The sequence below is a fragment of the Drosophila yakuba genome, unplaced genomic scaffold (genome assembly GCF_016746365.2).
Source record: "Drosophila yakuba strain Tai18E2 unplaced genomic scaffold, Prin_Dyak_Tai18E2_2.1 Segkk10_quiver_pilon_scaf, whole genome shotgun sequence".
NCBI classification, from domain to species: Eukaryota; Metazoa; Arthropoda; class Insecta; order Diptera; family Drosophilidae; genus Drosophila; species Drosophila yakuba.
This window is the reverse complement of record NW_025048783.1, coordinates 316560-460738: the sequence shown is the minus strand read 5'-3', so window position 1 is coordinate 460738 and position 144179 is coordinate 316560. Positions and strand designations below refer to the sequence as shown.

At 41.4% G+C, this 144179-nt stretch overlaps 1 protein-coding gene across 9 annotated transcripts; it reads left to right on the top strand.

The window, feature by feature from the left end:
- Nucleotides 1–59654: 59654 nt before the first annotated feature.
- LOC6540146 (eukaryotic translation initiation factor 4B) lies at nt 59655–125950 on the top strand. 9 transcript variants are annotated; one of them, XR_006245272.1, is made up of 6 exons: nt 59655–59791; nt 60149–61294; nt 67027–67087; nt 71743–71866; nt 121816–125250; nt 125431–125950. XR_006245272.1 is itself a non-coding variant. In XM_039377200.2 (5 exons), exons 1-5 carry the CDS (start codon nt 59779–59781, stop codon nt 121915–121917), a joined length of 1446 nt encoding a protein of 481 aa, XP_039233134.1. In that variant the 5' UTR covers nt 59655–59778; the 3' UTR covers nt 121918–125950. The 9 variants fall into 9 exon arrangements, 4 of the variants coding, with proteins under 4 accessions (XP_039233134.1, XP_002087000.2, XP_039233135.1 ...); XR_005561978.1 differs by lacking the exons at nt 121816–125250; nt 125431–125950 and adding an exon at nt 62187–62309 and having other exon boundaries at nt 71743–71807; XM_039377200.2 differs by having other exon boundaries at nt 121816–125950.
- The last annotated feature ends 18229 nt before the right edge of the window (nt 125951–144179 follow it).

Below are 144179 nucleotides of genomic sequence, written 5' to 3'. Positions count from 1 at the left end.
TTTATCATATTGTATATGTATTAACTTAACTTCCATCTAATAACTAAACTACATTTTGGAGATAGTATTCATTTATTCTTATTGTCATGCATTGGACTTTAAATTTTTCTAACTCTTGGCCACTTTATTGTTTGTTATAATTTAAAACTTATATCTATTACGTTCACAAATAATTCCCAACTTGTTATAGTTTAATTTTCACTATATGTATCCCCTGAGAGCCCATAAACTAGAGACGACCGGAAGTTCCGTAGATCCAGTGGATGTAATTGCTTATTTCTGTGTTGGTGCTGGCGATTTATTTGTAGGAGCGTCCAGGAAGTTGTGAATGAAGTACCAAAACAAGTCAAGTTCGTAGTTAAGGAGATTAATAATAATTTTAATATAAGTACATCCGTTTTTTTGATAATCAAAATTAAATTTAATCAAAATTTATTTGTCTAGCAGATGCGCTGCACACAGCTCGAGCCTTGGAATTGACCTATTTGTCCCAGCCACGGTAGGAATATAAATGCAACAGCCGTAGGCGTGGCTCGATGCATCAGCATATCCGTGGATTTGAACAGCGTCATAGCCAGACAGGCAGATCTATCTAGGAATAGAGATCTTGTCAATTCCTAGTAAATTCTGCTTAAATTTGTTCCAACTGGTATGCAAGTTCATGGGAACCGATTCGTCCCAATCTGTCGCCACAGTTCCTGAAGCAAGATTTTTGCTCGTGTAATCAATGGACATAATAATCCCAAAGGGTCAAACAAACGAGCTGTGACAAAATGGACAAAATGTTGCGTTTTGTTGGTGGTAAGGACTGAAACGATTCCTTCAAGCAATAATGAAACGCATCATTTTGAGGGTACCATCTCATCCCAAGCGTTTTAAAGGATTCAGAAGTGTTAAATATAAGAGATTTTTCTGATCCCTGGTTGGTCATCAAACTTGGGTGATTTGTTGCCCATTTGGCTAGATGAAAACCCCCTAACTCCAAAACCTTCGTCACTTCTTTGCGAATTACCTCCAACTCTTCAATACTGTTCGCTCCAGTGAGCATATCGTCGACATAGAAGTCGCTTGAAATCACCTCTGATGTAACAGGATGTGACTCAGCGCAAATTTTTGATAGCTCAAAGAGGCAGCAGATGGCCAGAAACGGAGCAGAGGCTGCCCCATAAGTGGCAGTGTTGAGGTTTGGAGAGCTTGCGTTGGTTTTTCCCTCCACACGATATGTTGAAAATCTCTAGCTTCATTTGCAATTTTAACTTGCCTATACATTTTTGAGATATCCGCCGTCAAGGCATATTTGTGCAAACGAAATCTTGCCAGAATGGCGTAAAGCTCCCTCTGAATAGTTGCACCCACCATTAGGGTCTCATTTAATGAGATCCAGGTTGACGTTTTACTTGAAGCGTCAAAAACAACTCGCAACTTTGTGGTGCTACTATCAGGTCTCAAGACACATTGATGTGGAATGTAATAGTATTTCTCTGGAGGAGGTGTTGGAAGCAGTGACATGTGCCCAAGGTTAAGATACTCTCACATAAACTCCTGATTCATGTCATGTAACTCGCGATTATTTGCAAATCTGCGCTTTGTCGATTCGAAGGATAAGCCTAAGACACTCGGATCTTTCTTAAATGGCAACTTCACCTCAAAACGACCAGACGAAAGCCTATGTACGGTTTGCTCAAAGTGCTGCTAGCAAGAAAGTTGTTCAGCTGTATAAACAGCCTTCGATCTCTCAGAAACGTGTTCCAATTCCTAAAATCGTTCCACCAGAGAGTCAAGAGAACTTACATTTTCATTGCCAAAGACGCTGCATACCTGAGCGTTCTTTGATGCGCGTTGAGTGAACCTTCCCGAAACAATCCATCCTAGTAAAGTTTTCTGAAGTGAAGGATGTTCAGAACCCAATTTTATTTGGCCTACGCTCAAAAGATCGAAAAAGGATTATGCGCCAATCAGAAAGTCCACTTTTGCGGGCTTGTGAAAACGAGGGTCTGCCAGTTCAATGTTTGCCGGAATTTTCCATTGGGCATATGATATGATTCTTGCCTGTGTAACCGCAAACGCTGTGCTAAGTCCTCTGCCATAAAATTGATTTGAGATCCTGAATCTAACAGCGCTCGTGCTAATTGAAACTGTCCACATCTATCCAGTACTTTAACGACAGCAGTAGCAAGAATAACTTGGTCAGTACTAGCAACATGACAAGAATGGGCTTGATTATTATGATCAACTGCTACTGAAGGTGCCTGGACATGCACTTGAGGAACTGATCCCGACGAAAAGGGTTGCTGCTTTACCCCGTATCTGTAAAGAAGTGTGTTGTGAGGCTTAGAGCAAATACGACACTTTGTTGCTTTGCACTTCTTCACTAGATGACCTGGACTTAAACAATTTATGCACAACCGATTGGGTTTTGTAAAATCGAGCCGCTGAATCACCGATAAAGCCATAAAAGGTTGACAACTGCCTAAACTGTGATTTGTGGCTAAGCAATATCGGCACTTTGAATCCGGTCTGCGGTCTGTCTGTGTGCATGAGAAGGAGGATTTGAAATATCCGTTATTGGAAGCTTGGCTAGGCTTCCCTTTACTTTTGGTTGACTCCTTAGCAGCTAGATGTTGATATCTTCGATTCAATTGAATCGCACAATCGGACCATGTCGGTAGCGTTCTTCAAATCGGGATTTTGTAGTGTGATCTACCTTGGACATTGCAAAACATTGTGAATAAAAATTGCGTTATTTATGTCCTTTTCACTACGACTGTAATGACGAATAAAGGGCCGATATTTCGTCAATAAGGGACCTCAAGCCTGATGCAGATAGTTTCGATACTTGAGGGAGGTCAAACAATTGAGAAATGGTGTCAAAAAAAATCAAGCATTTATTGTCGTAAACGTTTTTCAGACTAGCCAATGCCTTCAAATAATTTAAATCCGAAATTTGAAACGCCTTGACAGTTCCTAATGTATCGTCTGTTAGACATGTCAGCAAGTGGATGAAATTTTCGATATTTGTTAGAGACGGGTCATTATGCACTAAGCTCTCGAAAAGACTTATAAAATTTTTAAAGTCGGAATGTTTTCCACTGAATTTGGGCAAATTCATTTTTGGTAAATAGGACGAATGACGAAACCCACTGTTATCCCCGTGACTAAGTCTCGGAGCCTCGACTCGACTCATTGCGGACCGATATAAAGCCTTTGTGATTATGCACATATCCTCGACAGACGCTCTTAAATCATTTCCTGGGTTTAGCACATCAATGTCTGACGGAATATCCATTAATTTTTCACAATATGTTTCGAGAAGTTGCATTCGGTATTCCAGTTGAAAACTATCGAACGAAATGGTTTTTTCCTCAAATGCAGTTTTCATACGTCCAATATCGCTCATAACCCTATCGTGTTTTTGCAAAGCCACTATTAATTTAGAATTAAGCTTTGCCGATACTTCCTTTTCTTTTTCCATTTTAAAAAGGGTTTGGAATAAATAAAAATAGTCCGAATACTAGTAAATTTCCGAAACAAGGATTAAATCACACACGTAAATGCGCACGAAACCAATTTTTAACTGATGCCCAAATATAAAAAACTTGATTTCCAAATTCAAATTCAACAATAAATTTTATTGGGTTATATGAGGGTTAACTGTGTGAAGAACCACCGAAAAGCACAAAATGCGTAGTTTGTATGTGTATGTACCGTTTATGGGTAAAACCAAAGCCGAAAATGCACAAAATTTGAATTTTATGACACATAAACTGTCCGAAATATTTAAGTGAATCCCATTCGGGTTAGATATGCCCAAAAACGCCGCGGAAAAATTCAAAAAATTTATTTCATTTTCTAAGGCCAAATATCACACTATAAATCGAATTAATGTTCACGCAAATGCATAGATGTACATACAAATGTGAGCAGGGCTTAAGTTCACTACCGAGTTTTGCAGGAACTTTCCACTATGTACGGTTTGAGAGCCACTGCCACAGTATGTACTGCTGAAAATAACCAATGTGCGAGGTATATATGGTTGGCCACTGACATCGTGTATATAGCAGACAAATAACTGCTCTGCAACTGCACAAAAGGAAAACGAAATTGGCGGCAAACTTGCGTATGTATATGTATGTATGTAGGCTTACTGACAGTTTGACCGTATGTATTTAACGCACATAAATTTCTCCAAATTTTCACAGAAATTAACACCATAAGTTTTGTCAAAGGCAGTTCACTTTTTATTATATATTTTTATTTGGGGGAGGTGGTTTGTTTGGGATTTAAATTGGTTTTCCAATTTACAACGTATGCCAAGAATTATTAACGCACACAATACACACAAAAAGTGGAGTGCTTATTATTTTTAATTTTTGGCACTGAATACCTGGTTATTATTTGGCATAATTTCCAATGACTTTCCTTTTCTACTCAAAATGTCCAAAATGTCCGCCAAATCCAAAATAATTCGCCGAATTCCACCAGCTAAGTTTAGAACAAGTGCCGAGACGACGAAAAATGCACTATTTTGTTCGCTTTTTCGCACGCAAAATATGTTTGTTGCGCGGGCACAGCCATCAGCTTCGACTTCAGTTTTACGACTTTTTTCGCTACTCCGGGCTAGAGATGGCAAAAGTATTAGATGTGTGTACTCGTTAGTGATGTGCTGGGCGGCAACTATCGGCTTTCGGTGGATAATTATATCGTTTAAGTTGATTAATTATTTTTAAATTGGTTTTTAAAATTAAATATTTCTATATTTTCTGCACATATACCACTTATCTCATTTAGAAATTGTTTGTAACTATAATTTACCATTGATAACAAAAATTACAAATTAGGTGCAAGACATGTATATTAATGCTTCTGCTCCAACAAAAATAATATTCTATGTTGAACACATTGTCATGCATTGGACATTACATTTTTCTAACTCTTGGCCACTTTATTGTTTGTTATAATTCAAAACTTATATCTATTACGTTCACAAATAATTCCCAACTTGTTATAGTTTAATTTTCACTATATGTATCCTCTGAGAGCCCATAAACTAGAGACGACCGGAAGTTCCGTAGATCCAGTGGATGTAATTGCTTATTTCTGTGTTGGTGCTGGCGATTTATTTGTAGGAGCGTCCAGGAAGTTGTGAATGAAGGACCAAAACAAGGCAGGTTCGTAGTTTAGGAGATTAATAATAATTTTAAAATAAGTACATCGGTTTTTTTGATAATCAAAAATAAATTTAATCGACAGTTAATATTAATCAAAGAATTATCGACAAATAATTCGCAATATGAATTGTCAACAAATGGACGATAAATATGCCTAAAAATAATATTCTATGTAGAACACTGAATTTGCTACATAAAACATTTATCATATTGAATATTATTGGTTAACTTCCATCTAATAGCTAAACTACATTTTGGAGATAGTATTCATTTATTCTTGGTGTCATGCATTGGACATTACATTTTTCTAACTCTTCGCCACTTTTCGTTTATTATAATTCAAAACTTATATCCATTACGTTCAAAAATAACTCGCAACTTGTTATAGTTCAATTTTCATTATATGTACCCTGTTTAGCTATTGAGCTTTTTCAATAGCTGTTGCGAATAATAAATAGCCGAATATTTTGCGATACTGTTTATTTTGTTTATTATACTAGCAGCGAGGGCCGACCAAGAGCTATATTGAGTTCACAAGTTGAGTCTTTGCCGAAAAACGAAGAAGGCCAGACAGCCGAATGCTGCGCCCAAGCATAATGTAGGTAGATAACAAAGAGAAGAAGGAATGAGCGCCGTACAGATAAATTCGTGCGAGAACAGCGGTTTGCACTATGGGCATCGCAACTGCTACTACTGTCTACTCCGGCTTACAATATTAAGAGTATAAAATTAGTCTACTGCACAGTTTTGGCGGCTGCATGACCCAGCACCCTCCCCCCGTTGGAAGCTTGGCTTTCAACAGAGTCCTCAAGGGGAAGGAGACACAGCTTGTTCACTGCCCGCCTTATTACTGCAGACGCGGTCCTTAATTCTGCAACTCGAGCGACGCCGTCTCAGCCACGAATCAACTGCATGACTCTCGCCAAAGGCCATCTCTTTGGGAGGATTCTCGTCCTTAACAACGTCCTTAACAACGTCCTTAACGACGCTGTCCACAGCTACGCCAGGCTTTGGGGTGCGCCACTTGGAGCGGTGCTGGAGCAACGTCAAGTTTTCTTCCTTACATCGCGACAAAAAGATTTGCTGAAGAAAGGAGATGCGCTGCCAAGAGTCAAGGCCCGTTATATCTGGCTCGTCAAACGACGATGACCATTAAGAAAATGCGCCGGAGTGAGGACGTCCAGATCGGCAGGGTACCCACAGCGCGGTAGAAATGATGCTTGGCCGTTTTCACCGCTGCTTCCCAAAGTCCACCGAAATGGGGCGACCGTGGAGGGATGAACAGCCAGTTTATCGTCTCCGAAAGGCAAAAATTCTGAACGAAGCCTTGATGCTGAGAAATAATCTTCAAAGTTCCAGAAGTTCAATCTTGGCGCCGAAAAAATTGGTGGCGGTGTCTGACCAAATTTGCTTCGGCTTCCGCCGGGTGCATATGAACCTCTTGAGTCTGCGAGTAAACTCTTTCCAGCGTTTTTAGGGACTGCATGTCCTCCCATAAATGCGCGCGCTGCACCAAACTCAGCATCACCTGAGTACCCTCTTAAATGTGTGCGACGCTGAGCCCAGGATCACGAATTCCATTACAAAATTGGTAAATGTATGCAAACACTCGTTGCAGTGAGAGGTAAGAATTTGCAAATTTGGAACTAGCAACATCCACGTACGGCGACTTTACGATAAACACACTTCGACGAAGTTGAAGCACCGGTTTCTCAGGACAAACAGCTGATGGCCAATCTCTTTCAGGCTCCATAAGATAGGCGGGTCCATGCGCCCAGAGTGACGACTCGCCATCTACCTCCTTCTCCGTGCCTTGAACTATTGGGCCGGTACTGTTTTCCTCGCTGGCTGAAGAAGGAACGCGTGAAGCTATTAAGGCGGTACCGCACGGGCGCGCGCAGCCTCCAGATACAACCCAGACCAGACGAGTTTTTTGAAGCAGAGTTTTTATCTGACCTACGCACGGCAGCTGATAGAACAGGCTAGCTCCTATTAACAGGTCAACACGCTGAGCTTTATAAAATTCTGGGTCAGCGAGCTGCACGTTTTCTGGAATCTTCCAGTCCCCAATTTCTACATTTAAGCTGGGCTGGCGATCCGTGATACTGGGAGTGATAACTGCTGTTATGCTCGTTGAGAAATTAGAAGTGACAGACCGCATCGCAATTTCTACCGAGAATCCATCAGTCGCGAAATTGGAATCCCCGATTCCAGTGACGGAGCCAGACGATATCGACCTCTTAAGTTGCAGTTGATTTGCAAACCGAGAGTTGACCAAGTGCAGTTGAAGGCCCTGCGGGGAACGTATAGTCCCGACCGATTCTGCACTAAAACGGTTGCAGTGGCTAGCAGCGCAAGGTCACTACCGAGATTCTGGGCAATTAGAGTAGAAGAAGTTGAAAGCGGGGCAGAAGGCTTAGTGTGGGAGCTGGAAGACACCGGAACATGTGGCTCCGAGGAAGGCGGACCATCTAGACGGACCAGCGTATGATGCCTGATTCTACAGGTGCGGCAGCGGCTCGAGCTGCATTGCCTTAGCTGATGACTTGCCTTTAGGTAGCTTAGGCAAAGTGCTAGTCTCTTTGCCTCGCGCAGACGATCTACTGGCGCTAAGTCTCTAAATTGCGGGCAATAATATTTGTATGCTCTGCACTATGGCACAGCATGCAGCCAAGAGAATTTTAGGTGGTAGCAACTCGCGTCGAACGATTTCAGCCCACCTAAACGCCTTGCGCATAGCTTACCATGGCGCAATCCACGGCCTCCAAAGTCCTACATCGCTGCTCCAGGAATGCAGCCATCGATTCCCACGACGGAATTAGGTTAACAAGGACCGGATCCGCGCTTGGAGCGGCATCCAGCTTTTGCAGCAGCATTTGCACTATGATTTGCTCAGTGGTGCCCAAACCCTTCAACGCACGAATGTGAGCGTTAAACTTGTCCGACAACTCCCGAAGCGATGCCACTGAACCATTCCGTACTACCTTTAGACCCAGAATCTCGGTGATGTGCGCCTGAAACACGAGACGCCGATTATCAAACTTTTTTTGAAGCAACTCTAAAGCCGTTTCGTAATTGCCGTTTCAGATCTCCAATGATAGTTTCCAGCGCCGAATCCCTCAAACATGACCGCAGATGCTGAAATTTCTCAATGTTGGAGAGGTCCGGATGGCTGTCGATGCTCGTGAGCACGGAGTAAAAATCCGCCCAGTTTGCGTAGCCTCCGCCAAACGTTGGCAGCTCCACAGGCGGCAACGGCATCGGCCGCGGCTGCGTCTGACTACTACACTGGTGGGGCACAACACCTTCCGCAAGCGTCGAGTGCGGCGCGAAATGCACATTGCGTTTAGCTATTTGCGCGCACACACTAGCCTTTAATTCTACGATGAATTCATCGAAACTCTCGCTCATTTGACTGCCAATGTCGTCGAAATCTAATTCCTCCAGTTCTGTATGCAGAACATTGAAGGCACTTTGCAGTTCATCAATCTGCTCCAGCCTCACCGTAAGAGTGGGTTCGTCGTAACCGCTTAGCGTCTCATTAGACAGCGACGTTTGTAGCCTCTGGAACTTGCTGAACAACGCATTGGCTTTGCGCTTTAAAAAGGTCACCCTGTTTTTGTCACTTTCAGCGGGCATAGTAACAAATCTCTTTAAATCCGGTTCAGCGGGAAGATGAGCACAAAATAAATGCCCAAAATGCAAGCGGGCCGACCAAGAGCTATATCGAATTCACAAGTTTAGTCTTTGCCGAAAAACGAAGAAGTGACAATTGGCGGGACAGACAGCCGAATGTTGCCCCCAAGCTTAATGTAGGTAGATAACAAAGAGAAGAAGGAATGAGCGCCGTACAGATAAATTCGTGCGAGAACAGCGGTTTGCACTATGGGCATCGCAACTGCTACTACTGACTACTTCGGCTTACAATATTAAGAGTATACGATTAGTCTACTGCACAGTTTTGGCGGCTACATGACCCTGTAAGAGCCCATATACTAGACACGACCGGAAGTTCCGTAGATCCAGTGGATGTAATTGCTTATTTCTGTGTTGGTGCTGGCAATTTATTTTTAGGAGCGACCAGGAAGTTGTAAACAAGGCAAGTTCGTAGTTAAGGAGATTAATAATAATTTTAAAATAACTACATCCGTTTTTTTGATAATCAAAATTAAATTTGATACTTGAGACCATAATTTGGCTAGCAGATGCGCTGCACACAGCTCGAGCCTTGGAATTGACCTATTTGTCCCAGCCATGGTAGGAATATAAATGCAACAGCCGTAGGCGTGGCTCGATGCATCAGCAAATCCGTGGATTTGAACAGCGTCATAGCCAGACAGACAGATATATCTAGGAATAGAGATCTGGTCAATTCCTAGTAAATTCTGCTTAAATTTGTTCCAACTGGTATGCAAGTTCATGGAAACCGATTTGTCGTGTAATCAATGGACATAATAATCCCAAAGGGTCAATCAAACGAGCTGTGACGGACAAAATGTTGCGTTTTGTTGGTGGTAAGGACTGAAACGATTCCTTCAAGCAATAATGAAACGCATCATTTTGAGGGTTCCATCTCATCCCAAGCGTTTTAAAGGATTCAGAAGTGTTAAATATAAGAGATTTTTCTGATCCCTGGTTGGTCATAAAACTTGGGTGATTTGTTGCCCATTTGGCTAGATGAAAACCCCCTAACTCCAAAACCTTCGTCACTTCTTTGCGAATTACCTCCAACTCTTCAATACTGTTCGCTTCTGTGAGCATATCGTCGACATAGAAGTCGCTTGAAATCACCTCTGATGCAACAGGATGTGACTCAGCGCAAATTTTTGATAGCTCAAAGAGGCAGCAGATGACCAGAAACGGAGCAGAGGCTGCCCCATAAGTGACAGTGTTGAGGTTTGGAGAGCTTGCGTTGATTTTTCCCTCCACACGATATGTTGCAAATCTCTAGCTTCATTTGCAATGTTAACTTGCCTATACATTTTTGAGATATCCGCCGTCAAGGCATATTTGTGCAAACGAAATCTTGCCAGAATGGCGTAAAGCTCCCTCTGAATAGTTGCACCCACCATTAGAGTCTCATTTAATGAGATCGAGGTTGACGTTTTACTTGAAGCGTCAAAAACAACTCGCAACTTTGTGGTGCTACTATCAGGTCTCAAGACACATTGATTTGGAATGTAATAGTGTTTCTCTGGAGAAGGTGTTGGAAGCAGTGACATGTGCCCAAGGTTAAGATACTCTCACATAAACTCCTGATTCATGTCATGTAACTCGCGATTATTTGCAAATCTGCGCTTTGTCGATTCGAAGGATAAGCCTAAGACACTCGGATCTTTCTTAAATGGCAACTTCACCTCAAAACGACCAGACGAAAGCCTATGTACGGTTTGCTCAAAGTGCTGCTAGCAAGAAAGTTGTTCAGCTGTATAAACAGCCTTCGATCTCTCAGAAACGTGTTCCAATTCCTAAAATCGTTCCACCAGAGAGTCGAGAGAACTTACATTTTCATTGCCAAAGACGCTGCATACCTGAGCGTTCTTTGATGCGCGTTGAGTGAACCTTCCCGAAACAATCCATCCTAGTAAAGTTTTCTGAAGTGAAGGATGTTCAGAACTTTTATTTGGCCTACGCTCAAAAGATCGAAAAAGGATTATGCGCCAATCAGAAAGTCCACTTTTGCGGGCTTGTGAAAACGAGGGTCTGCCAGTTCAATGTTTGCCGGAATTTCCCATTGGGCACAATTGACTTCGTGATCGGGTTGATAAGATGAAATTGATCGTAACACCCAAAAATTGGTAGCGAAACTATGAGCATTGACGCGAGAATGAATTGACGTGTGGACTTTGTGCCGTACTACCGAGTCGTTTTTCCCTACAGTAGTGATATTTAGATATGATTCTTGCCTGTGTAACCGCAAACGCTGTGCTAAGTCCTCTGCCATAAAATTGATTTGAGATCCTGAATATAACAGCGCTCGTGCTAATTGAAACTGTCCACATCTATCCCGTACTTTAACGACAGCAGTAGCAAGAATAACTTGGTCAGTACTAGCAACATGACAAGAATGGGCTTGATTATTATGATCAACTGCTACTGAAGGTGCCTGGACATGCACTTGAGGAACTGATCCCGACGAAAAGGGTTGCTGCTCTACCCCGTATCTGTAAAGAAGTGTGTTGTGAGGCTTAGAGCAAATACGACACTTTGTTGCTTTGCACTTCTTCACTGGATGACCTGGATTTAAACAATTTATGCACAACCGATTGGGTTTTGTAAAATCGAGCCGCTGAATCACCGATAAAGCCATGAAAGGTTGACAACTACCTAAACTGTGATTTGTGGCTTTGAATCCGGTCTGCGGTCTGTCTGTGTGCATGAGAAGGAGGATTTGGAATATATGTTATTGTAAGCTTGGCTAGGCTTCCCTTTACTTTTGGTTGACTCCTCAGCAGCTAGATGTTGATATCTTCGATTCAATTGAATCGCACAATCGGACCATGTCGGTAGCGTTCTTCAAATCGGGATTTTGTAGTGTGATCTACCTTGGACATTGCAAAACATTGTGAATAAAAATTGCGTTATTTATGTCCTTTTCACTACCCAACGACTGTAATGACGAATAAAGGGCCGATATTTCGTCAATAAGGGACCTCAAGCCTGATGCAGATAGTCACTGCCACAGTATGTACTGCTGAAAATATCCAATGTGCGAGGTATATATGGTTGGCCACTGACATCGTGTATATAGCAGACAAATAACTGCTCTGCAACTGCACAAAAGGAAAACGAAATTGGCGGCAAACTGGCGTTATGTATATGTATGTATGTAAGTATGTAGGTTTACTGAACTTTTGCAGTTTGACCGTATGTATTTAACGCGCATAAATTTCTCCAAATTTTTACAGAAATTAACACCATAAGTTTTGTCAAAGGCAGTTCACTTTTTATTATATATTTTTATTTGGGGGAGGTGGTTTGTTTGGGATTTAAATTGGTTTTCCAATTTACCACATATGCCAAGAATTATTAACGCACACAATACACACAAAAGGTGGAGTGCTTATTATTTTTAATTTTTGGCACTGAATACCTGGTTATTATTTGGCATAATTTCCAATGACTTTCCTTTTCCACTCAAAATGTCCAAAATGTCCGCCAAATCCAAAATAATTCGCCGAATTCCACCAGCTAAGTTACTTCGCCAACAATAGAGAAAAAACAGAACAAGTGCCGAGACGACGAAAAATGCACTATTTTGTTCGTTTTTTCGCACGCAAAAATTTAATAAATAAATGTTAGCCATAGTCCCTGATCGGGCGCCATGAAACATGGGGAGAGTTTTCCAGAAGCAAATTTGTTAAGAAATTGGGACTGGCCGCTAGCAGCCTAGCTGGGAAATTTCCACCGAAAGAAAAAGACGAGAGGTTCGGTCCAAATATGTTTGTTTCGCGGGCGCAGCCATCAGCTTCGACTTCGACTAGAGATGGCAAAAGTATTAGATGTGTGTACTCGTTACTGATGTGCTGGGCGGCAACTATCGGCTTTCGGTGGATAATTATATCGTTTAAGTTGGTTAATTATTTTTAAATTGGTTTTTAAAATTAAATATTTCTATATTTTCTGCACATATACCACTTATCTCATTTAGAAATTGTTTGTAACTATAATTTACCATTGATAACAAAAATTACAAATTAGGTGCAAGACATGTATATTAATGCTTCTGCTCCAACAAAAATAATATTCTATGATGAACACTTCATTTGCTACATAAAATCATTTATCATATTGAATATTTATGGTTAACTTCCATCTAATAATTAAACTACATTTTGGATACAGTATTCATTTATTCTTATTGTCATGCATTGGACATTACATTTTTCTAACTCTTGGCCACTTTATTGTTTGTTATAATTCAAAACTTATATCTATTACGTTCACAAATAATTCCCAACTTGTTATAGTTTAATTTTCACTATATGTATTCTCTGAGAGCCCATAAACTAGAGACGACCGGAAGTTCCGTAGATCCAGTGGATGTAATTGCTTATTTCTGTGTTGGTGCTGGCGATTTATTTGTAGGAGCGTCCAGGAAGTTGTGAATGAAGGACCAAAACAAGGCAGGTTCGTAGTTTAGGAGATTAATAATAATTTTAAAATAAGTACATCGGTTTTTTTGATAATCAAAAATAAATTTAATCGACAGTTAATATTAATCAAATAATTATCGACAAATAATTCGCAATATGAATTGTCAACAAATGGACGATAAATATGCCTAAAAATAATATTCTATGTAGAACACTGAATTTGCTACATAAAAACATTTATCATATTGAATATTATTGGTTAACTTCCATCTAATAGCTAAACTACATTTTGGAGATAGTATTCATTTATTCTTGGTGTCATGCATTGGACATTACATTTTTCTAACTCTTCGCCACTTTTCGTTTATTATAATTCAAAACTTATATCCATTACGTTCAAAAATAACTCGCAACTTGTTATAGTTCAATTTTCATTATATGTACCCTGTTTAGCTATTGAGCTTTTTCAATAGCTGTTGCGAATAATAAATAGCCGAATATTTTGCGATACTGTTTATTTTGTTTATTATACTAGCAGCGAGGGCCGACCAAGAGCTATATCGAGTTCACAAGTTGAGTCTTTGCCGAAAAACGAAGAAGGCCAGACAGCCGAATGCTGCGCCCAAGCATAATGTAGGTAGATAACAAAGAGAAGAAGGAATGAGCGCCGTACAGATAAATTCGTGCGAGAACAGCGGTTTGCACTATGGGCATCGCAACTGCTACTACTGTCTACTCCGGCTTACAATATTAAGAGTATAAAATTAGTCTACTGCACAGTTTTGGCGGCTGCATGACCCAGCACCCTCCCCCCGTTGGAAGCTTGGCTTTCAACAGAGTCCTCAAGGGGAAGGAGACACAGCTTGTTCACTGCCCGCCTTATTACTGCAGACGCGGTCCTTAATTCTGCAACTCGAGCGACGCCGTCTCAGCCACGAATCAACTGCATGACTCTCGCCAAAGGCCATCTCTTTGGGAGGATTCTCGTCCTTAACAACGTCCTTAACAACGTCCTTAACAACGTCCTTAACGACGCTGTCCACAGCCACGCCTGGCTTTGGGGTGCGCCACTTGGAGCGGTGCTGGAGCAACGTCAAGTTTTCTTCCTTACATCGCGACAAAAAGATTTGCTGAAGAAAGGAGATGCGCTGCCAAGAGTCAAGGCCCGTTATATCTGGCTCGTCAAACGACGATGGCGGACCACCATTAAGAAAATGCGCCGGAGTGAGGACGTCCAGATCGGCAGGGTACCCACAGCGCGGTAGAAATGATGCTTGGCCGTTTTCACCGCTGCTTCCCAAAGTCCACCGAAATGGGGCGACCGTGGAGGGATGAACCGCCAGTTTATCGTCTCCTAAAGGCAACATTCTGAACGAAGCCTTGATGCTGAGAAATAATCTTCAAAGTTCCTGAAGTTCAATCTTGGCGCCGAAAAAATTGGTGGCGGTGTCTGACCAAATTTGCTTCGGCTTCCGCCGGGTGCATATGAACCTCTTGAGTCTGCGAGTAAACTCTTTCCAGCGTTTTTAGGGACTGCATGTCCTCCCATAAATGCGCGCGCTGCACCAAACTCAGCATCATCTGAGTACCCTCTTAAATGTGTGCGACGCTGAGCCCAGGATCACGAATTCCATTACAAAATTGGTAAATGTATGCAAACACTCGTTGCAGTGAGAGGTAAGAATTTGCAAATTTGGAACTAGCAACTACATCCACGTACGGCGACTTTACGATAAACACACTTCGACGAAGTTGAAGCACCGGTTTCTCAGGACAAACAGCTGATGGCCAATCTCTTTCAGGCTCCATAAGATAGGCGGGTCCATGCGCCCAGAGTGACGACTCGCCATCTACCTCCTTCTCCGTGCCTTGAACTATTGGGCCGGTACTGTTTTCCTCGCTGGCTGAAGAAGGAACGCGTGAAGCTATTAAGGCGGTACCGCACGGGCGCGCGCAGCCTCCAGATACAACCCAGACCAGACGAGTTTTTTGAAGCAGAGTTTTTATCTGACCTACGCACGGCAGCTTATAGAACAGGCTAGCTCCTATTAACAGGTCAACACGCTGAGCTTTATAAAATTCTGGGTCAGCGAGCTGCACGTTTTCTGGAATCTTCCAGTCCCCAATTTCTACATTTAAGCTGGGCTGGCGATCCGTGATACTGGGCGTGATAAATTCTGTTATGCTCGTTGAGAAATTAGAAGTGACAGACCGCATCGCAATTTCTACCGAGAATCCATCAGTCGCGAAATTGGAATCCCCGATTCCAGTGACGGAGCCAGACGATATCGACCTCTTAAGTTGCAGTTCATTTGCAAACCGAGAGTTGACCAAGTGCAGTTGAAGGCCCTGCGGGGAACGTATAGTCCCGACCGATTCTGCACTAAAACGGTTGCAGTGGCTAGCAGCGCAAGGTCACTACCGAGATTCTGGGCAATTAGAGTAGAAGAAGTTGAAAGCGGGGCAGAAGGCTTAGTGTGGGAGCTGGAAGACACCGGAACATGTGGCTCCGAGGAAGGCGGACCATCTAGACGGACCAGCGTATGATGCCTGATTCTACAGGTGCGGCAGCGGCTCGAGCTGCATTGCCTTAGCTGATGACTTGCCTTTAGGTAGCTTAGGCAAAGTGCTAGTCTCTTTGCCTCGCGCAGACGATCTACTGGCGCTAAGTCTCTAAATTGCGGGCAATAATATTTGTATGCTCTGCACTATGGCACAGCATGCAGCCAAGAGAATTTTAGGTGGTAGCAACTCGCGTCGAACGATTTCAGCCCACCTAAACGCCTTGCGCATAGCTTACCATGGCGCAATCCACGGCCTCCAAAGTCCTACATCGCTGCTCCAGGAATGCAGCCATCGATTCCCACGACGGAATTAGGTTAACAAGGACCGGATCCGCGCTTGGAGCGGCATCCAGCTTTTGCAGCAGCATTTGCACTATGATTTGCTCAGTGGTGCCCAAACCCTTCAACGCACGAATGTGAGCGTTAAACTTGTCCGACAACTCCCGAAGCGATGCCACTGAACCATTCCGTACTACCTTTAGACCCAGAATCTCGGTGATGTGCGCCTGAAACACGAGACGCCGATTATCAAACCTTTTTTGAAGCAACTCTAAAGCCGTTTCGTAATTGCCGTTTCAGATCTCCAATGATAGTTTCCAGCGCCAAATCCCTCAAACATGACCGCAGATGCTGAAATTTCTCAATGTTGGAGAGGTCCGGATGGCTGTCGATGCTCGTGAGCACGGAGTAAAAATCGGCCCAGTTTGCGTAGCCTCCGCCAAACGTTGGCAGCTCCACAGGCGGCAACGGCATCGGCCGCGGCTGCGTCTGACTACTACACTGGTGGGGCACAACACCTTCCGCAAGCGTCGAGTGCGGCGCGAAATGCACATTGCACACTCTAGCCTTTAATTCTACGATGAATTCATCGAAACTCTCGCTCATTTGACTGCCAATGTCGTCGAAATCTAATTCCTCCAGTTCTGTATGCAGAACATTGAAGGCACTTTGCAGTTCATCAATCTGCTCCAGCCTCACCGTAAGAGTGGGTTCGTCGTAACCGCTTAGCGTCTCATTAGACAGCGACGTTTGTAGCCTCTGGAACTTGCTGAACAACGCATTGGCTTTGCGCTTTAAAAAGGTCACCCTGTTTTTGTCACTTTCAGCGGGCATAGTAACAAATCTCTTTAAATCCGGTTCAGCGGGAAGATGAGCACAAAATAAATGCCTAAAATCGAATATATCGAATTCACAAGTTTAGTCTTTGCCGAAAAACGAAGAAGTGACAATTGGCGGGACAGACAGCCGAATGTTGCGCCCAAGCTTAATGTAGGTAGATAACAAAGAGAAGAAGGAATGAGCGCCGTACAGATAAATTCGTGCGAGAACAGCGGTTTGCACTATGGGCATCGCAACTGCTACTACTGACTACTTCGGCTTACAATATTAAGAGTATACGATTAGTCTACTGCACAGTTTTGGCGGCTACATGACCCTGTAAGAGCCCATATACTAGACACGACCGGAAGTTCCGTAGATCCAGTGGATGTAATTGCTTATTTCTGTGTTGGTGCTGGCAATTTATTTTTAGGAGCGACCAGGAAGTTGTAAACGAATGACCAAAACAAGGCAAGTTCGTAGTTAAGGAGATTAATAATAACTTTAAAATAACTACATCCGTTTTTTTGATAATCAAATTTAAATTTGGTACTTGAGACCATAATTTGGCTAGCAGATGCGCTGCACACAGCTCGAGCCTTGGAATTGACCTATTTGTCCCAGCCATGGTAGGAATATAAATGCAACAGCCGTAGGCGTGGCTCGATGCATCAGCAAATCCGTGGATTTGAACAGCTTCGTAGCCAGACAGACAGATATATCTAGGAATAGAGATCTGGTCAATTCCTAGTAAATTCTGCTTAAATTTGTTCCAACTGGTATGCAAGTTCATGGGAACCGATTTGTCGTGTAATCAATGGACATAATAATCCCAAAGGGTCAATCAAACGAGCTGTGACGGACAAAATGTTGCGTTTTGTTGGTGGTAAGGACTGAAACGATTTCTTCAAGCAATAATGAAACGCATCATTTTGAGGGTTCATCCCAAGCGTTTTAAAGGATTCAGAAGTGTTAAATATAAGAGATTTTTCTGATCCCTGGTGGGTCATAAAACTTGGGTGAGTTGTTGCCCATTTGGCTAGATGAAAACCCCCTAACTCCAAAACCTTCGTCACTTCTTTGCGAATTACCTCCAACTCTTCAATACTGTTCGCTCCTGTGAGCATATCGTCGACATAGAAGTCGCTTGAAATCACCTCTGATGCAACAGGATGTGACTCAGCGAAAATTTTTGATAGCTCAAAGAAGCAGCAGATGACCAGAAACGGAGCAGAGGCTGCCCCATAAGTGACAGTGTTGAGGTTTGGAGAGCTTGCGTTGATTTTTCCCTCCACACGATATGTTGCAAATCTCTAGCTTCATTTGCAATGTTAACTTGCCTATACATTTTTGAGATATCCGCCGTCAAGGCATATTTGTGCAAACGAAATCTTGCCAGAATGGCGTAAAGCTCCCTCTGAATAGTTGCACCCACCATTAGAGTCTCATTTAATGAGATCGAGGTTGACGTTTTACTTGAAGCGTCAAAAACAACTCGCAACTTTGTGGTGCTACTATCAGGTCTCAAGACACATTGATTTGGAATGTAATAGTGTTTCTCTGGAGAAGGTGTTGGAAGCAGTGACATGTGCCCAAGGTTAAGATACTCTCACATAAACTCCTGATTCATGTCATGTAACTCGCGATTATTTGCAAATCTGCGCTTTGTCGATTCGAAGGATAAGCCTAAGACACTCGGATCTTTCTTAAATGGCAACTTCACCTCAAAACGACCAGACGAAAGCCTATGTACGGTTTGCTCAAAGTGCTGCTAGCAAGAAAGTTGTTCAGCTGTATAAACAGCCTTCGATCTCTCAGAAACGTGTTCCAATTCCTAAAATCGTTCCACCAGAGAGTCGAGAGAACTTACATTTTCATTGCCAAAGACGCTGCATACCTGAGCGTTCTTTGATGCGCGTTGAGTGAACCTTCCCGAAACAATCCATCCTAGTAAAGTTTTCTGAAGTGAAGGATGTTCAGAACTTTTATTTGGCCTACGCTCAAAAGATCGAAAAAGGATTATGCGCCAATCAGAAAGTCCACTTTTGCGGGCTTGTGAAAACGAGGGTCTGCCAGTTCAATGTTTGCCGGAATTTCCCATTGGGCACAATTGACTTCGTGATCGGGTTGATAAGATGAAATTGATCGTAACACCCAAAATTGGTAGCGAAACTATGAGCATTGACGCGAGAATGAATTGACGTGTGGACTTTGTGCCGTACTACCGAGTCGTTTTTCCCTACAGTAGTGATATTTAGATATGATTCTTGCCTGTGTAACCGCAAACGCTGTGCTAAGTCCTCTGCCATAAAATTGATTTGAGATCCTGAATATAACAGCGCTCGTGCTAATTGAAACTGTCCACATCTATCCCGTACTTTAACGACAGCAGTAGCAAGAATAACTTGGTCAGTACTAGCAACATGACAAGAATGGGCTTGATTATTATGATCAACTGCTACTGAAGGTGCCTGGACATGCACTTGAGGAACTGATCCCGACGAAAAGGGTTGCTGCTCTACCCCGTATCTGTAAAGAAGTGTGTTGTGAGGCTTAGAGCAAATACGACACTTTGTTGCTTTGCACTTCTTCACTGGATGACCTGGATTTAAACAATTTATGCACAATCGATTGGGTTTTGTAAAATCGAGCCGCTGAATCACCGATAAAGCCATGAAAGGTTGACAACTACCTAAACTGTGATTTGTGGCTTTGAATCCGGTCTGCGGTCTGTCTGTGTGCATGAGAAGGAGGATTTGGAATATATGTTATTGTAAGCTTGGCTAGGCTTCCCTTTACTTTTGGTTGACTCCTCAGCAGCTAGATGTTGATATCTTCGATTCAATTGAATCGCACAATCGGACCATGTCGGTAGCGTTCTTCAAATCGGGATTTTGTAGTGTGATCTACCTTGGACATTGCAAAACATTGTGAATAAAAATTGCGTTATTTATGTCCTTTTCACTACCCAACGACTGTAATGACGAATAAAGGGCCGATATTTCGTCAATAAGGGACCTCAAGCCTGATGCAGATAGTCACTGCCACAGTATGTACTGCTGAAAATATCCAATGTGCGAGGTATATATGGTTGGCCACTGACATCGTGTATATAGCAGACAAATAACTGCTCTGCAACTGCACAAAAGGAAAACGAAATTGGCGGCAAACTGGCGTTATGTATATGTATGTATGTAAGTATGTAGGTTTACTGAACTTTTGCAGTTTGACCGTATGTATTTAACGCGCATAAATTTCTCCAAATTTTTACAGAAATTAACACCATAAGTTTTGTCAAAGGCAGTTCACTTTTTATTATATATTTTTATTTGGGGGAGGTGGTTTGTTTGGGATTTAAATTGGTTTTCCAATTTACCACATATGCCAAGAATTATTAACGCACACAATACACACAAAAAGTGGAGTGCTTATTATTTTTAATTTTTGGCACTGAATACCTGGTTATTATTTGGCATAATTTCCAATGACTTTCCTTTTCCACTCAAAATGTCCAAAATGTCCGCCAAATCCAAAATAATTCGCCGAATTCCACCAGCTAAGTTACTTCGCCAACAATAGAGAAAAAACAGAACAAGTGCCGAGACGACGAAAAATGCACTATTTTGTTCGTTATTTCGCACGCAAAAATTTAATAAATAAATGTTAGCCATAGTCCCTGATCGGGCGCCATGAAACATGGGGAGAGTTTTCCAGAAGCAAATTTGTTAAGAAATTGGGACTGGCCGCTAGCAGCCTAGCTGGGAAATTTCCACCGAAAGAAAAAGACGAGAGGTTCGGTCCAAATATGTTTGTTTCGCGGGCGCAGCCATCAGCTTCGACTTCGACTAGAGATGGCAAAAGTATTAGATGTGTGTACTCGTTACTGATGTGCTGGGCGGCAACTATCGGCTTTCGGTGGATAATTATATCGTTTAAGTTGGTTAATTATTTTTAAATTGGTTTTTAAAATTAAATATTTCTATATTTTCTGCACATATACCACTTATCTCATTTAGAAATTGTTTGTAACTATAATTTACCATTGATAACAAAAATTACAAATTAGGTGCAAGACATGTATATTAATGCTTCTGCTCCAACAAAAATAATATTCTATGATGAACACTTCATTTGCTACATAAAATCATTTATCATATTGAATATTTATGGTTAACTTCCATCTAATAATTAAACTACATTTTGGAGATAGTATTCATTTATTCTTGGTGTCATGCATTGGACATTACATTTTTCTAACTCTTCGTCACTTTTCGTTTATTATAATTCAAAACTTATATCCATTACGTTCAAAAATAACTCGCAACTTGTTATAGTTCAATTTTCATTATATGTACCCTGTTTAGCTATTGAGCTTTTTCAATAGCTGTTGCGAATAATAAATAGCCGAATATTTTGCGATACTGTTTATTTTGTTTATTATACTAGCAGCGAGGGCCGACCAAGAGCTATATCGAGTTCACAAGTTGAGTCTTTGCCGAAAAACGAAGAAGGCCAGACAGCCGAATGCTGCGCCCAAGCATAATGTAGGTAGATAACAAAGAGAAGAAGGAATGAGCGCCGTACAGATAAATTCGTGCGAGAACAGCGGTTTGCACTATGGGCATCGCAACTGCTACTACTGTCTACTCCGGCTTACAATATTAAGAGTATAAAATTAGTCTACTGCACAGTTTTGGCGGCTGCATGACCCAGCACCCTCCCCCCGTTGGAAGCTTGGCTTTCAACAGAGTCCTCAAGGGGAAGGAGACACAGCTTGTTCACTGCCCGCCTTATTACTGCAGACGCGGTCCTTAATTCTGCAACTCGAGCGACGCCGTCTCAGCCACGAATCAACTGCATGACTCTCGCCAAAGACCATCTCATTGGGAGGATTCTCGTCCTTAACAACGTCCTTAACAACGTCCTTAACGACGCTGTCCACAGCTACGCCTGGCTTTGGGGTGCGCCACTTGGAGCGGTGCTGGAGCAACGTCAAGTTTTCTTCCTTACATCGCGACAAAAAGATTTGCTGAAGAAAGGAGATGCGCTGCCAAGAGTCAAGGCCCGTTATATCTGGCTCGTCAAACGACGATGGCGGACCACCATTAAGAAAATGCGCCGGAGTGAGGACGTCCAGATCGGCAGGGTACCCACAGCGCGGTAGAAATGATGCTTGGCCGTTTTCACCGCTGCTTCCCAAAGTCCACCGAAATGGGGCGACCGTGGAGGGATGAACCGCCAGTTTATCGTCTCCGAAAGGCAAAAATTCTGAACGAAGCCTTGATGCTGAGAAATAATCTTCAAAGTTCCAGAAGTTCAATCTTGGCGCCGAAAAAATCGGTGGCGTTGTCTGACCAAATTTGCTTCGGCTTCCGCCGGGTGCATATGAACCTCTTGAGTCTGCGAGTAAACTCTTCCCAGCGTTTTTAGGGACTGCATGTCCTCCCATATATGCGCGCGCTGCACCATACGCAGCATCATCTGAGTACCATCTTAAATGTGTGCGACGGTGAGCCCAGGATCACGAATTCCATAACAAAATTTGTAAATGTATGCAAACACTCGTTGCAGTGAGAGGTAAGAATTTGCAAATTTGGAACTAGCAACTACATCCACGTACGGCGACTTTACGATGAACACACTTAGACGAAGTGGAAGCACCGGTTTCTCAGGACAAACAGCTGATGGCCAATCTCTTTCAGGCTCCATAAGATAGCCGGGTCCATGCGCCCAGAGTGACGACTCGCAATCTACCTCCTTCTCCGTGTTTTGAACTATTGGGCCGGTACTGTTTTCCTCACTGGCTGAAGAAGGAACGCGTGAAGCTATTAAGGCGGTACCGCACGGGCGCGCGCAGCCTCCAGATACAACCCAGACCAGACGAGTTTTTTGAAGCAGAGTTTTTATCTGACCTACGCACGGCAGCTTATAGAACAGGCTAGCTCCTATTAACAGGTCAACACGCTGAGCTTTATGAAATTCTGGGTCAGCGAGCTGCACGTTTTCTGGAATCTTCCAGTCCCCAATTTCTACATTTAAGCTGGGCTGGCGATCCGTGATACTGGGAGCGATAACTGCTGTTATGCTCGTTGAGAAATTAGAAGTGGCAGACCGCAATTTCTACCGAGAATCCATCAGTCGCGAAATTGGAATCCCCGATTCCAGTGACGGAGCCAGACGATATCGACCTCTTAAGTTGCAGTTGATTTGCAAACCGAGAGTTGACCAAGTGCAGTTGAGAGTCAGAATCTAACAAGGCCCTGCGGGGAACGTATAGTCCCGACCGATTCTGCACTAAAGTGGCTAGCAGCGCAAGGTCACTACCGAGATCCTGGGCAATTAGAGTAGAAGAAGTTGAAAGCGGGGCAGAAGGCTTAGTGTGGGAGCTGGAAGACACCGGAACATGTGGCTCCGAGGAAGGCGGACCATCTAGACGGACCAGCGTATGATGCCTGATTCTACAGGTGCGGCAGCGGCTCGAGCTGCATTGCCTTAGCTGAAGACCTGCCTTTAGGCAGCTTAGGCAAAGTGCTAGTCTCTTTGCCTCGCGCAGACGATCTACTGGCGCTAAGTCTCTAAATTGCGGGCAATAATATATGGTATGCTCTGCACTATGGCACAGCATGCAGCCAAGAGAATTTTAGGTGGTAGCAACTAGCGTCGAACGATTTCAGCCCACCTAAACGCCTTGCGCATAGCTTACCATGGCGCAATCCACGGCCTCCAAAGTCCTACATCGCTGCTCCAGGAATGCAGACATCGATTCCCACGACGAAATAAGGTTAACAAGGACCGGATTCTCCAAGCGCTCCTCCCACTTAGCTTGGCTCGCGGCATCCAGCTTTTGCAGCAGCATTTGCACTATGCTGCAGCCAGCAATTTGCTCAGTGGTGCCCAAACCCTTCAACGCACGAATGTGAGCGTTAAACTTGTCCGACAACTCCCGAAGCGATGCCACTGAACCATTCCGTACTACCTTTAGACCCAGAATCTCGGTGATGTGCGCCTGAAACACGAGATGCCGATTATCAAACCTTTTTTGAAGCAACTCTAAAGCCGCTTCGTAATTGCCGTTTCAGATCTCCAATGATCGGATAGTTTCCAGCGCCGAAACCCTCAAACATGACCGCAGATGCTGAAATTTCTCAATGTTGGAGAGGTCCGGATGGCTGTCGATTATGCTCGTGAGCACGGAGTAAAAATCCGCCCAGTTTGCGTAGCCTCCGCCAAACGTTGGCAGCTCAACAGGCGGCAACGGCATCGGACGCGGCTGCGTCTGACTACTACACTGGTGGGGCACAACACCTTCCGCAAGCGTCGAGTGCGGCGCGAAATGCACATTGCGTTTGGCTATTTGCGCGCGCACACTAGCCTTTAATTCTACGATGAATTCATCGAAACTCTCGCTCATTTGACTGCCAATATCGTCGAAATCTAATTCCTCCAGTTCTGTATGCTGAACATTGAAGGCACTTTGCAGTTCATCAATCTGCTCCAGCCTCACCGTAAGAGTGGGTTCGTCGTACGTCGTCATTAGACAGCGACGTTTGTAGCCTCTGAAACTAGCTGAGCAACGCATTGGATTTGCGTTTAAAAAGGTCACCCTGTTTTTGTCACTTTCAGCGGGCATAGTAACAAATCTCTTTAAATTCGGTTCAGCGGGAAGATGAGCACAAAATAAATGCCTAAAATGCAAGCGGGCCGACCAAGAGCTATATCGAATTCACAAGTTTAGTCTTTGCCGAAAAACGAAGAAGTGACAATTGGCGGGACAGACAGCCGAATGTTGCCCCCAAGCTTAATGTAGGTAGATAACAAAGAGAAGAAGGAATGAGCGCCGTACAGATAAATTCGTGCGAGAACAGCGGTTTGCACTATGGGCATCGCAACTGCTACTACTGTCTACTCCGGCTTACAATATTAAGAGTATAAAATTAGTCTACTGCACAGTTTTGGCGGCTGCATGACCCAGCACCCTCCCCCCGTTGGAAGCTTGGCTTTCAACAGAGTCCTCAAGGGGAAGGAGACACAGCTTGTTCACTGCCCGCCTTATTACTGCAGACGCGGTCCTTAATTCTGCAACTCGAGCGACGCCGTCTCAGCCACGAATCAACTGCATGACTCTCGCCAAAGGCCATCTCTTTGGGAGGATTCTCGTCCTTAACAACGTCCTTAACAACGTCCTTAACAACGTCCTTAACAACGTCCTTAACAACGTCCTTAACAACGTCCTTAACGACGCTGTCCACAGCCACGCCAGGCTTTGGGGTGCGCCACTTGGAGCGGTGCTGGAGCAACGTCAAGTCTTCTTCCTTACATCGCGACAAAAAGATTTGCTGAAGAAAGGAGATGCGCTGCCAAGAGTCAAGGCCCGTTATATCTGGCTCGTCAAACGACGATGGCGGACCACCATTAAGAAAATGCGCCGGAGTGAGGACGTCCAGATCGGCAGGGTACCCACAGCGCGGTAGAAATGATGCTTGGCCGTTTTCACCGCTGCTTCCCAAATTCCACCGAAATGGGGCGACCGTGGAGGGATGAACCGCCAGTTTATCGTCTCCGAAAGGCAAAAATTCTGAACGAAGCCTTGATGCTGAGAAATAATCTTCAAAGTTCCAGAAGTTCAATCTTGGCGCCGAAAAAATCGGTGGCGTTGTCTGACCAAATTTGCTTCGGCTTCCGCCGGGTGCATATGAACCTCTTGAGTCTGCGAGTAAACTCTTCCCAGCGTTTTTAGGGACTGCATGTCCTCCCATATATGCGCGCGCTGCACCATACGCAGCATCATCTGAGTACCATCTTAAATGTGTGCGACGGTGAGCCCAGGATCACGAATTCCATAACAAAATTTGTAAATGTATGCAAACACTCGTTGCAGTGAGAGGTAAGAATTTGCAAATTTGGAACTAGCAACTACATCCACGTACGGCGACTTTACGATGAACACACTTAGACGAAGTGGAAGCACCGGTTTCTCAGGACAAACAGCTGATGGCCAATCTCTTTCAGGCTCCATAAGATAGCCGGGTCCATGCGCCCAGAGTGACGACTCGCAATCTACCTCCTTCTCCGTGTTTTGAACTATTGGGCCGGTACTGTTTTCCTCACTGGCTGAAGAAGGAACGCGTGAAGCTATTAAGGCGGTACCGCACGGGCGCGCGCAGCCTCCAGATACAACCCAGACCAGACGAGTTTTTTGAAGCAGAGTTTTTATCTGACCTACGCACGGCAGCTTATAGAACAGGCTAGCTCCTATTAACAGGTCAACACGCTGAGCTTTATAAAATTCTGGGTCAGCGAGCTGCACGTTTTCTGGAATCTTCCAGTCCCCAATTTCTACATTTAAGCTGGGCTGGCGATCCGTGATACTGGGCGTGATAAATTCTGTTATGCTCGTTGAGAAATTAGAAGTGACAGACCGTATCGCAATTTCTACCGAGAATCCATCAGTCGCGAAATTGGAATCCCCGATTCCAGTGACGGAGCCAGACGATATCGACCTCTTATGTTGCAGTTCATTTGCAAACCGAGAGTTGACCAAGTGCAGTTGAAGGCCCTGCGGGGAACGTATAGTCCCGACCGATTCTGCACTAAAACGGTTGCAGTGGCTAGCAGCGCAAGGTCACTACCGAGATTCTGGGCAATTAGAGTAGAAGAAGTTGAAAGCGGGGCAGAAGGCTTAGTGTGGGAGCTGGAAGACACCGGAACATGTGGCTCCGAGGAAGGCGGACCATCTAGACGGACCAGCGTATGATGCCTGATTCTACAGGTGCGGCAGCGGCTCGAGCTGCATTGCCTTAGCTGATGACTTGCCTTTAGGTAGCTTAGGCAAAGTGCTAGTCTCTTTGCCTCGCGCAGACGATCTACTGGCGCTAAGTCTCTAAATTGCGGGCAATAATATTTGTATGCTCTGCACTATGGCACACCATGCAGCCAAGAGAATTTTAGGTGGTAGCAACTCGCGTCGAACGATTTCAGCCCACCTAAACGCCTTGCGCATAGCTTACCATGGCGCAATCCACGGCCTCCAAAGTCCTACATCGCTGCTCCAGGAATGCAGACATCGATTCCCACGACGAAATAAGGTTAACAAGGACCGGATTCTCCAAGCGCTCCTCCCACTTAGCTTGGCTCGCGGCATCCAGCTTTTGCAGCAGCATTTGCACTATGCTGCAGCCAGCAATTTGCTCAGTGGTGCCCAAACCCTTCAACGCACGAATGTGAGCGTTAAACTTGTCCGACAACTCCCGAAGCGATGCCACTGAACCATTCCGTACTACCTTTAGACCCAGAATCTCGGTGATGTGCGCCTGAAACACGAGATGCCGATTATCAAACCTTTTTTGAAGCAACTCTAAAGCCGCTTCGTAATTGCCGTTTCAGATCTCCAATGATCGGATAGTTTCCAGCGCCGAAACCCTCAAACATGACCGCAGATGCTGAAATTTCTCAATGTTGGAGAGGTCCGGATGGCTGTCGATGCTCGTGAGCACGGAGTAAAAATCCGCCCAGTTTGCGTAGCCTCCGCCAAACGTTGGCAGCTCCACAGGCGGCAACGGCATCGGCCGCGGCTGCGTCTGACTACTACACTGGTGGGGCACAACACCTTCCGCAAGCGTCGAGTGCGGCGCGAAATGCACATTGCGTTTAGCTATTTGCGCGCACACACTAGCCTTTAATTCTACGATGAATTCATCGAAACTCTCGCTCATTTGACTGCCAATGTCGTCGAAATCTAATTCCTCCAGTTCTGTATGCAGAACATTGAAGGCACTTTGCAGTTCATCAATCTGCTCCAGCCTCACCGTAAGAGTGGGTTCGTCGTAACCGCTTAGCGTCTCATTAGACAGCGACGTTTGTAGCCTCTGGAACTTGCTGAACAACGCATTGGCTTTGCGCTTTAAAAAGGTCACCCTGTTTTTGTCACTTTCAGCGGGCATAGTAACAAATCTCTTTAAATCCGGTTCAGCGGGAAGATGAGCACAAAATAAATGCCTAAAATCGAATATATCGAATTCACAAGTTTAGTCTTTGCCGAAAAACGAAGAAGTGACAATTGGCGGGACAGAAAGCCGAATGCTGCGCCCAAGCTTAATGTAGGTAGATAACAAAGAGAAGAAGGAATGAGCACCGTACAGATAAATTCGTGCGAGAACAGCGGTTTGCACTATGGGCATCGCAACTGCTACTACTGACTACTTCGGCTTGCAATATTAAGAGTATACGATTAGTCTACTGCACAGTTTTGGCGGCTACATGACCGTGTGAGAGCCCATAAACTAGAGACGACCGGAAGTTCCGTAGATCCAGTAGATGTAATTGCTTATTTCTGTGTTGGTGCTGGCGATTTATTTTTAGGAGCGTCCAGGAAGTTGTGAATGAAGGACCAAAACAAGGCAGGTTCGTAGTTTAGGAAATTAATAATAGTTTTAAAATAAGTACATCCGTTTTTTTGATAATCAAAATTTAATTCAATCGACATCAAATATTAATCAAAGAATTATCGACAAATAGTTCGCAATATAAATGGTCAACAAATGGCCAAATATTCTATGTTGAACACTTAATTATACCCGTTACGCGTAGAGTAAAAAAAATGTGTAACAGGCAGAAGGAAGCGTTTCTGACTATATAAAGTATATATATTTTTGATCAGGATCAATAGTCGATCTGGCCATGTCCGTCTGTCCGTCCGTATAAACGTCGAGATCTTAGGAACTACAAAAGCTAGAAAGTTCACATTAAACATACTGACTCCAGAGACATAGACGCAGCGCAGGTTTCTCTATTCATGTTGCCACGCCCACTCTAACGCCCACAAACCGCCCAAAACTGCCACGCCCACACTTTTGACAAAATGTTTTGATATTTTTTCATTTTTGTATTAGTCCTGTAAATTTCTATCGATTTGCCAAAAAACAGACAGACGGACAGACAGAAGGACGGACAGACGGACATGGCCAGATCGACTCGACTACTGATCCTGATCAAGAATATAAATACTTTATATGGCTTCCTTCTGCCTGTTACCCTCTGCGAGTATCGGGTATAATTATAGGAGATTTAATCACCTACAACGAGACTCCCGAAAAAAGTGGGAAAAAATAATCATTGGGCACCCATCTTTTCAAAAGGCTAGTGCCCGAGAGCAAGAAGGATCCATTTAAAGCTGCTAGCGAACTGAAAAAGGATCTCAGCATATCCGCAACAGTGCAAACAGTTCACACATGTCTAAGGGAACATGGTTTAAAAGACTGTAGTCCACAGAAAGGTCCTTTTTTAAATGGGACACACATACCCAAGCGCATTAAGTTCGTCAAGGAACATTTAAATTGGCCATGCGAAAGATGGACGAACTTTTTATTGTCAGATGAGAGCAAGGTGGTTTTTTTTGGTGGCAATGGATCTTGATCGAATGTAAGGCGCCCTAGGAACACTGAATATAAGCCAAACGGCACAGTAGAAGCAATTAAACACAAAGGATCCTGTATAATGGTATGGGCTTGTTTCTCGTACTATGTAGTTGGGGCAATACCATAATATACCATGGATAAAAACCATCATGGATCAACATGTGTTTGTGGATATTTTGGTGACGATGATGCTACCCTTTTCCGAATACTATTAACAAGTATTAAGTTCGTCAAGGAACATTTAAATTGGCCATGCGAAAGATGGACGAACTTTTTATTGTCAGATGAGAGCAAGGTGGTTTTTTTTGGTGGCAATGGATCTTGATCGAATGTAAGGCGCCCTAGGAACACTGAATATAAGCCAAACGACACAGTAGAAGCAATTAAACACAAAGGATCCTGTATAATGGTATGGGCTTGTTTCTCGTACTATGTAGTTGGGGCAATACCATAATATACCATGGATAAAAACCATCATGGATCAACATGTGTTTGTGGATATTTTGGTGACGATGATGCTACCCTTTTCCGAATACTATTAACAAGACTATGACCCCAAGTACACCAGCAGGAAAGCCAAGGATGCGTTCCAAAGTAAATTTGTTCCTGTTTTGGATTGGCCTGCACAGTCCCCAGGCCGTAATCCCATCAAAAATGGGTCAGATATGTGAAATGCAGTTGTAGCTTCAAAGCCAACTAACAACGAATAACTTTGAGTATAATTAAGGAGTCCTGGAGCAAAATATCCTTAAAACGGTGCCAGGACCTGGTTGATTCCATGCCAAAACGTTGCGATCCTGTTACTGGTAATAAGGGATACCCAACCAAAAATTAAATTAATGGGATGGGTGTAGTTTTAGCACGCAAACATTTGTTATTAGTGAATTTTTTACTATCCAGTTTAAAATTGAAAATTTAAGCATTTTTCATGAAGTGCTGCTAATTTGTTTTGCCTAATTTTGTCGTTTTTAACAAAGATCCTCATTTAAGATAAGAATAAATAAAACAAGTGTAGTTATTTTTTATTTCCTAAAAAGTGAATTGTTTAACCTTTCTAAAAAGGTATTTCAACTCCTTCAACGCCTAAATTGTAGGTAGGAGACTTATTCAAAGTTTTACTGGGCAAGTGCTGCTATTTTTTTTTCACAGCTGTAAGTATATCAATAGGAGATAAGGTTTTATTAAAAAACGAAACCAGACATAAGTTAGATTTCAAATATACTATACCATATACGGTAGTAAAGAAGAAAGGGATAATATAGTAATCTCAAATGATAAGAAAATACAACAAACGGTACATAAGGACGGTTAAAAATGTTTAGTTCTTAAATGAAACATGGTGGCCACCGGCAGAAAAAAAAAAAAAAATATATATATATAGAGAAATAGTTAACCCCATATAAGTGCATGGAATCTAAGAAAACATTCTTCTTTAATCATCTTTGTTCAGTTAAAAGATTATAGCCAAAAAAAAAAATGTATAAAAAAAAATTTAAATTTAAAAACCTAAGAACATGTATGTTTGTACACAATGTTTCCTTAAATTTCCTTAAAATTAAAATACAAAAATAAATTGAAAAACAATACTTCCTTAAAATAAAAAAAATAATAATTTTTGTATATTTCCTACAAACTTACAAAAAAAAATTTAATTATAAAATCTCTAAATGTAATGGGAATTTTTTATTTCCTTCTATACCTCTCGGGAACTTAGGGCTTCTACGAGAGCTTTCCATCTTACTCTATTTTGAGCTGTCTGTTTTGCACTTGCCCATGTGGGCTAGTTCTTGGTGAGCGGTTCTTCTCCAGGTTGCTCTTGGCCTTCCTACTCGCCTGCTTCCTTGGGGGTTCCAGTCTAGTGCCATCCTCACTATGCTACTCGGGTTTCTTCTGAGAGCGTGCCCTATCCACATACGTTTTTCTTCCTTATTTGTAAGTGAATCAATATGCTACTCGGGTTTCCCAGACGAATTGCATTTGGCTAGCTTGGACTCTTCAAGACCAAGTGCAAATCAGTCTTTAATGAGTCTTCAATGAATCTTCAGTCTTAATAAGTCTTGAATCTCTTTAAATAAAGGAATTACTATTATTACCCAACTTCAAAATGAAATACTATTATTACAATACTGCCTAAAGCTAAGTCATTGACGAATTTCCTTAGCACGATGCGTATCTATCAATCGTCCCTGTAGGTCTTCCAATTCGTAATAGAAATTACCCAACTTCTTACTAACTCGGGCTTTTACAAATGAAGGTCCAAATTTGGCATTATATCCCGTTTGAAAACAACTCTGCCGAAAGTTACAACGAAATACCTCTTGCCCGTCCCTAAAATTATAATATAAGCTCGAAGATTGTATCGCTTTTCATTATCGTCATGCATCTTCTACATACGTTTCTTAGCCTCCAAATGTATAATCTCAAAAGAGTCTGGACGGTTGATCATGATGGACCTATCGTCGAGCAAATTAAGCTTCCTGAGGAGAGAATATGTTTAAACCGAGGTAACCATGTGCTCACCGTAGACCATATAGTAGGGAGAGGTTCCAATACTAGAATGCACCGAATAACGTAAAGCACAACAAATCCTGCTCAAGTATTCATCCCAGTCCTTCTGGTCAGAACGTACGTAAGCCCTAATTCCTGAGATGACTGAACGATTAACTCGTTCTGAAGCGTTAGCTTGCGGGGCTTGCACTGCTGTAAATACGTGCGTAACTCCGTACTGGCGCATCAATTTCGTAAATCCTTCTGCACGAAACTGGGAGCCATTGTCCGAAACGATAGTTTCAGGCACCCCAAATGTCATAAAAAGTTAATTCTCGAGGTAATTACTACTACATCCGAATTAATCTTCTTAACCGGCTTCAGAAAGACATATTTTGAGAAGTGATCGAGCACTATAAAGATACCGATATTTCCACTTCGGGAGCGCGGGTAGGGACCGAGAAAATCAATAAAAAGACGTTGGAAAAATCGCTGTGTATCTGGAGCTCTTCCTAACGGAGGTCTAAGAGAGGAATTCGGCGCCTTTGTGGATTTGCACACCTCGCAAGCGTTGACATAAGCCTTTACGTCTTTTAAGAGTCCTGGCCAATAATAATATCGCCTAATTCTCTCAATGGTTTTATGTATCCCGCCGGGCAAGCATAACGGACTGTCATGAGCATGCGCGAGGACTTCTGGAATCGTTTCCCTGGGTAACCATAGCTTCCATGCATATTCATCATGAAGAGGGGTCAACTCAGATGCTCTGCCATTTTATATAAGCACCCATCATCAACTTTTAGGTCAGGAAAATTCGCTTCGTTTGCACTGACACTTTGGATTAATTTCTTATATTCAGTGGATTTAAAATGAATCGAATTCAAATCGACAAGTAGACCATCTTGCAGATCTACAGCAGCAAGTTCGTCTTCGTTGACCCGAGACAATGAATCGGGAACTACGTTCAAAGACCCTTTGCGGTGATCGATTTGCAATTTAAAGGGCTGTAGAGCGATCACCAACCATCCCAACCGGGAATTTAAATCGCGATTGACCATAAGCCACTTAAGCGACGCGTGTTCTGTGATAATTTGAAACTTGTGACCTTCGACGTACGCTCGGAAATGTTTAAGAGCAACTATGGCCGCCAAACACTCTTGTTCCGTGACCGTATAGTTGCGTTGAGATTGGTTCAGCTTCTTTGACACGAAAGCAATTGGTCGTTCGTCACCTTCCTCAGAAACCTGTACCAAAACTGCTCCTACTTGCTTGCATTACAGTGTATTGAGAAGGGCTTCGAAAAATCTGTATTACACAACACCGGTGCATCTGTGATACACTTCTATAGCTCATTTAAAGCCTTAATTGCTTCCGGGGTTAGACTGAATTTTCGCTTTGTAATCGGTCAATGGAGCAGACAAAGCAGCGAAACTTGGCACAAAATTTCTATACCAACCGCAAAGGCATATGAAACTTCTAAGTCCTCGCAAGGTTTTAGGAATCGGAAAATTAGTGATCGCTGCTACTTTTTCAGGATCTGTGCGTATCCCGCCGTCACCAATGATATGGCCCAAATATCGAACTTGCTTCTTACAAAAATGGCTCTTACCGACGTGGATTGTCAGTCCTGCTCTCCTTATGTCTAAAGCCAGCTCTCTGAGTACCTCTAAATGCGTCTCAAAGCTTAAAGAAACAATCAACAAGTCGTCTAAAAAAACGTAAACTTCATTTCGATAATGCGGTGGTACGACTTTGTCCATTAGTCTAGACATAGTGCATGTCGCATTACAAAGGACAATTCGCATAACTTTAAATTGGTAGAGCGGTCTACCTGGGACAGTAAAGGCCGTTTTATCACGAGAATTTACCCCTAAGGGCACCTGCCAATAGGCATCCTTTAAATCTAAGCTGGTTATAAATTCTGCCTTAGGAAGTCGACTTAAAATCCCTCTAGTCTGAGGCAAAGGATATGCGTCCTTTGCATTACCCACGTCAATGGAACGTTAGACACTCGAAGGCGTTGGTCTGAACTGAGCGGTCTCGACGTACCGACTTTGGAGTTTTGTGCAACAACCATAACAAAAAACTTTCCGTTCTGCTAAACAGTCATGGTATCTGTGGCCTTCTTTTATACAGTTCCAGCATATTAGAGAGAAGGCATCAATCCCTAGCTCTGTCTCAGCCTCAAACTTATTATGCTCTTCTAAATCATGAGCTATCTCTGAGATCTCACGCCTAAACGGACTGGACTTTGCATGTCCATGAGTCTTCTTCACTTCATCTAAGGAGACCTCCCGTCTTCTGCAAGTTTCTCTTAACTCTGACACTGTTTGAATCTCGACGTTGAGAATCTCATGCCTGATCTTGGGATGTAAGTTATTCTTTAAAACACGAACAAGCTTACGAGCAGACCAAGGAACTTCCAACTGAACTTGCTATTATAATAGCAGTCAAAAGATTCACTGGTCTTTTGCTTCCTGTTTCTGATGAAATCTTCGATGTCTACATCGTCCTTTTCCTTACGGAATTGTACTCTCAAGGCGGAACAAAACAAATCCCATTGGATTCTTCTCATGGACTTGTGGTACCTCCAATAAAACTCATAAGCTTTACCTTCAAAAAGGACACTGGCATGTCTGCACAGTACAGTAAAGTTTCCTTCTAAGGTCTGGTGTGTGAGGGCCTCCACTCTGTATATGAAGTTGTCCACCGACACTCCGACTCCCGAGAACTTCACTTTCCACCCATTCAGGATCTGCACGATCTTATCAGGCCGGTTATTTAAATCGGACACAACACTTCTATGAGAATTGACCCCGCCTTGTTTGAACCGTTTCGGTTGTTTCTATCACTCTCTGGGAGCCTGCCTTGACCTTTTGCTGTATGTGAAGGTGAATTAGGTCTTATTTCTCTATTCAAATTCGTAATGGCTGGAGTAACGGCCAATCGCTTTCCTCTACTGAGCTCTGAACTAACCCTACTGAGCAATCTCCGCTCCATATGCAGCCAACTATTCGGGTCATCACGGTTTGGTTGGTTTGCATTCGTATATTCATAGGTGGTACTTTTACTACGTCGGTTCTTCTCCGATCCTGATGGTTCTATCGAAACATCTTCCAAAATCAAACCCTTAGAACGCGTTTGCGGACCAATTGGCCTGCAAGACTTTAAGCAAACGGGACATTTATCATTCCCCTTAAATTGACTCTCAATACACTTCTTGTGAAACTCATTTGGCATAACATCACGTATACGTCTGCACCAACTCTTATTTCGGTTTCGCACATCGGCCAAAACGGAGCCGAGGTACCGACTGGAGATCGAATCATCTCGAAAAAAAAATAAGATAACGCTAAACTGAACTCGATAAAGATATTCGGTAGCACTTAGCTAAGCAAAAAAAAGATAAACTGAAAATACTCAAAAAAAAAAAGGAAACTGATTAAACTCTATGCTAGATGTCTGGCAAGTCGAGGGGTATTAATATTGTTTACCGAAATTTCCTTTATGGAAGTTAAAAGTAATAGGTTATAGAAAAATAGTAATATAGAGTGAATGTTATCTGCCGAATCGTTTCGGATAGAGTGCCATTCGAGAACAACGCTGCTTGTTTTCCATGGATACTTCCTACACATAAATGGATGAAGGTAATATGTTAAACCATTCCGGACAGAGTGTCATTCAAAAACAACTCGTCTGTTTTCCAAGAATAATTTCTGCGGAAAATAATAACATTCTCCAACTTCGACTGGATATGACCTTCTCGAAAGATATGTCTATATATTCCAAATCTTAGTTTTCTAATTCGATTTTGAAGTTGTTTGAACTTAAAGCAAGGTACTTTTGCTTGGGCCAGAAGAACAACCGAGGTTACTTTCCTTTGTGTTTTCCACAAACAATTGAACACTGTACTACTAGATCGAAAAGAAAATGATTCTATATGATTCCATATAAGTTCCAGAAACTCCACGGCTTACACGGTAAAATATACATTTATTGTTTATAGAGTAAAGAAGGAAGATGTTAAAGATTATCAACCTTTGAAATTTATTTACCAATGAGTCTTAATGAGTGAAGACAGTACTCACTAAGGCCAATACGTTGGGGCGCAACTTTATTAATAAAATAATAATAATCATTACTGTAACGTGCAACGTTTGTAAAGCACTGTTTCGACCAAGATCTGACTTTGCGGGGCACGCTATAGGGTCCGGCTCTAGCTCGTCGACGTTGGGGGTGGAGGTCTTGCTCAGTCTGATCTGGCATTGGCTTATTATTTATTAATCAAGAATTGAGCGTGCTGCGACGGCATACGAAAAGATATCGGATATCATATAGAGAAACGTAAAAAAATTCCAAAAGAGACGGTAAGAGAAAGAAAAGAGGAGGAAAATTCGGTAATGAGACGTCGGTTTTATTACGTCATCGGAGACCCGCCCAACCTATGATCACCATCTTCGAGTCTCACTCGGGTGATCCCTTCTGATACCACTTACGACTGCTGAACCATCTGCCGAGTTCAAACAAAAATTATTACTCCATGATTTCGATAGTATACATTTTAATAATAATAATTAAGTCTAACAACATAATAAATTTTTCTTCCTAATATCGCAAACCTCTGCATGCGTACAAAAAGGGTTGGGTTATGCAATGCCTAAGAGTAGGATTTAGATCACCAATAATATGCCAAATATAAAGTAAAAGATACAAAATGCATGCTAAATAAGGATTACAGTAACGGTATCATTACGTTTTAGTTATAAATATATATAGTGACATATTCATTTCTTCATACGACATATTCACTCTTCATATAAAAAAGCTAAAGCCGATCTTTTGGAAAGCTTCACTCTCCAAATGCCTCATAAATAACATTCCCCCAAGATACGAACCGCTTAACGGTAACGAGCTTAATGATCTGTTAAGCTTGACATATAAAGCTAAGTAGAACTTAAAAGGCTTATGTTAATCCTCTGTAAAAGGTTTGCTGGGCCGAAAGAATACCTTTGTAAATTAGTTCTTAACTGACCTCTGGTGAAACTTATTCAAATAAAGATCATAAAAAGGAAAATATATTTTTTTCATTAAATCTATCACCAAAAAAGTTTATTGGCGCAGCCGGTAGGATACTGGAAAAAGTCCTAGTAAACTCGTTACCCTTTGACAATCTAGTGAAAAGAGGAAACTTGTACGACCAAGTAACCTTTTCTGATTGTACCCGCGAATTGGCCGCAACAAAGTGATTTCGGTTCGTTTAAAGTGACTAAAATCGGTATCCGCACAAGAACCTGTGCGATCGGAGTTAATTTAAAGACCTAATTTTGTGGACCGCTTCGTGAAGTGGGACCTCCACTAAGGTGTAATACAATTAAAAGGCGCACAGTGCAGTTCACTAAGACATAAGTCTCGATATACTGTAGCAGTCAGTGAACAAAAACAGTAGCCCACTAAAAGTGCGACCGCTACTACTGTATAAAACAATAAAAAGTTAAAACAGTGCAGTTCACTTAAGGCATAAGTCTCGACATACTGCAGCAGTCTGTGAACAAGAACAGAAACTAACTTATAAATAAAACTAAAATGGAATTACCAGCGGAAAATATGACTCAATTACTTCGGCAAATACGCCAAGTACCGAAACTCTCTGGAGACCCAACGAATCTCAGCTCGTTCATCAGACGTATCGAATACCTGTTGAACTTATACCCTTCAAACGACGCTCGACAGAAGGCGGTTATATTTGGAGCCATCGAACTTCAAGTTGTCGGAGATGCGGAAAAGGTTACCCAATTTGGAATGCACAACGAATAGACATCTTTAAGAGACGCCCTAATCACGGAATTCAAGACTCAGACGCCCCTGGAGGATCTACTAGGAAGACTGTATCGGACACCTTTTAAGGGTAACTTACGTCTATTCTGTGAACAATTAGAAGATAAGTCCAGCGTAATTATAAATAAGTTAGCATTAGAGAATGACCGAAATAATATGGTGGTTTATACACAAGCAATGGCAACCACAATTAAAAATACAATTCAACGCTCACTCCCCGATAGGTTGTTCATGACCTTAGCGAGGTATGACATTTCAACCGTTCAAAAACTAAAGCAAATCGCCCAACAAGAAGGTCTATACGAAGACCCAATTTCAAAAACATTCGATAGTCAGCCAAAACTTAACTCAAATCCACCTAACACCTATAAACATACAAACATTAACCAAATCAAAAACACTCACCCCAACCAACGATTCATTCGCCCCTTTATTCCATTAAATCCCACACAGACCCAAAACACTAACGTAAACAATCAAACCCCTTTTAGACAAATTCCTCCGACCAGACAACAGCAACTTAATCAGTACAGAAATTTATACAACGGATTCAGAACAGACTTACTTCAGGACCGTCAAAACGACACCCGAAACTACTATCAGCCTCCCCAACAACCAAGAGTGCCAAATAAGCGTTTTAGAGAAAGCAGCGAACAATCGCGAATGCAGACAAATGAAAATTTTCACCAGCACGAATTAGATTACGATAACGAAACTGAACACTACATTAATAACGACGAACAGTTCCACGAAGATCAATTACAGAATACTCAGACAGAATTGTTTACAGATCAGCAATATCAACAAGCTGAAAATTTTCCAATACCAGCCTGGGATCCCACCAATACATAGAGATCATGTTTAATAACCACAGATATAGATGCATAGTTGATACTGGCTCTTCGATAAACTTGATGAGCTCAAACTTTTTCAATCTTCAAGTTAAAGATAAGCAAATAACTGTCCGAAGTATGACAGGCTATTCTAAATTAAATAAATATGTAGACCTTCCAGCCAACGGTCTTTTTCAGCAAACGCAAAAATTCTATATTCATTCATTTTCACCTTATTATGATATTCTGTTAGGAAGAAAAATACTAATGGAGAATAACGGTTTAATAGACTACTCTCGGAAAGAAACAATAATTAACGAAAGAACATTCATTCACAAAGAATTAGATCCATGTGATGAGAACTCTTCGGAAAACTTTAATGCACTCTTACAAGAAAACAACTTTACATCAGAAATAAACTATGCCATGGACAACAACATAGACTCAGAACACACATACAGACTAGAACATTTAAATAGTGAGGAAAAATACAGACTTACAAATTTATTAAAAGAGTTCAATGACATTCAATATTCCAAAAATGAAAACCTTACATTCACAAGTATAATACGTCACGATATAAAAACCTCTCATGAAAACCCAGTTTACAAAAGACCATATTCGTACCCGTTTTCCTATGAAGCAGAAGTAAATAAACAAATTGAGGAAATGTTAAAACAAGGCATTATACGCGAAAGCGACTCCCCTTATTGCAGTCCATTATGGATTGTCCCCAAAAAGATGGATGCCTCTGGCAAACCGAAATTCAGGTTGGTCGTGGACTATCGAAATTTAAATGAAATAACAATAAATGATAAATTTCCGATTCCTAACATGGACGAAATACTAGGCAAATTAGGAAAATGCCAGTATTTTACTACAATTGACTTAGCAAAAGGCTTTCATCAAATCGAAATGGACCCCAAGTCTATACCAAAAACGGCGTTTTCGACCAAACACGGTCACTATGAGTACACTCGCATGCCATTTGGCTTAAAAAATGCTCCTGCAACCTTCCAACGGTGCATGAATTACGTCCTAAAAGACCTCATAAATAAGCATTGCCTTGTTTATTTAGATGATGTGATCATCTATTCAACATCTCTGAACGAACACCTAGACTCACTGAGAAAGGTTTTTGAGAAACTTAAAGAAGCCAATCTTAAACTCCAATTGGACAAATGCGAATTTTTAAAAAAGCAAACAAATTTCTTAGGTCATATTATAAGTCCAGAAGGCATACGACCTAATAAAGAGAAAGTTAAGGCAATCGAAAAATTTCCTCTCCCAAAGACACCAAAAGAAATCAAATCTTTTTTAGGCTTATGCGGATACTACCGTAAGTTCATTCCAGATTTTGCAAAGATTGCAAAACCTCTGACAATATTTCTAAAAAAAGGAGCTAAAATAGACACAAGAAACGAAGAATACAATAAATCATTTGAAAAATTGAAAACACTCATAATGAACGACCCAATTTTGATTTGCCCTGATTTCACAAAAACATTTCAAGTCACTACTGACGCTAGCAATTTCGCCATAGGAGCCGTGTTATCACAAGACAATATGCCAGTAAGCTTTGCAAGTAGAACATTAAATGATCATGAACAAAATTATAGCACTATTGAAAAAGAACTACTAGCAATCGTTTGGGCAACCAAATATTTCCGCCCATATTTATATGGAGTCCCCTTTGAGATTTTGAGCGATCACAAACCCCTTGTTTGGCTAAATAATATTAAAGAGCCTAACATAAAACTACAACGTTGGCGAATTAGACTTAGCGAATATAATTTCAAAATCAAATATTTAGAAGGTAAACTTAATCATGTAGCAGACGCTTTATCTCGCGTCAAAATTGAAGAAAACATGGTAGGCGAAGAAGAAAATATTTCCACAGCAGCAACAATACACAGTTCATCAGAAAGCAACGAAACCTACATTGAAATTACAGAAAAACCCATAAACTATTTTGCAAGACAAATTGAATTTATAAAAGATAGCGTAGACCAAGTAGAGACAACGAAATACTTTTCCAAAATAAAACTGACCATCAAATACACTGACATGACCCTGACAAAAGCAAAAGATATCCTTATTAAATACTTCTTAAATAATAGCAGTGTTATTTACCTGGAAAATGATAAAGACTTTTTAGTTTTTCAAAAAGCATATCGAGAAACCATTAACCCACATAGTAACGTAAAATTCTGAAAAGTATCATAATGTTAAAAGACATAAAATCTTATCCTGAATTTAAAGAATTCATTATTACTCAACATTCTAAATTGTTACACCCCGGTATTGAAAAAATGATACGATTATTTAAAGAAACTCACTATTTTCCCGATTATAATAAACTAATTCAAAACATTATCAATGATTGCGAAGTCTGTAACCTTGCAAAGACAGAACATAGACCAACAAAACTAGTTTTCGAAATAACTCCAGAAACAAATAACCCACGCGAAATTTATGTTATTGACTTTTATGCTATTGACAACGAACAGTATTTATCTTGTATAGACGTTTATTCAAAATTTGCTTCACTTATTAAAACAAACAGTAGAGATTGGTTAGAGGCAAAACGAGCCCTTACTAGAATTTTTAACGACATGGGAAAACCACAGAAAATTAAAGCAGACAAGGACTCCGCGTTTATAAGCACTTCTTTAAAAACTTGGCTAAACAACGAAGACATACAAATAGATATTACCACAAGTAAAACAGGAATAGCAGACATAGAACGCCTTCATAAAACCATAAATGAAAAAATCAGAATTATCAATACTGAAAACAATAGAGAAAATAAAGAAACACGAATGGAAACAATTTTATACATATACAATCACAAGACTAAACATAACACAACCGGACAGATACCGGCTAACATCCTTTTTTACGCAGACACACCTACTTATGATACCCAGATGATTAAAGAAATGAAAATCAAAAATCTTAACAAAAAACGACAGGATTTCGAAATCGACACAAAATTTAGACAAGCACCCTTAACACGCGCAAAATCAAAGAATCCCTTTAGAAAAACAGGCAGAATAGAACAATTAGATGAAAAACATTATAACGAAAATAATAGAGGTCAAAACGTTATTCATTACAAAAGCAAATTTAAAAAGAAAAAGAAAGTTAACGACAGCAAATACTTGCAGCAAACCGACACCTCCCAATCATCGGACTCATAATCACCATAATAACTTGTATTGCGACACAAACTACAGCAGGAACAATCGAAATCAACCCAATAGAAAACAATCAAGGATTTATCTTGTTTGAATCTGGAACAATACAAATCCCCATCACCTTTATGCATCACTGTCTCACCATAAATATTACAGAAGTTGAAGAAACATTTAATAGTATAATTAAACAATGTCAAGAATTTAAAAATGTCACACAAATTAAATATTTAACCGAGAAAATGGAAAGAGAAATAAATGGCATACGCATTTCAAAACGAAACAAACGAGGACTGGCTAACTTTGTAGGTTCCACATTAAGATATCTTTTTGGCACACTAGACGAAGACGACAGACAACATATTGAACAACAAATTTCGACTCTTTCACAAGACACAGTACAGGTCAGCACTCTAAACCACGTTATTGACAGTCTCAATAATGGCATAGAAATAATTAATAACCAGTCCAATTCTTTGAAAAAGGAACAAAAATTGAATCTATTAATATTTAATATTGAACATTTTACCGAATATATCGAAGACATTGAAATGGGTTCACAACTAACACGACTAGGAATATTTAATCCTAAACTACTAAAACATGAAAATATTGGCAACATTAATTACAAAAATCTGATAAACATAAAAACTTCCGCTTGGTATAACGTATCTACTAATGAAATATTCCTAATGTCCCACATTCCTATGAATTCAATTGAACGACCAACTTTCATCATTGCACCTTACCCCGACAATAATGGCCAAATTATTAAGGAAAATATTGAAGGCAAATTCTACTCACATAACAACTACGTTCTAAATACACTAACAAAGAATATTGTCAAAGACCATTGCATAGCTAACATAATAAAACACGAAACACCAACTTGTACTTTTCAAAAATATCGTAAGCAATCCTATATTCAATACATTAAACCAAATATACTTATAACCTGGAATATGACCAGAGAAAAACTTTATCACAATTGTAACGGTCAAGAGATTTATATTGAAAATAATAAAATTATAAAAATATCCAACTGCACAGCAGAATTAAAACAAATTACAATATCTAATAGTATCCAACAATACACAAATGTAATATTTACTGAACACAATGTAACAAAAATCGAACCAATGTCACACATAGAAATTAAGGAAATGATTTTGTTAAACAATAAGAGTAACACAATTTACAGAAACATACTAATAATCTTCATATCTGTTTTAGTTTTAATTTACATATTTTACTTTTATATGAAATGTAAAACAGCGCCACACAAAATTATTATCTCTTACCTAAAACCAAGTAAAACCACTAACAAAAATATCGAAAAAGAAACAGAGACAAAAACAGAAATAGCTGAAATTGCAAATCCAGTACCACACTTATATCCAGAAATAATCGCTTGAGGACAAGCTAATATCTAAAAGGTGGGGGGGGAGTGACATATTCATTTCTTCATACGACATATTCACTCTTCATATAAAAAAGCTAAAGCCGATCTTTTGGAAAGCATCACTCTCCAAAAGCCTCATAAATAACATTCCCCCAAGATACGAACCGCTTAACGGTAACGAGCTTAATGATCTGTTAAGCTTGACATATAAAGCTAAGTAGAACTTAAAAGGCTTATGTTAATCCTCTGTAAAAGGTTTGCTGGGCCGAAAGAATACCTTTGTAAATTAGTTCTTAACTGACCTCTGGTGAAACTTATTCAAATAAAGATTATAAAAAGGAAAATATATTTTTTTTCATTAAATCTATCACCAAAAAAGTTTATTATATATACGTTCATTGGGTGTCTCTTAGGTTAATTAATAGTTTTCATTAATATTTTAATTTCGGTTGGCATGACTACATCTTTTTTAATTTTTCTTTCTTTATAAATTCCCTAAACTTTTATTTCAATGTTCATCGCGTACTTGGTTTTATTTTTATATTCCAAAATATTTATTCTTTTAACGAAGATAAGTCGGTTTTGTTTAGTTCAGTTTTAAGTAGATTTAACTAAATTCAAATATAGGCGTTGTGTAATGACTTTTGTTTAAATTAAAATGTTTGGCAAAATACTAGACAATAATTATATTCTTTGTTTGTTGTTACTCACATCATTTTTTCCAGCGGCGAAAGATCGATCTCCTGAGCGATGGCTGTAAACGAATGCGACTTAAGATCGCCATCTGTTAATTTAAACAAATAGTGTTCACAACATGTAGCCAGCTAAATCTTTTAAACCTTTCTCTTAAACTTAAATGCGTTCATGACTGCTTAAATATTAATAAATTTTTAACGAGACGGCTAAATCATTTTTATGATATAATTTCTTAACTTCCAAAACTTTTAATGTTACAAAATGTATTTAATTTACGAATTTTTTTGTTTTGTTCAATTCCATTCCATTTGATTTCATTTTAATGATTCCCTTTTTTCCAGTTAATAATAATTTGATTGTAGTTCAAATTAATTAATTTCCAAATTCTTTCTTGCAGTGGAATTAAGGTAAACAAGCATTGGCAGCATGGTTCTCGCCGAAATTAGGGAACTCGTGACCGCTAATGTGTGGTTCGCTTTTAATAAATGTTCGTCTCTATTATCGAGGGATCACTGTATGGGGCCGAAAAACCACATTTTACAAATCCAAATCTAACAGCCTGGGTTCAGACCCGAGTATGGGACTTAAATCTGCCTTTTGGCCACCTTTACGACTATGCCGACTGCACTGAGAACACTGAAGGACTACATCTGCACTATTTATTCCTTTTTATTCTTCTGGCTACACTTGGAGATTAAATTCCCTCGATGCTCCGCAAGCCGTCGAGAGTGCTCCGCCGGACGAAGAGGCTTAGCTCTGCTTCCTTGGCTGCCTAGCTAGTTGCTGCGCCTTTCTAGGCAATGGTCCTGGAGGCCCTGGACGGGGCGAAAAATACCAATCGGCGAACGGGTCCGGAGCTGCTGCTTCTGGAACACGTAGTCCGTTGATTTCTCAACTGCCAATGGCGGAGTGGGCGCTTTGCCGTCTTGTCCGCTGCTCCTCTGGACACTTCCTGATTCGACCGGTCGCGAAACAAAGATACTGTTAGAATTACGACAGAAAACTATGGGCATTTTGTGGCTTACCTTGCCTTTCGCCAACTTATTTGAAATTAAGAAAATTTTCCCTCGTGGGAAAGAAGCACTAAGTCGCTGAGGTTATGTTTGGTTATATTAAACCCGCACTCGATTAAAACGCGTGTAGTCGCTTCGGAATTTTCAAAGAAAAGAATGAGACGGGAATTTGATCTCCGGCCGGTGAAGGTGGCCGTGGTTCCAAAGCTGAGCTTTGGATTGCGACTCTGTTACAGCTGCTCACTATCGGTTGCTCCGATGCAGCTGCAGCCTAAGTGCAATAATTGGCAACGAACTATTTAAAGAACATACTTTCAGGCCAAATATTTATATATGGTTCAAAACGCTTCAGGCGCCGTTACAAACCACTCCGAGTACTTGACTTCTATCACTGCTGCCAATATATCCAAACATCAGCAAAACTTAAACATCGACGTTTCTAACTGGAACTTACTCCAAAACCTGAAGCTCACAGGAGACATGTGTAAAATGTTCTCCGAGTACTTGACTTCTATCACTGCTGTCATTGCTTCCAATATATCCAAACATCATCCCAACTTAAAAATCGACGTTTGTAACTGGAACATACTCCAAAACATGAAGCTCACAGGAGACATCTGTAAAATGTACCGGTGTGTCAGGGTTTCGTCTGAGGGTAGCTACTTCTGCTGCATTGTGTGGGGAAATTCTTCTCGAGATGATCTGAGCGTGTTGAAGCTTGATACTAGATACTTTCGAGTGGGTGATGAGATTTTTCATCGTGACTTTTATGTTGATGATTGGTGCCACCTCCAAAGAAGAAGCTATCAACATAATGCAGCAGACGTACGCGCTCTTGTCCAAAGGCAATTTAAACTACGGAAGTGTACAGGCGGTTTTGTAAGGTGTTTCGGAAGATGATGAGGACTCCCTCTTGAAGTTTGACAATGGATGCGATTTTACAAAATCGTTAGGCCTCTATATATTCGAAGGTACTATCTTGGGAATTCCTTCAAGATTCAACGCGATTGTACCAAAGCGAGAGATATCTTTTCGCAAGGAGCTCTTTCCAGCAAGCTTACCGAGTCCTCCTTGTAGGCCCATGGACCGTCCTTTCTGAGTAGCCACATAACTGATTGGCCACAAACAACAGTTACAGAGAAGCCAATACTGGAACTTCTTTGAAGGGTCTTGCTTGTAAAATCTACCTACACTGATATGCTCTGCAGCGTATGTTTAGATATATCATTAAGTTTTGCAAGCGCATTCGAAATCCTGGGCTTACTATCGCCGACTTCTCTGTTCCTGGGTCTGGTTCTGCATCCTTGCAGACCAAAGGGGTAGTACTTGCCTTGCTGTTACACTTCATTAACCAAGTTGGGCTTCTTCGAGTAGATGGTAGGTTAAAGAACTCTTCGTTGGAGTTCGCTGTACCCTCGCTGTTACCCTTCATTACCCAAGTTGGGGTTCTTTGAGTAGATGGTTGGTTGAAAAACTCATCGTTCAATGGCCGCCACCCAATCATCCTACCAAAGGATCACGCTCATAAGCGCAACCTACAACTACCTCCTCGTGCTCTTCTTAGCACAATTCGATCCCAATATTGGCCAATTGGGGGGAAATAAACCGTAAACAGAGCAGTAAACAAGTGCGTCAGTTGTTTTTGAACATTGCCTAATTGAGCACATAATGGCGGATCTGCCAAAATAGCGTCTTAATGGATCTGATGCGTTTGAAGTCACTGTCACCGACTTGTAGACCATTTTTCTAAAATCTTGAGGCGCGCTATAGGGCTCCTGTAAAATGCTTCGTCTGTGTTTTTATTTGCTTTGCAACCAAGGCGATACATTTTGAGCTTATTTAGGATCTTTCTAAAGTTGCTTTCTGGCACGGCCTAAAACGATTTATATGCACAAGAAGGATGCCACGACAAGCTTGAACCGACGTCGCAACATTGTTGGCGCAATGAACGTGTTTTTTTAACTGAGGCATTTATTCCTTAGCGTCGACCACACCAAAGCAATGTTGCATTTTTGGCTGGTGGAGAATATCGGGTTGCTTTTCATTTGGTCGCGATCGCCTTACATTGGTGGTCTTTGGTGGTAATCTGGAGTGAAGACAACAAAGCATCACTTTTATCGAGCTGTGGGCTCTTCCATTAAGACATTCGATGACCTGAGAACTCTTCTTCTTTTCTGCGGTAGCTAATTCTTGACCTTTATTCTCAATTTCAGAAAACCCGATCTTGATGTTTTAACTAAGGGACATTTTTTTAATTGTGGCCACCCTTTATTATTTATCGAGCCAGATGTGAGAAATTTAAACTTCCATCGCTTGGATAGCTGGTAGCGCCTCGCTCACCTGCAGCAGGTTTTTTGGTACCCATAGAAGAGTATTTAACCATACTGCAGAAGCGATCGAAGTGGCGAACTCCAAATCCTGGGTTAGTTATGGATGACGGTAAGGATTAATGTTTGCCGCACCTGCCTGGAAAAGATGGAGTCACCCACGTTGCTGTGCTGAGGACACCAACAGGATTGACGATGCGGGCAGTGCCGCTAAGCTGTGTCTGCTTTCCCTTAAGGATGCGGTTGAAAGCCACGCCTCCAACGTGGGGAGTATGTCAGGACTCGCAGCCGCCAGCAGCACCTAAACTAATGTCTAGTTGTTGTCAACATTGGAGAAAACAATTCGTCCACGACACCTCAGCTTTATTAATGCGGATCAGCTGCAGTTCGCGCTCTCTTGTACTCTCACCTGCTCTTTGTCGTTGCGAGTCTCTCTCCTCAACACTTTGAAAACTCCGGACTCCAGAGATGTGCGGTAGGTGTGCAAGGGATGCGTTTACCGCCAATCCCTAATCCCTCCAACTTGTCCACCAATTACCGACGTTCTGGGTAAGACCCGCCGCACCCTCTGCATCTGTTGACCAGACTTCGCCTTCGTCGACAATGTAAGGACCTTTTGACCTCAACTGGTGGTCGAGCCCAGCTCCCATAAGCTCATTGTTGAGCTAATAAGAATTTAAATTAGCCTTTTTGCAAGTGAAAAAAAAAACGATTTGTTACGAATTCAAGCGATTTTATTTACTTCTTTCTTCGAGTAATTTGGCAGCGATGAGCATACATGGAGAACGAAAACGAGAGTGATAATATAACAGAACGAAGTTTGCGTTCTGTCAAATCGAACGGGACGGCATAAGCAAGGAATACACTGCATTTACGCTTCCTGGAAGACCGTTGTATCAGTTCCCTTTTTCAGTTTTCGTCAACCTGGACGACCTTTAAATCCTGGCTTCCATAAGCACTTGAGGTACCCCAGGGAAGTTTCTATAATTCAGAGGATGCCATACCTAATATCTATGAAAAAAGTTCGAGCTTTCACGCTACCCGAAGCCTTTAAGAAGAGCAAGAAGTTTGCCTTGAGTCCCAGCGAAACACAGGCAGTAGACGATCTGAAGCTGGCCCTGATAGTCGTGCCGGTTCTTTTTCATGCGGCTTTCAAGAAACCTTTCTTCATTCAAAGCAACGCTCATGCTGGCTTCGGAGCGGTACTGGTTCGGCTGAACCAAGAGAAACTTCCATAAGTAATTAACTGTTCGTAACTTCCGTTACGACTTCCCCGACTATCTGATACCCATTACTCGGCCAGTAAAAGTGCGAAGGAGGCTCTTCAACACGGACAGTTTTTGGCGGTTTGTTGGCGTTGGAGTGGTCGTGGCAAAAAGTTTTTCTGCAGATCAAGAAAAATGTACAATACCAACAAAAAAATAAAAACAATTCAAAAAATTTTACAAAAGTATGGGCGTGGAAGCTTTAAGCGATTTGTGGGCGTTGGAGTGGGCGTAGCAAAAAAAATTTTGCAAATCGAAAGAAATTTACAAGGCTAATAAAAAAATGAAAACATCTCTAAACATTTTTTAAAAGTGTGGGCGTAGTAGTCTTGGGCGGTTTGTGGGCGTTCGAGTGGGCAACAACGTGTCAACATGAATCAACAAACTTGCGTTGCGTCTATGTCTCTGGAGACTGTATGCTTAAACTCAACTTTCTAGCTTTTGTAGTTCCTTTGATATCGACATCATACAGACAGTCGGACAGACAGACATGGTCAGATATACTCAGTAGCCGATCCTGATCAAGAATATATATACTTTATAAGAACGGAAACGCTTCCTTCTGTCTTTTACATACTTTTTAACGAATCTAGCATACACTTTAATTCTACAAGTAATGGGTATAAAAATGCTGTTCGTAACAGTTGTTTTCAAGTATCTCAAGTGCATTGGTTAACAAACTAGCTACGATCATCGAAGAAAACAAGTTCCACGTTATACCTCTTACCAAGGGACACATACATGAAACGAAAGTGCAGACCTCGGATGAGTCTAGCCATCGATCAGTGACCATGTACCTGGATGAAGCTGGAAAGAGTTACTATACCTACCAGCTTAAAAGTGCCAACGGATTGCAGGTTGTCATTAAAGGATTTGAATCATCAGTGACCCCATACGAAATTATCGAGGCACTAAATGAGAAAAACTTTAAGGCAAAAACGGTGATCAACATTCTTAACAGGAAGAAACAGGAAGCCACTCTTCAAAGTCGAACTGGAGCCATCGAGTCAAAAAATCAGCAAAAAATCCTATTTATAAACTACAGTATCTACTGCACCGGAGAATAACCGTCGAAGAGCCACACAAGCGCAAGCAGCCTGTGCAGTGCACTAACTGCCAAGAATATGGCCACACCAAAGCGTAGTGCACCCTAAAATCTACCTGCGTCGTTTGCAGCGATGCTCACAGTACCGCAAACTGTCTTAAGAACAAGGACGACAGATCAATTACTGTGGCGAAAACCACACAGCCAACTAGCGAGGATGCATTGTTTACAAGGAACTTAAGAGTCGCCTAAACAAACGAGTGACTTCAGTTCGTGATCGTACCACAACAACAATTCACAAAGCAATGGAACCGAGTACAACCAACATCCCTTTGTCTGCCAGCTACCGAACAGCGCCAAATATTTCCTTTGCAAGTGCACTAAAATCAGGGATCCAAACACCAGCAGCGGACACCCCCATTCATCAAACAAACACTCACGATAACATGCAACAGCAGCCAATTGGCGTTGAAGCGATTATGCTTTCGATGCGGCAAAACATGAAAGACTTTATGGCCTTCATGCAAACAACTATGCAAGAGCTTATGAGGAACCAAAACATCCTTATTCAAATGCTCGTTTCTTCTAAAACAGTATAATGACTTCCCTAATAATATCAACCTGGAACGCTAATGGCGTTTCGCGGCACAAGCTAGAACTTGCTCAGTTCTTAGCCGACAGAAACATTGATGTTATGCTACTCTCAGAGACTCACCTTACTGAACAGTACAATTTTCAAATGTCAGGATACAAATTTTACTTTACGAATCACCCGGATGGCAAGGCCCATGGAGGCACTGTCATACTAATACGATCGCGAATCAAACACCACTTTGTTAGTAATTGGCAAGAAGACTGCCTACAATCTACCTCTATAAGCCTCCAATGCTATAACGGTGCTCTCACTCTGGCTGCTGTCTATTGCCCACCCCGCTTCACAATATCAGAGGACAAATTCACAACACTCTACGACTCGAAAGGTTTGTTGCAGCTGGTTATTGGAATACCAAGCACATGTACTGGGGATCTCGGATAGCGACCCCTAAATGAAAAAGCTATACAACGCAATTATTAAACCGCAAAACAAGCTTAATTACGTTACTGCGGGTACGCCTACATACTGGCCAGCAGATCCTAAATAGCTTCCAGACTTGATTGACTTTGCCATCACCAAAAGGATATCCCAATCAATGATTACAGCTGAGGCACTTTCAGAACTTTCATCTGATCACTGCCCGGTGCTCTTTAATCTTTTGTACCAACTGCAACACATCGAGCAGCCGTATAGACTCACAAGCAACAGGACCAACTGGGAGAGGTACAAAAAATATGTTTGTTCACATACCGACTTCTCTAGCTCATTAGAAACCGAGCAAAACATCGATCAGTTTGCTGGTAGCCTAGAATCAACACTAGTTGCAGCAGCAAAAGTTCAACATGACAAGTCGAGATACCGAACTCCTTGTGCTTGAAAAACGACGACTTCGAAGGGAGTGGCAGGAGCACAGATCACCTGACGCAAAGAGTAGATTAAAAGCAGCCTCTCGCAAACTTACTTAAGCGCTTAAGAAAAAAGATGCGGACGCACGACTGCGTTACATCGAGAATCTCACGCCCACCAGCACAAAAAACTCTTTTTGGAAAGCCCACAGGAATCTGCACGCACCAGCAGAAACTGTCGTACCCCTCCGTGACTCTACCGGAAACTGGTCTCGCAGTGACATGGACACATGGACAGAGCAAGAGTCTTCGCTGATCATCTCAAAAAGGTATTCCAACCAAATCCAGCCACTAACTGATTTACTCTCCCACCCTTAACTGCATCTGACTTAGCACCACAAGATCCCATAGAATTCCGGCCAAGCGAAATAACGAAAGTCATTAGAGAGCAACTGAAGACTGGAAAATCGCCTGGCTTCGATTTAATAACACCGAAAATGATCATCGAGCTTCCAATGTGTGCAGTTCTACAAATCTGCTCTTCTACTCTTCTACGCTATTACCTAAATTGGATACTTTCCTCAAAAGTGGAAGAAATCAGTTATAGTTATGATCCCTAAGCCTGGGAAAGACAAAACACAGCCATCATCATACAGGCCAATAAGCCTACTTACTTGTCTCTCCAAGTTATTTGAAAAAGTACTGCTGCTACGAATCAGTCCCCACCTTAAAACACACGACACACTCCCATCGCACCAATTTGGTTTTCGGGAATATTGTACAGCTTTATTTTTGGACGTTGCACAAGCATTCGATAGAGTATGGTTGGATGGACTTATGTTTAAAATAACCAAACTGCTGCCTCAAAACTTACATAAGCTTCTAAAGTCTTACTTTTACCAAAGAGTGTTCACTGTTAGATATAGTCAAGCACTTCAAGCGATTGTACTATAGAAGCTGGAGTGCCCCAAGGAAGTGTATTAGGTCCAATTCTATACACCCTATACACGGCGGACATCCCAAAAGACTACCAGCTAACAATATCCACATTCGCTGATGACACTGCAATACTGAGTCGATCCAGATGCCCAGTAAAAGCTACGATGCAACTAGCACGCTATTTAACATGTGTAGAGAATTGGCTTGCAAATTGGCGCATACGAGTAAACGAACAAAAATGCAAACAAGTTACGTTTACCCTTAACAAACAAGGCTGCCCGCCCTTGGTTATGAACCACACGCGCATCCCACAAGCCGATGACGTAACATACTTAGGTATTCATCTGGACAAGCGGCTCACCTGGCGGAAACACATAGAGGCCAAGACGACGCACCTGAGACTAAAAGCAAAGGATCTACACTGGCTTATAAACGTTCGGTCTCCCCTAAGCCTGGAGTACAAAGTCCTTTTGTATAACTCCGTTCTTAAACCCATATGGACCTATGGCTCCGAGCTATGGGGCAATGCATCGAGAAGCAACATCGACATCATACAGCGAGCACAGTCTAGGATTCTGAGAATCATAACTGGAGCTCCATGGTATCTTCGGAACGAGAATATACATAAAGACCTAGAAATAAAACTTGTCATTGAGACAATAACAGAGAGAAAAGTAAAATACAAGGAAAACTAGGCTCACATCCAAATCCCCTTGCAAGAAAACTTCTTCGAGTATGCAGCCAAAGTCGACTGCACCGCAACGATCAACCAGCCCAGCGTTAAATTTGTAAGGCCACATAGCACAAATCATCTCAGAAAATGATAATTAGCTAGCTTAGAATAAGATTTGAAAACTTATTGTTAGTCTCTTAAGTAAAAGGGAAGATTCAATAAATAAGAGAAATTTAAAAAAAAAAAAAAAAAAAAAAAAGTATCTGTTGCTCTTTACTGTATATAGCAGTGTTGACCGTTTTGGAACGACTGGAAATCCAGCCAAAACCCATGCTTACGGCAAAACTGAATTGCATTAGCCAGGCAATACCTTAGTGCAGTTCCTATTTAAAGTAAAAATTTGAAGAGTGGAGTAAGATCCTACCAATTGAAATTTCTCTAAAAATCGTATAGCATGAACCTAGATTTCATTGGTAGACTCTTCTTGTCTAAAGATGTGTTTAGACATGATAAGTAGACAAACTATAAATATGTTCTATTTATGGTCTGCAATAAACATGGCACGGGACAACATAAGTGGCAACTACAAATAAGTACGATTGCAGTGGTCTATTGTCGAAGTGTCAAGAAATATGATCACGCGGGAGGTGATTATCGCGGTCATAGGCCACAAACATAGACTTAAGATAAATCTCATCTGCATTGACCAACGCAGACTGCAGTGTCTTACAAGCGCTGCTTATATAATTAGATGATAAGAACCTATTTAAGAATGAATAAATGGCGATGCCCTCGCAGTAGCGAGTCAGTTAGATTCAAACACCCGAATTGAACTCATTAAGTGTACGCATTAGTTTATAGTGTGAACATTTTGGTCCTTCGAGAAATTCTGTTGTTTTCCCCCACCAGTGGTAAGAAACACAGAAGAAAAATCCAGCGCTTCAAAGTAAAAAGAGCAAGGTCCTTCGAAAAATTCTGTTGTTTTCCCCCACCAGTGGTAAGAAACACAGAAGAAGAAACCAGCACTTCAAAGTAAAAAGAGCAAGGTTATTCGAGTGATTCTGTTGTTTCCCCCACCAGTGGTAAGAAACACAGAATAAAAGACCACGCCTTAAAGTACTAGGACTATAAGGTGAAACATTGTGTTCTTGCTTTTCCTTGGCTGATCAATCAGCTATGAGTCGAGGCACAGCTAGGTCAACTGGGCGACCAATCAAAAAATCCTCCAACGGACCACGCCAAAGAATACAAGCAGAAAGCACAAGTCACTGTGATTGTTTTCCTAAGATGTTGTCGGAAAGATCTGTCAAATTGATGCAAGACCAAGGAGTGCTGCAGAACAAAATACTGCAAGCCATCAAGGACAAGGCATCTATACCAGCAATAGAAGCATTGGTAGACCAATTTACTACTAACAACAATGCGCTGGTAAAATTGGGAGTTGGCGATCATCAATATTTTAATGATAAAATATTTATTAAAACTATGGATGCTGTCAAGGCCTACAAGGAGTCGCAATTAAAGGTAGAAACACTTGAAGAGATAAATATACCAAGTGGATCAAAATTATCTGATTCCGCATCAGCTCGGAGCTCCAGTCCAGTTGATAATCTGGTTCAACTGGTGGACAGAAGAGCGGACAGGGTGAGGCTACAGATAAGCCTAATATACGAAACCCTGGATAGTTCAAGTGAGATTGAACTAGTCAAGCAGCTGGCAATGATGAAAAGTCATTGGTCCAACGTGACGGACACACTGAAACTGCTTGAAAACAAGTATGACAGAACTGCCTTTGATCAAGATGAGGCAGACATTCTGCAATCTGATGTTGCCACACTAGAAATTGTACTTCAGGGGATGTTGGAACAGTTCAAAAGTTCCAACTACGACGTGCCAGAACTCCCAAAAGTGGACCTTCCAACGTTCAATGGAAATGCGAAGGAATGGCCAACATTTTACGAGCTGTTCTCTGAACTAATAGACAGCAGGAAGGATCTCAGCAACACAAGAAAGCTGGGATATTTAAGAGCCTGCTTAAAAGGAGAAGCTCAAATGGTGGTTAGCCATTTGATAACAGGATCAGCGGCTAGCTATGCAGCAGCGTGGGAGCTTATCTGCAAACGCTATGAGAATAGCAGAAAAATATTCTCCCAACACTTCAACAAATTAATGGAACTGGAGTGCTTGCTGCCCCATGATGAGAAAAATTTAGGGAAGTTTTTGGATACTGCGACCGAGAGCATATTCATCATAAAGCAAAAAGGAAAAATAGGAAGCTCTGCTGACGTAATTTTAGCTGAAATTCTGCTGCAGAAATTTTCGCCAGAAGCCTTGCAGCTGTATGAACAGCATGTAAAAAAGGAAAGAGCTATACAGTCCTTACAAGATGTACTAGAGTTTATTGAGCAACAATACAACTCAGTAAATGCCATTACCAAAAATATAAGAAAAGTGAAAGTTAGATCGTGTGCCTTTTGCTCTAAGGATGGCCACGATATGATAAAGTGTCTCAAATTCAGAGCACAATCAATCGAAAAAAGAAAAGAATTCGTTCAAAAGAACAACATGTGCATTAGATGCTTTGGAAAGCATAATGCTATCGACTGCAGAAAGGAAATTACATGCAATCGATGCTCCAAAAGACACAACAGCCTTCTTCATGAAGACACAAAACGCAGTATCAAGAGCAATAGCCTTAAGCAAGGCCAAGACACACTATTGGCTATAGCTGTTGTTTTAGTGAAAAACAAAGCTGGAGCTTACAACGAGTTGAGGGCGCTTATTGACGATGGATCCCAGAAGACACTGTTTTCAGAGGAAGCAGCACAAATATTAAGGAGAGTAAGAAGTACTATTGTCCACCTGACGATCAAACCAAAAATTCCAAGCAGCTTTAAAGCATCAACGGAAGCATTGGTTTTACCAACACTTCCTTCCCAGCAAAAAGTTTGATATTGATATCAAGGGAAAGGGCTACAGGCTAGCAGATCCACGATTCAACGAGCCAAGCAGAATAGACATGGTGATAGATGTGGATCTATTTCCCCTGATTATGATGGAGAAAATAAAAACCGTAAATGGAATTTTGGGACAAAAAACCAAATTTGGATGGATTGTGTCCGGAAATATAACTCGAGCAGCAAAGCAAAAAATTATAAGTGCCACTACAACAATAAATCTAAAGGACCTGGATCGCTTTTGGGAATTGGAAGATGAAGCCGATGAGACTATTACAGACAATGCAGAATGCGAAAGAAAATTCCAAGAAACAAGCAGAATAGACATGGTGATAGGTGTGGATCTATTTCCCCTGATTATGATGGAGAAAATAAAAACCGTAAATGGAATTTTGGGACAAAAAACCAAATTTGGATGGATTGTGTCCGGAAATATAACTCGAGCAGCAAAGCAAAAATTTATAAGTGCCACTACAACAATAAATCTAAAGGACCTGGATCGCTTTTGGGAATTGGAAGATAAAGCCGATGAGACTATTACAGACAATGCAGAATGCGAAAGAAAATTCCAAGAAACAACTGTCCTCAACGAGGAAGGCAGAATTGTGGTTTCAATTCCATTCCACCAAGAGGCAAAGCTGGGGGATTCTCGCAAACAGGCAATGGCAAGGCTTATGCAAATGGAAAAGAAGTTTCAAAGAAACCCAAAGAACTGGGCTGCATACAACGAATTCATGAAAGAATACCTTAAGATATAACATATGGAATCTGTAAAGACAACGGGTCAAGGTAAATACTATTTACCCCATCAAGCAATCATCAAGCCTGGAAGCTCAACTACGATAGAAGCAAACCGGAATTTGGGAAAACTGACCCAACAAGTCAATATTATTGCAGAAACGATGAAGGAGCACTCAATTAAATTCCTTATGTTATCAAATCAAGTGCGAAACTGGATTGAAGAGGCAGATAGCCTACAAGCAACAGCGATCTCAATGGTAACGGACATTAGTGAAGGAAGAATTCATCCTACACTAATTGCGCCTAACAAAATGCTGGAGGAGCTCGAAAAAGTTAAGCAAAAATTAGGACGAAAACAAATGCTACCGGGTGGAAATTCAGTTATACAATTACCACTGATCTATAAACTGATGAAGGCACAAGCTATGTTGAAGGATAATGTCCTATTCATTGAAGCAAAATTGCCGATATACAAAAATCAAGAAACGGATCTCTTTGAAGTAATCCCAATACCACTGTGGACACACGGAACAAAGCTTATTCCGAAATTGAATTCTAAATATTTTGCGTTCAATACAGACATAAACGGATATCACCTAATGTCTGAAATGGAAATTAACCAATGCAGACAAGAGGATTCGACAACATGGCTTTGCGAAAATAATTGGGCATGGAAAAACGCGGATGATAATTCTTGCGAAATATCTCCATTGAAACCAAGCAAGGCACACTCATGCGAAATGATGGAATTCCAAGGCAATTCGTTCATCAAAGAGATAAGTGGATCCAACCGTTGGCTATTTAGACTGTTTCGGAATACAACAGCTAATATAAGATGCAACGAACAGCATCAAGTTATAAGACTGCCCAATCAAGGCATTATACAACTACCTGCAGGATGCACAGCAATATTAGGGGATACAACAATAGTTACTCCTCAAAAAGTAATTCCGACAGCGTCTGAAATGTCTATCTTCCCCAGTTTACGAATTATAGATGACAAGGAGACATGGAACGTGGTCCCACTTGATTGTCAACAACACTAATGAACTACATAGTCTTCAAATGCGCATCCAGACTCTGAAAAATAACAAAGTACATTGATGACTTGATTTTCCACACGGCAAGCGGACACTCGGCTCTAGCGTTGACAACGATTATCATAATTATAATGGTCATATATATCTGCATTGACCAACGCAGACTGCAGCGTCTTACAAGCGCTGCATTATATAATTAGATAATAAGAACATATGTAAGAATGAATAAAAGGCGATGCCCTCGCAGTAGCGAGTCAGTTGAAACACCCGAATTGAACTCATTAAGTGTAGTATAGTGTAGTGTTAGTTTATAGTGTGAACACTTCTCGTCTCTTTAATTTCCTTTTAAAAGATAAGCCATTATTGAAAAAATGTTTTGTAAGCTAACTTGCATTTTATCTTAACTAACTAACTAACGCTGCCCCAAATGTTTTTCGCACGAAAATATTGAAACGCTGGTTGTTTATTAAAGAGTGTGCAATTGGGAGTTGAATTATAGTAGAACCTGTTTTACATCTCTGTTTCGAGGAGGTATTTATACCCGTTACTCGTAGAGTAAAAGGGTATACTAGATTCGTTGAAAAGTATGTAACAGGCAGAAGGAAGCGTATAAAGTATATATATTCTTGATCAGGATAAATAGCCGAGTCGAAATGGCCATGTCCGTCTGTCCGTTTGAACGTCGAGATCTCAGAACCTACAAAAGCTAGAAAGTTGACATTAAGCATACAGACCCCAGAGACATAGACGAAGCGCAAGTTTATCGATTCATGTTGCTACGCCCACTCTAACGCCCACAAACCGCTCAAAACTGCCATGCCCACAATTTTGAAAAAGGTTTTAATATTTTTTCATTTTTTTATTAGTCTAATACATTTCTATTGATCTGCCAAAAAACTTTTTGCCACGCCTACGCTAACGCCCACAAACCGACCAAAGCTGCCACGCCCACACTTTTAAAAAATGTTTTGATATTTTGTCATTTTTGTATTAGTCTTATAAATTTCAGTGTCAGTGTGAAGAACACTCCTCCGCACTTCCTCTAGCTGAGTAACGGGTATCAGATAGTCGGGGAACTCGACTATAGCGTTCTCCCTTGTTTGATATTACATTCTGCCGGGCATGAGGTATTTGTACAATCGCACTGTAAGCCTTCCCGTTCAAGGCATCTGTAAGCATTATCTTTATATTACGCAGCTTTCATTGTTCCATGGAAAATTAATTGCTTTAGAATAATACCTATTTTAATGCGTTCTTAAACATCCGACTGGGACTGGATGAATGCAAATTATTAATTTAAAATAAAAATATCTATAAGTAATTAAGTAAGATAGTGCTATACAAAAAGAACGGATTACTTTTTATTTTTCATATATTATTTTAACTATGATCTCTTTGATTGTAGTTAATATTTGATTCAGATACAAAATAAATTCTTTTAATTTTCACATTTAGAATCCTTTGTTGTACTCTTTTTTAATTCAATTTTTGATATTTTCAGTGGACGACCTGTTTTTTATGGGTATTTAAGGCCATTGGTCGAGTGATTTAATGTGACCGTTTTCATTCAGTTTGTTCTTCGTATATTTTGTAAGCCATTTTCGCATATGCAGATCTGTGTGAACATGTTTCAAAAAGTGCATATAAGACATATTTATTATATATATAAACTAGACTGACCCGGTGGACTTCGTCCCACCTAGCCCAGATTCAATTCATGCTATATAAACAAAAACAATTTTTTTCTCTGTGCAAACTAATGAAAACTCCCTATAATTTTTTAAAATTGAAAAATTCAAGAATCAAATATTACCAATGAAACCAATTATTTTTAAAATTTCTCAATTTCCACAATAAAACAACTAAAATTTCCAAAAATTCCGTTATGCCCCAGCCTATAATTTATCAATAATGAAAAATTGTTGAAGAAGACATTCATTTAAAAACCCTTTTAAATGTCAACAATTTTTCTATTTTTCTTATGCCACATGGAAAAAAAAATTTAAAACAAAAAATTTTGACAAAAAATTTGACGAAATAAAAAAATGTTCGGGGTGGACAACCCTTATCGCTTAGGGGTACGAAAAATAGATGTTAGCCGATTGCCAGGCCTACAGAATATACTCTCCAAACTTCAACAAAATCGATCAAGTAGTTTCGGAGGAGTTCGGTTACTAACAATGTGACAGCAGAATTTTATATATAAGATATTATATAATACTTTAAAAAAAATATATAATATTATTTATTATATAATCATATGTAACATATAAAATGGGCTCTTATAATTTGTCCCTAATAACCTCAATACAGTAATCTTCCAGCACTCCTCAATATTATAATTTCACTTTTGTGTAGCAGTTTCAGAAATGTCAAGATTTCCAACTGCTTCTCTAGGATGTGTTTTTTGAGACTTTGATATAATCCATCTCTCAAAATCATGCAGGGTGTCCCAAGGAAAATATCGATAACGATTTAAGGAAATTACTTTTTATAGTTTTGTGCATTCGGTAAATTATCAAAATTAACGATTGGAAACATTGGTTGAAATGGCTTCCGCAGGTTAGAAATTTTTAAGTATATTTTATTTTAACGTAATACTCTTCTTTTGTTTAATAATTGTTGTATTGCTGAACAGTATTCAGTTGCGCATTCATTTTTGTCGGTCCACATGGTTTTTTTTTTTTGACACGTAATGTGAAAGTAACGCCAGTCCATATGTATATGTTTACACATGCATATGTATAATCTTGCTTATCTTAATATAGTACCTCAACACGTACATGTTTTATTGTTTAATATAAATTAAGTTTCACCACTTAATTTCTAATATTTCTATGGTAATGTGTATAATATTTGTATTTTAGTTATGATTTATAATGTATTTCATTTTAATGTATATTAAATATTAATTTTTAGGAAAAAAGGGCAAGAAGAATAAAGGAACAGTTATATCCTTGCAATCATTTCTATGTAATTCTGATGCACCAGTTGGAACAACCCAAGTCTCAAAAAAAATACGAAATTTAGATGGCGAAGATAGCGATGACGGTTGCGGTACATTGCCGTTGGTTTATCAGCTTCCAACCGCTCCAAGGGCAAATCGAATATTTGACGATAATTCTATTCCTCATAAAGCCCCATTTATTGCTTATATCAATAATTTACCATTTGACGCAAATGAAGATGACCTCTACGAATTTTTTGAAGGTATTAATTTAATTTCTCTGAGATTACCTAGAGAAGATGGCGAAAATGGTCGATCCAGAGGCTTTGGTTATGTTGAGTTGGAAAATAGAGATGATTTAATCCATGTACTTAGTTTACCAGACCCCTCAATTAAAGGTCGTCGCATTCGTATTGAGCTATCAAATGAAAACGACCAGCAAAGCCGGCAAAAAAGTAATAGGCGGTTCGATGGCTTTGGTAATAATGGCGATAATAGAGACTCCGGAAATTGGAGGCGAGATAGTCAAAATAACGGAAGTAACTTTGGATATTCTTCCAATTTTGAAAGAAGCTTTAACAGAGAAAGAAAACCTTTACCAGATAGAGAAGATGCGAACACTCCGGGATCTTGGCGCACAAACGCTAGACCGCCATCTATTGATTCATCCCCTACGCGGAGGGAAGTTGACCTAGTATCTGAAAAATATCGCGAAGGTCGAGGCAGAGCAACGGATCGATATTCCCGAGAAGATACATCCAAATTTGAAGAAAGGCCGAAATTGAATTTAAAACCACGAACTTTACCATTGCCAGAAGTGAAGAGTTTTGACTTCGAAAAAAATGATGATGAGATCCATTTGGATAAACAAAGCGGAACTTCATTGAACGTGTTTGGGTCTGCAAAACCTGTAGATACAGCAGCAAGGGAGTTGGAGATTGAGCAGAGATTGGCTCTCGCTCGAAAACAGGATAAGAGTCGTAGAGAAGAGGAGGTTTTAAATGAAAAACTTGCCGAACTCCAGGTGGATAAAAATGATAATGAAAGTCTTGTTGCCACAGTTAGTTGGCGCAGGAATCAAGACTACAAGGAGAGCGACAAAGTTAATAAGTGTCCAGGTAACTAATTATGAGTTATTTGTCTGAATGTAGAAGTAAATACGAAAATTTTATCTGACTTTTAAGTTCTTAATCTGAAGCAAAAGGTCTAAAAAAAGAAATAAATAAATATATATCAGACAAGAAAATATACAAAGGCACATAAAATAAAACAAAATAAAATTCACCCTTTTGTCTTATCTATGTATGTGTGCGTGCTTGTGTAAGAAGACGATATTAAAGTCGAAATCATTCTTTGTCGAAAAAACGTGTTTATAAACCGAGGTATAGAGATCCGGTGGGTCAAAGGATCTTTTATAAAGTTGTATGTGTAAAATCTTGTTTAACATTTATGATTCTACTAATAAACTTCAAGTAGCACCAAATAATTGGAATTCATGGTATTGTCATATGAAATACTAAAGAAAAGTAATTTGCTCGTTAGGTACATATGTATGTATATGTCACAGTGTTGTTGTTTTCTTGCGTCTGATCTCCCATGTTGTCACATAAACTTTTAGAGTAAAGCGAATTCCAACCGGCGTGTGCAACCGTCTGCATGCGACTGCTCGCATTTTCTACGCATCGATCTATGCTTTACACACGCTACCTGGACTACACTAGGCGACAGCGCGACAACGTCGTCGCCTCACTCGTTGCGGTACTTTGGCGCCAGTCATATGCGTCGTAGTCAAATTCTAAGAATGATTTCACAATGTACCAAACTCACTGCGCAGCACCGACTTGCAAGCGCAGTGGTCAAACTATGTTAATAATGTGACAGACACGTACAGTGGTCAAAATACATTCATTATGCGACATATACATATTTAGGGTGTATACATATTTAGATTTGTTAAATGGTGGAATTTAGTGTTTCCGACCATATAAAGTATATTATATTTTTTATCAGGATCAATAGCGGAGTTGATCTGGTCATGCTGTCCGGATTAACGTGAATATCTCAGGAACTATAAAAGCTGGAAAGATTAAGCATGCAGATTCCAGATACATGTCGACCACAAACCCTTCATCGGTATGCCAATACATATTTTGCCACGCTTAATCTTAAGCCCACAAACTCTAAAGTGATACGCCCACAGTTTTGAAAAATGTGTTTACATTTTTTAATTTTATTTGTCTTTTCAGTTTCTATCGATATGTTAAAATTTGCCACGCCTACTGTAACGCCCCATTTTTTAACATATTTATTTTGTTATTTATATACCAAAAAGATCGCACTCCCACAGCCTGAGTAAATGGTATCTGACAGTCGAGGTTCCCTCTTGTTTTAATTTTTTTTATAAGCTACATGTTTAAATAAAATACCTAATATAGTTACTGCAGTTCTCTATACATTTATGTTTAGGGCGTTTAATTTCTTAATGCTGTGTCGAACAGCGATGTCTCCATTCTGCTCGCTCATGCTGTCCTACCTCTTCAGTACAAGTCCCAAAGGATTTCCAAAGAAATCCCTAGAGTGTCTCCAGAAATCCCGAGCAATTATCCATACGAATCGGCGAGGAATTTCCATACAACAGGCGTTCATGGCGAGGAATTCAAAATACCCGAGGAATTCTTGGGTAAATTACGAGGAATATCGAAAAATAACCAGGTCTTTTCTCGAGGATTAATAAAGGAATTAATAGGAAATTTCTCGGGAATTCCTTAAGAACTCCTGGGAAAATATGTACCTGTAAATCCAGAAAAATCTCAAAAAAAAACTTTAAAAAGTTATGTAAATGTTAAATTAAATTTTTATTTTTTCTCTTATTACATTAATTGTTTCCTTTTTTGTTTAAATTGTTTTTTACACATGCCAGTGCGTGGGCCTTCTCCGCTGGCTGCTCGGCTGGCCTTCTAATGTGCTAATAATATTAATATCATGTAGTTTGGAATGCAATTAGATTTGCTAATTTATCAATGCGAAAAACTACTTACCGTTTTTATATATTTCACGTTGAAAATTTTCCAAACACCACTTGTCATGTTCTACAATTGAATGCAAATGCAAAAGAAAAAGGGTGACGGAAAACGAAACCGAAAATTCTGACAGGCGCGTGCCAGGGTATTTCCGACCATAATGATCCCGTGTAATTAGAATTAACTATATTCGAAACTCTCTTGGTCGATAATTGGCTCTATAAAAGGTCCTAAAAGTGTGTTTCCTCTTACTCAACCTTCAGATCCATATCCTACTCGAGGTGACAACTGACATATGTAGGAACCGTAACAAAAGGATAAATCAGAGTAGTCAACCAAACGAATTCATTGTTTTCCCATTGACTTTCTAAAGTATATATATTCTTGACCCGGATCAAAAACCGAGTCGATTTGGCCATGTCCCCGCCTGTCTGTCCGTCCGTATGAACGTCGAGATCTCTGGACAGACTCCAGAGAGACATAGAAGCAGCGCAAGTTTGTCGATTTATGTTGCCACGCCCACTCTTTCGCCCACAAACCGCCCAAAGATGCCACGCCCACACTTTTGAAAAATGTTTTGATATTTTTTCACAAACCGCCAAACACTGTCAGTATTGAAGACCGCGTTCGCACTTTCACTAGCTGAGTAACGGGTATCAGATAGTCGGGGAACTCGACTATAGCGTTCTCTCTTGTTTCTAACTGTGCAAGGACAAAATTAATGTCTGGGATCGGGTACCTATTGGGGATGGTGGCCATATTCAACTTCCGATAATCAATCACCATTCTGAATTTTGTTTGGCACAATGCATCGTTAATTTTTCGTTTGGGTCACTGAACAGTTTTGGGAACTCTGAGCAGACCTTTTTCATACATTGTTTATGAGTGTTCTAGTCGGAGATTGTTAACTTTTCGTGAAGGTTGTTGATTTAATTTAATTTTTAGGTTGTTTCCTATCATTATGAATCCTTGTCATGAAAATATTTAATATTTTTATTTTTTTAATATATTTATACCCGTTACTCGTAGAGTAAAAGGGTATACTAGATTCGTTGAAAAGTATGTAACAGGCAGAAGGAAGCGTTTCCGACCATATAAAGTATATATATTCTTGATCAGGATCTATAGCCAAGTCGATCTGGCCATGTCCGTCTGTCTGTCCGTATGAACGTCGAGATCTCAGGAACTACAAAAGCTAGAAAGTTGAGATTAAGCATACAGACTCCCAAGACATAGAAGCAGCGCAAGTTTGTCGATTCATGTTGCCACGCCCACTCTAACGCCCACAAACCGCCCAAAACTGCCACGCCCACACTTTTGAAAAATGTTTTGATATTTTTTCATTTTTGTATTGGTCTTGTAAATTTCTATCGAATTGCCAAAAAACTTCCTGCCACGCCCACTATAACGCCTACAAACCGCCAAAAACTGTGTTTAAGACTCTCCTTCTCCCTTCCACTAGCTGAGTAACGGGTATCAGATAGTCGGGGAACTCGACTATGGCGTTCTCTCTTGTTTTTATTAGAGCCTGTGCCTATCAGCATTTTAATCATTCCTCGCTCACCGATTCTACAGTTTATGTATGGTAAGGAGGAGGATTTTACTTTAAAATATTAAGGTCAACAGAGTCGGATTGCAATGGTTCGTTGTTGTCTTGGCCTTGTTCTTGCTCGTACTCCTGTGACTCACTATATTCGGAAGCTGATGCTCCCTCAACTTCAGACACATATTGTTCTGCGTTTTCAAGGTATTCTTCCTTAGTTGTCACATGGAAGTTTCTTTGTCTTTTGTCAGTCTGTCCAAATGCCTGCTGTGCCAATGGTTTTTTAGTTACGGTGTCATTAATAGGTCTGTTTTGTAGTTTATGCGTCTTGTCTGCTGTGGTGGGTGGCCCATCAAGAAATTTGTGGCTATAGGCCCATTTTTTTTAAAATATTAGTTCGGCCGTAGCAAAAATAAGTGAGCGGAGTTGGTAAAAAATAAAAAAGTAATGATATTTATGTTTAGATTGCTTTGCAGTGTGATAAAGATTTTTATAAGTTCTTTCCAAAATTGTATAATCTTTTTATTAGTTTTAATAACAAAAATATTAATTTACTAAAGTTTAAGGATTTTTTTAAAATTTATTTTTGATATATTTGATTGATTGTATTTATTTTACTTTGTTTGCTTTACTTGAAGGTATCGTTTTCTTTGTAACTTCTGTTATTTATTATTGTTAAAAAAAATTTATTAAAGTTTTAAACATTTTCTTGAATAAAGTCTTTATTAATTAATCGCAAAAACAGAACGGATTTTAGTTTTACAAATTTGTCCCTACCTAACTTTGACTCCCCACCTATTCTGCTGGCGTCGGTGCTGCTCTGCTTTGATTATTGCTGCAGTCGTTGGCTATGCTGATTCTCACGGAAATTGGGCGGACGCTACGTCTGGACTTTTATGTAACCGGACGCTCGTGCGACCCCAAGTACCTTTGTTGACGAGTGTTGAGCAAGCGGATACGCGTGCAGCTCCAAATGTTCTAATCAAAACATTTGTGGTGTTGGCTTATATATTACTGGCAGGTCATTACCTGCATTAATAATTTTCGAGCTGCCGGATTTAAATTAAGCAACCAAGTGGTGTGCTAAAAGTTTCTTTAATGTTGATTTAAAAGCCAACAGAGTTATAGTAGAGAGAAATTCAATTCGGTGAAGTCCTTGCAGAAATGAGTCTCAGCTAGTGGGATTTCGAACAAGAAATTTCACTGTTTTTAAAAGTGTAAGCAATTTGTGGGCGTTAAAATGGGCGTGGCAACGTTCCGAAAAAAACTTACCCAGCGTAAGCGTCACTAGAGTCTGCATGTCCAACTTCTTACTAACTTTTTTTGAGATCACGACGCTTATACGGACAAACATGGCACAATCTACTTGCTTATTGATACTGATTAAAAAATAGGATCGGTAAAAATATATATACTTTAAGGGGTCAGAAACACTTCCTGCTACCTGTTACATACTTTTAACAAATCTAGTATACCCTCTTACTCTACGAGTAGTAGGTACAAAAATAGTTCATGTGAATGGTAATATTGTTATACCCGTTACTCGTAGAGTAAAAGGGTATACTAGATTCGTTGAAAAGTATGTAACAGGCAGAAGGAAGCGTTTCCGACCATATAAAGTATATATATTCTTGATCAGGATCAATAGCCGAGTCGATCTGGCCATGTCCGTCTGTCCGTCCGTATGAACGTCGAGATCTCAGGAACTTCAAAAGCTAGAAAGGTGAGATTAAGCATACAGACTCCAGAGACATAGAAGCAGCGCAAGTTTGTCGATTCAGGTTGCCACTCCCACTCTAACGCCCACAAACCGCCCAAAACTGCCACGCCCACATTTTTGAAAAATGTTTTAATATTCTTTCATTTTTGAATTGGTCTTGTAAATTTCAATCGATTTGCTAAAAAAAACTTTTTGCCACGCCCACTCTAATGCCCACAAACCGCCCAAAGCTGCCACGCCCACACTTTTGAAAAATGTTTTGGTATTTTTTCATTTTTGTGTTAGTCTTGTAAATTTTTATCGATTTGCCAAAAAACTTTTTGCCACGCCCACTCTTACGCCCACAAACCGCCAAAATCTGTCAGTGTTGAAGACTCTCCTTCACACTTCCACTAGCTGAGTAACGGGTATCAGATAGTCGGGGAACTCGACTATGGCGTTCTCTCTTGTTTTTTTTGTTTTTGTAGCATTTAATAATTGTTCACGGCACGCAACTATAAAGTTATTGCTTGCGCATTTGCCAAAAATTAAGAACACTGAATAACATTGTGTGTTTTTTTTTTTCAGGTGAAAAACTGCGTGACGAAGAAATCAAGAAATTGAATCATCCCCGAGGCCAGTTTAACAGGTATTTCAGAATTGGCGTTGTAAGAAAAAAATTCGGATCAAATTTTAAGTCCAGAAAAAAGGTTTAAAACAAAAGTTAACGCTGTAGTCGAGTTCCCCCACCTATCTGATACCCGTTACTCAGCTAGTGAAAGTGCGAAGGAGGCTTTTCAACACTGACAGTTTTTGGCAAATCGATAAAAATTTACAAGACTAATACAAAAAAATAAAAAAGCAGCATGGCAGCTTTGGCCGGTTTGTGGGCGTTAAACTGAGGGTGACAAAAAGTTTTTTGGCAAATTAAAAGACATTTTCAAAACTAACAAAAAAATAATCAAAACATTTTTCAAAAGTGTGGGCGCTTTGTGCGGTTTTAGGGCGTGGCAACTTGAATCGACAAACTTGCGCTGTGCCTATGTATCTGGAGTCTGCATGCTGAGTCTCAACTTTCTAGCTATTATAGTTCCTGAGATCTCGACGTTCATACGGACAGACTGACGGACATGGCCAGATCGACTCGGCTTTTGATCCTGATCAAGAATATATTTACTTTTTTTAGTCGGAAACGTTTCCTTCTGCTTGTTATATACTTTTCAACGAATCTAGTAAACCCATTTACTCTACTCTTGTTATTCTAATGTACAGTTGCAAAAAATAATAGCACCACCATATCGTATTTTATTCTCGATCAAATAAATTAAGGTTGCGGCACCGTTATTAGGAAATATCGATTTTTCGCATAAAGCTATTCCCTATCCGAATAGGGAGAAAAGGTGAGGTTGTGTGAGAAAAGAAAATGGATCAACATTTGTTTGTGGATATTTTGGTGACGGTGATGCTACCTTTTGCCGAATACGATATGCCGCTAAAATGGGTCTTCCAACAAGACTATGACTCCAAGCACACCAGCAGGAAAGCCAAGGATTAGTTCCAAAAGGAATCATCGAAAATCCTTGGTCGGATATCAGAAAAACAGTTGTAGTTATCACGGTGTCCTGGAGCAAGATATCAAGGACCTGGTTAATTCCATGCCAAAACGTTGAGCACCTGTTATTGGGAATAAGGGATACACAACCAAATATTAATTTGGTGATATGGGTGTAGTTTTAATACGCAAACACTTGTTTTAAACAAACGAGTGACTTCAGTTCGTGATCGTACCACACCAACAATTCACAAAGCAATGGAACCGAGTACAACTAACATCCCTTTGTCTACCAGCTACCGAACAGCGCCAAATATTTCCTTTGCAAGTGCACTAAAATCAGGGTAAAAGTACAATTTTCAAATACCAGGATACAAATTTTACTTTACGAATCACCCGGATGGAAAGGCCCATGGAGGCACTGGCATACTAATACGATCGCAAATCAAACACCACTTTGTTAGTAATTGGCAAGAAGACTGCCTACAATCTACCTCTATAAGCCTCCACTGCTATAACGGTGCTCTCACTCTGGCTGCTGTCTATTGCCCACCCCGCTTCACAATATCAGAGGACAAATTCACAACACTCTTCGACTCGCTCGGTGAAAGGTTTGTTGCAGATGGTGATTGGAATGCCAAGCACAAGTACTGGGGATCTCGGATAGCGACCCCTAAAGGAAAACAGCTATACAACGCAATTATTAAACCGCAAAACAAGCTTAATTACGTTTCTCCGGGTACGCCTACATACTGGCCAGCAGATCCTAAATAGCTTCCAGACTTGATTGACTTTGCCATCACCAAAAGGATATCCCAATCAATGATTACAGCTGAGGCACTTTCAGAACTTTCATCTGATCACTGCCCGGTGCTCTTTAATCTTTTGTACCAACTGCAACACATAGAGCAGCCGTATAGACTCACAAGCAACAGGACCAACTGGGAGAGGTACAAAAAATATGTTTGTTCACATACCGACTTCTCTAGCTCATTAGAAACCGAGCAAAACATCGATCAGTTTGCTGGTAGCCTAGAATCAACACTAGTTGCAGCAGCAAAAGCGTCAACTCCACAAGATACCCACGGATGCAGTAAAAAGTTCAACATGACAAGTCGAGATACCGAACTCCTTGTGCTTGAAAAACGACGACTTCGAAGGGAGTGGCAGGACACAGATCACCTGGCGCAAAGAGTAGACTAAAAGCAGCTTCGCGCAGACTTACTAAAGCGCTTAAGAAAAAAGAAGCGGACGCACAACTGCGTTACATCGAGAATCTCACGCCCACTAGCACAAAAAACTCTTTGTGGAAAGCCCACAGGAATCTGCAGGCACCAGCAGAAACTGTCGTACCCCTCCGTGACTCTACCGGAAACTGGTCTCGCAGTGACATGGACAGAGCAAGAGTCTTCGCTGATCATCTCAAAAAGGTATTCCAACCAAATCCAGCCACTAACTCATTTACTCTCCCACCCTTAACTGCATCTGACTTAGCACCACAAGATCCCATAGAATTCCGGCCAAGCGAAATAACGAAAGTCATTAGAGAGCAACTGAAGACTGGAAAATCGCCTGGCTTCGATTTAATAACACCGAAAATGATCATCGAGCTTTCAATGTGTGCAGTTCTACAAATCTGCCTACTCTTCAACGCTATTACCTAAATTGGATACTTTCCTCAAAAGTGGAAGAAATCAGTTATAGTTATGATCCCTAAGCCTGGGAAAGACAAAACACAGCCATCATCATACAGGCCAATAAGCCTACTTACTTGTCTCTCCAAGTTATTTGAAAAAGTACTGCTGCTACGAATCAGTCCCCACCTTAAAACACACGACACACTCCCATCGCACCAATTTGGTTTTCGGGCAAAAAATGGAACTATTGAGCAGGTTAACCGCATCACAACGGAAATTCGCACTGCCTTTGAGCATCGGGAATATTGTACAGCTTTATTCTTAGACGTTGCACAAGCATTCGATAGAGTATGGTTGGATGGACTTATGTTTAAAATAACCAAACTGCTGCCTCAAAACTTACATTAGCTTCTAAAGTCTTACTTATACAAAAGAGTGTTCGCGGTTAGATGTAGTTCAAGCACTTCAAGCGATTGTACTATAGAAGCTGGAGTGCCCCAAGGAAGTGTATTAGGTCCAATTCTATACACCCTATACACTGCGGACATCCCAACAGACTACCAGCTAACAATATCCACATTCGCTGATGACACTGCAATACTGGGTCGATGCAGATGCCCAGTAAAAGCTACGATGCAACTAGCACGCTATTTAACATGTGTAGAGAATTGGCTTGCAAATTGGCGCATACGAGTAAACGAACAAAAATGCAAACAAGTTACGTTTACCCTTAACAAACAAGGCTGCCCGCCCTTGGTTATGAACCACACCGCATCCCACAAGCCGATGACGTAACATACTTAAGTATTCATCTGGACAAGCGGCCCACCTGGCGGAAACACATAGAGGCCAAGACGACGCACCTGAGACTAAAATCAAAGGATCTACACTGGCTTATAAACGTTCGGTCTCCCCTAAGCCTGGAGTACAAAGTCCTTTTGTATAACTCCGTTCTTAAACCCATATGGACCTATGGCTCCGAGCTATGGGGCAATGCATCGAGAAGCAACATCGACATCATACAGCGAGCACAGTCTAGGATTCTGAGAATCATAACTGGAGCTCCATGGTATCTTCGGAACGAGAATATACACAAAGACCTAGAAATAAAACTTGTCATTGAGACAATAACAGAGAGAAAAGTAAAATACAAGGAAAAACTAGGCTCACATCCAAATCCCCTTGCAAGAAAACTTCTTTGAGTATGCAGCCAAAGTCGACTGCACCGCAACGATCAACCAGCCCAGCGTTAAATTTGTTAGGCCACATAGCACAAATAATCTCATAAAATGATAATTAGCTAGCTTAGAATAAGATTTGAAAACTTATTGTTAGTCTCTTAAGTAAAAGGAAAGATTCAATAAATAAGAAGATTTAAAAAAAAAAAAAAAAAATTTGTTTTAGTGAATTTGATACTATTAATTTTAAAATTGAAAATGTAAGCATTTTTTATGAAGTGGTGCTATTTTATTTTTCCTAAGAGAGTTTTTTATTTAAGAGAAGGATAAATACAACAATTGTAGTTCTTTTTTATTTCCTTAATTAATTAATTAATTATTAATTGTTTTTCCTTTTTAAGGAGGTATTTCAGTTCCTTTTAAATCCTTAATTTTAGGTAGGGGACTTATTAAAACATATATTGGCCAAGTGGTGGTATTTTATTTTTTTCGCAGCTGTATTCGGTAAGAAGTTCTCTCTGCTTGTGGTTCTCTAGTGGTTCAAGGTCTATGGTTTACCGTTGGACCAGGCTGCCCTTGACTCCTTCCGCTTGGCATCCTCCATCGTTGTTGTGGGGAGTTTTAAGACTACTCGAGTCTACTTTTCAAGAAAATGTGCGCCCAATCGCAACCTTCAACCTTTTATAAAACATAAACAAATTTTTTTTTTAATTTGCAATTTTGAGCATACCACTAAATTAAGAAAGCTTAACCATATTTTACAATTTACAAAAGAGACAAACCAAAATTGTTCTTGACAAATTACCATTAAAGAGAGGATGCCAGTATTTCAAAACAATTTCTCATCTTAAGTTCCGTGAAGAATTTTACATATAACATACATACATTTTAATTTTTTAATAAATTATTGTATTGTTGTTTTAAATTTTCTTTTTAGGCTTGAACTTTTAAGAGAACGAGGTCATACAAACGGGGAGAGCAAAAATTTGGAGGATATCAAAATCAAACGAGATTCTCGGAATGACCGTTCACTGCCGAAGAAAATTTCCCAGAATGAACTTGTGAGTAAAATATGTTGTTATCTTGTTGTTCCCCTTATTATAGAGCCTACAAACCATATTGTTAAGTTAAAGTTTCGATACTGTCAGCAGCGAAAGCCATTTCTTGTGATAATTTGTTCATTATTTCTAATGCATGACAAACAGCATAATTTACTAGTTACTGTATGATCTTTACACATTTATGATTATGTTATAAACAAATCATAGATTGTCCGATTTTAATAAAATTGCGTTACAGAGGGCGTGGCAACATGAATTGACAAACTTGCGCTGCGTCTATGCCTCTGGAGTCTGTGTGCTTAATCTCTTTCTAGCTTTGTAGTTCTGAGATCTCGCGTTCATACGACGGACAGGCCAGACACTCGGCATGATCCTGATCAAGAATATATATACTTTATATGGTCGGAAACGCTTGCTACTTCGGCGTTGGCGCCTTCTCTATTTTCATAGCTATTATTTGTCAAGGAGAAGTAAATTGCCATGAAAGGAGTAGGTCTGGTCTTTTTTATGTTCTTTATTTTTGACACTAAAATATTTGGAAATTTTGAAATTCACTCGTGTATCATTCGATCCAATCTAGGTAAAGCTTTCGCTTATCTAAAAAAAAACAAGAGAGAACGCTATAGTCGAGTTCCCCGACTATCTGATACCCGTTACTCAGCTAGTGTAAGTGCGAAGGACAGTTTGTGGGCGTTAGAGTGGGCGTGGCCAAAAGTTTTTTGGCAAATAGATAGAAATTTACAAGACTAATACAAAAATGAAAAAATATCAAAACATTTTTCAAAAGTGTGGGCGTGGCAGCTTTGGGCGGTTTGTGAGCGTTAGAGTGGGCGTGGCCAAAAGTTTTTTGGCAAATAGATAGAAATTTACAAGACTAATACAAATATGAAAAAATATCAAAACATTTTTCAAAAGTGTGGGCGTGGCAGTTGCGTGCGTTATGTCCCTGGAGTCTGTATACTTAATCTCAACTTTCTAGCTTTTGTAGTTCCTGAGATCTCGACGTTCATACGGACAGACGGACAGACAGACGGACGGACAGACGGACATGGCCAGATCGACTCGGCTACTGATCCTGATCAAGAATATATATACTTTATATGGTCGGAAACGCTTCCTTCTGCCTGTTACATACTTTTCAACGAATCTAGTATACCCTTTTACTCTACGAGTAACGGGTATAAACATTTGACCATCATTTGCAATCAGTCTCAAACATTTGACCCTCATTTGCAATCAGATTCATAATAAGCAATTACAATTAAGAACAAGCTGTACTGTGCTGTAGTTGTGTAAAATGCTGGTAATTATCAGGACAACGGAAGTTTATTGCACATAGTCGCCTATTTGGTTTCTTTGAAGCAATTTGTGAATGGTGCAGTTTCTTATGAGGACGTGGCCTTTATGTTTATTTTCCAGGTGTATTGCTAATTAGATGACCAAAAATGCTCCAATAGCATGACCAAGCTTCTTCCAGCAGGAACGTTTTAATGCTAAGTTCAGCAAAACACTTATTCTAAAATTATGTCAAATGGATCGAATATACCAAAATTCGCCTTTGGTGATTTGAATCCAAGGTACTGAGGCTAAGGTAATATTTTTTCAGATATAAAAAACTTTTACTTGTTTCACTAACAACAGAAACGGCACAGCGCTCTCTTGTTTTATTTTCTTTAAATGTTTCAAAATTTTCGAAGATTGGTTAAGATAAAAAACTAATTAAACTTTAATTAGGTAATTTTAGAAGGAGTTACTTTTCCTTAAGACTATCTCGACTTGTGGCTCTTCAGAGTCTTATATTGAATTAGGGACAACGGTTCAGAGTCTACCTTTGATAAGGTCATCGAAATTTTTCTTATAAATCTGTAATTTGCCACACGTTCGGATTATTAACGTGCGCTTCAGGTACACACTTCAATTTTCCTTAATGAACGATCATGAAACTTTCCGTTAATACATTAGAAAGTTTAAACATCTTAAACCTAAAAATAATGTTATGTACGTTTGTATGACCATTTAGTTGGCTCTGTGGTCAATGAGCTGGTATGTCATTTAATCTCTTTAGGATGCTGGTTTGAGTGCGTTAACAATTTGGAAACATAATTGGCTTAAAGTTGGCGAATTTTTTCGTTTACTAGCGAGATGTTTAGACCTTTGCGGATGTCACACGGTGCTGCTGTGTTACTGTGTGGCGATGCACCATAGTTCATAGCCCTATTTCCAAACAGGTGCCATTAGTGTGCTGAAGAGTAATACCTGGAACTTTATCTGGTACGCCTGCCGCGATGTTAAGCTCTATTATTAAGCTATTTTTCGGCCTCGCCAAAATGTACGATTCCAGCACTTTGTGTCCGATTTGCGGAGGTATAGGCTTCTGGTTTATAATCTCAGTGAAATCGCGTCGCAAAACGTAATAGTTATCACATAGCCTGCCGCATGCACATATGTATGTCGCAGATCATTTGAATTTAACGACATTTTTAGGAATTGCGTCTTTCTGCTTGGCACGCGACATGCAGGCGCCTTTTCTATTCTTTTAATGCGCGGCAGACAACCGTTAGAGTTTCTGCCGAACGTAGTCTGGTCGCGGGTATGAGCGGGGGGAAGTAGAAGTCTGCACGAAAACGAGAAGCAAACAGAAATATGCAGTGTGCATTAGTATTGGTGTATGCGGACTGGAATAAGTCTCCAGAATGTGTTGGTATGGCATGTAGAGTTAAGAACTACGCAAAATTCTGATTTTGTAAAAAGAGAATTGGGTCAGTCAGTTTTCGATCATTACGCATAACAGACATGCCTCGCTCACGCGTCAGAAAACGTTGCGCAGACAACGAGAGTGGTGAAGGAGAAGAAGGGCTGTCTGATAACTCTTCGACATCAGAAGTGGGATCGCCTATACCTACTGTGAACAATGAAAATAGTTTGCTGGCAATTTTGGAGTCGCAAAATCGAAATTTTTCTGAACTTCTGAAACAAGTGCAACACTCACAAAGAGAGCCAAAAGAATCGTTTGCTGTGGTATTGCCCAGGTTTAATCCTGAACGTGCGGGATCAGACGCGCAGTCCTGGTGTTCAACGGTGGACTACATCTTGTCTGAAGACCAACTGGAAGGTAGCGCTCTTGTGATGACCCTCAGCAAATCACTGGAAGGAAGCGCGTCTCATTGGCTGTCACAAACTTGCTTTCCTGGTATATCATGGACACAGTTCCGAGAATTGTTTCTGCAACATTTTGCGAGAACAGAAACATTAGCGGCAGCAGTTATGAATCTGCTAAATGGACGCCCCGCGGAAGGCGAGTGCCTTTCGTTATATGGAAGCCGAATGGTTACTTCGCTTATGGCCAAATGGAAAACGCTGAGTGTGGAGCAAATCGCAGTGTCCATTACACTGGCGCATGCAGCTGGAATTGACAGGCGTTTGCGGCGTTTAGTTTTCACTTCCGAAATCAACACTCGGAACGAGCTACATGAAGAACTGAAGGCCTATTCATTTGACGCCAAACTGAGCCACCTTTCAAACGATGGTACATCAGAGCCGCCAGGAAAACAAGCTAAGCCCCACGTCAAGTGTCCCAACTGCGGAAAGCCTGGTCACAAAAAGGCGGACTGTCGATCAAAAACAATGGCAGTGCACGTCTAGAAACCCGGCAAGCAACCTTCAGGGAAAGACCGGTCTACTTTGACTTGTTTCAATTGCGGAAAATCTGGACACATCTCTACAGTATGTCCTGATCGTCAGGAGCGTTCGTCGTCTTCCAAAAACAACATTGTAAAAGATGTCAACATCTGTACCATTTTTGAACCTGTAGGAACGTTTTCGCAATCTGGTGAGTCGTTCCAATTTTGTTTTGATTCTGGAGCTGAGTGTTCACTCATCAAGGAGGCTACTTGGCAGAGACTATCTGAATCCAGAATGGGCAACGTAGTTATTTTAAAGGGTCTTGGTAGCAATACTATTTGTAGCACCTTGCAGATATTGGCCAATGTTTTGATTTGTGAACGTTCATATGAAATATTGTTTCATGTAGTGTTAGACAATTAAATTAAGTATGACGCTCTGATTGGTCGAGATATTTTAAGCCAGGGAGTCGGTGTGACAATAACATCAAAATCTCTTACTATGTTTAATGAAAAATCTATATTGGCTGTTGAAGTTTCCAAAATGAATCCTGATTTGGCTAGCGTTGACACCGATCTGCATGGACCAGATAGAGACCAATTGTTGTCAATAATACAAGAATATTCAGGGTCATACATAAATGGAATTCCCCAAAGCCGTGTGACTACGGGACAGTTAAAAATTCGCTTGATCGATAATTTTTTGCTGCACCGAATTAAACAGAAGCCCCGAGTTATCGAATATTTTAGCAAGATGACATCTTCAGCAGAATTACGTTACCATTCATATGAACTGGAGACACTTGCTTTCTACAATTCTATAAAACACTTTGCCATTACTTGCATGGACGTCATTTTGTTGTGTTTACTGACTGCAATTCGCTTAAAGCCTCTCGTACAAAAATAGAACTGACTCCTAGAGTTCATAGGTGGTGGTCGTACTTGCAAACTTTCGAATTTGATATTCAGTATAGACCAGGTGAGCGTATGACTCATGTTGACTTTCTGTCTCGGAATCCGGTTCCAAAAATTGACAAGAATTCCATAGGCGTAGTCGAAAAACATATCCATCTGACAGAAATATCCGACAACTGGTTATTGGCTAAACAGCAAAGAGACGAAGAAACTTCTTCTATTATCTCTAAATTGCGTAATGATGAATTGCCCAAAGATTTGGCCAAAACTTACGAAATACGGTCTGGAACTCTATACCGAAAAGTTCAAAGAAATGAAAAGACTCGATGTCTGCCCATAATCCCAAAGCAGTTTTGGTGGTCCGCTGTCAACAACGTACACAAGTCAATTATGCATCTCGGGTGGGAGAAAAGTCTTGAGAAAATGTACGAGTTCTATTGGTTCGATAAAATGTCTAAATATGTTCGCCAATTTGTGGACAACTGTATCACTTGTAGATTGTAAAAACCTCCGTCTGGCAAAATACAATCCGAACTCCATCCCATTCCTAAAATCGACATCCCGTGGCATACGGATCATGTGGATATTACAGGTAAACTCGCAGATCATTTGAATTTAACGACATTTTTAGGAATTGCGTCTTTCTGCTTGGCACGCGCCATGCAGGCGCCTTTTCTATTCTTTTATAGAATACAACCGTTAGAGTTTCTGCCGAACGTAGTCTGGTCGCGGGTATGAGCGGGGGGAAGTAGAAGTCTGCACGAAAACGAGAAGCATACAGAAATATGCAGTGTGCATTAGTATTGGTGTATGCGGACTGGAATAAGTCTCCAAAATGTGTTGGTATGGCATGTAGAGTTAAGAACTACGCAAAATTCTGATTTTGTAAAAAGAGAATTGGGTCAGTCAGTTTTCGATCATTACGCATAACAGACATGCCCCGCTCACGCGTCAGAAAACGTTGCGCAGACAACGAGAGTGGTGAAGGAGAAGAAGGGCTTCCTGCCATTTTTTATGACATATGACGCCGATATACCGATAACATCGGATCAGGCAGTAGTCGATCTAATTGCCACATTTTTTGTCTCACTCTAAACGAAAGCTCACTGTTTTCCAAACCTCAGCGTGTGAAGCCTGTCCATTTCCCAAGTCCCTAGGGAAATACTAGCTTTGTGCATAGGTGCTGTGCCCTTTGTGATATTATCAGTGTAGTGATAACAAATGAAATGCAATTTATTACAGAGGTATTTATAAATTGTCGAATATCCCCAAGTTTTTTGAAAATGTTATCACTCCTTATTTGCAGCACGTTTGTAGGTCAAATATATCATGTCAGCACGGTTTTATAAAACGCAGATCAACAAATACTTTTGGAGCTTACTTCCACGGAATAAAGGGCTTTAAAAATAACTTTCAAGCGCGGACTTTAGTCAAGAATCTGACTTTGTTAATCATTCACTTCTGGAATAAATTGGATTTAAAGTTATTTGAATCTCCTAATCACATCAGCCGTTCTCCAAGGGAGTCAAGTTGGTTCGCTCATTTTTATCTATTTAATATTACCTTCCCTTAGTTTTTAAACATTCGCGTGTACTTATGTACGCAGAGGATGTTAAATTATGTCTGCAGTATAGAGACATTTTTTTCCATTCGAACTAACAATTTGATCTAGACAGCTTTCAAAAAAGGTGGCGGGATAACTTACAAATCTTAAATTCCTCTATGTGTATTCTCACTTTTTATCGTGACTTACCCGCGACGTACACTTTAAGTGGGTGCTCTTTGGACTGAATAGCACGGGTTCTGTATGCAAGACGATTACGTTTCGTCAATTATTTATAAAACCAGGGGTGTGCCAGATTTAATAAACGGTGGTTAAAGGAATTCGATGATCTCCACATGACTAAAATGTACAGATTTTGCTAGTTTATCCGATTCTTGAGTATGGAACATCAGTTTTGAGCCCATAATACGGAGTTCACTCGGACAGTATTCAACCGGTTCAAAAAAAACGTCTTATGTTGGTCTTACGGGTCCTAAAGTTTATTAACTTACCTTCTGAAGCTAAGCTTAGAACAGTTTCTATTTGTAATCTTATTCGTAATATATGGATAGTCTTTTAGATAGTCCTTCTAATTTCTGATTTTCTACAGTGCACTGTGATCCAGAATTCGATTTTATTGGCATAAAGTCTAAAAATTAAGCTACAGGCTTGAACCTTTGTACATTTTGTTGTTAAATCACAAATAGTTTGCATACAAAATTTGGAGTCCGTGCGACCACGGGCGGGGGGCCTCGTAGTGTAGTGGATAGCGCAACTACCTGTTAAACACGGGGTCGTGGGTTCAAACCCCACCCATGACAAGAGCATGGCCACACAAACTTTCCTCTCAAAAAGATACTTTTCTAGCTTTTAGAAAGTATTCTTCCATCCATAATGTGTATATTCATTTAAATGTTAGCAATCAAAGAACTCTATGTAATAAGCACAAATTGTAACAAAATAAATTTTCTTTAATTATAATACATATATATGATAGAAATATAAAAATAATAAATATAAACCGAGAGAGAATGCTATAGTCGAGTTTCCCGACTAAGCTAGTAAAAGTGTGAACAAGATTTTTTAATATTTTCTGGAATACTGTTAGAAATGGAAAAAAAGTGGACTTTTGTGATTGGCACTTCTTTGTCTGCTTTGTGAGGAGCCTTAAAACCCCCACAAATCCGGGTGCGGGAGATCGGCAAGATGAGTCAAGGGCGGTCAGGTCAAACGGTAAATTAATAGACCTTTGACCCATGCAAAGCGTGATCTAACGGTACCGCGCTGGACCTTGGACCTGAACCGGCCATGGGCACAGAGGTCGAACGGTAACGGCGTGGACTTTGAACAAGCATAAAGAAGGCACACCGTGAACTAACGGGACATGAGTTGGACCTTGTAACCGAGCGAGACGTGCGCAAAAAGGGAAATAGCCGGATTCTCGCGGCCTATAAAAGTGCACGGAGGATAACACAGTCGATCAGGAAAAGTCAGACAGTCAGTCAGTGAAAGTTCGCAGCGGACGACAGCACATAGTGAAACGGTCAAAATACGCGGAACCATACCCGGAACGAGCGAACGACTAGTGAGGGTCGAAGCGGGCATCCAGGAGGATCCCTACAAGCGAAGGACAAGCGATCACAAGGACCTAGCGTGGTCAGAAAGGGAAGGTGGAGTCTTTGGTCGGCAAAGGTGGTTCGGGGAGGAGCGCTAGCTTATCTCACGGACGATAATTGAATTGATTAACGGAGCCTCCCTAATAGTATCAGTTTCTCAGTATTTTAAATTGAGTATGTATTGATTTTTATACCGTTACTCGTAAAGTAATGGTATACCAGAGTATTTAACAGATAGAGGGAAGCGTTTCCGTCCATATAAAGTATATATATATATTCTTCAAGCATCAAGGGCGTTACGATCCGGCCGTCTTCGTCTTTCCGTATCCGATCTCAGGAACAATAAAAGCTAGAACTAAGCTGAGATTAAGCATGTCGATTCCAGAGACATAGAGGAGCGCAAGTCTGATGTTGCCAAGCCCATTATCACTCCCACACTTTTTTTTTTTTTTTTTTTAATCTTATTTATTGAATCTTCTTTTTTACTTAAGAGACTAACAATAAGTTTTCAAATCTTATTCTAAGCTAGCTAATTATCATTTTATGAGATGATTTGTGCTATGTGGCCTAACAAATTTAACGCTGGGCTGGTTGATCGTTGCGGTGCAGTCGACTTTGGCTGCATACTCAAAGAAGTTTTCTTGCAAGGGGATTTGGATGTGAGCCTAGTTTTTCCTTGTATTTTACTTTTCTCTCTGTTATTGTCTCAATGACAAGTTTTATTTCTAGGTTATTGTGTATATTCTCGTTCCGAAGATACCATGGAGCTTCAGTTATGATTCTCAGAATCCTAGACTGTGCTCGCTGTATGATGTCGATGTTGCTTCTCGATGCATTGCCCCATAGCTCGGAGCCATAGGTCCATATGGGTTTGAGAACGGAGTTATACAAAAGGACTTTGTACTCCAGGCTTAGGGGAGACCGAACGTTTATAAGCCAGTGTAGATCCTTTGATTTTAGTCTCAGGTGCGTCGTCTTGGCCTCTATGTGTTTCCGCCAGGTGGGCCGCTTGTCCAGATGAATACCTAAGTATGTTACGTCATCGGCTTGTGGGATGCGCGTGTGGTTCATAACCAAGGGCGGGCAGCCTTGTTTGTTGAGGGTAAACGTAACTTGTTTGCATTTTTGTTCGTTTACTCGTATGCGCCAATTTGCAAGCCAATTCTCTACACATGTTAAATAGCGTGCTAGTTGCATCGTAGCTTTTACTGGGCATCTGCATCGACCCAGTATTGCAGTGTCATCAGCGAATGTGGATATTGTTAGCTGGTAGTCTGTTGGGATGTCCGCAGTGTATAGGGTGTATAGAATTGGACCTAATACACTTCCTTGGGGCACTCCAGCTTCTATAGTACAATCGCTTGAAGTGCTTGAACTACATCTAACCGCGAACACTCTTTTGTATAAGTAAGACTTTAGAAGCTTATGTAAGTTTTGAGGCAGCAGTTTGGTTATTTTAAACATAAGTCCATCCAACCATACTCTATCGAATGCTTGTGCAACGTCTAAGAATAAAGCTGCACAATATTCCCGATGCTCAAAGGCAGTGCGAATTTCCGTTGTGATGCGGTTAACCTGCTCAATAGTTCCATTTTTTGCCCGAAAACCAAATTGGTGCGATGGGAGTGTGTCGTGTGTTTTAAGGTGGGGACTGATTCGTAGCAGCATTACTTTTTCAAATAACTTGGAGAGACAAGTAAGTAGGCTTATTGGCCTGTATGATGATGGCTGTGTTTTGTCTTTCCCAGGCTTAGGGATCATATAATAACTGATTTCTTCCACTTTTGAGGAAAGTATCCAATTTAGGTAATAGCGTTGAAGAGTAGGCAGATTTGTAGAACTGCACACATTGGAAGCTCGATGATCATTTTCGGTGTTATTAAATCGAAGCCAGGCGATTTTCCAGTCTTCAGTTGCTCTCTAATGACTTTCGTTATTTCGCTTGGCCGGAATTCTATGGGATCTTGTGGTGCTAAGTCAGATGCAGTTAAGGGTGGGAGAGTAAATGAGTTAGTGGCTGGATTTGGTTGGAATACCTTTTTGAGATGATCAGCGAAGACTCTTGCTCTGTCCATGTCACTGCGAGACCAGTTTCCGGTAGAGTCACGGAGGGGTACGACAGTTTCTGCTGGTGCCTGCAGATTCCTGTGGGCTTTCCACAAAGAGTTTTTTGTGCTAGTGGGCGTGAGATTCTCGATGTAACGCAGTTGTGCGTCCGCTTCTTTTTTCTTAAGCGCTTTAGTAAGTCTGCGCGAAGCTGCTTTTAGTCTACTCTTTGCGCCAGGTGATCTGTGTCCTGCCACTCCCTTCGAAGTCGTCGTTTTTCAAGCACAAGGAGTTCGGTATCTCGACTTGTCATGTTGAACTTTTTACTGCATCCGTGGGTATCTTGTGGAGTTGACGCTTTTGCTGCTGCAACTAGTGTTGATTCTAGGCTACCAGCAAACTGATCGATGTTTTGCTCGGTTTCTAATGAGCTAGAGAAGTCGGTATGTGAACAAACATATTTTTTGTACCTCTCCCAGTTGGTCCTGTTGCTTGTGAGTCTATACGGCTGCTCTATGTGTTACAGTTGGTACAAAAGATTAAAGAGCACCGGGCAGTGATCAGATGAAAGTTCTGAAAGTGCCTCAGCTGTAATCATTGATTGGGATATCCTTTTGGTGATGGCAAAGTCAATCAAGTCTGGAAGCTTTTAAGGATCTGCTGGCCAGTATGTACCCGGAGAAACATAATTAAGCTTGTTTTGCGGTTTAATAATTGCGTTGTATTGCTGTTTTCCTTTAGGGGTCGCTATCCGAGATCCCCAGTACTTGTGCTTGGCATTCCAATCACCATCTGCAACAAACCTTTCACCGAGCGAGTCGAAGAGTGTTGTGAATTTGTCCTCTGATATTGTGAAGCGGGGTGGGCAATAGACAGCAGCCAGAGTGAGAGCCCCGTTATAGCATTGGAGGCTTATAGAGGTAGATTGTAGGCAGTCTTCTTCCAATTACTAACAAAGTGGTGTTTGATTCGCGATCGTATTAGTATGCCAGTGCCTCCATGGGTCTTGCCATTCGGGTGATTCGTAAAGTAAAATTTGTATCCTGGTTTTTGAAAATTGTACTTTTCAGTAAGGTCAGTCTCTGAGAGTAGCATAACGTCAATGTTTCTGTCGGCTAAGAACTGAGCGGGTTCTAGCTTTTGCCGCGAAACGCCATTAGCGTTCCAGGTTGCTATTATTAGGGGAGTCATTATACGGTTTTAGAAGAAACGAGCATTTGAATAAGGATGTTTTGGTTCCTCATAAGCTCTTGCATAGTTGTTTGCATGAAGGCCATAAAGTCTTTCATACTTTGCTGCATCGAATCGCTTCAACGCCAATTGTCTGCTGTTGCATGTTATCGTGAGTGTTTGTTTGATGAATGGGGGTGTCCGCTGCTGGTGTTTGGATCCCTGATTTTAGTGCACTTGCAAAGGAAATATTTGGCGCTGCTCGGTAGCTGGTAGACAAAGGGATGTTAGTTGTACTCGGTTCCATTGCTTTGTGAATTGTTGGTGAGGTACGATCTCGAACTGAAGTCACTCGTTTGTTTAGGCGACTCTTAAGTTCCTTGTAAACAATGCATCCTCGCCAGTTGGCTGTGTGGTTTTCGCCACAGTTGCTGCATAATTTAATTGAGCTGTCGTCCTTGCTCTTAGGACAGTTTGCTCCGGAAACTCCGTAGAAACTGTAGTTTATAAATAGGATGTACTTCATTTTTGCTGATTTTTTGACTCGATGGCTCCAGTTCGACTTTAAAGAGTGGCTGCGGCTCTTTCTTCCTGTTAAGAATGTTGATCACCGTTTTTGCCTTAAAGTTTTTCTCATTTAGTGCCTCGGTAATTTCGGATGGGGTCACTGATGATTCAATTCCTTTAATGACAACCTGCAATGGTAAGTATAGCTGGTAGGTATAGTAACTCTTTCCAGCTTCATCCAGGTACTTGGTCACTGATCGATGGCTAGACTCATCCGGAGTCTGCACTTTCGTTTCATGTATGTTTCCCTTGGTAAGAGGTATAACGTGGAACTTGTTTTCTCCGATGATCGTAGCTAGTTTGTTACCAGTGCACTTGAGGTTTTCTCTCGTATAAATATTGGTGGCGGCTTAATCTTCTTCTGTTCCTGTTCTTTGATTGGATGCACTTCGCAGTCATCCAGTAGTGCAAACCTATCTGAAGTTGAGTTGTCAACGTTGGTGCGATTTATTTTTGGCTGATTGCCAGCCTGTTTGTGTTGTGGGCTTAGCTTTCGCTTTATTTGAATGTAGCGATCCAGCTCTGTTTGAAACAGTTTTGTGTTTTGTTTTGGTTCTTGTCCGCTTTTGTTTTCTAGAGTCGGAGAGAGTGCACTTGCTTTAGTTGTTGTTGATTCAGCAGAAATGTACACAGCTTTCGGTACTGAGCATAGTGTTGTTGTTGTTGCTATAGGTGTAGTTGCAGTAGATATCGAAGTTACTGTGCTGGTAGCTACATAGCTTGACACCGTTTGCAATGAGGAGAGCGCGAGAGAGACGCTCTCAATGCGTTCGGGTTCACATCGTGCAGTCATAAGCAAGACCGCGTTCGTTTGCTTTCTGCAGGTGCTAGGTCATTGGCCCGATGGATTGTTTGGCACTCGCGGGCGTCAGACACGACGGTGAAGTATGCATTGTTTCGTTGCAGAGAGAGCAGGCGCTCGTCTTGCTCTTTTTGCCGCTGAGCGCGCAAATCGCGTTGGCTCATTTTGGAACTGTCGATTTGTTTGTTGTCTATTTAAATTAGCTTTTGTTTTAATTTAATGTTTCCACACACAACAAACATTATAGATTTGCAATTTAACATTGCTAATAGCGTCTTTTCGCTGGTGTTTGTAATTTATTTTGTTTTATTTATTCACTTCACTTAAGTAAATTGATTTTATACAGAGCTCGATGAAAATACGGCTTACCCCGACGCGAGTCCACAAAAACTCCCACACTTGAATTTTTAATTATTGTTTTTTTTTTTCAATATCTATCGATATGCTTGAAAAATATAAAGTTTCTTGTTCGCACTTTTACTACCTAAGAAACGGTTTCTAAAAGTCGGGGAACTCGATTATAGAGTTCTCTCTTGTTTTATGTTAGTTATGTTATGTGTCACAACAAATGATCGAATACTGATATAGTGTAAATAGTTAGATAATAGCGGTGTTTGTATCTTGGATTTCCAATAAAAATATACAATCCTTTAAATAATATTTCTTTTCGATTACTTAAAAATTTTCGAAAGAGACATGCGCTTGAATGTTTTTCTTCCGCTCCAGAAGAACGCATCAAGTGCGTGGATTAAAAGATGAAGTGTTACTTTGGAATAGATAGTTTGTGATTGCACAGACAAGGCGCTTACAAATTGTGTTGCCTATTCCAAGACATTATTTTAAAAGACAAAAAATAACTTTGAATAGTGCTAAAGTTAAGTCACTGAAATCACTCATATCAGGACATTATATTTAAGAGCCCGTTCCCATCCTTATCGTATTTATACTACAATATTTCCAAATTGATTAAGTCAATAGTATAAAATATACTTTTAAAATAATAATAAAACGTGCTATTCTAATAGTTTGTTTAATTTTGTTGTAGGTTTTGCAGACATCTAATAAATATTCCGGACTTGACAATGAAGGATCGGAATAAAATATTTGTGTTTCTAATAAATAATAAATAAAAATAAAGAAAACTTATATAAATATATATTATATAATTTACAGCCAAATATACAGTGAGTCATTGGCATTGTTAACAAACGTAAGAAGATATTACCATCTTTCGGTAAACGTTTTTATGAATAAAATACTTCTTGCAGTATATCACACTTTAATGGTACACATAAGGTACACTTTTTTTTGGCGACTCAAATCAGTACACAATAACTGGAGCAGTATGAATGTTTTTTTATAATATATGCAAGTCTAAAAATAAAATCGACGTTCGGTATTTTGCAGCCGTTAGAGTTACAAAACGACACTATTAATAGGCAAGGTCGGTTAGTGGGCGTGGCAAACAGGTTTTTAGCAAATCGAAAGACTAATAAATATAAATAAATGGAAAAATATCAAAACGTTTTTTAAAAGTGTGCGCGTGGCACTTTTGTGCGGTTTGTGGGCGTTGGAGTGGGCGCGGCAACATGGGTCAACAAACTTGCGTTGCGTCCATGTCTCTGGATTCTGTATACTTAATTTTAACTTTCTAGCTTTTGTAGCTTCTAAGATCTCGACGTTTATACGGGCTCGGGTGATCGACGGCGGCCGACCGCGGAGTTTGGAGAGCGGGAGTGCGGAAAAGAGGGTCGAGCCCGGACGAGAGCAAAAGCTCTGTGCGCAGAGGCGATACAGTGGCCTCTCACATTAACATTTCGTCACCCCCTTGCAATCACCCGGGTTGCAACATGGTCCTTGCTATGGCTGATGGCAGGCTCCGGACACGACCCATCCGAAAACGATGCTGTGGGCCACCTGCAGTCCGTTCTGGATCTTCAGGAAGCCTGGCTGCATCACTCGCGGATACAGGTCCGCTCCCAGGACCACGGAGATCGTAGCGGGTAGGTAAACGCTCGTCGGCCAAGGAAATGTACCGGAAGTGAACCCGCACTGTCTCGCTCAGCTCCCGGATTGAAGTGCGAATGCGCACGTGGGGCTCGACCTTAAAAACCAGATCGAACCGGACGCTAATGTCCCGTTCGGAGCTTACGGTGGCCGAGCAAATCTGCTCATCCCCAACTCTGGTAGTTGGCAGTCTGAACGCTGTCGCCAGCAACGAGTCGATGCAGCTCGTAGGCGTGCACGGGTCGATAAGTGCCGCCGTGTCGAATACCTGAGTCCCGGTATTAGTCCGCACCAGAGCAGTCGGTAGCAGGTTGGCGCTGTGTCGCCGTAACAGGGACGACAGCGACGGAGCGGAGGCCACGCTCGACGGGCTACTTGGACGGGACCGAGGAACGCCGTTGTGAGGCGGACGAGGGCCGAGGAGCGGCTGAAAGACGTCGGGAAGCGCCAGGTGATTGTCGACGAGCGGCTGAAGAACGCCGTAGAGCGGCGGACGAGAGCCGAGGAGCGGGTGGGGGCCGCCGTGGAGTGGCGGACGACGGCCGAGGAGTAGCTGACAAGGGGCGCAGCGCGTCTAAAGAGTTCCGCGGGCTGTGGCGCTCGAAGAGGTGCAACAGCGTGTGATGATCCTGACCGCACGTTTTGCAGCAGTCCCCTCGCCGACACGTTCCGTCGGAGTGATCGTGGGCCAGACAGCGGGGGCAGTATCGATTGGCGAGGACAGCCCGTAGCCGCTTCTCGGCACTCAAGCTCAGAAATCGGCGGCATTTCCGTAACGGGTGGATCCCACTGCAGATTCGGCAACGGTACGAGTTGGTACCTCGACAACATCTGCTTTCCAAATAGGCAGCCGGCTGCTTATATCGGAAGAAAGACGACCTTTGCTATGGGACGTTTGATGAGCCCCCGCGATGTGCGGAATTCGACCACACGGACATGCCCGTCGGATCCTGGAAACACCGCGTCAATTCGGCCTAATCGCCACTCATTGGACGGAAGGTTTTCTTTCTTGACAACCACCATATCCCCGACACAGAGGTCTCTAGAAGGGACTCGCCATTTGTTTCGCTTTTGGAGTTCTTTAAGGTACTCTTCCTTCCATCGCAGACGAAATTGCTGAAGGAGAGCCTTCAGGTGTTGCCAGCGGTTTATGATGTACGTTATATCCCCTATTATCTCGGGTTCAACCGTTGCGAGAAGAGGCCCTCCAACAAGAAAGTGTCCAGGCGTAAGTGCCATAAAATTCGCGGGGTCTTCTGACATTGACGCGAGCGGACGCGAATTCAAGCACGCTTCGATCCGAGCCAAAAGCGTGGACAGCTCTTCGAATGTGTATTTACGCGTGGCCGTAGACTTGTAGAACAGAGTCTTGAAACTCTTGACGCCGGCCGGAGGAATGAATTCCCAAAGCAGCTGCTGGTGACTATAGGCACCCGTCACAGCCCCTTTGAGTGCTTGAAGAAAATCGCGGGAGAGCTGGGCCGCCGCACCCACAAATGTCCTTTCATTATCCGACTGAACTTGACGGGGGCATCCCCTTCGGGATACAAAACGAGCGAAAGCAGCCAGAAATTTCTTAGTCGTGAGGTCGGACGTAGGCTCTAAAAGGATGGGCTTGGTAGAGAAGCACACAAATACCAGCACATACCCTTTGGTAATGAGGCAGGCTCGTCCGGTGTAGTTTTTGACGTCCAAGGGTCCGACATAGTCCATAACGGTATGCACGAATAGATAACCTTGCACGAATAATAGACTTGACCAAATTCCTCACCTTAGGAATCCGAAATTTTGAACGGAGCAGACGGATCATCAATTGATTACGGTCGTCGAGACAGATGACAGCTGTACGGAAGGATTACCGGATGCCGTTCCTCATATAGGAGAATTTCGGAGGCTGTAACCCGGCCGCAAGCTCTCATGAGCCTTTTAGAATCGAGAAACGGGTTCAAGTTTTGGACAGGACTTGAAGCAGGCACCGGCCGCTTTTGGCTCAAACAGCCAATTTCAAGAGACGCTCGGCCGACGCAATCTCAGTCGACGTCAAGTGGTTCTAAAACGAATCCTTGATCTTTCGCGCGCGCTGGATAAAGCGACGAACGTAAAGGAGGAATCGCAACGCCTTGTCGAGGGTGGAAAAACGCTCAAGAATATCTTCCTGGAGGGCCTTCGCTACATGGACCTTGACTGCTCGCTTCTCGAGTTCCGTCTAGGGGGCGTCATTGCCTTGAGTGGGCCACTCGCAACGCGGCCCTTGCAACCAGGCAGGACCATGTCACCACAGCCGACTGTCCGCGAGGTCTTGAAGCCCTACCCCCCGGGTAGCGAGATCAGCCGGATTATGCTCGGAGCGGACATGTGCACATTTCTCGACCTCCGTGAACTGAGTGATCCTTGCGACGTGATTAGCCACGAATGTTGTCCAATGACGGCCTGTGCAACCAGGCGAGAACAATAGTTGAATCCGTCCAACAATAGAGGGCGCAAGCAACCACGGGCGTCTTCGGAAGAATGGCGTTGGCCATCTCGGGCAAAAGAACGGCTTTGCACAACTCCAGCCGCGGGAGCGACACCATCTTTACTGGGGCCACCCGTGTCTTTGCCGTTAACAAGTTCACCGCAACCGTGGACCCGACCTCAACTCGGACATAAATGGCGGCGCCATACGCCTTTTGCGAGGCGTCACAGAACCCATGATGTTCTACCTTCAAGTGTGGTCGGAATGCGACCCAGCGGGGAATGCGGATCCGATCGAGCGCCGAGTAATTTTCCCGGAAATCAACCCATCTCTTGCAGAATTTTTGAGGGAGGACATCGTCCCAGCCTAGATCCTGGAGCCAAATGTCCTGCATAAAATGTTTGCTCGGACAATGAAGGGGGCTAGTCAGCCGGCTGGATCGAATAACTTGGCAACTTGGGAAAGAACTTGACGCTTCGAGAACGGCGACCCGGAGGTAAATGCTGGAGGATGAAGAAAAACTCATCAGACGTCGCCTTCCACCGCACGCCGAGAGTCTTGGCCCTAAATCGCCTTGCTATTGCCCCCTGGAGCTCTCGGATGGCTGCTTGCGCCTCCGTTTTTGAGTCTGCCCCAGCGAGCACGTCGTCGACGAACATGAAATGTCGGGTTATCTGACTCGTCTGCGGATACCTCGACTCTTCGTCTTTGGCGAGCTGTTGTAGGACCCGTATTGCCAGGGATGGAGCACAATTGATCACGAAAGTTACCGCCTTTAGTTCGTAGTCGCAGATTTCCCCATCGGTCTACACAAATCTGCCGGTACATCTCGTCGGCATTAAATGCGAACTTAAAGTATCGCCACTTTGGAATAGTTAAAGGTCCCCCTCCGGTGGTCTGCAGAATGGACTGGGCCTGTCAACACCCAAACAAAAATGGTTTCCTGGCCGGAAGGGGATCTACAAATGTTTATTTTGCAGTTGCCGAGGCGAAGTTGCTCCTATCAAGACATCAATCTGGGAGCTCTCAAAGAACTTGGGGTCCGCAAGGGGCATGTCCGGAAGATCCTTAGCAAGATCTTGTGGGATTGGATACGACGGAAGATTTCTGGCCAGGTGCGGAAGAACATAGGCTGCGGTCTCTAACTGTATCCCAGGTCATAAAGGCGATTAAATCGAAAAATTACACACCTTAGTGAGTTGACCGGTTTGCCAAGACCAGGCCGGACACTTGGGCCTGGATAGCCTTGAAAGGAAGTCTGATTAAATTAAACAGCCATTCAGTAATGAAGGTCGCTTCGGACCCAGGGTTAATTAGGGCTCGCGTTTGGAAGTTGCACCCCAGATGGCACACGTTAATGAGGGCAGTGCCCAGTAGAACGGCTCTTGAACCGGAAGCGAAGCATACTTGCACATCTGAGGGATCTTCAGAGGCGCCTGTGCCTTCTGGAATAGGTGCGGGCCGAGTCCTGGCTGTCGCAGTCGAACTTGGAGCGTTGCAAATGGATTACCGAGGTGCAGGACGGTGTGATGCCGGCTGTGGCATGTGAAGCAGCTGTGGGCACTACTGCAATCCCGTTGCTGGTGCCCTCGTGCGAAACAGTTTAGGCAGAGCTGCCTTCTCCTGATGTAGTCGAAACGACCATTTATATCCATTTCGTGGAACTGTGGACATAATCGAATAGGGTGGAACAGAGATCACGCCCCTTTGCGCCTAAAGCCACCATGGTCGGCGACTCCGGAGCGGATCCGCAAAAGTTGCGCGGTGTAGTGTACAGAACAGGACGGCTTAGCCTTGGTAGCCTGAAAGGGCCAGAAACTATATAAACTATAAAAAATTAATTGATTGAATTGCGGCCAAAACGGATCGGTTTAATCTTTCACTAGCATTTGCTTGTGGCAAATATATATCTGTACATCTATGAGTTATTCCAAAACTAGCCAAGAAGGACTCAAAGACTCAAAGGACTAGACTTAAATTGAGATCCGTTATCGGTTAAGACAATTTCAGGTACTCCAAAAGTGTAAAATATAGAGTTCTGTAGGTAGTCGCATTTTTAGGGGAGGTAAATCTCTTGAGTGGACAGATAAAGTGAAATTTGTTGTGCTGTGATCTACAATTATTAGCAATACAATGTATCCGTTCTGTGTGCGCGACAAACCTAAAAACCTACGGAGCTGCTTTACCGAGATAGGAACAGGGAATTCATTAATCGCATTTATTTTCCCAGGATCCGTAAGATTTTGGCCCTCTCGAATTATAAATCCCAAATATTTTATTTCGCGCATACAAAACTTTGATTTTTCGACATTAATGGTAAGATAAGCTTTTTTCAGACAAAGAGCATTTTCATAAAGAGTGATCAAATGTGACTCAAAATCTTCTGAAAGCACTAGAAGATCATCTAAGTACACAAAAACTCAAGTTCTTAAATGTGCAGGAATGACTTGATCCATTAGTCGACAAAGTGTTTGAGGAGCATTGCAAAGACCGAAAGGCATTGTTTTGTATTGATAGAGAGGTCTGTTTGGAACGGTAAAAGCCGTATATTGCCGTGATTTTTCGTCTAGGTGTATCTGCCAAAACGCATGCTTCATGTCTAATCCAGTGATGTATTTAACCGGAGGCAGTCGACTTAAAATCTCATCAATATAAGGTAACGGATATGCATCCTTCGTGGTAACCTTATTGACTTCTCGCGAATCTAAACAAAGCCTGGTCTTTTCTCCTTTTCTCACCAATACGCAATTCCCGCTCCATGAACTTGTAGACTCTTCAATAACGTCCAGTGACAACATATGATCAACTTCAGCAAACATTAGTTTCTCCATAGCGGGAGAGACTGGCCAATGTATCCGCTTGATAGGACTAGCTGTTCCTATATCAATTTTGTGCTGAATCAAGTTAGTTCTGCCTAATCCTGTTTTAGCAAAGGAAATACTTTCACTATTGAATCTAAACGACTTTGTTGGTCTTTGGACAAAATATGCCACTTTGGCGATTCCTTTTCACTGCTTTTTCCACCAACATCCAGTTCGGAAACAAGATGGTTGGTATGAATGTTTTTGTCTAATCCAAATTCCAACAAACGAGATGAAATAGTATGTGCTGAATGGCTAGGATTTCTGGTCAGAGGGATTTGCATCTGTTTGGTTTTGACCTTCGTAGGAATCCGTTACCTCATTTATATATGAACGTAAGGTTTGAGGCTTATAGCTTCTTATCTCGTTGTAAAATTGTTCATGTTTACGGACTTCAACGCGTTATTGTGATCTATTTTGACTTGGTTTACCGTTGCTTATCAATAACTCCACTAATTGACCTTCGGACATGCCTTGATGAAGCCTATCAGCTAGATCTTCGATCGCACATTGATAATCTTCAAACGCTTCATTTTCACCTTGTCGTCTTTTCCTTATCATTTCCCAAATATCAAGATCAGTCTCCGCTTTCTCAAAACGTTTACGAGATATATATAAATAAAGAGAGAAAGATATTTTCAAATGATTCCCATCTTCATATTGCTCAGTCTTAAACTAGTTTTCTTTAATTAATTTATGCGTTAGTTCATAGTTTAAAAAGAAAAATTGAAATGCAAAAACAAGAAGAAGATTTTAAATTACTCTTAAGCTTAATCGATTATTTGTATCATTTTTATGTTACATTTTTATAAGAACAAAGACGACTTATATAAGATATTTTTGGCGCAATGAAGGTGCAATTGTAATTATTTATAGCTCAAAGGCTAGATTAGCACGAAGCCAGAAATCAAAACAATGAATTGGGTTTGGTCGGCACCGCCTTCCTCAGTGGGCGAGGTTCTCGCGGCTACAGCCAAGTTGGAAACGCTTGCAGGTAACGCGTATAACCTCTATGGCTCAAACCAAGACTGAATGCCTCCTGCGCTGAAAACTAACACTTATTCACTTTAATTCACTCCACTTTTTTGATGGTTGTGATGTTTATGTGTTTGAAATAGTTGATAGCTGATTAGCTAATATAAATTTGCAAATTAACACCACGTGTGTACAGTTGAGCTGCTTGCGGCACGAGGAAGTACGCACTATAAGTCCTGATCGCTCGCTGAATACAAGTCGAATCACTTGCACGTGAAGAATGCCCGAAACTCCCAAAATTGGTCTTCGCTTAAAGCTTTGCAATAGCGGGGAAATCGGGTGATCTTCCCGTGTTCTTTCATTACCCCAATTATAGCAAGTGCATCCGCGAGGGCGGTTACAAAATTGGCCGTGCTAATTGTACCTAACAATAAATGCATACATTTATCCAAAGAGTTGGACACTACAGCGGGCGGATGGTGCCCTATGCGGAAAGGACAACAGAGTCGTATGACATGAAGATGTGAATACAAATATTTATATTTCATTGCTCGAACGTTGAGCTTTCTTATATTTTTGTGGGTCAGAAAACCAAATTAGGCCCACGAAGGGTTGATCTTGTCCCGTAATCCGAATTATTTAATTAATAATTCAGAAAATGTTAGTCGCAAAAATTCACTTATTCTCCAACTTAACTATTGCGAAGCCGGAGCGGTGGAATTAAAACCTTGGCTGTTATGCCGTCGGCAAGCAGTGTATTCGTAAGGGGCGCAAGAGAGAGGGAGAACAAACTTTGGACAAAAAATCAATCAATCAATAATAATGATTTTGTTGTTGTCCCGCTTTTTATTGTGGTTTGTGGGCGAAAGAGTGGGCGTGGCAACATAAATCGACAAACTTGCGCTGCTTCTATGTCTCTCTGGAGTCTGTCCAGAGATCTCGACGTTCATACGGACGGACAGACAGGCGGACATGGCCAAATCGACTCGGGTTTTGATCCGGATCAAGAATATATATACTTTATATGGTCGGAAACGCTTCCTTCTGCCTGCTACATACTTTTCAACGAATCTAGTATACCACTTTATTCTACGAGTAACGGGTATAAATATCGCAAACGCGGCGAACTGTTCGGACACGGAAATTCGCGAACACAGTGCACACCAGTTGGCCGATATTAATTATGCCTTTTTTCTCACCACACAATTTAACTTTTCACTTTGAGCAGGAGTGATACAGTGGCCCCTCATATTAACAAGGGCAAATCCCTAAAACTGTCTAGATCGAATTTTTAGTCCGAATGACAACAAACGTCTTTATACTGAAGACTTAATTTAACATCATCAGCGTACATAAGTACATGCGAATGTTTTAAAACTAAGGAGAGGTCATAAATAAGGTAAAAATGAGCGGACCAGGGTCTTATGGAACGCCGGATGTGACTCGGAGAATACAAGATACAGTACAATATCATCCTTTGTATCCTGCCATAAATATAAATTAATATATAAAGAATTTACAAGTTCAACCAGGAAACCTTATTAACTGAGTTTTCTTACTAGAAGTAATGATTAACAGTCACATTCTTGACTATAGTCAGTGTTTGAACGTTAAAGCCCTTTGTTATGAAGAAATTAAGCTGAATTAGAGTTTAGTGGTTGTTGATCTGCTGACATGGTTATATATTTGACCTAAAATAGTACTGCAAATTTGGAGTGACATTTTCCAAAAGAATAGGGATAGCCGATAATTTAGAAATATATCTTATCATTGCTTTCATCAAAATTGTTCGCTTTTTACTGGAGAGGAAGCACAAAATATCCGTCCATAGATGGAAAAATGTAAAGGATTTCGCATAGAACCTCAGCACACAGGCAGGAATTCCTTCAGGACATGGCGAAAATACAGGCTTAACACGCTGAATTGTTAAGTTTGACTTAGATACCGCGTAAGAAAAAAGGCTGTCCGATACCTTATAACGTAGAATACATTGTTTAAAAAACTTACCAATATGAACGGAAAAATATGGCCAAGTTCTTTTTCTCTTCTTTTTAGTACCTTTATGAAAATGAAATAATTTAATTTAGGATTGCAATGAAAGTCTGCTCAATATCTACACTTGTTTTCGGACACACATTTTGTTTAGCTCTTGTATGGACTCTTGAAGTCACACCCACAAACACGGCCAATACAGGAGCACATTATCTGACTGGATGCTCTTTCATAGCTGGCAAGCACAGCACGATTGCGTTGTCGCTATAAATATTCAACTTATGCTAGTCATAAAATTTGTTTTAAAATTAAAATTGTTTTCAGTTCGTATTTATGTATGTTCAGCAAAATAAAGAGCGTGCGCATAATTATGGTTCCTGCGTAATTATAGCTACTAAGTTCCAAAACAAGTTTTTCACCATATATGTTAACTGATAACAATGATAATGCCACCCGGCGATTTCCCTTCCCTCCTGCTTCGGTATTCACTCTTTACATACAAACGGGCAGCCGTTTCCCAGCGTAAAAATCTTGTGCCGCCAAGTTCGGCTGCTCTTGATTCATCTGCGGACATAATTTATATCCATTTTTTTATTTTTGTTTATTACCCTAATTTTTATACGACAACGAATACATTCGCTATCTTTGGATTTAGGTAAGTTTGATCACATATATGACTATGTTACCATATTTGTTCTGTTTAATGTTTACGCTTGTGTATTTAATCTTTAAAGCATATAAGCTCAATATTCCTTAAATATATGAGCCATAACCGTTACCCCTCGATACAGAATCTGATGGTGAAGAACCTATTACAGCCTCAACACCAATGAACACAAGATCAGACCCTCTAACTGGCCGTTTATGCAAAGTGAACGAACTGTTTTTCTTCGTTCTGGTCGCTACGAGTTGCAACGGTTAGCTCAGATAGTTTGTTTATTCGTCGCCGACCAAGGAGAAAACAGGGCTCCAGCTTTAAGTTACATTTATGAACAGACAACTCGATAATAGATTTCTACGGTCCTCGCAGTCTGCTGCGCATCGTCGATCCCTCGTCGTCCTGCGTCGTTTTTGACAACGAAACCCCTGTCGGCTTAAACGAGACCTAGTGTATTATGGTGGTAGGGCCCCCCGGTGTGTCGCCCGTTAGGTCGAACCAGAACACTTCCCAAGACCACCTTTGCAAACACCCGGAAGGGCACGTCTGTTAGATCCGCTCCTGTCACAGGACACCAAGCACTGACTTCACAATCCTTTCTGACCACGTCAGGTCCTTGCCTTCTTCGGTATCCTCGCCGAGTGGATCTCCGTGTTGCAAAGCTCAGTATCTTGCAGCGATTTAATCTCTCGTGTAGCCACGACTTGTATTTAAATACGAATGACTTAATTTTTTGGAAATTACTTATAGCGTTCTTCTTGTACTTTTTTATTTTTTTGACTTTCTGATTTTTGATATTCGTCGCAGCGTGATTTTTACTTAGGCTTTGATTGCGACTTCTGATTTTTCAGAAGCAGAAGCAGGAGCAAAATCATGTGAAATGAAACTTACGGCAGTTTTTTAAACGCTGGTTAAATCACAAATAGTTTGCACACAAAATTTGGAGTCCGTGCGACACGCCCTCTCTTGCCTCCCATATTAACAACCGGTATGACTCAGAGGTCAACGAAATTTTATTGTTTTGTTTGCTCCTGTATTTTGGTAAAATGGAGTTTTCAAAATCACTAGCAAGAATTGTTATCTCAGACGCCATCCACTTAGTATGTTTGGAAATAAATCGGTCTAGTTGTCTTTACACTCGGACAGTTTTCTTTTAATGAATAATTCAAAATTGACTATTTTTTTGTCTATCTTTTCTGTCTTTTTCGATTCCAGGTTATTGTTGTTGATTGCGGAATAAACGTAATCTGAAACATAACTTATTTGCCGATTGTTACGCCTCCAAATGTCCAGGAGGTCGCTATGTCTGTACTCGAACTTGCCTATATAAAATCCAATTCATAGAAAACGAACAAAAATGGGAAAAAGATATTACTTTACCGTCAAAGACAATAGTTAAACGTACAAACTGACGTTTTTGACTTTTGTCTGAAATTGTCAGAAAATGAGTTATACTCCACGAAGCACAGGGGACACGTTAGAATTTTCTATTAAAATAAACATAAATTGGATGTTAAGCAACACAAAAACTGTACAGCTACACATGTATTAACTACATACCTTGACCTTAATTTTTTATATTTTACTATAATTAATGGATGTGTATTTACAATCGTCTCACGTGCAAAAGTAAGCAAATAAGTTGGCGCTAATTGCATTCTCGCAATAAGCTATTCAACACTACACTTTTAAAAGCTCATAAAAGGCTTTAGTGAAGGTTTCGGTCAATATTGGTTTTGTTTCTTATTTATATGATCAATTTTCTTTTAGAAAATAATTAATAAAGGACAATATATTGACATAAAAATTTTGACTTAATGATAAAAAAAACGAATTCTGGAACATAGTGCTCATTATACGCTAAAATGAGATCGTCTTCTTTATACATAGTCGGTGGCTTATGTTTGGCATCGTAGTTTTGCTAGGGCTCGGTGATATTCATGTAATGCATGGATAAGCTTGTTCTGCAGGATGTCACGTGGTTCGAGTCCTCAAAAGTTGGTTGGGGGTACATTCTGTAATTATACCCGTTACTCGTAGAGTAAAAGGGTATACTAGATTCGTTGAAAAGTATCTAACAGGCAGAAGGAAGCGTTTCCAACCATATAAAGTATATATATTCTTGATCAGGATCAATAGCCGAGTCGATCAATCCATGTACGTCTGTCCGTCCGTCTGTCCGTCCGTATGAACGCTGAGATCTCAGGAACTACAAATCCTAAAAAGTTGAGATTAAGCATACAGACTCCAGAGACATAGACGCAGCACAAGTTTGTCGATTCATGTTGCCACGCCCACTCTAACGCCCACAAACCACCCTAAACTGCAACGCCCACACTTTTGAAAAATGTTTTGATATTTTTTCACTTGTGTGTGTATTGGTCTTTTTAGAAAACTTTTTTGCCACGCCCACTTTAACGCCCACAAACCGCCAACTGTCAGTGTTAAAGACTCTCCTTTCCACTTCTACTAGCTGAGTAACGGGTATCAAAGAGTCGGGGAACTCGACTATAGTGTTCTCTCTTGTTTTATATCTGGCTTTAATTGGTCCGATCTTTACTCCTGTAACATTATGGCGGATGCAATTAATATTTTTTGTCCAGATTTATACAACATTTAATACCGGTTCTCAGTCTATCCTTTCTAAATATTTTAGTGCTTGCTTAAATATTACTGTGACTAGTTCTCAGTGTTACAAGAACTATTTAAAACGTTGTGAGTTCGCACAGGATCTGAAACAGTTTTTTAACTTTGTTAACATTAAATGCAAAACGAGTTCTTACCCTTCCTCGCTTTTTTTTTTTAAATACTATGATAACATCTGTAGGAGGCTAATAAAAGGCGTCCGTTCTCTCTTCTTTATTCTCTCGTTCCGTTTCTTCTTAGCCTATTACATGTATGTATTAGTGTGTCGGTTGCTGATCGTGCGAACGGGACACACACAGTAGTGTCCGTAAGCACGATTAGCACATTCGAGTACGCGAGACGTGCCTATTGTACTTAAACTAAGAGTATGTATATCTAGGTCTGTATGTATACGGTAGTGTGGCTGCTTGCTACACATCGGATTGGACAATAGGCGATCTATTTGCCAAGTTTTTTCAAGCAATATATTCTACGTAACCCCATTTCGTGCATCCACTCTTACACGGTATTAAAGACGAATTGAATATTTTGTCCCACTTTAAACGAAAGCTTACTGCTCTTCGATCTTCAGAGCGTTAAGCCTGTCTATTCACCAGGTCCCTACGGAATCCCTGGCTGTGTGCTTAAATTCTGTGCAGGACTTCTGCAAGCCTATTTTAAAACTATTTACCTTAACTATAGAAACTAGGTAGTTTCCCCATATACGGAGGGAGTCCTTTGTGATCCCTCTCCATAAAAAAGGCAACAAATTGGATATGAGTGATTACGGAGGAATCTTTAAATTGTCGGCTATTCCAAAGCTTTTTAAAATAGTTCTCACACCTTTTTTGCAGCATCTTTTTAGGTCCATTATATCACCATGTCAGCACAATTTTATGAAACCCAGATCGACAACCACTGCCCTTTTGGAGCTTAATATTCTTTGTAATACAGGGTTTAAAAAATTATTTTCAACCAGATGTCAGTTACTTTACTTTAGTAAAGAATTTTTTATTTTTTTTATTACTTTGCTTTTATTTATTGAATCTTCTTGTTTAAGAACTAATTTTAAAAATCTTAACAATTACAAGTATTTTTTTCTGAAGAGTTGTATTATTTTTCCAACTGTTCTATGATTAAACGGCCCTAAAAATTTCCTCGCTGGGTTGGTAGGTCTTTTCGCCGGAGACGGGAACGGCTGCTGAGCTGGGTCAAACCTCTCGCTAGGTGGTTGGGGTGACAGTAAAGCTTGCTATGGTATTTTTCCTTAAGTTCTGTTATTGCATTGATAACTGATGGGATATTTAAGTCTCATTGGATGTTTTTATTCCGAACGTACCACGGTGCCCCAGTGATGGTTCTCAGAATCTTTGATTGTGTTCGCTGTATGATGTCAATATTGCTGTTGCTGGCATTGCCCCATAACCGTGAGCCATAGGTCCAGATAGGTTTCAATACAGAATTGTAGAGTAGGCTGAGCGGAGAACCAGAATTGATGAGCCAGTGTAAGTTATTGGCTTTGAGTTTCAGTTGAGATTTTTTGGCTTTAATGTGCTTGCGCCATGTGAGTCTTCTGTCAAGGTATACTCCTAGGTACGCTACCTCATCTGCTTTCGGGAGTGGTATGTTGTTCAATAAAAGCGGAGGGCATTCTGTTCTGTTTAGTAAACGTCACGTGCTTCCATTTTTGCTCGTTTACCTTTATTCGCCAGTCAGGGAGCCACTTCTCAATGTCGGTGAGGTGCAATGCCAGCTGTGCTGTAGCTTGGGTAGGGGACCTTGAGCGTCGGCAAATGTGGATACCGTTAAGCGACTATTTGTAGGGATGTCGGCTGTGTAGATGAGGTATAAGGTTGGCCCAAGAACGCTGCCTTGGGGGGGTACTCCAGCCTCAATTACATGATCAGTGGAAGTGGCAGTGTTCCACCGCACTGCAAACTTTCTGTCATAGAGGTAAGACATTTTAAGCATTAGGCAGTCGAGCCAGACTCTGTCGAATGTTTGGAATACGTCTAAAAATACTGCTGTACAGTATTCGCGATTTTTACATCCAGTTCTTATTTTCGTTGTTATACAATCCATTATCAATGGTTCCGTGGCATTCGGGGTGTGTTGCTGGTGGCAGTTTACGGGAAGTTTGGTTGTGTGTCTAATTTTGTATGCACTTCATGTGGGGCTCGGGTATTTTGGGTTGGAGGCGTCATAATGATAATTGGCGGATTAGATATAGTTCTGTTCAATTACTTGGAGATCTATTTTATCGAATATCTGGGGTATCTGGAAAATGACTACGGAAACAGCAAGTGAAGATGATAATTTTGGTACGGAACATTCACATACAGCTATTATTCACTTTTTGGGTGATGAACGTAGAAATAGAGTATTATCAGGGCTCTACACGGGACGTAGTGACGTTTCACTGCATGTATGGAAAGTGGTTGTGAAAAATACTCCGCGGACTCTGAGTGAGATTCTACCAACACTGTTCGGTTTACTTCTTGGATGTTTGGCAAGTTACGATAAGAGGCAAGTGGCAGCGCGAACATTGGGGGATTTGGTAAGAAAATTTGGGGAACGAGTTTTACCCGAAATAATTCCTATTGTTGAAAATGGTCTCAACTCTGATCATTCTGATCAACGTCAAGGAGTCTGCATTGGTTTGTCTGAAATAATGGGTTCTACATCAAAAGAAATGGTCCTTACATTTATAGACAGTTTAGTCCCTACAGTCCGAAAGGCTTTGTGTGATCCCTTACCTGAAGTTCGAGAAGCAGCAGCAAAAACATTTGAGTCCTTACATAGCACAGTAGGATCTCGGGCGTTGGATGAAATTCTGCCATTCATGCTGGAAGGTCTTTCAGATCCCGACCCCTTAATTGCTGAGAATACTTTAGACGGCCTGAGACAGGTTATGTCTATTAAATCAAAAGTTGTTTTGCCGTATCTTGTGCCGCAACTAACATAGATTAGGCATACAGACTCCAGAGACATAGACGCAGCGCAAGTTTGTCGATTCATGTTGCCACGCCCACTCTAACGCCCACAAACCGACCGAAGCTGCCACGCCCACACTTTTAAGAAATGTTTAGATATTTTTTCATTTTTGTATTAGCCTTGTAAATTTCTATTGATTTGCCAAAACACGTTTTGCCACGCCCACTCTAACGCCCACAAACCGACCGAAGCTGCCACGCCCACACTTTTAAGAAATGTTTAGACATTTTTTCATGTTTTTTATTAGTTTTGTAAATTTTTTATCGATTTGCCAAAAAACTTTTTGCCACGCCCACTCTAACGCCCAGAAACCGCCAAAAACTGTCAGTGTTGAAGACTCTCCTTCGCACTTCCACTAGCTGAGTAACGGGTATCAGATAGTCGGGGAACTCGACTATAGCGTTCTCTCTTGTTTTTATCTTCTTTTAGGCAATGCATTTTTTTACCCGTTACTTGTAGAGTAAAAGGGTATATTAGATTCGTTGAAAAGTATGTAACAGGCAGAAAGAAGCGTGTCCGACCATATAAAGTATATATATGTGGGGTTTTATTATTATATATATATCTTTCTGGAGTGGGTGTAGTAGTCCTTCTTGCTTGCCTCGTTTGCGATCCGTTAAAATGCATGGAATACAGCACTCGATATATTTTTTAATCTTGTCTTCAACGTGTGGTATAAAAAATTCTCGGCAGATTAACTCCTTTGTCTTCCTAGCAGCAAAATGACCTCTGTCATGGGCACTGCTAATTACTCGCTTTTGCATTTCGTTTGGCACTACTACCAGCTCATCGTCACCTACAAGTTTGTACAGCACACCTCTTTTTAAAAAGTAGTCATCGTATACTTTATTTTCATCGCTTAGAACTTCTTTGATGGCTCTTATCTTCTCGTCGCGTGCTTGCGCATCCTTCAAAGCAGTACTTATGCTATCTCCTTTTATGAGCATCATTGGATACCGGCTGAGAGCATCGACATGCTTCATTCTCACGCCAGATCGATGTTCAACTGTATAGTTATATTCTTGTAAAAAAAGAATCCAGCGAGTTAGCCTGGTGCATAAGCTTTGTTTTTCTAAAGTTTTCGTAAAAGCGTTGCAATCTGTTACTAGTTTAAAATGAATGCCTAACAAATACACCCTAATCTTAGTCAAAGCTTCGATGACTGTCAATATTTCTAACTCATATCTGCTGTACGCTGTGCATCTGTGGTCTTTTTTGACATAAAATACACAGGATGCAGTTGACCATCGTCGACGTTCATCTCCGAATCCATCAATAGACGCATCTGTATGCACTTCCGTCTCGTAAGTCTGATTATAAATACTTAAAACAGGTTTCTCAGTTAGTAACTTTTTCAAAATATTAAAACGAATATTCAAAATATTCGTCCAAATCAAATCTGAATCTAGTGTTTTTCTTTGTCAACTCAGTTAAAGGTATAGCTATTCCTGCGTAATTTGGTATAAACTTTCTGAAATAGCCCGTCAGTCCAAAAAACTTTCTACTTGCTTAATAGTTTGTGGCATCTTGAATTTGGATACAGCTTCGATTTTCTCTGGTGAGGGGTAAATTTTGCGATTTTCTATAACGGCCCAGAAATTGAATGCGCGTCTTCAGAAAATTGCATTTTTTCAAATTAAGCTGCAGACCATAATCTTTGCACGTCGCAATAACTTCCTTCAAGTTCTGTACAGCGTCTTGTTCCGTCTTAGCGGGGTAATAATATCATCTACATAGGGCAATGCGATTCCTCTGCGTGACAGATCCCGAAATATCGCATTAACGTGGCGCTGAAAAACGACTGGCGAATTTGGAAATCCAAAGGGTACTTTCAAAAACTGATATTGTCCTCGGTGTGTCACAAATGACGTATATTTTCTGCTGGGTTCAGCAACTGGTACGTGGAAAAATCCGTTTTTCAAATCGATTGTACTGAATATTTTTGCCTCTTGCAGACGATCCAACTGGTCCTCAATGAGCGGTAATGGGAAATGGTCTTTAACAATTACTTTGTTAATTCTGCGATAATCTACACACAGCCTTACAGAACCGTCGTGCTTTTTTACAAGTACTATGGGACTTGTAAACTCAGATGTTGACTCTTCAATTATATCATTCTCAAGCCCCTCTTTAATCTGTTCGTCAACAATATGCATTTCCGAAAAAGCCAGTCTGCGTGGACGTAAGAAAAAAAGCGCTTCATCATTTAGCACAATACGCATTTCTACATTTGTTGTTTTTGTTTTGACCGGTTCATAATTCGAAATTAGCTCACGCACCTCTTGCTTGGCATATTCGCTCGCAGCCTCGTTAATGTCAAACAACTCATTGTCCACTTCAACACAAATGTTTAGAAAATTTTGTTCATTATTTCTTTTATTTTTTCGCACTTGTAAGCCATTACAGTTAAAAACAATATCTGCTTGTAAACATAGCTGTTCTCCGATAATTAATTGCATATCAAGAAATTTGATTGGAACGACGTAAAAATCTAGCAAATAATCCTCTTCATCAATCAGAATTCGTTGTTTAAATTGTCCAATTGGTTTTATTTTATTGGAGTCGCCAATTGGAGAGCCAATTAGAACGACATTGCAGCTTTCCAGCTTCGGCTTTCCAATATCACAACAAGAGAGAACGCTATAGTCGAGTTCCCCGACTATCTGATACCCGTTACTCAGCTAGTGGAAGGGAGAAGGAGAGTCTTAAACACAGTTTTTGCCGGTTTGTAGGCGTTATAGTGGGCGTGGCAGAAAGTTTTTTGGCAAATCGATAGAAGTTTACAAGACCAATACAAAAATGAAAAAATATCAAAACATTTTTCAAAAGTGTGGGCGTAGCAGCTTTGGGCGGTTTGTGGGCGTTAGAGTGGGCGTGGCAAAAAGTTTGTTGGCAAATCGATAGAAATTTACAAGACCAATACAAAAATGAAAAAATATCAAAACATTTTTCAAAAGTGTGGGCGTGACAGCTTTGGGCGGTTTGTGGGCGTTAGAGTGGGCGTGGCAAAAAGTTTTTTTGCAAATCGATAGAAATTTACAAGACCAATACAAAAATGAAAAAATATTAAAACATTTTTCAAAAATGTGGGCGTGGCAGTTTTGGGCGGTTTGTGGGCGTTAGAGTGGGCGTGGCAACCTGAATCGACAAACTTGCGCTGCGTCTATGTCCCTGGAGTCTGTATACTTAATCTCAACTTTCTAGCTTTTGTAGTTCCTGAGATCTCGACGTTCATACGGACAGACGGACAGACGGACAGACGGACAGACGGACAGACGGACAGACAGACGGACGGACAGACGGACATAGCCAGATCGACTCGGCTACTGATCCTGATCAAGAATATATATACTTTATATGGTCGGAAACGCTTCCTTCTGCCTGTTACATACTTTTCAACGAATCTAGTATACCCTTTTACTCTACGAGTAACGGGTATAATAAAAATCTTCCCGTATGATATTGAATTTACTACCCGTATCGAATAACGCCGTACACTTTTTATTTGCAATATAAACTTCTTTGCTGGTCAAATCGTTTTTTAAAATCAAACTGCGAGTGTTCGTGTTTAAAACATTTTTGTCAATATTTGCGCACTCTTTAGAAATATGTCCGTACTGATTACATTTGTAACACTTTCTGCCTTTTTCTTTATTCTGGCAGTTATTCAACACATGTCCTTTTTCTCCACAGTTGTAGCATTTCAGCTCTCTTTTCGCGTCTTTGTTTACATTCTGATTTTTTCTGTCTTTCTCTTTCACAATGTTCTCATTGCGCTAGTTACCGCCTCAGCATTTACCCTCGGCGGTCCCCCGCCGAAACCCTCTCGACAGCCGGAGGTTTAGTCGACACCGTAAAATCGGCCACCGAAACGCTGATCCACCCAAGCTACAGAACCGCATCCGCTCCCATTTCCATTTACTGTCGCATCAGCAAATTCCAATTGTATCAAACATAGCTGTAAAGAAGTATGAAGTAAAGAAATAAATTCATTCCGAAGTTAAACCTAAAAGAACCAAGACGTATTCTAATTTGAACTCCACGAACTCTTAAACGGACCTACATCTTAACTGGCGCAGTCGGTAGACCCTTGGACTAAGGACGAATTCGACAGAAGGAAGGATTCGTGACGACAAGGATGGAGAAAATCGTTATAGTTACATTAGCATTGTAAGAAGAACAAAACAGTGAGTAGAGTGTTTGTGAGTGAAATGGAGGTGTAAAATAAATAATAAATCGCAATGAAGAAAGTAATGCAATGGAAAGAAATATGGAAAATATAAAAATAATAAATAAACACGAAATAAAAGGAAAGAATATAAGAAATAAATCGGCAATAAAATGCGCGAGAAGAAGTTCGGTTCGATCGGTCGAATGTTCGGTGGCGGATGTTGGCAGGCGGTTCGTGTCGAACGGCTCGAGCGGACGAACGACCGTCGCACAAAAACAGTGGTTGGCAGGCGGTTCGTGTCGAACGGCTCGAGCGGACGAACGACCGTCGCATAAGAAACAGTGGTTGTCGGCGGTTCGATACAACGAGAAGTTCGTTGGGCGAACGGCCGTCGGTCGACGCCAGGTCGGACGGTTCGGACGGTTGGAGCTCGAGGTTCAGTGCAACAAAGTTCGATAGTATGAGAGAACGGTCGTAGGTAACGGTTCGATGGAAACGAGCGTTGCATACAGGCACAGGGCGTAGTGAAAGGCACCGTGGGGCCTGAAGTGTGGGAATTTAATAAATTGATAGCCATTCACATGTATTGGGCGGCGCACTGTAACGCACAGGGCGGCCGCTTAGCATGGGAGTGGATATTGAGGAAATTACAAATTTAAATAGAGGAAAATAAAACGGAATAATAAATCTGAAATAATATCGGAAAAATTTTTAAATAAAATTATTGCATATGGAAAAGTAAAAGAAATAATAAAGGATTTAGTAATCCGGCCATGCACATGTATTAGGCGGCGCACTGTAACGCACGTAGCGGCTGCCTAGCGTAGGTATGGCTGGAGGGTTTTACAATGACTGTCCGCATTTGGTTCCGAGGCTGTATCGCACAGCCGACGAACTAGCTTCAGCATGTAAGGTGAAATAAGCAAACGGGGATGCCTTAGCAGTGACTGTCCGCAATTGGTTGTGAAGCTGTATGGTACAGCTGAACAGCTAGCTTCAGCACGAAGGGTATTTTAAAGAATAAGATAAAAAAAAAAAAAAAAAAAAAAAAAAAAAAAAACCATTACATTGCGACATTATTTTGGAAACCCCATTTTGTTAAATAATATTAAATATTGAAAGGTTATTCATGAAAATTAATTACAGAAACTCCATTTCACCCGCGGACACTTAAGGATTCACTTTATAAGACACACATATTCCATACACACGGAGATCGGCAAATACACATCTTAACATTTTATTAAGTAATAGTAGTACTAATTATTTGTAAGACATAAGACTAGACTAAGCAAAACATAACACACAGACACACTCTGAAAGAGTAGGCAAGTAGGAAGTTAATCAAGGTAGCAGAAAATGGCAACTACAGGTGTATTGGAAGCGATCAAGGTGATCGAGTTGGTAGAGATTATTCCCAAGTATGATGGGGAAGGAAGTAAGCTAGACGGATTTATAGCTGCGGTAGAACAGATATTAGGTTTGATTAAAGGGGAGGAAAGGTCGAATGTAGGAGTTATAGCACTCAGAGCAGTTAGGAGCAAGATAATAGGAGCAGCAGATAGGGTCTTAGATCTAGATGAAACAGAGTTAAATTGGGACCAGATTAAGAAGACATTAGTGTCCCATTTTAAAGACAAGAGGTCGGAGCAGGACCTAATAATGGAATTAACCCATATTAAAGAAAAGAAGTTGGAATTAGAGGCTTTGTATACCAAGGTCATGACATTGAAAAAGGCGTTGGTGAGCCTTCTTAAGGCTAACGAGCAGAGTATGATACTGAAAGGAGAGAAGATTAAATGGTATGAGGAAATGGCGTTAAATGCCTTTGTGTCAGCACTAAAAGGTCCGATAGGGGTGACCATTAGAAATATGGAAGGGCTGAACATAGCGAAAGCCTATGAGATAGCTTGCAGGGAAAAGAACTTGATAGCCTTGGCAGAAACAAACTCAGATCAGGGAGCACAGGAGTCAACGAAGTCGCAAGGTAGGACTACTGAGGAAGTACAGAAACAAGTGGAGAAAGAGGAGCCCCAGACAATTGAAACCCAAAGGGAAACGGGCTTTTGGTCACAGTACCAGTGGGGTGGTAATAACCAACCTCCGTTTCCGATTCCATTTACCATGCCAAATGCGAATGGATGGCCTGGATTTGGGTTCTCATACCCAATGATGGGAAACCCATTTAGGACAGATAATTTTAACCAGCGAGAAGCCTACAATTATCAAAGGCCATATCGCAATTATCAGAATAGGAATCAGAGATGGAATCAAGGACAGGCAAACAGGGACAGACCATGGAACAATTATGGCCATAATAGTAACAATGGCAGGGAGAGAGGTCAGCTAGCAATTGAAGCCCCAAACAATACAGGGGGCAGCGGAAGGTCTGGAATGTCCAGAAATGTTAATAATTCCAATAATTCAGGACAATCTAGGCAGACGTACAATTCGTACAATTCAAACAACTCGAACAACTCGAACAACTCAGGGCGGTCTTTCAATTCAAGTAATACCTCCGACAGGACGGGTAATCAAGCGCAGATCAGGGGACAACTGCATAACATTCAAGAAGACGAGGCAAATTTTTCCCAACCAGCCTCGAACAATCCACAGGATATTTAGGAACCAGGAAGAGTCATTCGACACTGCCTTATTTATTGGTAAAAATTGAATCAGGGAAATCAATAAAACTGCTAATCGATACAGGGTCAACCTTTTCATTTATCCGACCCGAGTTAGCACGACCTCAATACATAAGGAAATTAAAAGACCCAATAGCTATTAAAACCATTACACAGTCTCACGAACTTCAGAGAGAGGCATTTTTACCAACGTTCCCAGAACTGGGAGGAGTTGGAAAAATAAGAATGTTTCTTTTTAAATTCCATCAATTCTTCGAGGGGTTGATCGGAATTGATGTACTCCAACAATTGAAGGCGGTGATTGATATGCGGGACGGATGGTTTGTCGTGGCGAATTTGAAACGAAAAATTCATTTTGTCGCATACAGACCATCGGAACTTTATACAATAGAAGCCGAATCAAAAAGAGTTATATCTATTCCGGTACAATTGAAAGACGGAGAATTCATATTGAACAGAACAATAATAAAAAAGGACGTAGAAATTTCAGAGGGTCTTTACAAGGCAGAGTCGGGACAAAGTTTGGTAGAGGTTACGAATTATGCAGAGACAGATCAGGAATTGTTTTTAGAGGAACCAATAAATGTTATAGAATTCAAACCCGCACAACATTTTGAGTTAAACAATATAGAAGAGGCTAGGACCTTCGACAGCTCAGTTGGTAGAGTGCCAATGGACAAAATCAGAACAGAGCACTTAAATGAAGAGGAGCTCAGAGAATTAAGTAAAATTTGTAGAAGATATCCAAAGATATTCCATAGAGAAGGAGACAATTTGTCTTTCACAAACGCAGTCAAGCATGAGATAAGAACAAGGGACGACATTCCCATCTATACTAGACCGTATAGGTATGCGTTTAAGGAAAGACAGGAGGTGAGGAGACAACTAGACAAGTTACTTGACCAGAACATAATCAGACATAGCCATTCACCCTGGAGTGCACCGGTATGGCTTGTACCTAAGAAGAAAGATGCGTCGGGAGAAAGGAAATGGCGAATGGTAGTTGATTATAGGAAATTGAATGAAAAGGTGATAAAAGATAGGTATCCACTACCAATAATAAGTGATGTGTTGGACAATTTAGGACGAGCTAAATACTTCTCGACGTTGGATTTAGCAAGTGGATACCACCAGATCGAAGTTCAGGAATCAGACATTCCTAAGACGGCTTTTTCAGCAGAGGGAGGTCACTTCGAGTATGTGCGAATGCCGTTTGGCTTAAACAACGCTCCTGCGACCTTCCAGAGGTTAATGAACAACATCTTTGGGGAATTATTGGGCAAATGTTGCCTCATATACATGGACGACATCATGGTGTTTTCAGCATCGTTGCAGGAACACATTACTGACTTAGAGAAGGTATTTAAAAAGCTCACGGGAGCCAATTTTAAATTACAATTAGACAAGACAGAGTTCCTAAGGACAGAGGTAGAATATTTAGGACATGTAGTAACCCCGCAGGGCATAAAACCGAACCCGGGAAAGATCGAAGCAATAAAAAAGTTCACTATCCCGAGAACTAGGAAGCAAATTAAGTCCTTCCTGGGGTTGTTAGGTTACTACAGGAAATTTATTAAGGATTTCGCAGCGATAACAAAACCGCTGACGAAACAGCTAAAAGGAAAAAAGACGGTGCAAATAGATGAAGAGTATATTGAAGCATTTGAAGTGTGTAAAACACTCCTTTGCAATGACCCGATTTTACAATTTCCCGATTTTGAAAAACCATTCATCTTGACCACGGATGCCAGCAATTATGCTATTGGATCGGTGTTATCGCAGGGAAACCTGGGGGCAGACAGACCAATAGCATACGCAAGTAGGACCCTATCAACATCAGAAACAAATTATGCTACCATAGAAAAGGAAATGCTTGCCATAATTTGGTCAATAAAACATTTCAGGCATTATTTGTTTGGTACCAAGTTCAAGATAGTGACGGATCATAGACCATTAACCTGGTTAATGAGTATTAAAGAACCCGACTCTAAACTGGTGAGGTGGAGACTTCAGATGTTGGAGTACGACTACGAAATAGTGTACAAGAAAGGGTCCTTGAATGTAGTGGCAGACGCATTAAGTAGAGTTCAGCCAGAGCTTAACGTGCTAGAAAACGCCTCAGGAAATGCAACTAACGGAGAAACAATACACTCTGCAGAAGAAGATTTACAGTTAGGTTTTCCGATTTCGGAAAAGCCACTAAATGAATACAACATCCAAGTGGTGATAGAAAAGGGAGAAACGTCCAAGGTAACTAAACAAGTTCCATTTAGGAACAAGATTAGGATAAATTGGACGGAGAAGACCTTTGATGATGAGACAATCGGCCGGAAACTCAAGGAAATTTTAAAGCCAAAGAGAACGGTAGCATTGCTAATACCGGAGGAATTGGTTTTAACCATTCAGGAGGTATACTGCAGGTATTTTGCCTACAGTAGATTGTATAGGGCGATAAGATGCACAATATTGTTGCCAGATATAATCGAGAGAGGCCAGCAAGAAGAAGTGGTCAAGGATTATCACCTGAAGAGTAACCACAGGGGGATAGAGGAGACACTAGCGCACCTGAAGAGGAAGGTGTTTTTTCCTCACATGAAACAGGTGATAGCACAAACAATCAACAACTGTGACAGCTGTCAAACTCAAAAATACGACAGGAGACCCTATAAAATCAAGTATAGTGTGACCGAAACTCCAGACAGACCCTTGGAGATAGTGCATATCGATTTGTATTTCGTGAACAAGAAAAACGTTTTCACAATCATTGATAAATTTTCGAGATATGCATGGGGAATAACTATCCCAGCCAAGGAGAGTATCAACATTGTTAAAGCAATGAAGAACTTTATGGCCCTATTCGGAATACCCAAAAAGGTAATTTGCGATCAGGGAGTTGAGTTCTCGTCGAACCTCTTTAAGGATTTTTGTAGGCAGTACGAACTCGAACTGCATACAACGTCCTTTCAGCAGTCGTCGAGTAACTCCACAGTCGAAAGACTGCACTCCACGATTACGGAAATATACCGTTTAATATTGGAAAATAAGAAGGAAAAGAGATTGGAGCTTAAACATGAAGAGACTCTGAGTGAAGCGTTTATAACGTACAATAACGCCATTCACTCAGCAACAAAGCTGACTCCTCAGGAACTATTTACGGGCAGAACGCATGAATTCCTGAATAACGTGTCATTCAATAATGAACACGATTATTTACAGAAAATCAATGCGTTCCAGGCCGAATTATACCCAAAGATTAAGCAACGGGTACACGATCAAAAGGTGAGAAGAATCGAAGCAGCGAACACAGATAGGCAGGAACCAGAACCAATTCAAGTGGGGAATACAATATTTAGGAAGGAGAACAGAAGAGATAAACTCACTTCCAGGTTCTCAAAACACAAGGTGGTGGAGGACAATGTTCTAACCATAGCGACAGCGAAACCACAGAAAATACACAAAGAAAAGATCCGACGAATTAATAAACCAAACGAATGATATTAATTCCAGGTGGTCAATCGCCGTGGCCGAGGAGAGCGGACTCGAGGTAATTCCCTTGAGGGGGAATGAACCATTGGCCCAAATACAACTAGGAGTGGCAAGGGTAGTCCAGACGCACAAGACTTTTGTCCACATTGTAAGGTTGCAAGAATATAAAGATATAGTAGAGGGGATGGAAAGTACATTGCGGGAAGCTGCAAGAGAAGCTGAAACCAGAGATCTGGTCAAATCACTGCAGAACAAGCTGCAAATGATAAAGACCAGATTGGAAAATATATGTCCCAAGCACAGAAGGGCTAGAGGATTGATAAATGGTCTGGGCTCAGTGGTTAAAGCTATAACAGGGAATTTAGATGCGGATGACGCAGTAAAGATGGAAGAAGAGATAAGGAAGATGCGAGAGGAAGAGGAGAATTTGAAGGAAAGCATAAGGACGCAGGAAGAAACAGGCAGTAAGGTTAATATAATGTTCAAGAATCTAACGAAGTACATTAACGAAGAACAGAGTAGGGTAAGCACATTCATAAACAATTATAAGAATAGCATAAGCAAAACATTTTTAGAGGAGGACAAGAGGATTTACAGATTGGAATTCATCGATAGAATTTCACTTACAATAGACATGTTGGGATTGAACTTAAACGACGTTGCCGAGAGCCTCTTGTTGGCAAAGATAGGGGTAATCTCCAGGTTTTTATTCAATAGACAGGAAACGGACAAGTGTGTTCACGAGTTAGAAAACCAGGGGATACAATTGGTGTCGGAAGAGCACATGTACGAGTTTTTAGAATTGAGAGCCATAATGAACAACACAGACATAATATTCTCTATCAGGTTGCCGATATTCAAAAACGAAACATTTTCATTGCGTAGACTTATCCCACTTCCCATGAATAACACAGAATTTGTCATAACACCAAATTATGTGGCGATTCATGGAGATGAAATACTTTATTACAAACAAAAATGTCAGTTTATAAGAAACATATACATGTGTAAGAATGATAAAATTGTAAATCAGGTTAATGAGAAATGTATTAGAAGACTGGTTAGTGGAAAGGAGGCGGAATGCGAAACGAAGGATGCAGGATTCACCACAACAATATTCGAACCGGAGGCCGGATATATCGCTATATTCAACGGGGAAAACGTCAAGCTACAGACGAGTTGCGGACTGGAGAGGACGCTGAACGGATCGGCGTTAATTAAATTCACCCATTGCAAGGCGATGGTGAACAACGTGCAGTACGAAGCGGTGGAGAGGCTTGGCGCAGCAGAGTTGAAGTTGGACATACCTCAAATAATGACAATTAAGAGAAACAGAACAACCCAAGAATTGGGGATACATGAGTTAAGGATGGAGGATCTTGAAACAAAAATACAGATCAACAAAATACAATGGGGAACCACGATCCATAAAACAACGACCTACACGATGCTTGGCGTACTATTAATAATAGTAGTGGTCGTGGCCTATTTCCCGAAGAAGACGACCATTTTTACACCAGAGATTACGCCACATGCCACCTTCACTCCCACCATCGCTTCACCCGTTCCAGCAACTATATCCCCGCTATGGTCGGTAGTTCAGTCTGGGGGGGGAGGAGTTACCGCCTCAGCATTTACCCTCGGCGGTCCCCCGCCGAAACCCTCTCGACAGCCGGAGGTTTAGTCGACACCGTAAAATCGGCCACCGAAACGCTGATCCACCCAAGCTACAGAACCGCATCCGCTCCCATTTCCATTTACTGTCGCATCAGCAAATTCCAATTGTATCAAACATAGCTGTAAAGAAGTATGAAGTAAAGAAATAAATTCATTCCGAAGTTAAACCTAAAAGAACCAAGACGTATTCTAATTTGAACTCCACGAACTCTTAAACGGACCTACATCTTAACTCGCTTCGATCTGTCTTTCTCACTCTGATTTTCCTTTGCTATTATTGTTCCGAAACACTTTAGTTTGTCTTTAAATTGACTCATATTTTTGGCACCATATAATATTGATTTGTTTACACTTTTTTCGTCGATGCCGTTAATTAAATACTGTATGAAAGCGTCATCGGCAATTTTACCTCTAGAAGCAATATTTATACCCGTTACTCGTAGAGTAAAAGGGTATACTAGATTCGTTGAAAAGTATGTAACAGGCAGAAGGAAGCGTTTCCGACCATATAAAGAATATATATTCTTGATCAGGATCAAGAGCCGAGTCGATTTGTCCGTCCGTCTGTCCGTCCGTCCGTCTGTCCGTCTGTCTGTCCGTATGAACATCGAGATCTCAGGAACTACAAAAGCTAGAAAGTTGAGACTAAGCATACAGACTCCAGGGACATAGACGAAGAGCAAGTTTGTCGAATCATGCTGCCACGCCCACTCTAACGCCCACAAACCACCCGAAACTGCCCACACTTTTGAAAAATGTTTAGATATTTTGTCATTTTTGTATTAGTCTAATAAATTTCTATCGATTTGCCAAAAAACTTTTTGCCACGCCCACTTTAACGCCCACAAACCGCCAAAATCTGTCAGTGTTGAATTTTCTCTTCACATTTCCACTAGTTGAGTAACGGGTATCAGGATATCTACCACAGCCTTCGAGAAAGTTCTTGCCACCGCTAAATACTCAGCGACGCCAAAAACCTGGTGCCGTTATCTATTAAAAAACAACACCAGCCCTGGATATGTCTGGACAAAATACCGTAAAACCCAACGCATAGAAGTGAAGCTAAGCCAAAAACTCTGCAAGACTTCTGAAACATGTTGCTATTAATGTATGATTCGCGTCTGTAAGTCTGACTATATTTCTAAATAGTAAGATTACTTGTAAATTTACCATTTAAATTTACAAGTAAACTTACTATTTAGACATTGTAAAGCTGAACAGATTGGACGTGTTTTTCTTTCGAGCCTTCGCCCTTCCATAATACCCTTAAGCTCCCGAGAGGTGTTTATTATAATATACACGTAAGTAATTGTGAATAAAAACAAATGGGTGTCAATTTAACTTTCTTGTGGAAGAAAGCAATTATAGCAATACATTTGATGAGCTCCAAATGTATCGCCTTGGTTGTAAAGCAAATGAAAGCACATACGAAGCATTTTACAGGAGCTCGCCTGAATGAGTCTACACTTTCGAGCAAACGGACGTTTTGCGATAGCTCTGCGTGAAAGTCTCGTTGTTGTGTCGGACAGTGATAGCAGCCATTCTGCAAAATAACACGGTGGATTTGTGCCATAGTTCTGCGCGTAACCTAGGCCTGCTGCAGGTGGTTGGCAAAATCTATAAGTATCCGAGTAGCGTTGCCATACGAATGGTTAAATCAGTGCTGAGATGCGACTATTCGACGCGTAGTTTCAAAATTTAATTTGAATGGGAAAAACGCGAACAGGCTAATAACCATCCTCTCATCGTGCTGGTGCCTAAGCAGAGACTCTGGAGGCGGATCAAACCTCCATCAGTAAGACGCCAGGGGGAAATCCGTGGCCCACGTGGGAACCCTTTATAAAGCTGATCACGGCACCCCAGGACGAGGACCTGAAGAGCATTCTTGCCAGGATGAAAGGCACAAAATGCCCAAAGTTCAGGCGCCCAAGCCGAGCCGCCCTATGGTTGGTAACAACGAAGGAAAAAAAGCGAAAATCAGTGCAAAGGAGTCCAAGCCGGGCAGCTAAATATCTCTCGCCAATAGCGCTGGCACGAGCACTGAATGAACCAAAGGGAAGCCTAAGTGCGTAAAAAGTCAAAGGCACTTATCGTAGTGAAGACGGATGAAGCTTCCTATGCAGAGATGACCCGAACCTTAGCAAACTCGACAAAATACGGAGAACTCAGGAAGGTGATGGGACGCAGACAGCCGCAGTGCTGATGATGGCCAAGGTGTCGCTTCACCCAGGACGTCCGGCCCACGAGATGCTACAGGTGTCTGCGCTACGGACATCGTGCAGCGACCTGCAAGGCGACCGATCGGGCTGACGGCTGTTTGCGATGCGGAGAGCGTGTGCACCAGGCAAAGGGGAGTGTTGGACCACCACAGTGGACAGTTTTTGGCGGTTTGTGGGCGTTAGAGTGGGCGTGGTCAAAAGATTTTTGGCGAATAGATAGAAATTTACAAGACTAATAGAAAAATGAAAAAATATTAAAACAATTTTCAAAAGTGTGGGCGTGGCAGTTTTGGGCGGTTTGTGGGCGTTAAAGTGGGCGTGGCAAAAAGTTTTTTTGGCAAATCGATAGAAATTTACAAGACCAATACAAAAATGAAAAAATATTAAAACATTTTTCAAAAGTGTGGGCATCGCAGTTTTGGGCGGTTTGTGGGCGTTAGAGTGGGCGTGGCAACATGAATCGACAAACTTGCGCTGCGTCTATGTCCCTGGAGTCTGTATGCCTAATCTCAACTTTCTAACTTTTGTAGTTCCTGAGATCTCGACGTTCATACGCACAGACAAACGGACAGACGGACGGACAGACGGACATGGCCAAATCGACTCGGCTATTGATCCTGATCAAGAATATATATACTTTATATGGTCGGAAACGCTTCCTTCTGCCTGTTACATACTTTTCAACGAATCTAGTATACCCTTTTACTCTACGAGTAACGGGTATAAATATACATATATTTACTAATCGTATACAAATAAAATTGGCACGTGCATTATGCATACGAGTATATAACAAGAGAGACCGCTATGGTCGAGTTCCCCGACTATCTGATATTCGTTACTCAGCTAGTGAAAGTGCGAAGGAGAGTCTTCAACACTGGTGGTTTTTGGGCGGTTTGTGGGCGTTAGAGTGGGCGTGCAAAACGTGAGTGAATGAGAGTCTTCAACACTGACAGTTTTTGGCGTTTTTTGGGCGTTAGAGTGGGCGTGGTGAAAAGTTTTTTGGCAAAACGATAGAAATTTACAAGACCAATACAAAAATGAAAAAATATCAAAACATTTTTCAAAAGTGTAGGCGTGTCGGCTTTGGGCGGTTTGTGGGCGTTGGAAAGTGCGTGGCAAAAAGTTTTTTGGCAAATCGATAGAAATTTACAAGAGTCTCTGAAGTCTGCATGCTGAATCTTAACTTTCTAGCTTTTGTAGTTCCTGAGATCTCAGCGTTCATAGGGACGGACAGACAGGCGGACAGACGGACAGACGGACATGGCCAGATCGACTCGGCTATTGATCCTGATTAGGAATATTAGGAATATATATACATGGGTTCAAACCCCACCCATGACGAGAGCATGGCCACACAAACTTTCCTCTCAAAAAGATACTTTTCTAGTTTTTAGAAAGTACGATTAATATCCATAATGCCTAATACAACAACCTTCGGCAGCTTACTCTTGCCCAACCACTTCACCCCCTCTCCACGCTATAGGGAGCAAAACGGGGTCCCCCATATAGTTACCAAGCGCACCCTGTGTTCTGCGAACAGCAACAACACCCAGCAGGGCCTGACGCGCGTTACCAAGATCAACGTAGACGCCACTCCGCGATGACGTTAGGTGGCAGCCCCACCACTGGGATAAGCCGCATCTGGCCAATCACCAGATCGGTCGAAAAACTTAAACCGATTACCGAAACAGAAACGAGAGAACGGTCACCCAAATTCGATGACGACCATAGTGTAACATATCTGCCCTATAAATATACTAAATTAATGGGTACAACTTATCTTCAAAACATTGTGACACTTTGTCATAATAAACATAACGTTCAAGTACCCAAAAGACCACCAACAATTACACAAGTGTTCCAGCGCTCAAGTAATATGATCTAACGCTTATACAATGCTGAGCATGCACTTTGCAGCACAAGTGGTCAGACCATACATGACATATGCATGCCTTCTGCATACATATGTATATGTATATGGAACTATATATATATAATAATAAATACTATATATACGGGTCAGCTCAGCCCAAGTTGAGCGCATAAGAAACATTCGAATAAAGTAACTCTAACTGAGCAGACGCTCTGACTCTAAAAATATTGAACCTTCTTTGGGATCCTTGTGAACATTATATGGCGACCGTGACAGGACGTCAGGACGTCAGGACTTTAGGACCTCGGGACCTCAGGACGTCAGGACATCAGGACATGAGACTAGTCTCGCCTCCGCCTGACAACAAATGCCTTGCCACCTTGCCAACCAAATCACCGATAAAATTTGTGCAAAAATAATAACAACAACACGCAACAATTGATGACAGAGGAGGCACAATTTTTGAACGCGCAGCCCACAATACAAAGGGGCTTGCCAACGCTAGAAGAAGCTCTGCAGCAAAACCCTGCAGATGGACCACGCCCACTCACAATAGCTGAGTACCGGACAAGGCAGGAATGGAAGGAACCAAAGAAGCACAAACGCTCCGGAAAAAGGGTAAAGCTACTACAACAACGCCGACTGGTCAAGGAAATGACCCAGTTGGCCAGAGACGAGACATCCCGGCAACGCTACAAAGAGCGTCTGGAAAACATTGAAAACAAGCTTTCGCAAGGTGCGAAACAACGCAAACGGGCTGCATAAATAAATGCCAATGACCTAATTTGCCTTAGTTTTAATTTTTATTTCAAACCCATGTGGGAAACCGCTGCTTGAAAAACACTAATATCTGTTAGGCTTTTAACTAACAATGCGGTTGGACAATTTTTTTTATTATTGTAAACAAATATGTGAGCCAACCACATTTATTAACAACTAATATTTCCACGTCTGCAAAATTGCAAAATGACAAAATATAACAATTCTTAATTCTTAAACGTAAACATTTTTATTTTTGATTTTCTAGAAGAAGAAAATAATATAATAATTATGAGAAAAACTCATTAAAAGAAAATCTGACTTTTTCCTTCAAAAAAACGTTTCATTGAATATCAACTAAAAAATTGGATGGTTTAGCGATTCTAGTGGGGCAAAGGACAATACTGCCAACGTAGTAAATAACGTAAAAATTATAGATCACACAGACGATATAAATGCGTTGTGGATCTTATTGCTGATCATTACAATAGTGCTAATTCTACAATTTCTGCTTACAATTTATGTTAAGCATAACAAAATCATCAAAAAACGTTATATGAATAGGGCAAATCGTTTAGACCAGATTTAAAAAAAAAATAGAGTAGAAGAAAGCTTCATAAAAACTTTTTTTTTACGACAAGAATGGAATGGAACGAAATAGCGATACAAATAGACGAATTTCGCTACAGGTTTGACAAGTCTTATAAATGTATCAATAGAGATGCAGTAATAAAATCCGAAACTTTGAAAAATCATGTAGAGATAGTTGTAGAAGAATATAATAATATAGTTACATTAGTGAATAAATATGCAAATATGCAAACAAATGTTTGAGGGTTATAAAATCCCTAAACACAAGATTAAATAATATCAGAAAAAGAAGGCATATTCTGATAGATGTACTAGAAAGTCTAAGTGAATTGGTTGAATTCAACCCAGACCAGTTCAAAGAACTAGACGAATCTGTACATTCAGGCGGCGCTGAGTCCGATAGCGACATTGAAACACTAGAAGGAAGCGACCGAATTGAATTTAAATCCGAAACAATAACAATTTCTGAAATGGCACAGACAGTGGCAGACTTTATCAGGCTAGCCACATCTTTGATACCAGAGTTTGATGGTAAACCAGAAAATCTACAAAGTTTTTTGGATGCTCTAGGTCTACTAGACAGCTTAAAGAGCACACATGAAACGACTGCGATAAGTCAATAAAAACTAAACTTAAAAGCCATGTAGGAAACCTTATAAGTAATGAGCAGACAATTGCTGCAATCATTACACAACTGTCAAGTGCAGTAAAAGGAGAATCGGTAGAAGTGATATCTGCCAAGCTTCTCAATCTACAACAGAGAAAAAAAACGGCTAGCCAATACACCCAAGAGGTGGAGAAACTGACAAAGGCCCTTGACGGTGCCTATATCAGTGAAGGTCTCAGCCAGTCTTTAGCGAATAAATACAGCACTACAACAGCTGTAAAAGCAATGACACAGAATTGCTCCGTTGATAAGGTAAAACTTATCATGCAAGCAGGCACATTCACCAACATGAATGATGCCATCTCCAAATTTGTAAACAGTTGCACAGAGATAACAGGTCAGAGTAACACCGTGGAGGTAGAAGATGCCAAAACCAAGGGAGAGGCCGCGGAAACTACTACCAGGGTAATAATAATAATAATGTCATAATGTGAGAATCACGCAAAATACGTTGGAAAACTCACAGAACCCTTTAGGAAACAACCAATAAATGTTAAAGTTTATTCCATCAATTATAGTCTTAATATATTCGTAACTTTCCATAATCATTCAACTGAAAATAAACTAACATTTCTCATTGATACTGTTGCAGATATTTCACTTCTGAAGTAAATTCTGATAACTTCCAAATTCAAACAGAAAAAATAATAAACATCGAAGGCATAGGCCAAGGTGTGATAAAGTCTCGAGGAACAACCTCAATAGAACTCCAATCAACAAAATATATTATTCCACATGAATTTCACTTGGTAGACCAAAATTTTGCAATACCATGTGATGGATGGATTTAACGAAGTATCTAGTAACCATACCGGTTGCAAACAAAAGCGCAAATACTGTCGCAAAAGCTATATTCGAAAATGTTATACTAAAGTACGGTCCAATGAAGACGTCCATTTCGGACATGGGAACCGAGTACAAAAATAACGTAACTTTAGATATGTGCAAATACATAAAGATAGAAAACCTAACATCTACCGCATATCATCACCAAACTTTAGGGACAATAGAACGAAGTAATACTCGTAGAACATTCAATGAATACATTCGTTCATACATCTCTGCAGATAAAACTGATTGGGACGTTTGGATACAATATTTTACATATTGTTTCAACACAACACCATCAGTCATGCATGATTACTGTCCATATGAACTAGTCTTTGGAAGATTACCAAGGCAGTTCGCAAGTTTTAATAAAACAGATTGAATAGAACCACTGTATAATGTAGAAGATTACTCTAAGGAAATGAAATTAAGATTAGAATTATATTAGCATATAAAAGAGCTAGACTTCTGTTAGAAAAAGCGAAGTCTTATAGAAAACAACTTTATGATAAGAAAACTTCAGATTTTCAATTAAAAATAGGAGATAAAGTTATACTAAGAAACGAAACGGGTCATAAGTTAGATCCAGTATATTTAAGTCCTTATACTGTAGAAACCAAAGAAGACAGAGATAACATAGTAATTAGAGATACAAAGCAAAAGAAACAAAAAGTACATAGGGATAGACTAAAAACATATAATCAATAAAACGTTTCATTTCACTTAAGAAAAGGTCTGATCAACCACAAAAAAAAAACACAAAAAAAAAATCAAAACAATTCTAAGAAAGTTAAACGTAAAACAAAAAATAACGTATTTCAACATAAATTTTTTTTTTATTATTCAGTCATTACACAAAAATGCTTCGAGACAAAACATTGCTAATAATTAATAAGAAAAATCAATATCATTTAAAAAAAAATTTAATTAATTTTTAAAAATATTAATATTGAGAACTAAATGACTACATGTATTACGTCATTTCTTTAAAAAGGGAGGTGTAGCATAGCCACCCTATAAATTAATGGGTACAACTTATCTTCAAAACATTGTGACACTTTGTCATAATAAACAAAAGATCACCAACAATTACACAAGTGTTCCAGCGCTCAAGTAATATGATCTAACGATTATACATAAGCCGATCGCGGAGCGTGGGAATGCTGAGAATGCACTTTGCCTTCTGCATACATATGTAGATGTATATGGAACTATATGTATATAATAATAAGTACTATATATACGGGTCAGCTCAGCTGGTTTATGTGTCCAAGCGCATAAAAAAGACTCTGCACTCCTGGGAACCAATGGACAGCCAGATTCAGATGTAGAGCTAGACATATAAACATCATACAATACACCCTCGTTAAACTGATCCCGTAACTCATCGGACCCTCGTTTATTGTCAACTTGTAGTTTCTTTGTCGCGTTCCGTCAACTCAACGGAACCTATCAAATGGCCCGCGGCGAGGTGGGTAGCAAACTTAAAGGGATCATGGGCGGCGAATGCAAGCATTTTGTGGACTCCAGTTTTGAGTCGTGGGGCAAGCGAACCGATGGGCTAAACCTCATTTAAATCAGCCAGCGAGACAAATGTCTATGGGACCACCGCCGAAGAATTGGCTTCCGTGGATATCACCAAAAGCGATCGCCTCCTGGGTCTCATTAACGACGATCACCTGCAGTAACTTATGAAGACCATAGTGGAGAGCAGCCAGCCCACTTTGGAGCAGATGACCGGCAAGGTTATGAGCCAGAATGAGCAGAGTTACTTCCTTTTCATCGAGGGTGGTCGCAACACTCGTTTATTGTCGACCTGTATTTTCTTTGTCGCGTTCCGTCAGACTCAACGCGATGATAGTACCCCTTCCAATTCTTTAGATTCTGGTTGTGAATCTTCAAAGTCTTATGATCTTTCAAATAGGGTGTAGTAACAAACTTTTTCAATGTGATATTAAACATTTTTTTTTTTAAATGTTTTTACATTTATTTTTAGGAAACTGTAGCAATAAATTTTGGTATGCCAACTAGTTTGGGCCGTACCGATAGTTGCTTGTGAGGAACGTTGGACAATAATAGTGTATAAGCATTGTTTTTTCATAATTCGCAGGATAAGAAACATTTTTATTTATAATGACAATTTAAGAGTGGTATGACAAAAAACATTTTTTTTTATTATTGCAGCACAGATGGATTTTGCATCTAAGGCATTTAGTCATCGCTGTTGCAGTTTTGCACAGCCTGCAACGTCCTCCTTCTCCAAAAACTACCCAATGTTCAACTTGATCATAACGTTGGGAATTATCTGAAATTCGAACTTATTTGATTAATGCGAAGAAACATGTGACGCGCCGAACGCGCACATAGTAGTAAGACATAACGAAAATGAAGTAAATGAAATAAATGCAAACTGTCACACTGGCCCAAAATAGATCGGCCACACTAATGCAGCCTAAGATCAGTTGGGATATGCGGGCACACTACCCTCTCAACCCAACCCCAAGACCTCCAGGAGAAACTAGCAGGAACGAAGCAGGATCAGCGGTAAGGAGTCAACAGAGCCATCGGAGGCGGGCAATGACGTGGTAACTAACTAACCATGGTAGTCTTCGGTATTACGTCTCAATCTCCGGCTCGGTTCACCGGCCCCCATGTATAACTAGCAGACTTAATCGGCCGCAAGCGATTGGTGGAGTTCCACACCAACCAAGATAAACAGCTGGGCAGATCTGACGACGGAACTTCTGGAATACTCTTTACCACCAAGATATGAGGAACAGGTTGAGATGCAGATCACACAACTTCGACAGCGGGAGTATGTGATGAGCTTGCGAAAACTGATGCGGTTCACCAGGCTATCGGAGGTACAAAAACTCGATCGGATCTATCGGAACTGTAGAAGCAAGATAAAACTGTACATGCGCAGAGCGTGGTTTCGAAACGCTTACACAGTTCCTCAAGTTGGCGGAAGAAGTTGAAGAGATAGAAGCCTCCGAAGGCCAAACAAGGGTCGAGCAACCTAGGCAACAGCAATAACAATCGGAAATTTGCATGTGGTGTGGAAAAACAAGACACGCGACAAGAGCCTGTAACAATCCGCCGAGGCGGTCCTGCTGGGTCTGCGGAAGAAACGTGGTCAGAACGACAGAATGCTTCAGAGCGGGGTCGGGAAACGCCGGAGGCCTGAGCAGGTAAAGCTGGCAGCTCAGGTGGCAGTAGCGGGGGACCAGTTGAGTTGCGACGGATTCCAGATAAAAGCAAAAATAAGGATGGGGAGCAAGACGACGAAGGGAGTCGTGGATCGGGAGCGTCACGGAGTGAGATAAGCATGGGCAGGTACAGAGACCTGAAGAAACAAGGCAAATGGATCGGAGAACGATCTGATATAACGCTAGTCAATGGAGTGAAGCAGAACACGGTGGGAAAGTTTACGGCAGAAATCAGGTCCGGAGGGAGATCTTTCCACATATCGTTCATGGTACTGGCACACGGATCAGTAGGGGTACTGCTCGGGATGGACTTCCTGGCCGGAGCCGGTAGTGTATAACGACAGCGGGCAACAAGCAGAGCGAGGGAAACCCTATAGGCAATCCGACCGACGAGGAGATGGAAGAACCTACGGATGGAGTAGTACAAACATTCCTGGAGACACTCAGACAAGTATTCGAAGGAATGAAGGTGTGAGTAATATTACGAAACATAGGATATACTTAAAAGACGAAAAGCCGATTAAACAAAGGAATCCGAAGCAACAGGCGATCGTCGACGACCAGGTAGATGAAATACTAGCGTTGGGGCTCATAGAACCGTCCCGAAGTCCGTACAGTTCACCTAGTACTGGTGGTACTGGTGAGGAAGAAGAACAACGATTGGAATATGTGCATAGACAACCGGTTGTTGAACGATGAAACGGAAAAGGTATCGGACGGGGTCTTTTTCAGCTACAGCACCGGCTACATTTCAGAGAGGACTGGACACAATCATCGGACCCGAAATGGAACCGTTCGCGTTCGCATACTTGGACGATATCGTCGTTATCGGGCGGGATAAGAAGGAGCACTTGGAAAAACTGGAGAAGTCTTCAAGAGATTGCAACGGGCCAACTTGCGGTTCAGCCCGGGTAAATGTCACCTCTTCCAAACGATCGGGGAATCAGAAGAGACCCAGAGGAGGTATCGGCGAATCAGGATATACCGTCTTCAACTACAACAAAGGAGGTACATAGCTTTCTGGGAATGGCGTCGTGGTACAGACGGTACATACCCAACTTTACGGAGAAGGAAGTGGCACTCCAGAATCTGACTAAAAAAGTAAAGATGACAGCGATCTGGGAATAGGATCGGTGTTGACACAGGACGGGGCAGGCGGAGAACATGTGATATTCTATGCAAGCAGGGAACTGAGCCGGGTGGAACGGAACTACAGCGTAAAAGAGAAAGAGTGTCTGGCGATATATTGGGGGATAAAGAAGTACAAGATGTACTTGGAAGGCTATAGGTTGATAGAAGTGACAGACCACATGGCTCTAAAGTGGTTGAATTCGATAGAAAGTCCCTTAGGAAGAGTGGCACGATGGGCAATCGGACTGCAGCCATTCCAATGAGGTGCAGTACAGGAAGGGAAAATTTAACGTATTAGCGGATGCGCTGTCCAAGATCCCCAATCCCCAGTTGAAGACAATTGGGAAAAAGAACTGGCGGAAACAGAAATACATGGAGGTGAGAAATAACGAAAACAACGGGGAGTTCCCGATAGAGAATGGAAAACTCTACAAACTAAACGTGAACCGAGGAGACCAACAACCTTGGAAGTTATGTGTAAAGGAGGAAGAAATACTCCAGGTGCTTTCGGAAAACCATAACACGCGTCTTCCTACGCGTCTTTCGGGAACGAGTGATATAGAGGAATGGAGCAAAATTTTGATCTTAGACAACGGGGTACAGTTCACAGGGCGTAAAACCAGAAAGGCCGTGGAAAAATGCGGCATCGAACAACAGTTCACGGCGCCATGTACACCCCAGGAGAATCCAACAGAACGGACAAACAGAACGGTAAAAACGATGATTGCGCAGCTTTCGGGAGAAGAACAAACTACATTGGACGAACAGGTGTCAGAACTAATGTTGGCATACAAAAACAGCGCCTCAGAATCGACGAAATACAGTCTTGCACAACGCCTCAGAGCAGCAAAAACGCCACTAAGACATACCGAAAATGAAATAAATTCTAACACAATGCGCGCTCGACAAGATCATGCGCAAAGGGTCTCACTGGCACACTAATGCAGCCTAAAATTCGTTGGGAAATGTGGGCACACTACCCTCCGCGCAAACCGCTATATAAGACGCACCCAAACCCTCCGGAGGGCATTCGGTTTGGCGGGCGATCGCCAAACGCGCACATAGGAGTAAGACATACCGAAAATGAAATAAATTCAAACACAATGCGCGTGCGCCAAGATCATGCGCAAAGGGTCACACTGGCACACTAATGCAGGCTAAAATCCGTTGGGAAACCGCTATATAAGGCGCACCCCAACCCTCCGAGGGCATTCAGTTCGGCCGCCGATCGGCGACAAGACCTCCAAGAGGAACTAGCAGGAACGAAGCAGGATCAGCGGTAAGGAGCCAACAGGGCCATAGGAGGCGGGCAACTACGTGGTAACTAACTAACCATAGTAGTCTTTGCGTATTACGTCTCATTCTCCGGCCCGCGTGTATAACTAGCAGACCTAATCGGCCTCCAAACTCTTCTCATACTTCTCATACTTCTTCTCTAAACTCTTCTCATAATTTACAGACCTCACCGGCCTCTAAACTTTTCCCATCGTTAGTAGACCTAGCCGGCCTCTAAACTGTTCTCATCTGTAGTAGGCCTGACCGACCTCTCACACTGTTAACTGGTAGACCCGGACGGTCTCTTCCCATTATTTCCCGTTCACAAGCAGTGGAGGAACTCGCGTCTACGTGACCCGATGACCATTGAGCTGCCATCTCGGGAGTCCGGCATCAACCCGTATCCATCGTAGAGCTGTACAGCCTCCCAGGACGAGACCAAACGCGCCCGAACCAACCAGCCGCTGATCTCGCCACGAGGACTGCAGCCACCGTGCAGCGACTGTGAACACATTGCTTACTTACGAATGAAGACCCAATTACTGTATCATTCTCCCGTTTTCTCCTTTGGGACCCGGGTCGGATTATATACATATGTTTTTGCTTTGGGTTTTTCAAATTTAATTTTTTTCTATACAGCCGCCAAGCATTTGTAGCGGATGTTCCCAGGCACCAATAAAAATTCTTATGTACCACTTTTTTAATCGGTGTTTCATTTTGTGTTGCCCTATCAGCATATCTGCCAAATCTACTCTGCCCATACCTTTATTTTATAAAGCAAATATAGCTGGCCCTGAAAAATCAATGTAAGTTTTTTCTTTTAGACTCCAACGTTTGCATATTCCAACATGCTTATCACCTTCACAAAAAGAAATTAGTTGAACATGCTTATTGTCAAACCATTTTACACACACAAGATTTCATATCAAAAGACCCCCTTCCGCGCTTTTTTAATTACGCATGTGAGAGCAGTTGGCGATTTCTTAAGCGAATTTTACGTTCAGTACCTTTTGCAAAGATTCTATTTTTTTCAACGTAATCAGAAGGCTTACTGACGAAACCAATTATTAAAATATAGTGTAAAATTGTTTTCTTTAGGAAAACTTGTTGCCAAATATAAGACAACATCAGAAGATATTCCCCAGCTATAAGAAGGACAATTGGCTTTTCCAACAAATAAAGTAAAGTCATAAACTAATCCAGATATTCCAGCCCACATTTTAAGACCCCATTTGTGAGGTTAAGCTGGATTATATTGCTGAAACGTGGATCGACCTGGAAAAAAAAATTAATAAAAATAAAGCCAATTTTTAAAAAAATTAAAAACGTACCTTTGAATGCAATTATTTGCTCATCGACACTTTGATGTTCTTCCTGAGGCAGTTTTCCAAAATATTCTTTGAGAATTCTAAGCAAAGGGCGGATCTTGTAGAGTTTTTCACTTGGAATCACCTTTTTTTTTAACAAATTAATAAGCATTGTTTTGTTTTGTCAAACCTCTCACGCGGCATTGAATCAGTTATTGCGGTAAGCTTAAATTTCTTGACAATGCCATTTTGAACTGCGGTAGTTTTAAAATACCCAAGTACAATAAAATGCCAATGTAGCGTTTGATTACCTCATCAGTACATTTAAGTTAAATACCGTGCTAATCCATACTATATCAGTTTGCCTTGCCATTAAATGAATTAGCTGAGTTAAAAAAATGTGTAAAAGTACTTCACTGAAATCTTTATCTCCCCGACATCAAAAGTTTAGTCATCTTCCCAAATACTCTCTGAAGCTACAAACGGCTATGTTCTAGCATCTTAGGAATAATTTTTTCAAACCAATTGTCAACAACAACGGAAGAGTCGGGCTCACATACTTCAATCACTGTATTTTCCTGAAGGCCCATCTCAATACTTTCTCCCTTTCTTTCTTCCTTCTAAATTCTTCTCCACTATCGGAGAAATGTCTTCCAGCTCATGACCACTTTCTTCATCAGTAGAAACATCCTAATTGAAGTTTAAAACATGAGAAAACGCTATAGTCGAGTTCCCCGACTATCTGATACCCGTTACTCAGCTAGTGGATGTGCGAAGAAAAAATTTCAACACTGACAGTTTTTGGCGGTTTGTGGGCGTTAAAGTGGGCGTGGCAAAAAGTTTTTTGGCAAATCGATAAAAATTTACAAGACTAATACAAAAATGAAAAAATATCAAAACCTTTTTCAAATGTGTGGGCGTGGCAGTTTTGGGCGGTTTGTGGGCGTTAGAGTGGGCGTGGCAACATGAATCGACAAACTTGCGCTGCTTCTATGTCTCTGGAGTCTGTATGCTTAATCTCAACTTTCTAGCTTTTGTAGTTCCTGAGATCTCAGCGTTCATACGGACGGACAGACGGTCATGGCCAGATCGACTCGGCTATTGATCCTGATCAAGAATATATATACTTTATATAGTCGGAAACGTTTCCTTCTGCCTGTTTCATACTTTTCAACGAATCTAGTATACCCTTTTACTCTACGAGTAACGGGTATAATTATAATTTGTTATAAAAGTAAGTTACTAATTTCAAAAGCTTCACTTAATATCGAAACAATATTGTGATGCGAGTGCTGCAATGCAAATATTTTCTGCAAGGAATCTCCAAATGCATTTTTCGCTTTTCATATAAAGAATAGACAGATAAAAACAAAAGGCACGCTTACAGTTAGCTCTGAAATCATAGAATTTGCTTACAAACAACTATAGAAGCGCTGGTTGATGTACAAGATTTCTTTTTTTTCATCGAACGAAATTGTTTATTTGGATTAGCGTACTAATACCCTTATAGGACAACTTAATCTAATCTGAAATACTTTAAACAATTTTTACTTAATATTAAGATGTTTACAAAGATTACAGAGATTGGGTAGTATTTAAAGTAAATGGATGATTATAACGAATAACAAGAGAGAACGCTATAGTCGAGTTCCCCGACTATCTGATACCCGTTACTCAGCTACTGTAAGTGCGAAGGACAGGTTTGGCGGTTGGTGGGCGTTAGAGTGGGCGTGGCCAAAAGTTTTTTGGCGAATAGATAGAAATTTACAAGACTAATACAAAAATGAAAAAATATCAAAACATTTTTCAAAAGTGTGGGCGTGGCAGTTTGTGGGCGTTAGAGTGGGCGTGGCAAAAAGTATTTTTGCAAATCGATAAAAATTTACAAGACCAATACAAAAATGAAAAAATTTTAAAACATTTTTCAAAAGTGTGGGCGTGGCAACATGATTCGACAAACTTGCGCTGCGTCTATGTCTAGCTTTTGTAGTTTCTGAGATCTCGACGTTCATACGGACAGACAGACGGACAGACGGACGGACAGACGGACATGGCCAAATCGACTCGGCTATTGATCCTGATCAAGAATATATATACTTTATATGGTCGGAAACGCTTCCTTCTGCCTGTTACATACTTTCCAACGAATCTAGTATACCCTTTTACTCTACGAGTAACGGGTATAAAAATAAGAATTGAGAGGATTTACATTTTTACTTTTTTACTTTTAGGTCAAGTCCCGGTTAATTAGGTCTTAAGGGTGGTGGCGTTTTAGTCTTCTTCTTGTCCGATGTTGGGCTGCGATGCTTAGTCGCCTCGCTAGGCTATTTGGATGAGCTTCTAGCCTATCGTTATATTTCCTCGCTAGCTCCTGGATCCTGTCTCCGATTTTTGGCACCATCAGATCGCGTTCGATATCTCTACTCCTCATGTACGAAGGAGCGCCCGTGATCTTCCTGAGCGTTTTTGCCTGGAGGACCCGAATTTTATTGAGGTGCGATTTGGAGATGCAAAAGATACAGGAAAAAGAAATGTAGGGAGAACAAGGGAGAACGCTAAAGTCGAGTTCCCCGACTATCTGATACCCGTTACTCAGCTGGTGGAAGTGCAAAGGAGAAATTTCCATACTGACAGTTTTTGGCGGCTTGTGGGCGTTAGAGTGGGCGTGGCAAAAAATTTTTTGGTAAATCGATAAAAATCAACAAGACTAATACAAAAATGAAATTATATCAAAATATTTTTTAAAAGTGTGGGCGTGGCAGCTTTGGGCGGATTGTGGGCGTTAGAGTGGGCGTGGTAAAAAGATTTTTGGCAAATCGATAGAAATTTACAAAACTAATACAAAAATGGAAAAATATCAAATTATTTTCCAAAAGTGTGGACGTGGCAGTTTTAGGCGGTTTGTGGGCGTTAGACTGGGCGTGGCAACATGAATTGACAAACTTGCGCTGCGTCTATGCTTCTGGAGTCTGTGTGCTTAATCTCAACTTTAGTAGTTCCTGAGATCTCAGGGTTCATACGGACGGATATGGCCATATCGACTCGGCTATTGATCCTGATCCAAATTGCTGACCAAGCATTTGGACGGAAGCTCATACATAGCCGGCAGAAGCTCTGCACATTGGCAGAGCCCGCTATTATGCTTTTCCTTTGTTAGCTTTTAACCAGTTCGTTCTGAAGACTCATTGAATAGAGCACATATTGATATACTGACGACTCCAGCGATCCGCCGTTAGAATTTTATTATTACCGCTTTCTGAGTCCCTAGGCCAGAAGCCATCATAATCTCCATAAATCTCCAATTGGATTCGCCTTCCCTGCACTCTGGGAGGGATACCTAGAGGATTGAATAGTTGGCTAAATACAGCCAGCTTTCGTAACCACAAGCATCGGCCAACCGGCCGTTATTCGGTGACACCCGCCCCGTCCAGCCGGCCTTAAAACACGTGACTGCAGCGAGTTTTTAATATTTTAAATTTTTGTGCGACTTACATAAAAATAATAAGATAATCTGCATTTCCATAACAATTCAAAAGTCTATAGGTGTTGTGAATTAAATTTATGTTACTGTAATGAAATTTAAATATTGAATTTTAAATTTTGATTGACTGTGCGGGTTATATTATTCCACCCTAGTGTGTTACTTGTACACTGTGGCAAAGATTGATTGACTTGCAATTTATATTCTATTGTGTGCATTTCGTTCCACTTTTGCATATGTCTGAACACTGTCGTTTCACTTAAACTTGAATTCTCTGCACTAGCCCCACAGCCGTCTCGGGCCTTCTTATCGCTGCCCCGACACCCGATACAGCAGCGCATGCATTGCTGTAGAAATTTTTTGCCTTTTATATATCTCTTTGTCTTTGCTGTCACGATTTGTTTGTCATTTATATATTTGTTTGGCTTAGCGTATGCAAGCTCCCCGCAAGCCCCTCAGCCCCGACAGTATAGGAATTCGAAACCATACGCAAGCGACTCAGAGTCCGAAGGCGACGATTCTATAGAAAACTATCCCCAGTATCCCAGCTAACGCATTTATTTCTTATAAAATGTCTCTAGAAACAGAACAGATTTCAAGAACAAGCCTTAGAAAGTCATCGCAGGGAGGCTGACTTGCGTAATATAATTGAGGAACTTGCCGGCCAGGTCGCGGCTATGCAGACTGCCCCTGTGCAGATATACGTCTCCTGGCGGCAACCGGCAATTGCCGCTTACCATATGTTCAGAAAATATGAGGCTAGTTCGCGACATACAGCGGCAAACACCCGATACACGTTATCGTGCCAGAGCTAGGCACCCTTAGACAGGGAAGCCTGACACTCCTTCAGTATTATGACGAGGTTAAGAAAAAACTCACCTTGCTCACCAACAAGGCAACCATGTCCTACGAAGCGTCGACAGCAGCGGTTCTATGTGAGAAGTTCCGTGATGACGCTTTGAGAGTTTTCGTCTCGGGACTCAGGCGCAACCTAAAGGATGTGCTATTTGCGGCAAAGCCGAAAGACATGCCGTCAGGCCCGCCATGAGCGGGACACCTTCGCAACTTCGTTTGCTCAAAGCCAAGAGAATAGGGACCGTAGGCAATATCCCAATGTGCAGGAGCGCCAGAAGGCCCCCCACAAACCGGCTCGCAGGGAAGTGCGGGGTAGAACCCGCACTTTACTAAGCAGCATAGAGCACAGGTGCACTCCGCTCCACGTAGCGACAGAATGGCTCGAGGGAACACGCTGGAACCCATGGACATTGACCCGTTATTGTCCAGGATGCAGCCATCTCACGCCCCGGCTTACCCGAAATCGAAGCCGGCCGCGTCTGGCCGCTCGGTCCTGCCTAAAAGGCAAAGGGTCAACCATATGGTCCAGGCCTCGGCTGATTCGGACAAGGCTTATGCCTCCGCAGCCTCCAGTGCAGCAGTTAAAGTCGACGATGATACCATCCTGGAGTATGACACGGATGCCATTAATTTTTTAGGGTAAAGTCCCTGCTACCCGTCATCAGACGAAAAGTTGCGGGGATAACATTAAAGCTACCTTTCTCTTACTACCAGATTTGACCTCCTTCGATGCGATCATTGGCCTAGACCTGTTAAAACAGGCCGGCGCGTCGCTTTGCCTAGCTTCCGGCCAGCTCAAATGGGGCTCCGAAGCAGCGATGTCAACTTCACCAACGTAGATTGCTGGGACGCACCGCCCTTAATTAAGGGTGCATTTTTGAAAATGCTCGGGAACAGGAAAAAAGCTTTTGCTGATCCTAATGAGGCTCTTCCTTACAATACATCGGTGGTAGCAACCGGACGATTGACGAGGAGCCCATTTATGCCAAGTTATACCCATATCCCATGGGGGCAGCTGACTTCGTCAACGGCGAAATTCAGGAACTGCTGGAAAATGGCAAAATCCAAAAGTCGAAGTCCCCCTACAATAACCCAATATAGGTCGTAGACAAAAAGGGCACCGACGAGGCGGGTAACAAAAAAATGCGTTTGGTACTAGACTTCCGCAAACTGAACGATAGGACGGTACCAGACAGATACCTCATGCCAAATATTTCAATGATATTGGGGAATTTCGGCAAGGCCAGGTACTTCACGACACTCGATCTGAAGTCTGGCTATCACCAAATCACGCTCGCCGAACGCGACCGTGAGAAAACGTCATTCTCAGTGAACGGAGGGAAGTATGAGTACGTCGATGACGTCATCATCTTTTCAGAAGATGAAAATGCCCATGTCAAGCACGTGGATTGGGTTTTGAAGAGCCTGTACGATGCTGACATGAGAATATCGGCAGAAAAGTCACGTTTCTTAGGAAAAGCGTGAGCTTCCTGGGGTTCATCGTTACCAACGATGGAGCGGCGACTGACCCAGAAAAGGTTAAGGCCATAAAGGAATTTCCAGAACCCAAAAACGTATTTGAGGTAAGGTCATTCTTGGGCTTAGCCAGATATTATCGAAGCTTCATCAAAGATTTCGCATCAATAGCAAGGCCCATTTCAGACATACTGAAGGGCGAGAACGGGAGTGTTAGGCGACACAGGTCCAAGAGTATCAAGGTCGAATTTTCCAAAGCGCAGCAACGTGCCTTCGAAAAACTACGCAATATTCTGGCGTCTGGGGACGTCATCTTTAGAAACCCGAAATCTTTACCGACCACCAACCCTTGACGTTTGCGGTATCGGAATACAATCCGAACGCCAAGATCAAGAGGTGGAAAGCACGCATCGATGAGTCCGGCGCACGAATCTTTTACAAGCCCGGAAAAAATAACCTCGTTGCAAATGCACTCTCCAGGCAATAACTCAACGTTGTTGATGGCCAAGAGCTACAGTCGTGTGCGGCTACAGTTCACAGCGAACTTTCGCTCACAGAACCAGATAATATTAGAAGAGGCGCGCTCAGGACGATGTGGTGCGACAATTTCCAGTTACGAGATTCTGGCATTGCCAAAATAGGGTCACCGACATTTTCGCGGTCCAGGAGAGAAAAGAAATCTTCACCGTCGAGCACAACAGAGCTCACAGGTTGGCCCAAGAAAACGTGAAGCAGGTACTCTCTGAGTACTACTTCCCGCAAATGACCAAATTGGCGAGCGAAATAGCAGCCAATTGCAAAACTTGCGCCAAAGCGAAGTACGACAGGCATCCAAAGAAACAAGAGCTCGGAGAAACTCCAATCCCGGGCCATATAGGAGAAATTTTACATATTGGTATTTTCTCCACGGATAAGAAATACTTCCTCACCTGCGTGGGCAAGCTTTTGAAATTCGCCATGGTTCAGCCGATTCAATCTAGAACCATAGAGGATCTATAACCACCCCTGCTACAGTTAATGAATGTTTTCCACAAAGCCAAAGCCATCTACTGCGACAACGAACCATCATTGAAATGGCAAACAATAGTGGCTATGCTGGAAAACCATTTCGGCGTCAGCATCTCGAATGGACCGCCCCTACATAGCGTCTCAAACGGATTCCACGGCACGTTAATCGAGCTCGCTAGATGCCTAAAAATTGACAAAGGCACGGTGGAATTGATCTTTCTGGCCACAACTAGATATAACAAGTTGTTGCGTACACCCTTTTCGGGAGATCGTTAGACTTTGAACATTCAAAACCAGAATCTAAAAAGCATAGGAAGGGGTACTATCACCCCGTTGACTCAGTTGGATTGCGACAAAGAAAATGCAAGTCGACAATAACCGAGTCTCCGATGACCCGGTCAGCGGACGAAATAGATTGCAGAAAGTAAAAAAAATCAACACCAGTTTCAGGCACACTTCACCGAAGGGGTATTGACTCCCCAAAATAGGGGAAAGCGAGAAATATGATTCCTAGGTGGGAACACTTGGCATAGAGACCAATAGACCAGATAAAGCTCTATGCCGGTATAAAAAGACCATGGTTCACCGATGAAAAGTCAGTTAGTACCGGGGAAAACACCCGCAGTCAGTACCGGGGAAAACACCCGCAGTCAGTACCCGGGTAAGCGAAATAGCAGCCAATTGCAAAACTTGCACCAAAGCGAAGTACGACAGGCATCCAAAGAAACAAGAGCTCGGAGAAACTCCAATCCCGGGCCATATAGGAGAAATTTTACATATTGGTATTTTCTCCACGGATAAGAAATACTTCCTCACCTGCGTGGGCAAGCTTTTGAAATTCGCCATGGTTCAGCCGATTCAATCTAGAACCATAGAGGATCTATAACCACCCCTGCTACAGTTAATGAATGTTTTCCCCAAAGCCAAAGCCATCTACTGCGACAATGAACCATCATTGAAATGGCAAACAATAGTGGCTATGCTGGAAAACCATTTCGGCGTCAGCATCTCGAATGCACCGCCCCTACATAGCGTCTCAAACGGATTCCACGGCACGTTAATCGAGCTCGCTAGATGCCTAAAAATTGACAAAGGCACGGTGGAATTGATCTTTCTGGCCACAACTAGATATAACAAGTTGTTGCGTACACCCTTTTCGGGAGATCGTTAGACTTTGAACATTCAAAACCAGAATCTAAAAAGCATAGGAAGGGGTACTATCACCCCGTTGACTCAGTTGGATTGCGACAAAGAAAATGCAAGTCGACAATAACCGAGTCTCCGATGACCCGGTCAGCGGACGAAATAGATTGCAGAAAGTAAAAAAAATCAACACCAGTTTCAGGCACACTTCACCGAAGGGGTATTGACTCCCCAAAATAGGGGAAAGCGAGAAATATGATTCCTAGGTGGGAACACTTGGCATAGAGACCAATAGACCAGATAAAGCTCTATGCCGGTATAAAAAGACCATGGTTCACCGATGAAAAGTCAGTTAGTACCGGGGAAAACACCCGCAGTCAGTACCGGGGAAAACACCCGCAGTCAGTACCCGGGTAAGCGAAATAGCAGCCAATTGCAAAACTTGCGCCAAAGCGAAGTACGACAGGCATCCAAAGAAACAAGAGCTCGGAGAAACTCCAATCCCGGGCCATATAGGAGAAATTTTACATATTGGTATTTTCTCCACGGATAAGAAATACTTCCTCACCTGCGTGGGCAAGCTTTTGAAATTCGCCATGGTTCAGCCGATTCAATCTAGAACCATAGAGGATCTATAACCACCCCTGCTACAGTTAATGAATGTTTTCCCCAAAGCCAAAGCCATCTACTGCGACAATGAACCATCATTGAAATGGCAAACAATAGTGGCTATGCTGGAAAACCATTTCGGCGTCAGCATCTCGAATGCACCGCCCCTACATAGCGTCTCAAACGGATTCCACGGCACGTTAATCGAGCTCGCTAGATGCCTAAAAATTGACAAAGGCACGGTGGAATTGATCTTTCTGGCCACAACTAGATATAACAAGTTGTTGCGTACACCCTTTTCGGGAGATCGTTAGACTTTGAACATTCAAAACCAGAATCTAAAAAGCATAGGAAGGGGTACTATCACCCCGTTGACTCAGTTGGATTGCGACAAAGAAAATGCAAGTCGACAATAACCGAGTCTCCGATGACCCGGTCAGCGGACGAAATAGATTGCAGAAAGTAAAAAAAATCAACACCAGTTTCAGGCACACTTCACCGAAGGGGTATTGACTCCCCAAAATAGGGGAAAGCGAGAAATATGATTCCTAGGTGGGAACACTTGGCATAGAGACCAATAGACCAGATAAAGCTCTATGCCGGTATAAAAAGACCATGGTTCACCGATGAAAAGTCAGTTAGTACCGGGGAAAACACCCGCAGTCAGTACCGGGGAAAACACCCGCAGTCAGTACCCGGGTAAGCGAAATAGCAGCCAATTGCAAAACTTGCGCCAAAGCGAAGTACGACAGGCATCCAAAGAAACAAGAGCTCGGAGAAACTCCAATCCCGGGCCATATAGGAGAAATTTTACATATTGGTATTTTCTCCACGGATAAGAAATACTTCCTCACCTGCGTGGGCAAGCTTTTGAAATTCGCCATGGTTCAGCCGATTCAATCTAGAACCATAGAGGATCTATAACCACCCCTGCTACAGTTAATGAATGTTTTCCCCAAAGCCAAAGCCATCTACTGCGACAATGAACCATCATTGAAATGGCAAACAATAGTGGCTATGCTGGAAAACCATTTCGGCGTTAGTATCTCGAATGCACCGCCCCTACATAGCGTCTCAAACGGATTCCACGGCACGTTAATCGAGCACGCTAGATGCCTAAAAATTGACAAAGGCACGGTGGAATTGATCTTTCTGGCCACAACTAGATATAACAAGTTGTTGCGTACACCCTTTTCGGGAGATCGTTAGACTTTGAACATTCAAAACCAGAATCTAAAAAGCATAGGAAGGGGTACTATCACCCCGTTGACTCAGTTGGATTGCGACAAAGAAAATGCAAGTCGACAATAACCGAGTCTCCGATGACCCGGTCAGCGGACGAAATAGATTGCAGAAAGTAAAAAAAATCAACACCAGTTTCAGGCACACTTCACCGAAGGGGTATTGACTCCCCAAAATAGGGGAAAGCGAGAAATATGATTCCTAGGTGGGAACACTAGGCATAGAGACCAATAGACCAGATAAAGCTCTATGCCGGTATCAAAAGACCATGGTTCACCGATGAAAAGTCAGTCAGTACCGGGGAAAACACCCGCAGTCAGTACCGGGGAAAACACCCGCAGTCAGTACCCGGGTAAACTCCCGCAGTCAATACCCGGGTAAACTCCCGTAGTGCGTCGGTACCCGGGGAAAACATCCGTAGTCAACACCCAGAAATGGTCATCCGTACATCAAATACCCGGGCAATTATCCTTCTGTCCTTCGAGGGGAGGACTCAGGGATAACTCCAGTCTCGAAGAAAAACATTAAGAAGCAAAGACACCAGCATCCAGCATAAAGATCGTAAAAAGTACAAGAGATCCGAACAGCGGAGAAGGGACCATCCCCATGCCCTGGACAGGATTGCATCCGATGTCCCACAAAGTGCAAAGTGCAAATACTAACGACAAAACAATTAAAAGAACAAGTGAACCATTGCTAGGCCGTTAAAGTGAACATCAGCAAAAACAAACAACAGCATGTGCTCGCTTCAAGTGACCTGAGAGCCGAGTAACAGCCAAAGAGTGCTACAAAAGAACAGAAACCCAACTCATTCATACTTATATATATATATGCATACTCCACTAAGTTTATTTTTTTTTTTTATTTTGTGTTTGTGTTCGGTTACAATTAATTGGTGCACGAAAGTATATGTATGTATACCTCCATCACTATATATATAGCAACACCCAGAATCCAACGCGTCGAGATCTCATCGCTCCGGATTAAAATGGGGTAAGTTTGACGGAACCCTGTTCCCAAGTTTTTTTATGTTCATATATATATACATATATTCTCGTGCTCATTTTATTTTTACACCATTAGTGAATATAAGAATATTTGTGTCAGGTGTAAAGAAAAATTATCTTATTGTTAGCCTCTTCCAGGCAATTTATTTCATTAATAGGAGTTCAATATTGTTTTAAATAAATAAAAATTACTTTTCAGCGACGAGTTTCCACCTTGTTTTTGTTATGCAAAAACAAGAGCCCTCAGAGCGACGTTTGTAGTCGTGAATAGCCAACAATTTTTGATGACTTGCGCACCTTTGCTTGGTGATGAATTCGCTAAAAACAGTTATAGCCAACGTATCAAATTTTTTGTATGCTAGCTTTTTAATTCTATTCTTTGTATTACATGGCACTAGCCAACAATAACTACAAAAAAATGAGTAGGTAAACATTTCCAGAAGGGGTGCTGACGCGAGAAGTGGAGTAGGTCAAAAACGATGACATAACGTTTGACGGACAACCTTGACAAAAGGGGATCGTATTGCGCGGCCCGCGACGATTCATCAGGCATGCGGATGCATGAAGGGAAGGGGACGTGGAAACATTGCCCGATCGTTTTACGATCAAGCTACAGCTTGTGGGGCAGTGAGGACTCCTGACCCAAAAAACTTTTTGCCACGCCCACTTTAACGCCCACAAATCGCCCAAAGCAGTTTTTTATTAGAAACTGCCACGCCCACACTTTTTGGAAATAATTTGATATTTTTTCATTTTTGTATTAGTCTTGTAAATTTCTATGGATTTCCCAAAAAAATTTTTGCCACGCCCACTTTAACGGCCACAAATCGCCCAAAGGTGCCACGGTCTTTCTTTTTGCCAAGTCATTCCATGCGTAACCGCATCGATCACTTCGAGCCTGTTGCGTACACCCTTTTCGGGAGATCGTAAGATTCAAGCCCAGAATCCAAAAAGCAGGGGAAGGTGTACTATCACCCCGTTGACTCAGTTGGATTGTGACAAAGAAAATGCAAGTCGACGATAACCGAGTCTCCGATGACCCGGTCAGCGGACGAAATAGATTGCAGAAAGTAAAGAAAATCATCACCAGTTCCGGGCACACTTCACCGAAGGGGTATTGACTCCCCAAAATAGGGGAAAGCGAGAAATATGATTCCTAGGTGGGAGCACTTGGCATAGAGATCAATAGACCAGATAAAGCTCTATGCCGGTATCAAAAGACCATGGTTCACCGATGAAAAGTCAGTCAGTACCGGGGAAAACACCCGCAGTCAGTACCGGGGAAAACACCCGCAGTCAGTACCCGGGTAAACTCCCGCAGTCAATACCCGGGTAAACTCCCGTAGTGCGTCGGTACCCGGGGAAAACATCCGTAGTCAACACCCAGAAATGGTCATCCGTACATCAAATACCCGGGCAATTATCCTTCTGTCCTTCGAGGGGAGGACTCAGGGATAACTCCAGTCTCGAAGAAAAACATTAAGAAGCAAAGACACCAGCATCCAGCATAAAGATCGTAAAAAGTACAAGAGATCCGAACAGCGGAGAAGGGACCATCCCCATGCCCTGGACAGGATTGCATCCGATGTCCCACAAAGTGCAAAGTGCAAATACTAACGACAAAACAATTAAAAGAACAAGTGAACCATTGCTAGGCCGTTAAAGTGAACATCAGCAAAAACAAACAACAGCATGTGCTCGCTTCAAGTGACCTGAGAGCCGAGTAACAGCCAAAGAGTGCTACAAAAGAACAGAAACCCAACTCATTCATACTTATATATATATATGCATACTCCACTAAGTTTATTTTTTTTTTTTATTTTGTGTTTGTGTTCGGTTACAATTAATTGGTGCACGAAAGTATATGTATGTATACCTCCATCACTATATATATAGCAACACCCAGAATCCAACGCGTCGAGATCTCATCGCTCCGGATTAAAATGGGGTAAGTTTGACGGAACCCTGTTCCCAAGTTTTTTTATGTTCATATATATATACATATATTCTCGTGCTCATTTTATTTTTACACCATTAGTGAATATAAGAATATTTGTGTCAGGTGTAAAGAAAAATTATCTTATTGTTAGCCTCTTCCAGGCAATTTATTTCATTAATAGGAGTTCAATATTGTTTTAAATAAATAAAAATTACTTTTCAGCGACGAGTTTCCACCTTGTTTTTGTTATGCAAAAACAAGAGCCCTCAGAGCGACGTTTGTAGTCGTGAATAGCCAACAATTTTTGATGACTTGCGCACCTTTGCTTGGTGATGAATTCGCTAAAAACAGTTATAGCCAACGTATCAAATTTTTTGTATGCCCCGAGTCTCCGATGACCCGGTCAGCGGACGAAATAGATTGCAGAAAGTAAAGAAAATCATCACCAGTTCCGGGCACACTTCACCGAAGGGGTATTGACTCCCCAAAATAGGGGAAAGCGAGAAATATGATTCCTAGGTGGGAGCACTTGGCATAGAGATCAATAGACCAGATAAAGCTCTATGCCGGTATAAAAAGACCATGGTTCACCGAGGAAAAGTCGGTCAGTACCGGGGAAAACACCCGCAGGCAATACCCGGGTTAACTCCCGTAGTGCGTCGGTACCCGGGGAAAACATCCGTAGTCAACACCCAGAAATGGTCATCCGTACATCAAAAACCCGGGCAATTATCCTTCTGTCCTTCGAGGGGAGGACTCAGGGATACCTCCAGTCTCGAAGAAAAACATCTAAGAGCAAGGACACCAGCATCCTTTAAAAGAACAGGACTAACAAGGAACCCCCTTTGAAGGAAGAACATAGGTCCACGAAATTCTCAGAATGGGCGGCAAGGAGTCTAAGGCCTCCGACAACACAGCAAATGTGATAAGCACCGTGAATGTTGTCGACCTCAGAGCGACGTTTGTAGTCGTGAATAGCCAACAATTTTTGATGACGTGAGCACCTTTGCTTGGTGATGAATTCGATACTCCTCGCTAAAAACAGTTATAGCCAACGTATCATAATTTTTGTTGGCTAGCTTTTTAATTCTATTCTTTGTATTACATGGCACTAGCCAACAATAACTACAATAAAATAAGTAGGTAAACATTTCCAGAAGGGGAGCTGACGCGAGAAGTGGAGTAGGTCAAAAACGATGACATAACGTTTGACGGACAACCTTGACAAAAGGGGATCGTATTGCGCGGCCCGCGACGATCCATCAGGCATGCGGATGCATGAAGTGAATGGGACGTGGCCGAAACATTGCCCGATCGTTTTACGATCAAGCTACAGCTTGTGGGGCAGTGAGGACTGCTGACTGACGAACGGTACGAACTTTTTCAGGAACTACTAATATTTATTCTCGTTATGTCGACGAGCTTACGCCGGAGTCTTGGTGCCTGAACATCGGATGCCCCTCCCTCGGCCTGAGTCCTTTCCCAGGACACAGGCACGAATACACCGACGTAACAAAGTCCATCCACTCTGTCATCAACAAGAAACCGGCCGAGGTCATGCGGGGCAGATCCGGACGATCCACAAAGTGATCTCCACGAAAAAATCAAAAACGCCCAAAATTTGACAAGAAACCGAGAAAACGCTTCTCGGCGGAAGAGAGTGTTCCAGGTCGGTGACAAAGCCCTAGTAAAGTCAAACAGACGACTAGGCAACAAACTCATTCATCTTTGTGAGGAGAAGACCATCGAGGCAGACTTGGGGACCACAGTCCTAATTAAAGGGAGGGTGGTCCACAAGGACAACCTCAGGTAACCCGAGCAGAGTCTAGTTGCGGTTCCCTCGGAGGTTTGTTTTCATTCTTCCCATTTGTAGCCACTCGGCATAAGTTTTCAGTTACAATTTTATTATTTATAGCCACTTGGCATAAGTTTTTATTATTTTTCATTACCCCTACCCACTTGGCATAGTTTTCACTACTTATAGCCGCTTGGCATTAATTATACCCGTTAGAGTAAAAGGGTATACTAGATTCGTTGAAAAGTATGTAACAGGCAGAAGGAATCGTTTCCGACCATATAAAGTATATGTCAGGAAGTTAACTGTTTCGGGGTCCTCTGTTGCCGCGTTCCGCCCGCGAGTCGTACACTTCCTCGGTTGCGACATATTCACGCGTCTGCTTTCTCAGAGTTTTCAAACATAAGTGCCTCGTGTACATTTCAACATCGCTCCATCTCGCTTGATACATGCTGGTCCAAGCATTTGTCTCACTCTAACGCATCGTCGAACCGAGGCTATGTAGAACAGAGCAAAATCCGTTAAACTCGCATAACGGAACTCAGCGAACCGCGATCAAAAAGAAACGAAGACAAGAACAGCTCGATACGAATTTTATTTATTAGAGGTGACATGTTTATTAGAGATGGAACATAAAAAATAAAAATAAGACTAATAATGATGCGACATATATATGTATATTCTTGATCAGGCTCAATAGCCGAGTCGATATGGCCACGTCGTCTGTCCGTATGAACTTCGAAATCTCAGGAACTACAAAAGCTAGAAAGTTTATATTAAGTATACAGACTCCGGAAACATAGACGCAGCGCAAGTTTGTTGATTTATGTTGCCACGCCCACAAACCGGCCAAAGCTGCCATGCCCACAATTTTGAAAAATGTTTTGATATTTTTTCATTTTTTTTATTAGTTTTATAAATTTCTATCGATCTGCCAAACAAATTTTTGCTATGCCCACAAACCGCCCTTTTCTTAAACAAAAATTCTTCAAGGTGGAACTTGCACCAGAAGCAAAGATGCCGAAGAGAAACGATGTGCATCCAATCTACAAACTCCAATTGTTACTACATCGTAGATTCACTGTAGAAGAACCTCACAAACGTAACAATCTGGTACAATGTATGAACTGCCAAGAATACGGCCATACAAAGTCTTACTGTAAGCTGCGCCCAGTGTGCGTAATCTGTGGCGAGCTCCACGACAAAGCCAGCTGCAGTGCACCCAAAGAAGACTCAAGCAGAAAAAAGTGTGGCAACTGTGGAGGCAATCACACAGCCAACTACAGAGGCTGCCCAGTATACAAAGATCTCAAAAGCCGCATTAACCAGCGCGTAGCCACTGTACGCTCACAAAACGCACCGATCACAAAAAAAAACCCCCAAAAACAACCCTGTAGTTTTCTTCTCTAACACAGCCAGATCCCCACTTGGTACAGGATTCGTTACCAAAAACGCGTCATACGCAAGCGCTCTAAGATCAGGTCTAGAGCCCCCAGCCTCCAATGCGCCATGTTCACAAGCCAAATATGTGGACTTCAATTCGGTACAAGACAAAAAGCCAATGGAACAACAACAACACAATTTCGAAGCAATGATACTTACCTTGCAGCAGAGCATGGCGGAGTTTATGGCGTTTATGCGGACAACCATGCAAGATCTAATACGCAATCAAAACATGTTGATACAATTGCTTGTATCACATCAATCAAAATAATCATCTTCATGGCCTCGCTAAGAATCTCTATGTGGAACGCCAATGGCGTTTCACAGCACAAACTTGAGCTAGCACAATTCCTACTCGAAAAGCACATCGACGTAATGCTACTTTCCGAAACACACCTCACAAACAAATATAACTTCAACATAAGAGGATATATTTTCTACGGAACCAATCACCCTGAGGTTAAGGCCCACGGCGGGACCGGGATTTTGATAAGAAGCCGTCTCAAGCACCACTGTCATATAGAGACTGCCAAAAACTATCTACAAGCAACATCATTAAAAATTCATTTGGATAATGGTAACCAGCTTATTTTGCCGCTGTTTACTGCCCACCTCGTTCCACTTTATCTGAAAACCAATTTATGGAATTCTTCAACTCACTTGGAGAACACTTTATAGCAGCTGGGGACTATAATGCCAAGCACACCCACTGGGGGTCTCGACTCGTGAATCCCAAAGGAAAACAGCTCTACAACGCCATTATAAAAGCAAACAACAAGCTCGATCACGTTTCTCCTGGCACACCTACATACTGGCCTACTGACCCCAAAAAACTATCTGATCTAATTGATTTCGCAGTCACCAAAAACATTCCCCGTAATTTGATAAGCGCCGAGAGCCTCTCAGACCTATCATCTGACCACTCGCCCCTCCTAATAATTCTGCTCCGACACCCAGAACCAGCAAACCTCTCTTATAAGTTGACTTCACAAAAAACCAACTGGCTCAAATACAAAAAATACATAAGCTCACAGATTGAGCTTAACCCAACTCTCGAAGCTGAAGCTGACATTGATCGTTTTGTTAACTCTCTGGAGTCAATCATCGTTGCTGCAGCTCGCTGCTCAACGCTGCAAACAGTGAGCAAAATTACAAAACACAAAAAGACCAACCTGCAAATCGAAATACTTGTTCTCGAAAAACGACGCCTACGGCGAGAATGGCAGTCCTCCAGATCACCGTCGGCAAAACAAAAGTTAAAAGACGCCATACGCAAACTTACAAAAGCTTTAAAGCAAGAAGAAGAGCTTGCCCAACGTACTTATATTGAAAAATTATCAACATCCAGTACAAAAAACTCACTGTGGAAAGCTCACCCAACTCTTGGCCCACCCACAGTACCAGTGGTCCCTATTAGAAACCACACAGGTGGTTGGGCCCGTAGCGACAAAATTAGAGCCAGCACATTTGCCACTCATCTACAAAAAGTCTTCCAACCGAATTCTGCAACAAACACGTTCCGCCCGCAACAGACGACTCCCAGCTTCATCATGCACCAGTTGTGTTTCGCTCAAACGAAATCTCAAAAATCATCAAAGAACATCTGAACCCAAAAAAATCTGCAGGGT

Bases quoted from the DNA above. Each gene is read 5' to 3' on its own strand.
- LOC6540146 (XM_039377200.2), top strand. The intron at 61,295-67,026 runs GTAACTAATTAT...TTTTTTTTTCAG, and splicing joins CAAAGTTAATAAGTGTCCAG to GTGAAAAACTGCGTGACGAA. The intron at 71,867-121,815 runs GTGAGTAAAATA...TTATTATTGCAG, and splicing joins AAATTTCCCAGAATGAACTT to CACAGATGGATTTTGCATCT.